This window comes from Echiichthys vipera (assembly GCF_963691815.1).
Source record: "Echiichthys vipera genome assembly, chromosome: 8".
NCBI classification, from domain to species: domain Eukaryota; kingdom Metazoa; phylum Chordata; class Actinopteri; order Perciformes; family Trachinidae; genus Echiichthys; species Echiichthys vipera.
This window is the reverse complement of record NC_139833.1, coordinates 3729820-3873998: the sequence shown is the minus strand read 5'-3', so window position 1 is coordinate 3873998 and position 144179 is coordinate 3729820. Positions and strand designations below refer to the sequence as shown.

The following is a 144179-nucleotide window of genomic DNA, read 5'->3' as shown; positions in this document are numbered from 1 at the left end:
CACGTGAAAATGAACCCGAAGGTTTGAACTGAAGAGACAACGTCAGTGTTTGACATTTAATCTACCTTAGGGTTGCCGGTTTGAGTCCCTGTGTGGACCATGAATGGAGTCTGGACTGGTGGCTGGAGAGGTGCCAGTTCATCTCCTGGGCACTGCAGAGGTGCTGTAGAGCAAGGCACTGAACCCCAAACTGCTAGGGGCGCCGGTCCACTGGCAGCCCCCTTGCTCTGACATCTCTCCATTGATTGCATGTATATAGGTCCTGTCTGTGTCTCTCTGTGTGTGTGTGTGTGTGTGTGTGTGTGTGTGTGTGTGTGTGTGTGTGTGTGTGTGTGTGTGTGTGTGTGTGTGTGTGTGTGTGTGTGTGTGTGTGTGTGTGTGTGTGTGTGTGTGTGTGTGTGTGTGTGTGTGTGTGTGTGTGTGTGTGTGTGTGTGTGTGTGTGTGTGTGTGTGTGATAATAGATTGAAAAAATCGAATTGGGATTAATAAAAGTAATTCTTCTTCTTAAAGAAGTTAAATTAAACCACAGCCGTGCATTTTATGGAAAACACGAGACTTTTAAACGATGATTGATTCTTTAAATTGTGTTGTGTTGTGTTGTGTGTGTGTGTGTGTGCTGTGTTGACAGTTAGCAAGGTGCCTTAACAGCTCAGAGCAGACGTAGATCTTATCTCTCCCCACAGTGTATCTGTGAATCTCCTGTGTTCTCCTCGCCCTTTCCTGGCTTCTCCTTGTTGTTGTCAGATGTTAATGGGAGATATTTACACGTTCGGGGTCGATGTGGCGCTGCAGCTGATCAGCCCCCCCCCCTGAATGTGAGCTTCTTATCGCGCACGGATTGGTTCCACCAGCAGCGAGACGCGAGATTATCAGTCTATTAGATTCAAACTGGCATATGGCACGGTCCCATTAATGCTGATCCTGCGTCACCCTACCTAAAACGTATCATCTCTTAAGGCTCCGCTGTGATCTTATCATCCGGGCTGTCAGATAACAGCCTATCTGCTCACGCAAAATATGTCATCCTCCTTTGTGATCAGACGCTATCTTTCCCCATCGTCTCAATTAAGCACTTTATCACTTTGTGTTTGTTGCCATTAACAAAGTGTCTTATTTTAAAATGTATAGATTGACACAAGAAGTACAATCACTTCTGAAAATCAGTGTTTTTACATTGTTGTTTTTTAGTCTGGCGTCTACATTTAATGCAGAAAAGACTTCAAACACCACCGCTGCTATATTAATCAGTGCAATATTGTCATCTCGGATGTCATGCTTTGTTTATATTGCTTTTCATTCTGACATTTTATGATTGCTGTTGTAATTAGAGCAGGTAGGTTATCGGAGCATGTTATGAGATTTGCTGCTTTATCACCTGATATAAATCCTGAATATTTATGCTGCTTCTGTGATGAACAACAGTAGTTTTTATCGACAAAGAAAATAAAATAAAAACCTCCGAGCTAAAGTACTTTGTGTTACCGAAACCCGACTTTCGCCACTGATGGTTAAACACTCAAAGGTGTCTATTCGTAATGTAAAAAATCAAACACTTTGAACTATAGACGAACTAAACGTCACACGACATTTCTTTCATCAACCGATTTCTCAGACTTTCAGGGCGCACTCACACTGTCCTTCCGCACCGGGCCAAAACAGGTTTTTCGGGTCAAGCCTAGTGCGTTTGACCAGTGTGTGTGCAACCGCTCCACGCATAACTGGGGCCAGCTGGCCGTCCACGGCCCGTCTGAGAGAGGTGGGCTTTTGTAGAGCGCGTTTGCACGTGTACGAGCAGGAGCACGAGGCCTACGGCGGTTCTGAGGTCATTTCCTGTGCGCCTGTTGGGACATAGAAAAAAGAAGGAGGGACCATGCGCGGACATTTAAAACAATGGCGGTGAAAGGTTCACGTTGGTGTGATGCGGAGGTGGAGTGTTTACTGCAGATTTGGTCGATGAAAAGATTCAAACACAGTCGACAAGACGCACAAAAACTCAGAGGTCTATGGAAAGGTCTGGAAACAAAGCCACGCATCGCCATGACGTCATCAATGCGTGTGACGTGTTACGGCGTGATGACGTATAGGCAGCAAGAAGCATTCGCCGAGGCCCAGGTAGTGTGAGTACAAACGGGCCTGGAGGGGGGGACAAGGACCCTAAAGCACGGGGTGCGGTGCGGAAGGACAGTGTGAGTGCGCCCTCAGCAACTGAAGCAAAAAGCCCCTTTTACGAGAGTTCACAAAGCATCCGGCAACCTTGAAACTTCTCCTGGACACCGTTCAAATGGCTGGCGAGACCATTTGCACGCGTCTTAACAGCCCGAACGTGCGTGCTTTGGTTTCCCCCTCTGCAGTAGATTTGTTTGGTCTTTTCAAACTCTGCAGAGAAAAAACACGATTAACGACTTTGATTCATTAGCTTGGAAAAATACATTAAGATACAACCTTGATTCTTTAAGTGCATCATTCACTCACATGTATTTATTTTGGTAAAAGCTTTAATGAGTATTTGTCTCGCACTAAATCCAGAATGTTATAGTTGCGGTGTTTATCAAGCGGAGGTTTTTGTTTCTTACAAACGTCGACTTTGACCTGGAATCCGTTTCATACTGATCATTCATTTACATTTAAAAGTTTAACACGCTTCTGTCTTTGATGAAGGAAGTCTAATTCATTAATTGGCTCTATTCCACTCTATTCATAAATGGGCTGTGTCTACTTCATGGTACAGTGCGTGGTACACTCGAGGATTCTCACCTCTTATACATTCATCTTCAACCGCTTGTCCCTGTCGGGGTCGTGGGGGGCTGGAGCCGATCCCAGCTGACATCGGGCGTGAGGCGGGGTCCACCCTGGACAGGACGCCAGTCTATCGCAGGGCATCTAAATGTTACCCTGAACATTACTATTATTATTATTAGGGATGCTCGATATTGTCTTTTCTGCCGATATCCGATATTCCGATATTGTCCAACCCGTATTTCCGATACCGATATCACCCGATACCGATATATGCAGCCTTTTTACACCAACATCACATATCACCTATTATGGAATTAATTGTATTGTGATGCCCCACTGGATGCATACATAGATGCAACACGGCTTTTCAAATGTAAACACAGTCTGTACAAAATAAGTTATTGAAAAAAGGGCCAAAAAAGTGCCTACGAGTAACCTACGAGTCTAGCGTGTTGTTGTTATACGTCATCAAGCACGCGCCTGTAAACGTCCCATGTTGCATTCAGGTACACTCGGAAATGCTGAAGCCTACAGAACAAACATCGGTTGTAAAAACCCGATACCGATGATTCCCGATATTACATTTTTAACCCAATACCGATATTATCGGACATCCCTAATTATTATTATTATTACTATTAGCTCAAACAAACTTGTGATGGTCAGTACATTTCTTTGAACTACAGCCAGAATGAAAAACCTGCAGTGCCTGAGAAAGGAGGATATAGAGTTCTACTACATAAGCAGGTTTAAAGTATAAGTTCACATTGTAATAGTGTCAAAATTTAGTACACTGTAAAAAATAATCCTTATGCAATACCTAAAAAAACATGCAGATTTTTGGAGGAAAGCTCACAGTTTAATGGACATATGATGGTGAATGTATTATACATGTGTAAAGGATGTGTATTTATTATTTATAAGTATGTACAATTATCATGCAGTAGGGCTCTACTCTACTCTCTACTCCGTACTCCATAGACTGAGCCACTGTGACGTCATTCTGAGAACAAATCACTTCTAGGTAGACAACCTCCAATTGATTTGTCTGGCAGTGATGCGTGGAAAACGTTTCAGCCGTAACCGTGGTTACAGTGGTCGGACCTATCTGACGAGTCTGCCGTACTTATTTTACGCACTGTGCTTTATTTTCTACTGTCTTTGATAAACCCAATCCAGTGCCAGTGCTGGGTGCTGTCATTTTCTTTAGTCTATGTCCCAGCAGCTAAATTAAGTCTCCAACCTCACGCTTGTGAAAGTGTTGTTATTAATGATATGTGGAAGAATCAAACATGCGGTTTAGATGACTGGGATGAGGGTAAATCCCGTTGTTTTCTGCCCTCGTTTGCTCTTTGCTGTATGCGACGTCTGGGTTTTATACTGTGATATTGTAAACACACATTGTCGGGTCTTTCCCTTTAACGTATCAACTCTAGCAAGTAAAATCGAGCCTTCTTGAGTCAAACAATACCTGCATTCGATCCATTTTCTACCAAGATCTAGACAAAAAAGACTATTTGTATGGTTTTACTTGCAGCCAATCACCTCAAGCAAAGTGCGTTTGGCCCCCTACCTCAGCAGCTACAACCCACCAAGTCTGTTGTGTGCATGTGAAGTCAAGAACAGTGTAGTTGACAGTGTTGCTGTGATGCTTGCATTCACATGATGGATTTTGATTGAAGTAGGAAAAGGTATCCAATGAGGTGCTGGTGTTGGTTTTGGTGTCACTTTAAAGGTACTGGTACTGCAACAGGTATAGTGATTGAATACGTACCCAGCCCTAGAAGTATGGGATCATGACTCAGCTACTGACTAAATGTGTTGTGAGCAGTTGGGTTTTGTCGTACGTATAATCCTCCTGCCATTTGCAGGCACTAACATTTAAAGGTGCCAAGTGCATCTTTAAAATAGCTAAATATACAGCGAGAAGAGAGGCCCACAAGGAGGTGACATTAGCAAGTAAAAGCAATGCAGCACAGGTTACCGATACGTGCTCTTCCCCTCACACACGTACCCCCGCTCACACTCACAACACTCGCACAAATTCCTACAGTCACGGCATCTTGCACAAACCCTTCCTGACATTTTGTCCCTCTGCCCTGGAGCAGCCCCGAGGAGGCTGCCTCAGATCAAGGTCACCATCACTCAGTCCCCGAAGCTGCAGCTAGAACAGTCGATGAATGTTGTACGGTCTGGAAAAAAACAGCCCCTTCACGTCAACAGATGACGGGGTTCGTTCCAAAAAACGAGTGTTGACATGAAGTGCACCTGCTGCTTCGAAGTGATCGATAGCACACGAGCTAAAACAAATTAGATGATCTCAGCGGACTAAATAAGTCTCTACAATTCTGTAGGCGTCTAAACGGGAAGGTGGCGATTTCTGATTCTGAAACGAACGCAGAATTTAAGAGATGAATTTCTCAAATCGTCTCTGGCAAGCTGGAGAGCACAGACGAGGCCCCTCACCGACTCGCACTGAAACGAGGATGCACAGAGGGTGTGTGGGGGGTTTTCGTCGCAAAAGCCACCATCTGGTGTGAGCGCGTGGTGTTGCTCACCATGACCAATTGTGTCATTAGATTATTGAATAATTAGAGGAGGGATCATGTCTACCCGGAGAACATGCCTTTCAAGTGTATTAGTGTGTGTGACTGAGGTCTTGATCACAAAGAGCTGCATCCTATCTGCAGGAACATGTTTGGGAAACATAACTCCGAGCAAAGTTGGAGACAAACAAACTCATGCAGCTTTAATGACAATGAGACATTTTGTCAGAGTAGGTGTCAGGCTGTCTAAACCCCGTTTTTTACACTATTTCATTTTGTAGTGAAACCCTTAATATGATAATCTAAATCCCCGTCTCCCCGCGTAGTCACCATATCTCCCCGTGAGTAGAGTCTCCCTGTTGAGTCGAAGGAGGACTTTAAATGAGTCTCCGTTGCTCTGGGCAGTGAGGAATCTTTTATTAATGAAGGTTGCACTTTGTCTCAGGTGAAATCGTCTGTAAAGCGTCGAGGGAACGCCTTTGAAGCCACCCACTGCTTCGACATCAAGCTAAGTGTGTTCTCCCCCCACTTTAGATCATACATTTACTCTTTAACTTCAGGAAACTAGGAACTTTCTTTGCGGCCAGGTGGGACCGCAGAATGGAAATAAGGATTATATATGATATGAAATCCCAGGAAGAAAATGAGATTAGTGTGAGGAGGCGGTTCTGTGATTTAAATCTGAATCAGTCAGAAAAGAGCGATATCCACCATCTGAAAAGAGTGAAACCTACAGCACTCAATGGATGTTAAAGCACATAATGGTCGACTATTGAAGTCGTCCTTACACAACTGTTTCCAACGTACCCCAAAGCTGAACTGGGATTATTCAGACTGCATCATCCACTACACACCACCTGTACGTCACCATTTTGTTGGGATATTATTTTGTCCACTGTTTATGTCAGTGACATCACTCACTCATCTTCAACCGCGTGTCCCTGTTGGGGTCTCGGGGGGCTGGAGCCGATCCCAGCTGACATCAGGCGTGAGGCAGGGTCCACCCTGGACAGGACACCAGTCTATCACAGGACACATAGAGACGAACAGAGACAGACAACCATTCACACCTACGGGTGATTTAGAGTCATCAATGAACCGAACACCTGCACGTCTTTGGACTGTGGGAGGAAACCGGAGAACCCGGAAAAAACCCACGCAGACACGGGGAGAACATGCAAACTCCACACAGAAGGGATTCAAACCAGGAACCCTCTGGCTGTGAGACGACAGTGCTCACAGTATGTATTTAATATTTTGTATTAATACGAACAGAAACGGCTTAAAATAATTATCCAAAGTGGTTGAAAACAGCTAAGTGTCTTCAGTTTGAAGAGTTGCACTTCTATAATCACGACTACAGGAGTAAATAGTCTGTATGTATATGGGTTTTTTTGCGTCTGACGTCCTCATTCATGTGACGGTCGTACCATGAACTGGACTCAAAAAGTAACACTTACCTTAGGCAAATAAAAGCAAACTTCATTTAGGGTTGTTCTATCTCTCTATAACATCCCTTTCCTTCATTTGTACGAAGGATAGGGGAGCTAGATTAAAAAAAGAAAAAAGACACACCTCAGTTAACTTAATTAGGAGAGTGTGAAAATCAATTTGTGTTTGAATCTCATCTCATCAGAGTTCATTTAACCCTGGCTTTTAAAAGCTGTCCTATTCACAACTCTAAATAAGGCTGTTTCTCACCGAAGTCACGATCAAAAACTGAACAAATTCATTCAGGATTCGTTATCGTCAGACGGGTAGTTGGAGCAGAACTGCGTTGCATTTGGCTCAGGACGCAGTAAAAAAAGGAAATCTTCATATAAATCTATAAATACATGTGTGCTAGAATGTGCAAATATAAAATGCAGTGCTCAAGTGTCCAGCAATGGGTTTAAATGTTGTAAAATAATGAGTCTGGCTGGTCTTAGCTGTTGTCCTGATTCATCTCATCTCATCTCATCTCATCTTCAGCCTTTTATCCGGGGTCGGGTCGCGGGGGCAGCAGCTTTAGCAGGGGACCCCAAACTTCCCTTTCCCGGGCCACATTAACCAGCTCTAACTGGGGGATCCTGAGGCGTTCCCAGGACCAGTGTGGAGATCTAATCTCTCCACCTGGTCCTGGGTCTTCCCCGAGGCCTCCTCCCAGCTGGTCCTGGTCCTGGGTCTTCCCCGAGGCCTCCTCCCAGCCCAGGACCCAGGACCAGGTGGAGAGATTAGATCTCCACACTGGCCTGGGAACGCCTCAGGATCCCCCAGTTAGAGCTGGTTAATGTGGCCCGGTAAAGGGAAGTTTGGGGTCCCCTGCTAAAGCTGCTGCCCCTGCGACCCGACCCCGGATAAGAGGATGAAGATGAGATGAGACATTTATTCAGATCAAATATAAATAAGCATTGATTGGCGCGTTGCGTTGAGACTCGTGTTGATTTTAATAACAGTGAACAGATGAACCACACCCCTGTGCTTATGTAGTACGCATGTGACGGCTCGTTACACCGGTTTGAAACTGTTCCAAAATAGGCGTTTGCGTTCTTCGCCTCATATTTGACAGTTGGTGGTTTTTACGTCACGATCATTGATGTTTTGCTGCACCTGCAAATCAGGAAATGATGAAGGCGATGCAGTGACCTTCTCGCTTATTTGTGATGTGGTTTGGTGCAAAGGCGGCGTACGTGACTCTGTTCATACTGTGAAGTTTCTCAGCAGCCCGCCGCTCATTGGACAGGAAGTCTCAGTCGGCCTCGTCCTCTTTGCGCTCCAGTGGTCCCGCTCTTTATCATTTGTGTTCAACAGAATTTACAGCAAACTTCTCCTCAAAGATAAAATAAAACAACATTAAGGTCCTGCTTTGTGTTGTCTGGGTATCATTCATGTCTTGTAGCCCTGTATAGTGACATTCTGGTCATGTGCTCACTCTGGGTTTTATTTTATTTTTATCCCTCCGGTTTATTTAAAATAGTGAATTAAAGTGGCAGGTCCAATGTCTGTTATCCTGTCATCCGCGGCGCCCTGAGATGCATTTGACAGGCTCTCTGACTCCCAGTCACACGGGTTTTATGGCGTTTCAAGCCTCTCGTTGAAATGATTTATGTGGTTTGCACAGATGTTGCTCAGATCCTGATTTTTCATTCAATTACTGAATCTATCTTGCTGTCTTAATTATGGCTATGAAAAGTCCCATATCCCTCCTCTTCAGCTGCACTCCTCAGCCCATATTAAGGCCCTGAGATAATGTGGCCATCTATGCTTCTGTCAGGTTCCTTTCTTCTTCCTTTGTTGTTGCTCGGGCAGGATTTAGTAGTTTGGAGGTTTTGCTGTAGCTCAACAAGACCACTAAGTTTCTGAGTTACACTTGCAATGACAGGGAGGTCCCATTCTGCTGCTTTGAATGCATGTGTGTGTTGTCCCGGTGTTTGGAAAATGTTCAGTGCCATCAGCTACGACTACAGATAACTAACATAAGTGAGGGAAAGAGGGATGTCCACTTACCGTTGTGATGCCTTTCCGAAAAGTAAAATTGTTACAATGACAGTTTATTTAATTCAATTCAATTCAATTTTATTTATAGTGCCAAATCATAACAAAAGTCATCTCAGGACACTTTACAGAGTAGGTAAAGACCACACTCTATGACTTATTTATGATTTACATAGACCCAACAATTCCCCCGTAGAGTACGGTGGCGTTGAAAACCTTCACTATAACAGACAGGAACGTCAGACAGACCCAGCTCTGTGGAGGACGGACATCTGTCTGCACCGATGTGTGGTTCATGGTCAGCTACTGTGCTAACTTACCACTTTGAAAGTGAGTGCCCTGTTATTAACAATAAGGTGTATCTCAATGGGGAGTAAATAGTCCCAATTGAAACATAAACCCCATTTTCTCAACGTAGATCGGCTAAATATCAGAAAGACCTCTCTGTAGTGTGACACAGTCCAGCAGCACTGCAAACTACAGCATCTGAAATAATAAGAAAGTGAATAAACACCTCTGAAGCATACAAACATAGAACCAGACCCATGTACGGTGTATGTGTCTTGGCCTTTCACAGATATATTGATATCTAACCGTATCTGTGCCTATGCAATACGGATATATTAATATATATATATATATATATATATATATATATATATATATATATTAATATATATTAATATATATATATATATAATATATAAACCCTCTTTACAGAACATATCATGCAGAAAACAATGCTTGAAGTAAGCCTGTGAATGTTCTCATGTGTCCAGGTCGTCGTCTCCTCAAAGCAATCTCACTCAAAAGCAACTGGACTTGGTTATTTGTGTAGGAAGACGTTTCACCTCTCATCCAAGAGGCTTCATCAGTTCATGTACGCATCTGACCAGGCTGGGACTGGACCAGGACCAGGCTGGGACTGGACCAGGACCAGGACCAGGACCAGGCTGGGACTGGTCCAACTAACTGGTGTGAGATCCAGGTATTTAACCTCTCACAAGGCTGATGATGTCACTGGAACCCTTTGTGCTCCAAGTGCCAACGACCGTCGTTAGAGTGGCAGTCGTTGGTGGGAAGTAGGTTTGGACTTGGTTAGTGCTCTATTGAGTCTGAACGACTGTCGTTGGAGTCACGGGAGACCATTTGTGAACAGTTGTTCTTTGAGGTTAGATTGTTGGATCTCTTGGGAAGGGATGAAAGGGCAGCATTGTAAACTGGAGATAACAAGCTAACCTCAAAGAAGATCCCACCAACGACTGTCACTCTAACGACGGTCGTTGGCACTTGGAGCACAAAGGGTCTTAGTGACATCATCGGCCTTGTGAGAGGTTAAATACCTGGATCTCCACACCAGTTAGTTGGTCCAGTCCCAGCCTGGTCCTGGTCCTGGTCCTGGTCCAGTCCCAGCCTGGTCCTGGTCCTGGTCCAGTCCCAGTCTGGTCAGATGCGTACATGAACTGATGAAGCCTCTTGGATGAGAGGTGAAACATCTTCCTAGACAAAGAACCAAGTCCAGTTGCTTTGGACTGAAATTACTTTAAGGAATACTTGAAGTTATTTTAAAATAGTGTCATGTAGCTATTTTCTTTATTTTTATGTATTTAAATGTTAAACAATTGACTGATACTGAAAATACAGCACTGGTTAGCTATTTAAATCATATTTCCTTTATCTGAAGGGTGGGCTGTTGACTGATACGTCTCATCTGATTAGAGATTGCGTGGTGTTGTTGTGTGTTGTAACTTTTGAACCTCTTGTTTCCGTTTGTCTGCGTGATCTTTACTGAACATGATGTTTATTTAGCTTTTTATTTTGTCTATTCTTTATTTTCTCTGTTTGTTGACAGTGTAATATATTGTGTACATAATGTATTTAGTATCATGACACCATTAAATATGTGAATAAACATAATAAAAGCATTCTGACACTCCACACATCTGAACCCATTTTGTGCTGAGGAAGTTTCAGCAAAAACTTCTCTTGAGTTTGTTTCCCTCTGAACTCGAGGAAAGTGCCGGATGTTTCCCTGTCACTCATTTTGTGTCAATTAAGGGTGTCACTTCTTCCAGACAGGGGCTAACATGTTTAGAGGCAAATTCATTCCTTTCTTTCCAGAGTTTGTAACACCGCGCCCCGTTCGTCACTCTCACTTCTTTGAGACGATATTCAAACCCCCACGGAGCATCACTCTCGACAGCCAAATGCCAGCTTGTGTGGCATAACAAGACGACTTCTCTTGAGTTGATAAGATGGATAACAAGATGCACATCCTCAGTTCTCGGAAGTGCACACCGGCAGCCGTAGTGGCGCTGCACTCATCTGAAGCTCTCCTGAGCAATCCTTGGAGTCTCAGCTCGGAGACACGCGACACACTCTACCTGCTTATGTTATTTCTTTCCTTCTCTGAGGTTTTGTTTTTCCTACTTAAGTGGCTGAGCTCTTCTCCACGCTTCCAGCAGACCTCATGCATTTTTATCGCCATCTGGAGAATACCAACAGGTCCTAACAAGGGGCCTCTCGTTGTAAAAACTGCTCACCGTGGAGACAGACTCCAAGTCAGCTCACTCATTTGACTGCCTGTGACCTAGTGTGTGTTTGCACGTCACTGTGTCGGTTCATGCGCACGAGCGTGCACGTGCGCGTGTATTTTTGTCTGAAGAAGAGAAACAGAAAGCGCAGAGAGAGAGAGAGGGAGAGAGAGAGAGAGAGCGTTCTCATATATGCATCAATACATTTTGTTTGTGTTTGAATAACAAGCGAGCACAAATAATTCTTGTTTCCTGCCTCCCCCCTCTTTCTCTCCCCCCCTGTCTTTTCCCAGGAGCACCAGAGTTTGATGGGCCGTCCCAGACGCCGGTTGACATTTTGTCCCCAGTCCGACCGGATGCCGCATAAAAAATTCACTCAGGCGAGAAGCCAGGAGGAATACCCAGTCCCCCCCCCCCCCCCACCACCCTCGATGTGTGCCTCTCAGCGGGGAGTGCAAGGTGAGCAGAACTTGAGCTTGTCATGGCTGCACGCCTCTGACAAACATAAGTAGATGCTAATGGCAAAATCGTGACAGAGCAGAGTCCCACCACCATATGGCTAATTGCCACAACAATATCCTCTGTGTTATTAATCACGTTTTCATAGCGTGCCATGATAATTGGAATAATTAGAAGGGGAACAGGCACCGGGATGCCTCTGCCACATCCGTTGCTTGGTAAAGAAAAAAATGGTCTCTTTCCCGTCCTTGTCCCCCCCATGTTTGGTCCTCCCTTCACCTTCGTCCCCTCTCTTTTGCCTCGTGCTTCCTCTTTCCTTCATCTCTCCTTACTCTCTCATTCCCTCAGCCTTCTTTACCTCGCTAATCGCTCTCCGGCTCCCCATTTCCCCATTTCCCCGTCTTGTTTACAGTTTTTGCGGTGAAAAATGGAGTTGATAATTAATGAATAGAAAGATGCGGGGACCTTGGCTGTGAGTACTTCTGGGGCGTGGTGGGGGCATTTCAGGTAGCTGAATGAGGCCACATGCCCCGCTGAGTCTGAACAATGAGTGTTTGGGGTTAACCCTTTGTGGGCCAGGCTTTTACTTTGTCAGCAGTTTTTGTTTTGGGCACTTTGCGAACAAGTTTGCTATATTGCGCTCAGAAAATAGAAGAATTGTTGATCGTTTCTGTGGAAAAAGGGAGTTCAGTGAGTTATATCTGAGTGCCCGCTGTGGCTAAAAGAGGTGTGAAATGTGTGACTTTATCACCTAAAAATATAATTTACCGTATTTTCTGGACTATAAGGCGCACCTAAGAACCTTCAAATGTCTCAGTGCGCCTTATAATCCGGTGCGCCTTATATATGGACCAATATTGAGCCACAACAGGTCTCCAACTACTGTGAGCAGCCGCCGACTCCATTTTCCCCCGTAGAAGAAGTAACGCGCGGTGCATGTTGAGATATACGACTGCGCGAAGCGTGCCGTTTCATTTCCATGAGTGTGTTTGTGTAAAGAGCCCAAAATGGCTCCTGTTAAGAGACACGCTTACGCAGAGTTTACACTCAAGGCCATTAGTCACGCAGTAGAACACGGGAATAGAGCAGCAGCCAGAGAGTTTAACATGAACCAATCAATGGTGCCGAAGTGGAGGAAGCAACAAGACGACCTGCGCCAAGTAAAGAAAACTAAACAGAGTTTAGAGGGAACAGAGCGAGACGGCTGCAGCTGCAGGACAAACTCCAACAGTGGGTTGTTGAACAGAGAGCAGCAAGTAGAAGAGTCCGTACGATCACTGTTCCACTGAAGGCAACAGCGCTAGCACGCCAACTTAACATCAATGAATTTAGAGGCGGTCCTTAACGTAACCCCAGCCTCGACTGTAGCGTCTGTTTAATGCGCCTTATAATGCGGAAAATACGGTATTTGAAATAAGACTGCTTTTGTACTTTGCAACATCAGACTTTTAAAAAGTAGCAAGTTCTCCTCGAGCGCTCCTCTATTATAAACCCTGTGATTTACCATTCAGCTCTCCGCTCCGCTGTTCGGCCCATAAATCTCCCTGTCTGTCCGGGAGCAACCGCAGCGTCTCGGCGACGGCCCGGGCATTTTGAAAAGCCAACTTTATTGATTCTGACAGCGGGTCAATCAATAGGACATCTGTAGCATAAGGGGGCTGTTTCGGTTCATCTCTGCCAGAACGGAGCGATCCGAGTTTTCTGGGAAAGTCCTAATGAAGATGTCTTTCCTCGACCTCCATTTGAAAATAATGAGCGGACAGCGGAGATGCAGAGAGATTGAGTTCATCAGTGGGAGGAGGGAGGAGTGATCATACAAAGGCGAAGGGGGTAAATAAGGTATAAGTATGTTGCATCAGTGATCTATGAGCGTGCTCTGCTACGGGCCGTGGTACTTGAGTGGGTTATGTTTTGTTTATTTTAATGACTAAAGTAGTACTGAAGTATTATTCTGACATTTTTATTAAGCAAAATGAATTAATCAAGATGGAAAATTATGAGAAAATTAGGCAAAAAATCCAGATCTCATCCTGAAGATATGAATAAAATGATGAATAATTATTAACGGAGCAGCCACAATGGCTATTTTGAGTTCTTGTTCACCCATAAATCAATTTTAATTTTGATTTTCCTCATTTTTTCCCCTTAACATCAGGATTTATTTTTTCTGTTGGCCGTGTCAAGACAATCCTTCTGATGTTCTGATATAACTTTTGTCCTTCCTGACACCAATTTGATATTTGCGTTAAAAATATCCACAGTATGGGATGATTTACTTCTCCGGGTTCTCCGGTTTCCTCCCACAGTCCAAAGACGTGCAGGTGTTGGGTTCATTGATGACTCTAAATCACCCGTAGGTGTGAATGGTTGTCTGTCTCTGTTTGTCTCTATGTGTCCTGTGATAGACTGGCGTCCTGTCCAGGGTGGACCCCGCCTCACGCCCGATGTCAGCTGGGATCGGCTCCAGTGCTCATACATGTGCAAACAAGCTTTACAAAAGCCCACCTCTCCCAAACGGGCCGTGGACTGCAAAGGTAGTGCTCCTAGGCGCGGTACGGTTTCACTCACACTGGTCAAACGAACTAGATTTTACCCGTGGAACCTGTTTGGGCACGGTACGGATGGACAGTGTGAGTGCGCCCTAAGAGCCATGCATGAGAAGTCCCGGTGTTTTACAGTGTAAACAAATCCTGCGCCTTAAAGCTGGATTTCAAAATAAAAGTCTTGCATGCACAGTGTGTGAGTGCATCAGTCAGAGCATATTCCCTTGAAAGCACAGCTGATCCTGGAGAGGTGTTCCTATTACCTGCTGCTGCATGTTACTGGGCTAAATACTTGTGACATTTCTTCTTTTGAACACTCTTGAGCAGAGTCTTGAAGTATTTTTGTGACTAGGACTTTTTTGCAGAATCACTGGTTCGGTACATGATGCCACAGTTTTCTCTAATCATTCTGAGGGTCTCCATAATGACTAGACTCTCCATTTAAGCAATTAGCCCCTCCAGGGCACCCTGTTAACACCATTCACACCTCCCTCAGTATCGCTTATCAACACTTCAGATGACACAACCAAAGACCAAGCTATTTTTTCACTCTCCACTTCCCACTCATTCAGTTTTCTTTTTCACAGCTCTCTCTATTCCTCCATCACTCTTTCACTCCGTCATAAATAGACAGACATGTGGCCTACGTGGAGTCAAACACACCCAAGCACAGATGCCCACACCAGTCTTTCTTTATACTTGATCTGAACATGATCTGAGGTACAAATTACCAACATTTCTCTGGCGGGGGAAATAATCGTATTGGTTGAGTTAAAGGTCAGTGAATGAAGCCAGAGAGGTCTTTTTTAAGAATGCAGTTGTTCGCCCACTTAGCTGGAGGCTAATGGGCCCAAACATCTTTTGTATTTCTGGTTTCTGTATCCATATTTTAAGCTAAATATTATCTACTGCTGCATTGGAAGATAAACATACAATATCTCCTCATTTTAAGAAACATTAACATCAATGCTCCCCTGAGGCTTTAACCGTATACACTTAGTAACACCCGTGTGATCGAATGCTAACAAATGATCAAAGGTTTTCAAATTCATCACAGCGTCAAAAAGTCTATTTCTTTGTGTCTTCAGCTTTTTAAAAGTTTAAAAGTGTGGAGCCCCCCAATGAATTACATTACATTAAATGAAACACATATAGCTTAAGGTAAGTCATGTTTAGTATCAGTCAGTTTCTAAATAAAGAATAAATAAAAATAGAGAGGCTATATGACACCATTTCCAAATCGCCCCAACCATCGTTTCCTGCATTTTTGCGTTTTAATGCTGCGGTGGTATTACTTCACTGAGTCTCCTCATTAGCAGTGTGTGTGTGTGTGCGTGTGCGTGTGCGTGTGCTTGTGTGTGTGCGTGTGCGTGTGCGTGTGTGTGTGTGTGTGTGTGCGTGCGTGTGCGTGTGTGTGTGTGTTATAACTTTAAGAGGTTTCAGCTTCCTGTGAGTTTCCTCAAGGTTCAGTTTGTTACTCTCACACGTTGTACCTGTGTTTTCTTCGGATGCAGTTTCCCCTTCGTTCTCACCTGTTGCCTCTTTCTCTGGACTCCGGTCGGCCGTTCCCAGGTCCCGCCCTCTCAGGTTATCTGAAACAACCTGATTATTTAGGCCTCTTCAGCATCTGCCGGCAAGAGAGATGTTTATGGCCCGACTGCAACTCCAATCTGTCACACAGACATCAAATACTCTGTGACGTTATCTGTTTATAGTTGTCTTACAGACGTGCGTGATATATGCTGAAGAGGCGGAAAAGAATTATGGTTCCCTGCATAGACTCAGGAGGAGGGGCCCGGGATGCTCTCCTACCCCCCACGTTGTCATTTCAGACAGTTATGGAGCAAGAAATGGCAAAAAGCAGCTGCTCCTCTGACCATAAAGCCCTGAGCCGAGCCCTTAATTGTTCCTGTGTAGAGAGGGAATTATCTCCACCCAGGCCCGCCCTGGGGACCGGGAGAGGAGGAAGGAAGAGGAGGCAGGAAGAGGAGGGGTATGAGGGGATGTGTGGATGGACAAATAGGCCGAGATGTGGGCAGATTTTTGGCACAGCCACCTGAGGGAGTGGGCGGCAGGTTGAGAAGTCTCCCTCATTCACAGCTTCTGGACGCCAAAGACTGTAGACCGAAACTGGGTCAGGACTGAAATCAGGGGGCTGGGTGTGGATTTTGAACGTTGTACGTAGGCTGATGCTTTGTAGGTTTATATTTTTACATTTTAAAATCGTGGTTTATTCAAGATAGGGCTATTCAGATTGAGATTAGCCTCATTAGACTAGAGTGGTTCCATGTATCTACAGTGTTAGGGTGCACTCACACTGTCCTTCTGGCCGAGGCCAAACCCGGTTTTTCAGCTAAAGCCTAGTACGTTTAAGCAGTGTGAGTGCACCCGCTCCGCGCACAACTGCGGCCAGCGGGCCGTCCACAGCCCGCTTGAAAGAGGTGGGCTTTAGCAGAGCCGTTTGCACATGTACGAGCACGAGCGTGCGCACGTGTACAAGCACGAGCACGAGCCCTACGGCAGTAGCGTTATGTGCGCCTGTTCGGACATGTAAATAGAAGGACGGACCATGCGCGGACATTTAACAACAACAACAATGGCGGCGAAAGGTTCACGTTGGTGTGGTGCGGAGGTGGAGTGTTTACTGCAGATTTGGTCGGATGAAAATATTCAAAAACAGTCGACAAGACGCACAAAAACTCAGATGTCTGTGGAAAGATTTGTAAAAAAAGCCACACACACGCGATCAATGCGTGACGTGTTACGGCGTGATGGCGTATGGACAGCAAGAAGCATTGGCCGAGGCCCAGGTAGTGTGAGTACAAACGGGGCTGGGGCGCGGGGGGGAGAGGGAGGGGGTACAAGTACCCTAAAGCCCGGGTCGCGGTCTTGAAGGACAGTGTGATAACGCTCTTAGATGGTCGTGAAACAGGACACGTTTAACATCACCGGTGAAACTGACAGATCCAGGGGTTAAAGGTTGGGTTTTGGATTCTTTCAGGTTCTTCTTCTTAATTCAAGAATGCCTATTTGAAAGATGTATTGGTCGCTGTTATCTCTCCTCCTCTACGTACCGGCTGTGAAGCGAGACTTTAATGGACACTATAAGAAATTGACGTTTCCAAATGTATCAAATGTTTTGAAAGCGACTGTAAAGACGATTAAAACAAGATCGCAGCTGCACAGCAGGTTTTTTTTTGCTGTAAATGAAAATGTAAAATAATAAATGACAATTACGGCAAACTGTGAGAACCCTAGTGTGTGTCAGACCCCTCTTCTTCCCTGAACCACGTAAACACCGCCCGTGTGTGCCGCTCTTTGAATTCGCTCATGGTTGGACGTCATCTGAGCTCCTCCGCTCGTCTGTTCCTGTTTCACTCCACATGTTGAAATGCAAAAGGTTTTCAAAGTTGAGCGTGCTACACGTGTTAGATTCAGTTCCCCCTCCGATTCATGTATTACCCTCTGCGTAATTATGTCACTGTTACTGAAACTGAAACTTCTACTAATACACAAACTAAAGGTGCTGGAATTTCTACTTGTGATGCTGCTGATGTTACCAACACCATCATTCAGCGCCGCTTGTGTTGCAGCTTCATGCACAAAGCTGCAACAACCGCTGTTCTCTTATCTTTTACAACTTGGTTCAAGCCCTTTCCGAGTCTGAGTGTGTGTGTGTGCGTGTGTGTATGTGTGAGTGTGAGTGTCTCCCTTTCTCTCTCACTCATCTCTAGAGGTGAGCTCTAGGTTGCTCCCCATATTAGTTTGCTTTCCACTTAATGAGGCGGCGGAGCATGAAGGTCCAAGCACTCCTAAACGCCGCGTTCATTAAACCAATGGTGCTTAATGATGACGGCAAAGGCACCCACGACCCACCGGCTCCTACTGAGGGCGACCATTAGCGTTAGAGCCCGCCAGCTGGAGGGAGGCAGTAGCACGGAGGGAGGGAGCCGTCAACTGTCAACAACACTGTCACAAGGACGTGTAGCCCCCAGCACACAGCTGTGAAATACGGCAAAACAGGAACGCCATTCGAGTTTTGAGATACAACACGGGAGCAGGGGGATTAAGTTTAACAACTCAAACTTTGTCTGCACTGCTTTTGTTCCGTTTAAAGTCCGGTTTGAACGATTGAGGTACTCAGGGACACAGTTGCTTTAAAACCATCTCCCACATGTTCTCATTATTAAAGTTTCATCATTTTGTTTCATTAAATAATATGTTTCCTCTATCTTGATGAACATTTCAAAAATAATGGCTCCATTGAAAATAGATTAATTGCAGAGCTGCAACTAACGACTGTTTTCATTATCGGTTAATCGGACAATTATTTTCTTGATTGACTCGTGAATGTTTTAAGATGTAAAGTGTCAGAAAATAGAGAGTTAATCCATCACTAGTTTCCAGAACTCAAGGTCTCATCTCATCTTCAGCCTCTTATCTGGGGTCGGGTCACGGGGGCAGCAGCTTTAGCAGGGGACCCCAAACTTCCCTTTCCCGGGCCACATTAACCAGCTCTAACTGGGGGATCCTGAGGCGTTCCCAGGCCGGTGTGGAGATCTAATCTCTCTACCTGGTCCTGGGTCTTCCCCGAGGCCTCCTCCCAGCTGGACGTGCCTGGAACACCTCCCTAGGGAGGCGCCCAGGGTTCATCCTTACCAGATGATCCTGAACCACCTCAACTGGCTCCTTTCAACGCAAAGGAGCAGCGGCTCTACTCCGAGTTCCTCACGGATGCTGAACTTCTCCCCCTCTCTCTAAGGGAGACTCCAGACCCCCTCCTGAGGAAACACATTTCGGCCGCTTGGACCCGCCATGTTCTTTCTGTCCTGACCCAGCTTTCATGACCACAGATGAGGGTAGGAACGAAGCTTGACCGGTAGATCCAGAGCTTTGCCTTCCTCAGCTCTCTTTTCATCACAACGGTGCAGTAGAGCGACTGCAGCTCCGCCCCCGCTGCTCCGATTCTCCGGCCAAACTCACGCTCCATCGTCCCCTCACTCGTGAACAAGATCCTGAGGTACTTGAACTCCTTCACTTGGGGTAAGAACTCAAGTTAACATCCTTAAAGGATGTCAAATGTCAAAACTAAAAATACTACGAGATGTAAAGCAGAGAAATGCAGCAAACCAGAAATTGAACAGTTCAAAAAGTTTCTTCAAGGCGCCAGGGATGGATGAGATTCGCTGTGAGACGCCGAAGGCTCTGGACATTTTTAGGCTGTCGTTCGCCGCTGCCTCTTCAGTGTCACCGCAGGGTCGAGGGACCGTACTTGAGGAGTGGCAGACAGGGGTGTGGGGGTTCCCATTTTTAAAAAGGGGAACCAGAGGGCGTGCTTCAATTATCGGGGTATCACATTGCTCAGCCTCACCGGGAAAGTTTATCCCAGGATGCTGGACATCCAGTCCTTCTATCACCGGAGTGAGAGCTGTGTCCGAACACTCGGCACAGAGTCGTTCTCTCCCAGTGGGTGTCAATTCAATTCAGTTCAATTCAATTTTATTTATAGCGCCAAATCATGACAGAGGTTCTCTCAGGACACTTTACAGAGTAGGTAAAGACCACACTCTATGACTTAGTTATGATTTACAGAGACCCAACAATTCCCCCGTAGAGTACGGTGGCGTTGAAAACCTTCACTATAACAGACAGGAACGTCAGACAGACCCAGCTCTGTGGAGGACGCACATCTGTCTGCACCAGAGAGAGGAAGAGAAGGAGAGAGAGAGAGAGAAAAGACGGACAGATGGACAGAGAGAGACACACTTCCAGTTACTATAATAATATCTATAGTAATGTGAATATGACTCATATGTTATGGCAGTTAAAACAGCAGAATAGTAGAAACAAGCACAGCTAAGGTGATAGATTATAACAGCAGCAGGAAGCGTCATGCAGGACCACGGCAGCAGGCACCACCACCATCAGCAGAGACCTGCACACAGGACCACGGCAGCAGGCACCACCACCATCAGCAGAGACCTGCACACAGGACCACGGCAGCAGGCACCACCACCATCAGCAGAGACCTGCACACAGGACCACAGCAGCAGGCACCACCACCATCAGCAGAGACCTGCGAGACGACAAAACACAAACAACTCCGGGGAAGAAGTTGAATTAGTAACATGCGTTGATGAGACATGAATGATACAGACAGAGAGGAGAGAAGCTCAGAGGATCAGGAAAAGTAAAAGCACCGACACTAAACTAAAAGCCTTCCAGGATAGTTTTCAAAAACATTTATATTTATTTTTACAGGCCACGTTTCCTCAGCTCCTGCTTCTTTACATTCAGGGTCTGTCTCCCTCACTGCTGCATTTGCCCCGTTTCTCTTTTCCAGACACAGATTTAAAGCTCAAGTGCTCCATCAGAGGTACTTCAGGAGGCGTTTAACAAAAGCCTCCTGGAAACGAGAAGTCCACTCTTCAGTCCAATGCTCTGTTTCTGTCTTTCGCTTAAAACTGTGTGCGGGCACTTCATCGCATAAACGAAGCGCGCGTGCACTCACACCAACACACCAACGAGTGCGCGCGCTCATGTGCACACACACACACACACACACGCACGCACAAACTGCCTGTGATTTCCATGCGGCCCTCAGAGGACACACTAATGTATCCAAATATATTTACAACAGATGTTGCATTTTATTTTTCATGATAAAAACCCATTTCAGAGAATTTACTTCATAATGGGCAGAGCAAGTTCTCCTTCTCTCTCTCTCTCTCTCTCTCTCTCTCTCTCTCTCTCTCTCCATCTCTCTCTCTCTCTCTCTCTCTCTCTTTCTTTCTTGTCTTCTTCTGAGGTCCCTCACATGTAAAGTGAGAGAAGTGCACCACCTAATGGTTGCAGACGGCGCCCCTGTCAAACTGGGACCATACAGTTTTACATTTACAGGAAATAATGAGAATTTTAATAATAATAATAATAACTTGTACTTATATAGCGCCTTTCATGGTGCCCAAGGTCGCTTAACATACAAAGTTTTGAGGTGCTTTTTGAACATTTTATAACTATAAGGCAAATTTATTTGTACAGCGCATTTCATACACAGGGCAACTCAATGTGCTTTACATGATCAAAAGGTGCAGCAGAACATTACAAAACATTAAAATTCAGGAATAAAAACATTCAATTTCAGAAATAGAGACATTTAGATTCAGAAATAAAAACATTTAAATTCAAAAATAAAAATAAAAACATAGAAACCTTTGAATTAAACTCCATCAACATGACCAAAAATCAACCTGTCAATCAAACGCAGTAGAGAAAAATAGTGCCTTTAACTTTGATTTAAAAATGTTTACATTAGATGCTGACTTCAGCTGTAATATAACGGACATTTGGACTTGGTGAAAAGAAATGTTTTGCGGTGCTTTTTGAACATTTTATAACTATAAGTGACATTTATGTCTCACTTATGGTTCACCTGCTAACAGGCCGGTCTGCTCACTCACAGCTGCAGACAGCTGAGTCAAGATCACATGGACTCAGGTCGTCGTAACCGTGCCGATAAGAGTAAAAATTACAGCTTCAACCAACAATTATTCATTAGAATTGAACCTGAAAAGAAGTCAAAAGTCGTCGTCGTGCATTTTTCTGAGCAACAGAACGAAACACGAAGATTTTCAGTTTAAAATAAAATATGAAACACGCAAAAATATCAAATTATTGCCCAAGAATAAGTTTTTTTCCTTGATAAAACAACAATGAATTGATTATCTGAATTAATAATTGTCTGTTGATTGAATGATTGATTCAATGACTAATTGTTTCAGCTCATTAAACATTAAAACATATAAAAATTAATAATATTGCCCGTGTCTCTATGCAAACAGTGGTTTTTCAGAATTCTGTCACCCTCGTCAAACAGCTCAACGTTTATTAATTATACATAATTTTTTAGAGGTAAAAAAAATATAAAACTCGAAAAGAAGAAGAAGAAGAATTACTTTATTTATCCCGCAACGGGGAAAATTGAATTTTTTCACTCTTATTATTATTCATGTTACACACACACACACACACACACACACACACACACACACACACACACACACACACACACACACACACACACACACACACACACACACACACACACACACACACACAAAGGACCTATATACATGCAATTAATGGAGGGATATCAGAGCGAGGGGGCTGCCAGTGACCGGCGCCCCGAGCAGTTGGGGGTTCGGTGCCTTGCTCAACAGCACTCCATACATGGTCCACACAGGGACTTGAACCAGCGACCCTACGGTTCCCAGCCAAGTCACCTATGGACTGAGCTGCTGCCGCTGAAAAAGTGAGTTTTGACTGATTAAACTGTAAAAACTGAAAAAGCAGATGTTCCTTTTTCTTTAAATTGAGTTTATTGATTAAATGACTGATAACATTAATAATTGTTTCATCTCATTAAACATTAAAACATATAAAAATTAATAATATTGCCCGTGTCTCTATGCAAACAGTGGTTTTTCCGAATTCTGTCACCCTCTTTAAACAGCTCAACGTTTACTAATTTATTATTACTATTATTATTATTATTAATAAATCAGTTAAAACAATAATAAAACGGGAAAAAAGTGAGTTTTGACTGATTAAACTGTAAAAACTGAAAAAGCAGATTTTCCTTTTTCTTTAAATTGAGTTAATATCAAACAAATCCAGGTGTGTGTCAGGGTTGAAATGTGGGAATTGCGTTCAGGTGAACAGTGTTTGCTTTGTCCCAGGGAACGGAGCGTCGTTGTGCCGCATGACGCTGAATGACGCGTTTCGTTACGCGGATTAAAAAAGGTGAAATATCTCTTTGAGCTACGTGTTTAAGGAGTGTTTATGAAGCCTGACTCTGCAACTGTACGGCAGATTTCACCCTTGTATTAGATAGGAGATGAGAGAGAGAGAGAGAGGGGGAGGGGTGGGGACACGCAGCAAGGGCCGCAGGTCGGCGTTGAACCTGCGGCCGCTGCCTTGAGGTCCTTCAGCCTCTGTACATGAAGCAATGAGTAAAGCAACATTATTTTGCGTTGTCTTTTCTCCGTTGCTCAGTCGAATCGCTCATTTTCTCTGCCCTGCCTTTTCTTTTACCGTCTCTGACAGAATAAAAGAAAGGCTTTACTTGTGCTTCGCTCTCGACATTGAACTCGCGCTGTGACTCGGCCCTGCCTCCGGTTCATCGCTGCTTGTTAGAGTTTCTTGCACATTAAGGAGCCAGACCGCACCGCTGTTTGAAAAAAGTGAGTTTGGACTGATTACACTGTAAAAACTGAAAAGGCAGATGTTCCTTTTTCTTTAAATTGAATTTATATCAAATAAATTCAAAGTTTTCTTTAATATGTCTTAAGTTTTTGCTCGTTTTTATACAAAATACTTTGCATGTCTGTCTAATCAAAGCGACGTTATCATGTGATATAGTTTTCTTGCATTTGAGCGAGCGGGTCGGTGCGTGGAGAAGAAATGGAGCAACGCTGGAGGACAAATGGGGGGAAACCTGAGAGGGCTTGAGCCGAAGCAGAAGAAGAAGAAGAGGAGGAGATGAGGAGGATTAGGTGAGGCGGGGGGACAAGAGGCGCTCTCCCTCTCAGCCCGCCGGATGGGGAGAAAAAGAGTGACGAGAGAGAAAGCGAGAGGAGGAGGAGGAGGAGGAGGAGGGGAGGGGGGCGTAGCAAAAGAGCTGGAGAGACTGTGAGTGTGTGTGAGGGCTAAGTGAGGCCTTTATAAATGAAAGCAGATGCCTGGCATTATGAACTTGTCGGGTCGCAGATGGGGATGGCGGTGATGGAGCACTTGACTCCCCGGATGGTTATCACTCACTCTCCTCCTCCTTGCCTCTCGACTGCCTTCCCCCGGTGCTCGGAGGGTTGGAGGGAGAAAGGGGTAGAAATAGAACGAGACATAAAGGAGAAGAGAGGATATCCATCGAGTGCACACACAAAAAAAAAAAGAGAATAAGGCGACGAGAAGGTGGACTTTTCAGTGAGCGATGAGGAGCCCTATCTAAATAAAGGCCATGAATACAGTAGAGGGAGAAAAGCTTCAAGTCTTTCTCTTCCTCCTTTGATTGATCTCGGCGTCGGTGTGCGGTGATTGATTGGATCGCCTGCGGAACATCATCCCGCTAACTAGTCGCTCCGAGTGGGGTGTTTGTCACTGCCATTGATCTTCTTGTAAATGAAATGTTCCATTTCCAGTGCATTTTATTGTTAAATGCAGTTCATTAGCCACTCTGAGATTTATGGCCGTGTCTCCTCTCCTGGGCAGGAAGAAGAGCAGAGGAAGGCTGGAGAGACACACGGGGGGGTGGGGAGGAGAGGGAGTGAGGAGGGGAGCAGGGCAGAGACGAATGTTGATGGTACAAAGCTGCTGCAGACTTGATGAATACGGCGTTTGTCGAGAGATGAGAGATAGTGATAGTGAAGAGGAACTGACACACTGAGCTCCCTGATATACTGTAGTTACACGTCTTATGATCACTGTGGGAACTTCTGCACTGGTCTTTATGAAGACTCTCAGTCCGGACACGTTCCATTTAGGGCGCACTCACACTGTCCTTCCGCACCGCGACAGTGCAGTAAACACTCCACCTCCGCATCACACCAACGTGAACCTTTCGCTGCCATTGTTGTTGTTGTTAAATGTCCGCGCATGGTCCCGCTTTCTTTTTTCTATGTCCCAACAGGCGCACATAAATGACGTCAGAACCGTCGTAGGCGTCATGCTCGTGCTCGTACACATGCGCACGCTCCTGCTCGTACATGTGCAAACATGCTCTACAAAAGCCCACCTCTCTCAGACGGGCGGTGGACGGCCAGCTGGCCGCAGTTATGCGTGGAGCGGTTGCACTCACACTGGTCAAACGCACTAGGCTTGACCCGAAAAACCTGTTTTGGCGCGGTGCGGAAGGACAGTGTGAGTGCCAATGTCTCTCTGAAATGCAGTTAAGTAGAAAGTAGCAAAAGAAAGTACTTAAGTACAGTACTTGAGTTCATGCCCTGGTGACGAGGAACGCTCGTGGTAGAAGTTCAGCTCATTTGAAAAAAAAAAACTGTAATTATGACTTGATTGTAGAAAATTGATCCTCCTGTTTGTCTTTACAAGGAAAATAAAGACACAAAATTGATAGATTAGTTTATATATGAGGAGCTTTTAGGCTAAAAACAGGTTTGGCGCTGGTCGCGGTTTGGAAAGGAACCGCATCTTGAGACCATTTTAAACAGGAACTCTCTCAACTTTTAACTTTTTAACTTTTTGAGTCGCTCTGTTTTCTTTAAGGTCGTTTTGAGTCATTTGTAGTCGCTATTGGTTTTGGTCGTTTGTAATGACTTTGGGTCAATTTGTGGTCATTTTACAACTATTTACGGTCATTCAACATGTCTTTGTGATAGTTTTGCATCCACTTTTGGTAATTTTGCACCTTTTGTGGCGTTTTTAACGTCAATTTTTAGTTGATTTGCATTTATTTGTGGTCATTTTCAGTCATTTTTAGTCGGTATTTGTTTGGTTTTGGTTGTTTAGTGTCATTTTGGAAAGGAACTGCATCTTGAGGAGCATTTTAAACAAGGAAATACAGCGATTTGGCATGAAACCCTCATGAAGCAGTGAAAAGGTTCTGTTTACAGCAAAGTGGCTCAAACTCATTTTCTTTAAATTTGGCTTTTATCTCATTTTGGAAAAGAGCTCTTCATATATATAGTATCATAGTCCTTTTTAGAATTTGAGCTTGAATCACTGCGACAGTCCGAACATGTTTCCTAGGGTCTCATTTAAATAAAAAAAAACCACTTAGTTTTCAAAATGTACTACGGTGCAGGCGCTGTGATGAACAATGAAGAGGTCGCAGAGGGTAGGAGGTGTTATTTCTAACTCTTATCAATGTTATGAGGCTCAAGACACAGTACGTTCCATCTCTCCAAGTTCAGCATTTGATATCAAGTCCGTGGAGAAGAAATGCCCCCTGAACACCACCAGGATCCTGTTCTGTCCTGTAGGCCGTTGTTAGAATCTCAGTACGCCCCCTTTTTACGTTTGAAGAGCCTTCAAATATGCGATCAGTAGCCCGCCGGTTCACATCCCATGACCAGCAGCGATGATCTGAGCGGGGAAAGTAAATGAGCAACCCTCCGCTCTCCCTCAGCAATTACGGCACACGTGTCGTCGATCAAGACACTTACACGAGGGCTCAAGGCTCCAATTACCTCCGCGGAGCCGCTGAGTGGCCAGCAGCGGAGGGCCGCGGCTGTAGCGAGCAGCTCCCAGGTGTGGAGCAGGGCATCTCTGGAAAAGAGCAATCATACTTTCTTATCGTCGCTGGTGACAAAAAGGTTGAACTCGCTTCAGGCGCGATTTGTACATAAATAATACGCCCGTCTCATCTGTGCAGGTCACGTAATTGGGCTTCAACAGAGAGCTCAACGCCAGTCTCACTTTGTTTTTTTTTATTCCAACTTCAGGAAATTGTCTCTTCCCACGTGAAGTATTAAATCAGAACTTAAGCACAAAACGTTCACTTTTCATCACCACCTACCACGAGAAGAATTTAGGGTTTAGCAGTTTGATTATAAATATGCTAAAACCAAAGTGTTACTACCGTGCTGCCGGCTGTAACCACCTTTAATTACTAAAGCTTCAACGTGTCAAACGTGCGTTTTTTTTGGCCTTGAAATTCCTCAACCATGTCAACAACACGTTAAAAGGATACTTTTCCCATTTGAATCCAGGTGTGTGTCAGGGTTGAAATGTGGGAATTGCGTTCAGGTGAACAGTGTTGGCTTTGTCCCAGGGAACGAAGCGTCGATGTGCCGAAATCGCGGAATGACGCGTTTTGCTACCTGGATTAAAAAAGGTGAAATATCTCTTTGAGCTACGTGTTTAAGGAGTGTTTATGAAGCGTGACTCTGCAACTGTACGGCAGATTTCATCCTTTTATTAGATAGGACTGATGGGAAATGGGATGAGAGAGAGAGAGGGGGGGGGGGAGACACGCAGCAAAGGGCGCAGGTCGGCGTTGAACCTGCGGCAGCTGCATCGAGGACCTTCAGCCTCTGTACATGGGGCAACATTTTTTTAATTTTGCATTGACTTTTCTCCGTTGCTCAGTCGAATCGCCCATTTTCTCTGCCCTGCCTTTTCTTTTACCGTCTCCGACAGAATAAAAGAAAGGGTTTACTTGTGCTTCGCTCTTGATATTGAACTTGCGCTGTGACTCGGCCCTGCCTCCGGTTCATCGCTGCTTGTTAAAGTTTCTGGCACATTGAAGAGCCAGACCGCACCGCTGTTTGCCTGTCAAACAGTCTGCAAGAGCAGGGCAATTACAAAGGCAAACTTTGCTCACACTCCTTGGTCGTGATGGAAAGGAGGTGAGTGTGTGTCCATGTGTGCAGTTAGGTCGTGTTTGGTCGTTCGCGTACTCTGGTGCACAAGCCGTGGACTACCCTCTTGTTCTCTTAATAATAAAATATAATCCTGTCTGGAATAGCTTGCTGTAGCTTGTTGATATCACATCATCATCCACGTTTCTGAACCTGCTAGAATAAGACATTTATAATGAACTCATCACTAACGTCTGACGTTCACCGACGCCCCGGTGGGAACTACTTTCTGTGAAACACTGTGCAGAAAATGTTGCTCTTCGTAGCGGCCACATTTAGGGCTCTTGGCAATAGTGTCTGTAAATAATCCGTCAAGATTTAAAACGTGCAGGTTCAGGAGAATTAAGTAGACAATAGACATGGTGTCATCTTGTTGATTTTTGGTATTTATTATTCTTAGGGTGCACTCACACTGTCCGTCCGTCCCGTGCCCCGTGCTTTAGGGTCCTTGTCCCCCCCTCCAGGCCCGTTTGCACTCACACTACCTGGGCCTCGGCGAATGCTTTTTGCTGCCTATACGTCATCACCCCGTCACACGTCACACGCATTGATGACGTCATCGCGATGCGTGGCTTTGTTTACAAATCTTCCCGTAGACCTCAGAGTTTTTGTGCGTCTTGTCGACTGTTTTTGAATCTTTTCATCGACCAAATCTGCAGTAAACACTCCACCTCCGCATCACACCAACGTTAACCTTTCGCCGCCATTGTTTGAAATGTCCGCGCATGGTCCCTCCTTCTTTTTTCTATGTCCCAACAGGCGCACAGGAAATGATGTCAGAACTGCCGTAGGCCTCGTTCTCGTACACGTGCGCACGCTCATGCTCGTACATGTGAAAACGTGCTTACAAAAGCCCACCTCTACCAAACGGTCTGTGGCTGGCAAGCGTGCCGCAGCTAGGCACGGTTTGGTTGCACTCACACTGGCCAAACGAACTAGGCTTTACCCGTAAAACCTGTTTGGGCACGGTACGGATGGACAGTGTGAGTGCGCCCTTAGCATCCTTTCCTATTTGTAGATATGACAGATGAGTAGCTGCAGTTTTTATCGGTTGTTACAGTAAAGCATTGGGAGCAGCAGGCAGTTGCATGTAAACACTTCGCTTTAACCAAATGTCAGTAAGGTTACTGCAGTTTCTCCTGTAACACACTAAATGAGTCTTGTTTGTAAAACGTAGTGCTCTATTATTGTAGTCTTTCATAGTCACAGGCATGTATTGACTCCGTAAGCCTCCAGTTAGACTGTGTAGTATTTTAACTTACAACAATAACCACGTTTGATAAAAAATGCCACTACTTTGAGCAGTGTCACCTTTTCTTTATACATTAATCCACGAGAAGCAAAGGGTTGTTTTTGTCTTTTTAAGAGGCGGTATTAGGCACAGTGGAGCCGTTTCTCACGGCGGGCTGACACCGCTAAGGTTAGCGTGGCATTTCCACATAAGTTATGATGCTTTCCGTGGGTGGTAGAGAAAACCAGGCGGAGCAATAGATCAACCAGAATGGTTGAAAACCACCTCATAATGGTAAGAAGAGACGGTGTCGGAGAATAGTAACTTCTGTAAATGAAAGGACAACATAAAGCCAAGTGAACCCAGTAAAAACAATTTACATACTGTATATGTGATACATTTATAGTGCAGATTAGAGATTATATATGACTTTCTCTTGGGGAGAATTTCAGCAGAACACGTCAGAAGTTAGTGAAGCTGCAGCAGGAAGTGATTTGGACACTACAATGAAACCCAGGGGATGGTGGAGAATATACATCTCCTCAAGCGTAACAACTTACAGACTCATGCAATAAAGCAAATGTCGGTGTGTACCAGGGGTGTAAGACGATATCAAGCACTGGAGTGGAACGTGAGGGTTCAATATGTGGTGGTTGGATCACTCCTTAGTGATCACTCCTTTCTTAAGCAACACTTTACTCTTTTTCCCCGTCCACAAGTCAACAACAACCCCACTTCCTGCTTCCTGGATCACATGTCGCTGAACTGACCAATCAGAGGCTTTACCTTAAGCAACTGTGAGGAAAACCACAGAGGCAGATTCAGGAGATTAACATAACTGTCTTTTAGGTTCTAAGGTAAATGTTTAAACCTGTAAATATAAAAATAATAACTGTCGCCTCACAGCGAGAAGGCCCCAGGTTTGAATCCCGGCCTGGGCCCTTCTGTGTGGAGTTTGCATGTTGTCCCCGTGTCTGCGTGGGTTTTCTCCGGGTTCTCCGGTTTCCTCCCACAGTCCAAAGACGTGCAGGTGTTCGGTTCATTGATGACTCTAAATCACCCGTAGGTGTGAATGGTTGTCTGTCTCTGTTCGTCTCTATGTGTCCTGTGATAGACTGGCGTCCTGTCCAGGGTGGACCCCGCCTCACGCCCAATGTCAGCTGGGATCGTCTCCAATAGGGTCTTTTAAAAAATCACAATAAATATCGTCTCGCTTACTTTATCGCGATGTATCACAATCATTACCCCTATATCATCGTAAATACCGTATCGCCAGATTCTTGCGTTTGCTACGATCCAAAAGCTACAAAAAGTTAAGACAAAAGGAAATATTCTTCTGCCATTTTTTGTTATTAAACAGAAGTACAAGCGTACACCTTCTGAAAAGCTGCCTGTGCGCTCATCCGTCTCTCCTCTCTGCTGCTGCTTAGGGTGCACTCACACTGTCCATCCGTACCGTGCCCAAACAGGTTTCACGGCTAAAGTCTAGTTCCTTTGACCAGTGTGAGTGCAACCATACCGCGCCTAGCTGCAGCCAGCTTGCCAGCCACGGACCGTTTGAGAGATGTGGGCTTTAGTAAAGCACGTTTGCACGTGTACGAGCACGAGGCCTACTGCGGCTCTGACGCCATTTCCTGTGCGCCTGTTGAGACATAGAAAAAAGGAGGAGGGACCATGCACGGACATTTAAAACAATGGCGGCGAAAGGTTCACGTTGGTGTGATGCGGAGGTGGAGTGTTTACTGTAGATTTGGTCGATGAAAAGATTCAAAAACAGTCGACAAGACGCACAAAAACTCTGAGGTCTATGGAAAGATTCGTAAACAAAGCCACGCATCGCCATGACGTCATCAAGGCGTGTGACGTGTTACGGCGTGATGACGTATAGGCAGCAAGAAGCATTCTCCGAGGCCCAGGTAGTGTGAGTACAAACGGGCCTGGAGGGGGGGACAAGGACCCTAAAGCACGGGGCACGGGACGGACGGACAGTGTGAGTGCGCCCTTAGACTCCAACTGAAACTGAAATCATATTGCCATAAAACCTGCTGCAGGAGCTGTATCCACCATTATGAATAAAAAAAATGAATACGCTGTAAAAATAAGTGCGTTCATAATTGCGTAATACCTCTGTGTGTAAAGGACAGCCGGCAAGGCGGTGCTAAACTGAGTAGTGATGCTCTATTTGACCCACAGGCTGGTCAAAAAGTGACTAAGCAGCGTTTTGAGTAGCCTGACTTATTAATAAGTTACAGAGACATTGCGTGCGATAGTCCACCTTCTCTACACCTCTCTCTCTCTCTCCTTCTGTCACACTCTGGTGGCTGATTAACAGCGCGGATTGACTCACACCAACCAGATGCTGATGTTGTTATGTGTGTGTATGTGCATTCTCTGGAGGGGAACACCCTGGTACACCGTGATACCACCCCAGCCTGCCGCAAACAGGCGTGTACGACAAACTAAGTACGAGCACAAGTGAGCAGCGTCAGCCTTTGTGTCCATTACGGGTGTCAGCCGGAGCCTAGAGGTCAGATTTGTGTCGTAGAGCTGGGTCTCATCGCTTAGCTGCTCGCTAATCTGAAAGGGAAATAAAACAACAAATGTTCCCGTCTTGCCCTTGAGCAAGGCAGTACACACTGAGTTACTGCAGTTATCATTATAAGGAAACATTAAGTATACATGGAGACAAAGCAATAAAGCCAAACCTGGTGAACGAATAAAGAAAAATCGTTATCTGGTCGCTCAATAGATGCTATCCTGTCGTTGAAGCACTTCTCCTGCTCGTATTGACGATCATGGGGTCGTGTTCAACGCTCAATGCCTCCAAAACATAAAGACAAGAGGTAATATTACAAATATATATAAATATACACTTGTATATATTGTGATTTACACCTTTTGTTATTCACTTAAAGTGGTAAATCACAAGCTTCATGTTTTGTTTTTGGTCTGTACGCCGAGGCGTTCGGTGCTAGGTGTTGATTGCTGTCGTGTTCCTGCGCCGCAGTTCCCCGGAGACCAGCTGTCAATCACACACTGTTTGATTGATGTGCGCTGGCACACTGTGAAAAAAACCACAAAGCTTTCAAGAAGTAGCTATGACGTGAAGCAGGAGGCATTAACATACACTATGTATGAAAATGCATTGTTACAATATAGCAGATTATTTATTTTCAGTACCCACTTCCTGGGTAAAGTAGTAGCACACATCATAACATATTTATTATTATTTAAAGAGACATACTCCAGATAAGGCCGGGTGTCTTCAGCTGCCGTTTCTCCCTTCAGACAGATGTGATACGTTAAGATTTTAATCACATAACATGACCTGGAGCCACATTCACTGGATCACAAGGCAAAACAATGTACATGCAACTTGTATTTCAGTGCTTTTAAGTGATTAAATCTTGCATCTTTCTCCTGAGAATCTCTGTCACAGGTTTGGATTCATTATGACCTGGAAAACAACGAGAAAACAACTCAAAGAAAGTCAAATATTGGACGGTAAAATGTTTGGACACGAATCTATAACTGAAAATAAAACAGAGATAGATTGAATGTCTTAATTCTCTACAGTCACAACAGTGAACACCAGTTTAATACAGGACTGCAACTAACAATCACCGTCTTTAAGAAGAAGAATTACTTTATAATTCATGTTACACACACACAGGACCGAAATACACACATGCACAGACAGGACCTAAATAGCGCCCGGAACAGTTGGGGGTTCGGTGCCTTGCTTAACAGCACCTCTCCAGCCACCAGTCCACGCTCCATTCATGGTCCACACAGGGACTCAAGCCGACGACCCTCCGGTTCCCAGCCGAGTCACCTATGGACTGAGCTACTGCAGAAAAAGTTAAAATGTAATATAACTTCCTGAAGCTGAATTCCCTGTTTTGTCTGACTAACAGGCCTTTTCATTTGTGACTTTTGGCCGTGCCGAGCCGAACCATGCCACGCTGATTTGGGTTTCGATTACCAGTTGTAGCACATCGAGCCGTGCGTGAGATGGACCTTCTTCGGAGTAGGGCCACACCTCGTACTATCCATGAATTCTAATATAAAATACAAAGACTACAAAAATACACAGAGCAAACCAAGTCTGTGTGTATGGACAACAGCACAACAGCATAACGTAACGACACATTGATCTGGATTGAATATCATCGGCCCAACCATCATCTGCAACCTGTCGGGTCGCAGTGGGCTGGAGCCGATCCCAGCTGACATCGAATGTGAGGCGGGGTCCACCCTGGACAGGACGCCAGTCTATCACAGGACACATAGAGACGCACAGAGACAGACAACCATTCACACCTACGGGTGATTTAGAGTCATCAATGAACCGAACACCTGCACGTCTTTGGACTGTGGGAGGAAACCGGAGAACCCGGAGAAAACCCACGCAGACACGGGGACAACATGCAAACTCCACACAGAAGGACCCCAGCCGGGATTCAAACCAGGAACCCTCTTGCTGCGATCATCACACCACACCACACCCGGGGTGGCTGTTCTTGGATGTATTGGTGTCAGTTTTAAACTCATGGGGAGTTTCGAGAATGCTTCTTTTTTGGTGATCCTCTTGTCTGGAGCGTCCTGTCCTGACCTTCCTGTACGGAGCGTCCTGTCCGGAGCGTCCTGTCCGGAGCGTCCTGTCCTGAGCATCCTGTCCGGAGCGTCCTGTCCTGAGCGTCCTGTCCTGAGCGTCCTGTCCGGAGAATCCTGTCCTGAGCGTCCTGTCCGGAGCGTCCTGTCCTGAGCTTCCTGTCCTGAGCTTCCTGTCCGGAGCGTTCTGTCCTGAGCGTCCTGTCCTTAGCGTCCTGTCCTGAGCGTCCTGTCCTGAGCGTCCTGTCCTGAGCGCCCTGTCCTGAGCGCCCTGTCCGGAGCGTCCTGTCCTGAGCGTCCTGTCCTGAGCTTCCTGTCCGGAGCGTCCTGTCCTGAGCTTCCTGTCCTGAGCGTCCTGTCCTGAGCGTCCTGTCCTGAGCGTCCTGTCCTGAGCCTCCTGTCCGGAGCGTCCTGTCCTGAGCTTCCTGTCCTGAGCGTCCTGTCCTGAGCGTCCTGTCCTAAGCGTCCTGTCCTGAGCCTCCTGTCCTAAGCGTCCTGTCCTGAGCGTCCTGTCCTGAGCGTCCTGTCCGGAGCGTCCTGTCCTGAGCTTCCTGTCCTGAGCGTCCTGTCCTGAGTGTCCTGTCCGGAGCGTCCTGTCCTGAGCTTCCTGTCCTGAGCGTCCTGTCCGGTGCTGTCCTGAGCGTCCTGTCCTGAGCGTCCTGTCCTGAGCGTCCTGTCCTGAGCGTCCTGTCCGGTCCTGTCCTAAGCATCCTGTCCTGAGCATCCTGTCCTGAGCGTCCTGTCCTGAGCGTCCTTTCCTAAGCGTCCTGTCCTGAGTGTCCTGTCCGGAGCGTCCTGTCCTGAGTGTCCTGTCCTGAGCGTCCTGTCCTGAGTGTCCTGTCCTGAGCGTCCTGTCCGGAGCGTCCTGTCCTGAGCGTCCTGTCCTGAGCGCTACAGTAGCAGAGAAACTAGGAGGTCAGAGCCGCTGACTCAGTTTTATCTTCATTAAGGGAAATCTTTTTCACTTTTGCAGAGCTGGCGTCTACGGCTCCACTTCCTCTCTCTGATAACAAATGAGCTTACACCGTCACAGTGTAAACCTGCTACCGGTGGCGACGCCAGGACCCTGAGTTGTTCCTCATCCATATTCAATCCCTCTGAATTGGGAATGGTGACATATGGTTGGTACTCACGCTGCATCTCCCCCTCCTCTGTACTGGAGATACAAATTCAGAATTGGATTTAACACTTCAATTCCCCACTGACCAACAAGGCTGACACAATTACTATGCTGGATATGCCACACACACACACACACACACACACACACACACACACACACACACACACACACACACATACATACACACACACGCACACACACTAACACACATACATACACACACACTAACACACATGCACATATTGGTGTAATCCAATTAGAACACAGCCAGTGTTTATGCTGGTGTGTGTGTGCGTGCGTGCGTGCGTGCGTGCGTGCGTGCGTGCGTGCGTGCGTGCGTGCGTGCGCGTGTGCGTGTGCGTGTGTGTGTGTGTTAGAGAGGCAGTTTATTCTAAATTTTGTCTGAATGCAAAACATTTCATGACGTCTGTGTTTAAAATGAAATGAAACTTGAACATCATGTAGTTGCTTTACTGATTTATAGGAAGTGGTGGATTTGAACCGTTTTGCTTTGACCTCTCCTGAAGTGTCAATGAGTGAGATACTGACTCTGTGACAGCTCCAGGACATGGATGTGTATTGGATGAACGTGCATTCATCCTGTGAAAGCTGCTCAGTTCAGTTCACAGTTCAGCTGCAGCGTATTAAGTTGTACCACGTAAGATTTTCATCTACGTCATTTTCTTTTAAGTTCCTATCCATCAAAGAGTGAGTTAAAACAACGGTGATTGATCATGTGACCCTCTAATGAAAGCACTTGTTGCCTTATCGCCTTATATTCCAATATCCGCGTCTGTGGTGGATGCAAAGAGGCCGCCATGTTAGTGACGCTGCTGACAGCGGTTGGTCTGCCGGCCGAACTCGGCACTAATGATTATGCTGCATTCACTTGTAATCGGAAATGGGGAACATCCAACTTGAGTCGGGCTTGTGCTGTAGTAAGGGCAGAAGTGTGATAGAAACATGTGTGCGGGGGTTTAAGAGGGCGACATGAATGTGTTTCAATAAAGTTAGAAAAGAGCAAAAGACGTGAACGTGACGAAGATGGAGGGCTTTGGAAAAACATTCTTGCCTGTAGTTACATCTTCCCGCCACAGAGGCCGCTAGAAACAAGGCACGTCAAATCCTATGGAGTACAACTTTAAGCACTTCTTCCACACTATTTACCTCAGAGCAGGCTACTTCCAGTTTAGCGCTCTGCTAACTCCAATGGGGATTAGAAGATTTCATCTTGCGTTTCTTCTGGACCTTCAAATTGTTGTTCAATCCAACTCTGATAGTGAAACAAGGTATTTTGCGGAGGTTGTGACACTGACTCACTTTCATGGATTCTTTTTCACTCAGTTCAACTGTTTCATTCATTCATTCATTCATTCATCTTCAGCCACTTGTCCCTGTCGGGGTCGTGGGGGGCTGGAGCCGATCCCAGCTGACATCGGGCGTGAGGCGGGGTACACCCTGGACAGGACGCCAGTCTATCACAGGACACATAGAGACGAACAGAGACAGACAACCATTCACACCTACGGGTGATTTAGAGTCATCAATGAACCGAACACCTGCACGTCTTTGGACTGTGGGAGGAAACCGGAGAACCCGGAGAAAACCCACGCAGACACGGGGACAACATGCAAACTCCACACAGAAGGGACCCAGGAACCAGGAACCCTCTCGCTGTGAGGCGACAGTGCAAACCAAAGGCCTGTCGCACTTCCTGAGGCGCTCCAGGGTGAGTCATCAGAAGCCAAACCTGACCTCTGACCTTTCTCTCATGCTATTGCACAATTAGAGACGGTGCAAATGTGTGAGGCGAAGTCTAAACAACAGGGACAGATTGATCACTTCATACGTTAATTAGCCAAGTGTGTCTTTTATTTAGTCCAGTCTCTCGCTGACGTACTGGAGCACTCGCCTTATTGTATTCCCAGTTTGCAGAAATCCATTAAAGTTTCAGCAGAGTTCTCCACTGCAGCATGAGTAATATCAATAAGACATTTCACTTCCATGAGAACAAGCTCAGGCCTCGAATGCTAACATGATATATGGACTACTTTTACACATGAGACATCACTGTGCATGTCTTAACTATTAATTATGAACAGATGCTGTGCAGTTTGTGCATCACGGTTCTCTTTATTTCCTCCAGGACGTTGATGGAAACCTGCACGCGGGCGTGAATCGTCCTCAAATGTCCCCTCAGAGGTAATCGCTTAGAAATACCAGAAGGTGTGAGGATCAATATCAGCTTACAATCGATGTTTAGAAGTTGGTGTCCACGCGGCGACGGCTAACAGGGATCCAGATACAGCTGATTTAGGGGATTTTTACTGCCTGTGCTGTTTATATTCACTTCAGTTCATCTTCTGCTAATCCCCATGGCAGCGATTGTTTTACGGGCGAATAGAGCACCAAATCTACCAGGAAAGTGCATTTTGACAAACTTCCTGTAGCACACACACGCTTTAATAGCCCGGGCTGTATGATGTATGGCCAGTATGAAGTGCGCCCAGTTCAGTTCCCCGCTGAGCGATAAAAATCACACTCCGGAGCATCAGCTTTGCTGCGGAGCATCGGCAAGGACGCTGTTTAGGAAATCTGCCACAGAGGCATCAGCTTAGGTTTCACAACATTACATCACCTGTCTAATTGATCCGCTTGTTTGGGCTCATTTCATACCTGCATGGAAGTGCTGATGAAGGGGGTCTGCCCCCCCCCCCCCCCCTTGTGTGTGTGTGTGTGTGTGTGTGTGTGTGTGTGTGAGTGCAGGGAGGCAGGTATTAGCCCTGACAGATCGCACTGTTAATTGCTAATTGTGTTTCTCATTAGGCACAGGGGTGACAGGTGTTGTTAGAGTGTTGTGAGTTCTTTCGGCGCTCTCCCATGAATTGTGCTCTCTCCCCACGCGCCACATTGCCGATCCGCTCGCTAATGGTTCCCCCGAGAACTCCCATCAGCCCCTGGGCTCGGTGCAGCGAGGGGTCGGTTTTAGATACTGTGTATCAGCAACAGCCGCATTGGGAGGTCTCCAAACAGGCAGCGTTGTCAACTAGCACGTCCTTTCATCACAGTCAGTGTAGCACTGCGTATGCACACTGTGTAAAAGTGTATTATATATGTATTAAGGTACTAAATGGAGTAAAAGCACTGAAGGTTACACAAAATAGGACCATTTTACAGATGCTACTGCTGACATTATCTCTGCTTCATGAGTGTGGCCTTAGATCTAGAAAGCCTGAATAAGTCCGGTGAAGACTGTTGTGTCAAGAAGAGAAAATATCTCTGCTCACAAATATCCTGTATAAACCGAGGTCGTTAGATGTTCACAAGACACCACCATATGGCAGTAATACATTCAATTAATTTATTACAGGGGAAAAGAGGCTTCCGGTCTCCGAATGTACTGAGGAATAAAACATTGACCTGAAGCAGAAAGCTTTTCGTATTGACACATTTTACCTCAGATTTTCTTTCTTAAATTTAAAGTACACCTGTTTTCACTCAATATGAACGTCACGGTGGGAAATCCATCATATCGTGTCGTGTTGCATGTCATTCAAAATCACACTTCCTTTATTCCTTCTCACAAAACTCACCGCAAGTTTGTTTTTTCGTGTCCAAATGTGAAGAAATGAGAAAACAAACAGACCCAGGGTCAGTCCCCCCGTCCTGTGTACTTTAGTTTGAAACACGTTCGACGTCCTTCAGACAACGTTTACTTCCACCTTACAAGACAGAGAGGATTCTAATGTAACGTACGTCAGACATGTGGCTTTCATATTTAAAGCTACACTCAGCCCGTTGAGCATAGCAGGTCAATAATTCCACAGCTGAGTCTTGAACACACCGGGGACGATGAAATATGAAAGTGTGCGCTGTTTTATTGGATGTGGTAATTGCATCTTAGGCCATCAGTGAGGACACAAATGGTATCTGGGTAAAGCCCTGATTGACATGTATTTTGAGCAAGGATAATGGACTTCTGCCTCGTTTTTGCTAGATTGCTGTTGAAACGTTTGCACTTCCTTTGCTCTCATTTCTGTGTTCATCAGTGGGGAAAGAAAAAACGGTATTTAGTACAAAATGAACAAACAACGAGCGGATTTGATGCCTCATTTCTTAGGAAACTTGTTTTTCTTTATCTTGTCTTTTTTTTGCTGGATTATTAAATAAGGTTATTATTTAACAACCGACACAATCACATTGTTGCCAAACTGCATCTCATCTCATCTTCAGCCTCTTATCCGGGGTCGGGTCTCAGGGGCAGCAGCTTTAGCAGAGGACCCCAAACTTCCCTTTCCTGGGCCACATTAACCAGCTCTAACTGGGGGATCCTGAGGCGTTCCCAGGCCAGTGTGGAGATCTAATCTCTCCACCTGGTCCTGGGTCTTCCCCGAGGCCTCCTCCCAGCTGGACGGGCCTGGAACACCTCCCTAGAGAGGCGCCCAGGGTTCATCCTTACTACTTCCTGAGAAAACCCATTTCGGCCGCTTGTACCCACGACCTGGTTCTTTGGGTCCTGACCCAGCTTTCATGACCACAGGTGAGAGTAGGAACAAAGATTGACCGGTAGATCCAGAGCTTTACCTTGGATTAACTCAAAATAAAGTGCAGTGGCCGTGTACATCGTAACGAAGGAACATGTCACCAAGGGCAACAGTTCATTGGCTCATTGATGTATGGACAGTGGATGTTCATGTTGCAGAGGAGTTAAAAATCATAGGATTGTTTGTTGATAACATAGAATATCGTCAGACTTAAAGCTGTTTCTCTACAGTGCGGTGTGGGAATGCGGAAAATTTACATGCGGTATATGACAATTATTCATCCATCCCGGGGTTGCGGGGGGGCCAGAGCCGATCCCAGCTGACATCGGGCGTGAGGCGGGGTCCACCCTGGACAGGACGCCAGTCTATCACAGGGCACATAGAGACGAACAGAGACAGACAACCATTCACACCTACGGGTGATTTAGAGTCATCAATGAACCGAACACCTGCACGTCTTTGGACTGCGGGAGGAAACCGGAGAACCCGGAGAAAACCCACGCAGACACGGGGAGAACATGCAAACTCCACACACCCTCTTGCTGTGAGGCATCAGTGCTAACCACCATACCACCGTGTCAACCTATATGACAATCAGACCCGTACAATTATTGTTTGTATCGTTGTCCTGTTCCATTTTTAACATGCAGAAATTAAATATAGTGGAAAACTTTTTTTGTTGTACCATCATACTTTGAAAGTTTTTTTGCATATTGGTTGTTTTGACCGTCTTCTGTATTGTTTACTAAAAAAAACAACAACTTACGTACTGTAATAGAATATTCAGCACTGGAGGTTGATTGTTTTGGTGACTGGTAATTATTATTGTTGCACACACCCTTGTGTACCTGCTTGGCATGATGCTTTTCCTCTGTAGAGCTTCCTTGTTGTCACCGGCTACTAATTAAAGCCTGAGGACGAGGCCCACTGGACAGCCAAGTTTGAGTGAGATGTGTCCCCGTGGTGGCACCTGCCTGTCCCTCACCGCCGCTATTAGCTCCACTTGGCAGCGATTATTAGCCTGGGTATTAACGTCGAGCTGACTCACTCTGATACCAAGACGAGCGTCTGTCACAGCACCCATGTGGATGTTCATTGTTCTGGAGACCTCATGGGGACGGGCTGCAGCTCAGAGTGCTAATAAGAATAATTTCCCCTCTGAAGACAGTTGGGCCCTTTGCTCATGCAACCATGTTTACAGTCAACGCCGCCCGGGTCCCTGAGCACTGATAAGGCTTTGCTCAGGGGACAGTGGAGCACGGTTGAAGGTGTTAGAGCGGAGTTAGATCAATGTCAATGTAGCGATGCTGTGGCCTGTTAATAAACCGGCTTAAAACTGTTTTCAGTAGCATGTTTAGTTCAGTTTTAGTTGTGACAAATGGAAAATTTGACACAAATATATTTAACTCTCAGACTAGCAGAAGCCAAAAGAACAAACTAAGCGAACGTAATTTAAGTCTAACTATTTTGTCGATGAATGGACGGTGGTGGATGGATGGTCAGCTGTATGAATACCCAGTAAGGGCGCTAACCAAGGCGCTAACTAGTTAAGCAGTACCTTAAAGCTCAGAATATTGAAACAATGAAATGTCCAGACCAGAGTCCAGATCTAAACCCCATAGAGAACCTCTGGAAAATCCTTGGCAACACAGTAATGTCTAAGAAACCCACTACAGTTACTGAACTGTGGAAGAGTCAGAACGGACCCAGATCAAACCAGAGCAGTGTGAGACACTAGTGATGTCCTGTGGGCGCAGACGTGCTGAAGTCATTCAAAGCTGTGGCCTCTTCACTTCCTGTTCATGTTTGAATCCTAGAGAAGAAAACACTGTTGAAATCTTCTCTTCTGACACAACGGTTACTGTTCTCTGATTTTGCTCAAAGGTTTTCGTTGAAGTGACAAACAAACATGCTAGTACAGCAGTGGTAGAGCCAAAGGGGATATTTTATCAAATTCAGAACTATAAAAAATAACGGTATTTCAGCATAAATCAAGTTTAAATGAATAATTTGTTGGAACTTACTATTGGTTCATAGACTTGAGCGCCCTTTAACCTCTCAGTCACCTTTCTAATGATCTTAAAATGGTCAAATACGAATATATTCAATATGGAAACTAAATAAGAGCTCCCAGTCACTTCAGGAAACACTGATAATGGTATTGTTATTGACTCTACTCTCCTCCTTGATTCTTAAACCTTCACTTTCCCCTTTGACCTTTACTAATGCGTCTGTATCATATGTCATCCTCTCCCCTTCATCGCTACATTACCACCTGCACCACTGAGAGCACGGCACCCGCACACACACACAACACACACAAACGGCCCCCGCCATCTCCCAACTGGAGGTGAGCTCAGGTCCCTGGAGATCTTTTTATTTTCCAGCACACACAGCAGATCCATCCAGCTCCAATTAGCTCATTATGTTCGCTAACAACTTCACCAACAACCCATGCACTAGCTGACTGAGTGAGTGAGTGAGTGACGTGCAGCCAAGCTTGTTTTTTTTACTGAATTCAAGCGACGGCTGCAAGAAACGTCACAGGGGAGCAGTCTGGCTCATTTAGTGCATGACTTTATGAGTATCCAGTCTGCGGTGCTCGTGTCAGCCGGTGGAGTTAGAAAATGAAAGGTAGTGTTTGTTGTTCATAAACCATACCAACGGATTTACCTATTAGACGTTTATTTACCGCTTACTAATGACATTTTCACTTCTATAGTTTGTTTGTTGCGAATTCAGGGGCTAAAATGATATAATTCAATTCAATGCAATTTTATTTATAGTGCCAAATGATGACAAAAGTTATCTCAGGACACTTTACAGAGTAGGTAAAGACCACACTCTTTAACTTATTTATGATTTACAGAGACCCAACGATGTATAACTGCTGCATTGGTCCCTTGGTTTGTTTGTGTTTACGCTGCAACATTTAACAGCGCTCCAAACTGTAAACAAATGCAACGCAGAAGCGAATCGTTTACTTATTGGTCAAAAATCTCCAGACTCTTCTTTAAATTGTTATTTCACGTCAGACACCTGCTATGTTAGACTGTGTCACACAGTTGTGAGTGAGTTGTTTCAGCTGCTGTATCAACGAACGAACCGCTCCAGAGGTCGACTGGAAGCAAACCAAGAGCACCTACTCTGTGCAATCTTGTTTTGTCCTGCATCCACGTGTAAGTGACGTGTTCATGTGCAAACAAACCGATCTTTAGGGGGAAACACTTCCATCTTTCCACCTCTACCATGTCATCATCAACCTGCTAATCTGTACTTTCCTGATTCATCCCCTAAACATCCAAAAGTGGACATGTCACTTTGTTTGTTGTGTCTTTAAATCCTTTAAAATAGTTTTTATCTTTCACTATGTTTTAGATTTTGAGCAGCTTCGTGCCCAAACTGCTCAGTGATTTAAAAACATGTTTGAAAACAAGCTAAATGCCAAAAAATAAACCCTGGCCTGTTCCACGTATCCAAAGATGTACACAGATTATTATTGATACAGCATCAGTGTCATGAACGGTTCAGAGATAACACACAAAAATGGTGGACCCAATGCAGACACGGACACGAGGTAAAAGTACAAATAAAACGTTTAATAATATTAACAGACAAACGCAAAACACTACAGAGAAAAACAGGTAATATAACTAACAAGACGATCACGGGAAAACCAGGAACGAGGAGACGACGGAAGATCAGGGAGACGGACGGGAAACAGGAACATGGGAAACTACGGAGAAACAGCGAACAAACACGATTAGTATACTTAACGACGGGGAGCGTGAAACCACAACGAGAAAGGGGACGCCAATCCGGGGGGAATAGTTTTACCAGTTAAGGGTCGACAACGGTCCGGCGCTGCATGCCTGTCAGCTCAAGGTATATGTAGTGGTACAGGTGATCAGCGTAACAGGCTGCAGCTTGGGGGGAACGCCGACCGGGCCTAGACAAACAGAAACACACATACACAAGCAGGGATAGACAGACAGAGGGAGACAAACTCAAACAAAAAGGAAGAGCGGAGGGTACTGACAGAACCGGGTCTTGACAATCAGTTTTGTTCTTTGCCTCTTTACGTCTTTTTACCCACGTAGGTTCACGTTCTGCCTTTGTGCAACAGAAACTTGATTCCCAGTTTTCTGAGTGTTCCCTTTTTGACCTTTCAATAAATCGGCAGAATTGCGACAGAATCAGAAAGGACTTTAATGCCACGGATTTTAAATAATGCAGGATTCTTCACTATGCAGAGCCTGATGTAGTGACACTGACACTGATCATTGCACGAACACTGCTGTCGGCCTGTAGAAGGTTCGCCGCCCCTTTAGTGAGGCGTCCTGCAGCAGCGGCTGGTGTGAATGCACCGCTGTGATGATGGGATGTGACAGCAGATCCCCGAGCAAAGGCTGAAGTGTCCACACACATCTTTGTCCCTGTCATACACACACGAGTGCAGTCACATCACACAGCCAGTCAGCTGGGCCTAGAATGCTGCTTCTGTGCAAGCTTGTGTGTGTGTGTGTGTGTGTGTGAGTGTGTGCATGTGTGTGTGTGTAACTTACTAAATGCCTAATGTTTTACGAATTAAATGAACTTGACATGCATATTATGCTCACTAATACCACAATAATGCTCAAACACTTAGCGGCCTGGTAATTCTCAACATTTCTAATAAGTGAATAATTGTTTAAGTCAAAAATGCCAAAGTTTTTCAGCTTTCAGCTTTGCTGCTTACGAGTTTTAGGGTTAGGGTACTGTAAACTACTGAAAATACTCTGGGGTTCAGGATTGGCGTCGGACAAAACAGACAAAAGATGTCCGTCAAATCGTACATTTTTCTCTTTTTCTTGCATTTCACAGGAAAAACAATTTTGATTAGTCAAAAACATAAACCGTCAATAATGTCAACCCCACCCTGTTGTACAGTTATGAAGGCAGGTGTCCTTTTTAGTATATTCAGTCCACATTTTACTCATTGGAAAACTCACCCAACACTAAATCCTGCATGTTCATCTACGCAGATGACACCAGCCTGGAAACCTGAGAACAGATTTTGACTTGCTTGAACATGTGCTCACTGAAGACCTCACAAGAAATGGACCAATACTGCAAAACCCAGCAAAAAACAGCCACCAGTGTACTTCAGCTCCAAAACACAAAGACCAACAAAGAGCTAAACATCGAACCGAGGACACTCAAGCTGAAGAACGCCTCTAACCCAACCTGACCCGTGACACGACCCTTTCCCAAAGACTAAAAGAAGGATGCAGCAGATCGGGAGGCTTCTGCTTGGCTTGAGATCATATCTATCTTCAAGCTACAGACAAATTAGGAATATTTTTATTTGATCTATAAAGGATAGACCATGTGAGTAAAAACATTTGATACAGGTCACATGACTCAGGTCAGGTCACTGCTGATTGATAAACTATAAAAACAACACCTCACCTGTGGTCATGAAAGCTGGGTCAGGACCCAAAGAACCAGGTCGCGAGTACAAGCGGCCGAAATGTGCTTCCTCAGGAGGGGGGCTGGAGTCTCCCTTAGAGAGAGGGGGAGAAGTTCAGCATCCGTGAGGAACTCGGAGTAGAGCCGCTGCTCCTTTGTGTTGAAAGGAGCCAGTTGAGGTGGTTCAGGATCATCTAGTAAGGATGAACCCTGGGCGCCTCCCTAGGGAGGTGTTCCAGGCACGTCCAGCTGGGAGGAGGCCTCGGGGAAGACCCAGGACCAGGTGGAGAGATTAGATCTCCACACTGGCCTGGGAACGCCTCAGGATCCCCCAGTTAGAGCTGGTTAATGTGGCCCGGGAAAGGGAAGTTTGGGGTCCCCTGCTAAAGCTGCTGCCCCCGCGACCCGACCCCGGATAAGAGGCTGAAGATGAGATGAGATGGGAGATAAAAACGACAGTAAATAGGACTGAGACTTTGAGAAAAAAGACCATTATTGATGTTTTTATTGTAAATCTTGCTGTATTTCATGTATAAGTTCAATCTTTTACTAAATTTGAATGGGGTTTAGTCGTACACATTTACCTACATAACAGTTGATGACATGACGGGCAGCAAACTGGGTGGTAAGACGTGTCGTCGCACATAATTTTAATTGTGTTTGAATTTGAAACATACTGTAGAAAACACGGATGGAGCATCTGTGATGTCCCAGATGACACGGGAGGTTTTTAAATCTGGATTCGCGATCATCACTTGCTGCCATCTTGGCAGTTACCGAAGCCAGAAAATCCAAAATTTTGGCAAAAAAAAAAAAGTAGAGAGCCGTGATGGAGCTGAGGGGAGATGAGCTGTTGGCAACCACCATAGCTGAGTATCGTGGGCTGAGAGACCTATCGATCACACAAACACACACTTAAACATACCTTTCTTTCAATCTTAATATCTCTTTGTGAGACATATTGATTAAACTGCCACTAAGATAAACATTAGTAGCTCATAAATTAACTATTGACCTTCTGTAAAAACAGTTGGAACAGTTTGAAGAATGTGAACACGGCTTTACGTTTCCCAGAGGACGAATCATCATAACTTTGGTCATTTTTCCTTTAGTGCCACCACGAGGTTCATATTTCATGGATCAGAGTGAAATATCTCAACAACTATTAAGTGGATTGCTGTGATATGTGGTTCAGGCGTTCATGTTCCCCTCAGGATGATCTGTGAGTCCTTAACTTTTCACTTTTCAGAGCCGTCATCGGGTCAAACATGTACATCTTTCCAATGCTGTGACCAAATACCTTCAAATTAATGCCGGGCCCATGAGCCTGAGCTCTACCTTGTGTTTACTTGTAAGGGCGCACTCACACTGTCCTTCCGCACCGGGCCAAAACAGGTTTTTCGGGTAAGGTCTAGTGCGTTTGAGAGAGGCGGGCTTTTGTAGAGCGCATTTGCACATGGACGAGCACGAGGCCTAGGACGGGTCTGACGTAATTTATGTGCGCCTGTTGGGACATAGAAAAAAGAAGGAGGGACCATGCGCGGACATTTAACAACAACAACAATGGCGGTGAAAGGTTCACGTTGGTGTGATGCGGAGGTGGAGTGTTTACTGCAGATTTGGTCGATGAAAAGATTCAAAAACAGTCGACAAGACGCACAAAAACTCAGAGCTCTATGGAAAGATTTGTAAACAAAGCCACGCATCGCCATGACGTCATCAATGCGTGTGACGTGTTACGGCGTGATGACGTATAGGCAGCATGAAGCATTCGCCGAGGCCCAGGTAGTGTGAGTACAAACGGGCCTGGAGGGGGGGACAAGGACCCTAAAGCACGGGGCACGGTGCGGAAGGACAGTGTGAGTGCGCCCTAATTTTTAAATGTACATATAGTCAACATTAACACGTAGCGCCTTTTTGATATTCAAGTAAAAGCCAACGGCTGCTGACGCTCAGAATCTCCTCTGCACTGTTTCAAACATCGCATGTGAATCCAAAGTATTTGCTTCCTTTCGTGGTGGTTGTTCCTCGTTGTTTGAAATGTTTAATATGTGTAACAGCACATTTGCTTAAACCTTATTGAGCCTCCCACTTAAACATGCATCCGTGTTTACTGTAGAGTTTCTGAATCACTGCCAGTGACACTGAAGCCTTGAAACAACTCCAAGAGTGTTTTCAAACATATTAACACTTAAAAAAATGATAGTTTGACGGCTCAGGCTTCATGCGGCTCCTTATATCTCTTCCTGCTTGTTTTTGCCGACCCTATATATATATATATATATATATTCAGTCTCTCGTTAGCTGAGGACTCCCTCCTCCTCTCACCGCCACCAAACAACAGTCCATCTCCGTTTCCACCCTCTCTCTTCCCAGCAAACAGTGTTTAAACAACCTGGTAAACATGTCTGTCTTCATTCATTACCCTGCTTCTCATCATGATCAAGCCTCCTGATTTAATGAGGCAAATAGATATTTCTGCGGTGATTGTCTCGCTCTCCCACAAAGTATTAAGACTATTAAATGGACACATCTGTTTTTAATTAGGAGCTAAAGTCACCTCGACGCTGCCTTCCATGTTAATGGACTCTGATTCCATCAAGGCTCCCTCAGCCTGACAAACAATGCAGCGCGGTGCGGTTTGCAGTAAACAAAGGGCCGCGGATGTGGAGAGATACTGATGCTGCTACTCTGCACAGTCCAGACAAAGGTAATTTACATCCCTGTTAAAGGCAAGGCAGCTTTATTTGTAACGCACTTTTCATACACAAGTCAGACTCAAAGTGCTTCACAGCACAACATGTCATGAGTTAAAGTGCATTAGAGAGACAAAGAGAATAAAAACACAGAGAATAATAAAAACAGTACGGACGTTAAAAGTGCAAAGATTTAGCAGAAAGCTGAGGTGAACGTAAAAGTTGTAAAAGTGGTCAGAGTGGGTGAAAGGAAGTTTATTCCAGCTGTTTGTTGCATAATGACTGAAAGATGCTTTCCCTCGATTTGCATTTACTCTGCGAACCACAGAGGATCTCAGTGATCTAGAAGGCTTATGCAGTGGGAGCATATCAGTGATATACCTCGGCCCTGGACCATGTAGTGACTTATATGTGAGCAGGAGGATTTTGAACGTACAGGAAGTCTGTGTAATGATTTAAGAGTTGGTGTAATGTGCTCACATGTTCTGGTCTTTGTCAGAACTCGAGCAGCAGCGTTCTGAACGAGCTGCAACGAGACCGTTACAGTAGTCCGGCCTACTGGTAATGAAGGCATGGACAAGTTTACTAAGTCTTGAGCTGACATGAGCCCTCTAAGAGGTGATAGTTGGCCGATGTTGTTACTGATTTGATGTGACTGTCGAAATTTAAATCAGAATCCAGAATAACCCCAAGATTTCTGGCTTTATTTGAGGTTTTCAGGGACAGTGATTGAAGGTGTTGGATGACTTTAAACCTTTCTTTCTTAGTATAAGTATTCATAATATCTACACTGCTTACTCCAGGTAGGGAATGAGTCCTTACCCCAAGTGAAGGAGTTCAAATACCTCGGGATCTTGTTCACGAGTGAGGGGACGATGGAGCGTGAGTTTGGCCGTAGAATCGGAGCAGCGGGGGCGGTGCTGCAGTCGCTCTACCGCACCGTTGTGACGAAAAGAGAGCTGAGGAAGACAAAGCTCTGGATCTACCGCTCAGTCCTGGTTCCTACCCTCACCTGTGGTCATGAAAGCTGGGTCAGGACCCAAAGAACGAGGTCGCGGGTGCAAGCCGCCGAAATGGGTTTGAAGATGGGATGAGATGAGATGAGATGATAATATCTGCATGTCATATTTATAAGAAGGATGGATGATGTGGATGATATTCACTTGTTCAAATACTCTGTTTGTTGCAGTGTCACTGAGGTTGTAGGAGGCTGGACCTTATTTATTCTACAGCAGAGTATCGGTTTAACTGTGGTTATGGCAAAATGGGTTAATCCCAACATCTCAGTCACAGGATACCATCAATATTCATTCATTCATCTTCAACCGCTTATCTCGGGGTCGGGGTCGCGGGGGGCTGGAGCTGATCCCAGCTGACATCGGGCGTGAGGCGGGGTCCACCCTGGACAGGACGCCAGTCTATCACAGGACACATAGAGACAAACAGAGACAGACAACCATTCACACCTACGGGTGATTTAGAGTCATCAATGAACCCAACACCTGCACGTCTTTGGACTGTGGGAGGAAACCGGAGAACCCGGAGAAAACCCACGCACACACGGGGAGAACATGCAAACTCCACACAGAAGGGCCCCAGGATCAGATAAAGCTGAAGAAATCTCGATTATGAGTCCAGTCACTTAGTCAAGACCTCTCTAAGGACCGCTAATATCTACATGTCATATTTATAAGAGGGTTTGATGATGTGGATGATTTTCACTCGTTTAAATACTCTGTTTGTCGCCGTGTCAATGAGGTTGTAGGAGGCTGGACCTTATTTAGTCTGTCAAAAGATGCATCAGATATAAGACAACAGCTGCAGATCATCCTGAGTCTGTGCACACCGCAGTGAAAGCGTCCAGTGTTGTTGCCCTTCTACCTGAGAAGACTTTAAATCATGAATAAATACACTTTCAGACGAATTATACTCAGAGTGTGAAAAATACAATCAACAAATCCCTCTCTGGTGGATAAGGATTCAAAGAAAGGCAAAGATCTCGTATTTTCCGTTTCAGTCAAATTAATTACGATCACGTGGAGTTTTAATGAATCGCAGATTGTAGCTATAGAGCGTCTCTCGGAGGAGCGATGCTTGAGGAGTTTCACTTTTGTTACAGCGGAAAAGTTTGAAGTCCCAGTTTGCGCACGTTTGCATATGAAAACCAGCTCAACCAGTCTCCTCGAAGGCAGAGTATACAGCGTCTAAAGGTGTCACCTGATGCCCCCGGAGACTTCCACGTCCCTCACGCCCCCCCAGCCCCCCCAGCCTCCCCAGCCTGTCAGCATTCACACACAGCATTTCATAGGGAAGGATAAATTCTGACTTATTTGGTTGTTGTTTTTAAAAATAAAGAGCCATATGCTCTCAGCGCCACTACACTGTTTCCTTACGGAGGGGAGCTGCAGTGCATTGTGGGAGCAGGTTACTGCACTCCCTTGGCATGGAAGGAAGTGGGCAGGTGTGATACTCAGGGAGGCGGCTCCCAGCAGACTGAGACATGATTAGATGGAAAACTCATGAGCAGGTTCAGGGAAAGGAGACGAGTCTCTGAGCTCGACCTGCCATCTAGTGGTAATCATCATTATGTACACGTTTGGATACAAATGACACATACTGTCTTATTTTTATCCATTCATCTTCAACCGCTTGTCCCTGTCGGGGTCGGGGTCGCCTGGAGCCGATCCCGGCTGACATCGGCCGTGAGGCGGGGTCCACCCTGGACAGGACGCCAGTCTATCACAGGACACATAGAGACGAACAGAGACAGACAACCATTCACACCTACGGGTGATTTAGAGTCATCAATGAACCGAACACCTGCACGTCTTTGGACTGTGGGAGGAAACCGGAGAACCCGGAGAAAACCCACGCAGACACGGGGACAACATGCAAACTCCACACAGAAGGGCCCCAGCCGGGATTCAAACAAGGAACCCTCTCGCTGTGAGGCGACAGTGCTAACCACCACACCACCATATTTTTTTAAACATGCTCCCAGTGGACCCAAGTGTCCATGAGGAATAATCTGTTTCAGGTTTTAAGAAGAAAGAAGGGAAGATGTTCAAATTTGAGAGAGAAAAAGAGTCCAAACCCATTTGGTTTTATAATGATCGGGCGACTGTAGCTTAGTGACAGAGTGGGTCATCCTCCATTGGAGAGATTGGCGGTCTGATCCCCACCTTCCCCGGTCCACATGTCGATGTGTCCTTGGGCAAGACACTGAACCCCGAATTGCTCCCTGTGCTGTGCATATGTGTGTAAATGTGGTGTGAATGGTTAGATGAGATGGTCTGTAGATGTCCACTGCCATCAGTGTGAATGTCTGTGTGAACGGGTGAATGTGACAAACACTGTGAAAGCACCTTGAGTTGTCAGAAGACTAGATAAGGACCATTCACCATTTACCATCCCCATGACGGTTTACCTACACTGCAGACAGCTGCCCTCGCTCGCCCGGCAGCAGCAAACATTAAACATTAAAACAGGTCACGGCTTTATTTAGAATAGGAAATGCTGTGTGGACAGGGTGCACTTGATGTGTGCAGCTGTGCATGAGTTCCCCGGCACTGCACCGACGCCACTACAACCACCAGGTGGCAGCAGATGACCACTGTTAAAGTACAGACATCCCAGAGTCGAAGCCTGCATCACTGGAGACTCTTCAGGCAATACCCTCTCATACTATTCAGTGCAGTCAAACAGTGTAAACCTCCCACTACTGTTCTTTATCTTTGACAATGTGAAAGCATTATGGTTTTGTTAGTAAAGAACCTCAGCAGTCGCTTTTTCACGTCTTTTACACCAACTCCCTGGACATTTTGTAGATATCAAAAACGCTCCGACGCTCATTTCAGGTGCCTTTGTGGCGTGTGTACAAGGCCGGAGTGTCAGTTTTTACAGCTTTTCTTCTCAAACCTTAAATTGAGTTGCACGACGAGTCTCATAGTGACTAAACCAGCGCACACGAGCGTTATGTGACTTGTGAAAGGGGAATTTCACTGAGCAACAATGCAGGAATCCAGACACCGTAGATATCACAGCTTAAACAATTCATACGGTTATAAAGCCGTGATGTTTCGTAACCGTGGTTATGGCAAAAATCGCTTAATCCCATCATCTCAGTCACAGGATACCGTCAATGTGAGTTAACACAATGCATCTTTGTTCCTTTAGAAACACAGGATCAGATAAAGCTGAAGAAGATTCAATTATGAGTCCAGTCACTTAGTCGAGACCTCTCTAAGGACAGATGTTAATGTTCGACTGCACGAGCTCGTAGGTACGACGTGCACTGACGCTGAAGGGAAGACGGTGAGATCCGTCACAGTGTCAAATAGGCGTCTGGTTGTTGAGATCATAGCCGACGGGCCTCAACACAGTTTGTCTTCTGTGCAAACACAATTTTGTGCACTTCCTCTTTTTCTCTCTCTTAACAAATGGTCATTGTATCACACTGCTTCCCTTCTCTTTGTGATCCCCCCCCCCTCCCCCTCTCTGTGTTTTTCCCTCAAACAATGGATCATAACCCCAGACAGGAACCAGCTGCTTCGGCAATTACATTAATATCTGTCCCGGACTTTATTGGTTGGCCGACCACTCTAATCAAGTCAAAGGAAACAAGGCTATCCCTCTTTGTAACGGATAGCTCCCCCTCAATCCGCTCCGATTGAGAATGGATGTCATTCCTGCGCCATTAGCGCCGTACTGTACAATGTTCCTTTTAACCATTACATCGAGGCGAGGCGAGCGTGAGTTATGGTGTCGGACACTCGAGCAGCTCCGAGCGGGAGGAATAAGCAGTTCAGGCCCTGCCAACGTGCCCCTGAGCAAGCCCGGCGAGGCGGAACGGCCCCGGTGGCAACGTTACATCAGCTGCTGTCACTTCGAATACTTTAGTGACTGCATTGTGCGAGAAGAAGGCGCCATTATGTGGGAGAGAGAAGCGGAGTATAGTCCGAGTTTGTTCGGGGGGAGCTGTCGAGGGAAAGCAAAATCCTGACAGCACAGTTATGGCAGCAGTCCAAGCAGAGCCACAATGTTAGACGGCCAGAACAAGTCGTTATTGTGTCACCCTCTGAGAAACACTGTGAGCTGCAGTGTGACATTGTGCGTGACAACAGGTCATTCGGCGCTACTTCCTTTAGTGGAACCTCTGCCAGCTCTTTCAGCAGCAGCTCTCACTCGTACCAAAGCAACGGTCACCAAGGAAGAGAACGTGTGGAGTTTATTCTGGACAAAAGGTCCCAAAGGTTTGTCTGTTTTGGGGAAATAGTTTTATTTATTCCCTCTCCGAGAGTGAGGTCAAGAGAATATCAGTCTTGGGTGTTTGCGCTGAGGTCAAACTGAGCATAACGACAGGAAGCGGGAGAAACGTCTCGCCTGGCTCTCTCCAAAGTTCAAAGATACGCTCACCGCACAATCAAAGCTCACTCATTCACATGTTCAGTCTGTTTAGTTCGGTCTGTGCACAAACAGAACTGTAACTGTGGATCAGTGGGAGAGTGGGTCGTCCTCTATTTGAGAGATCGGCCGGTCCACATGGTGATGTGTCCTTGGGCAAGACACTGAACCCCCTAATTGCTCCCTGTGCTGCACATGGGTGTGTAAATGTGTGTGAATGGTCAGATTAGATGCTATGTAGATGTCCACTGCCATCAGTAGTCAGAAAACTAGGTGCTGTATAAGAACAAAAGTCCGTTTACCATTAAAAACAAACGTCTGTGCTTAATATTAAATGCTCAGCTTCTTAAATGTGAACATTTGCTGCTCGTTGCATCATCGTTGTGTGTCGTGAAGCTTTGCAGCTTTTAAAAGCAGAAGCGTTGTTGGGCCCTGTGGCGTGGACAGAATCATACAGATGCCATGAAGTCAGTGATAAAATCTGACTGTATCTAAGTTTCCAACTGAGCGACCCCACTAAAAAAGTCTTAAAATGTTTGTTTTTGTTATTCCCTGATGCTTAGGCCTCGCAGGCTGACAATACACCGGGGAAACATGGATTAAAAGCTTTGAATCACGACTGTTGGTCAGCCAGAGTAAATAACCTCAACACTAACCCGGGGGTCTGGGATAGGATCTTCTGATTCAACCGTTTATTGAAAGATTCAACAACAGATTAACTGATAATGAAAACAAGGCGGCAGCAAACGATTCACTGCAGAACGGGGCGGTTAAATCTGACATAACACCCCCGCTGTATACTTTCAAAATGCTCCTTTGAACCAAACAAACAACAATGGCCGAACAATTACGATCGCTTCTTTTTTCAGTGAGACGCCTTTTCATCAACAAGACAGGTGGGGGCGGCAGTAGATCAGTCCATAGGTGACTCGTCTGGGAACCGGAGGGTTGCCAGTTGGAGTCCCTGTCTGGAGAGGTGCCGGTTCATCTCTGGCCGATTCTGACTCAAAGAGCTGGATCGGGTATCAGGACGATGGGGCCGATCGATTCCACTCTTTATTGCTATTATTTAAAGAAGAAATCATCTTTATGGGGGCGTAGGTGACTCGGATTGGAAGCGGAGGGTTCGAGTCCCTGTGTGGACCATGAATGGAGCGTGGACTGGTGGCTGGAGAGGTGCCGGTTCATCTCCTGGGCACTGTCGAGGTGCTGTTGAGCAAGGCACCGAACCCCCAACTGCTCGGGGCGCTGGTCACTGGCAGCCCCCTCGCTCTAACATCTCTCCATTAATGCATGTATATTATTCCTGTTTGTGTCTGTGTGTGTGTGTGTGTGTGTGTGTATGTGTGTGTGTGTATTTCGGGCCTGTGTGTGTGTGTGTGTGTGTGTGTGTGTGTGTGTGTGTGTGTGTGTATGTGTGTGTGTGTGTGTGTATTTCGGGCCTGTGTGTGTGTGTGTGTGTGTGTGTGTGTATGTGTGTGTGTGTATTTCGGGCCTGTGTGTGTGTGTGTGTGTAACATGAATAATAATAGAGTGAAAAAAATCGAATTTCCCGTTGCAGGATTAATAAAGTAATAATTCTTCTTCTAAAATTCATAAAATGATAATTACGCTCTTTGTTTGTTTGTTTTTTAAGCATTTTGAAAGCGCGTTACGTCACAACTCAAAAGCCGGATCCTAATGAATTTATAGTTTTGTGTTAAAAAAGCCCTAAAATCAGATGTCTTGATTTATCCAACCAACATTTATTCAATATTTCTTCATAGAAAACTAAGAAAACGACCACATTTTGCATAAAACATGACTTAAGAGAGGCATTGATGAGCGAATGAGTGTCCCGGTGGTTTTTCCTCTCGATGGAACGAGCTTTGAATGCTTCTTTTGTTGCATCTAAAACATTTAAACTGTGTCTAAACCTCCGTCTAAAGACAGCGTCTATCACCCAACAACACTAAACCCATAAAACCATAAAACACTGGAGGGTAAATATGAAACCATCTGCTTATTTGGCGTTTACGACCTGAAGCCCTGGTCGCTCCGACTGAAACTGTTCAATGTCCCTTTGACAAGTTGCCTTGTTAAACACTTCATGCTTTAACAGGCCAACTTGTAAAAGCAGAGTGCCCTGATGGCCGTGGGCGAAATGAATTTTCCTTCCATTAAGTATCTCTTGTGGTAAACGCGTGCCAAACAGTGTCTCGTCCTTCCAGCTGATTGGCTCACGCGTTACTCACGGCAGCCGCCCGATCTCTCGGACATTCCTCGCCGTCTCTGGAAGAAGAGGCCGGCCTTTCAACCTTAAGCCGAACGCTGCGTCTGCATTTAGTGAAGCTCCTCTGAACACGGCCTGTATCTGCCTCCCTCAGTCGCTCCTTTAACGGCGCAGTGGGGCTCACGGCTCGGTCATGATCGCGGCAGCGCTCAGTCTGCAGCAAAGACACTTAAGTGCTACTGAAGAGCAACCACTTGCTTCCCACAAAGGGGGAAGACGGCGCCCTGGGACAGGCAGTTTAGTGACGAGCAGAGCATGAAATATTCACAAAGAGATATAGGAAGGGTAGTGGAAGAGGTAACTCTGCCCCAGTGTGTGTGTGTGTTTGTGTGTGTGTGTGTGTGTGTGTGTGTGTGTGTGTGTTTGATGTACGCCAGGCCTGGGTGCCTGGAGGTGGAGAGATTCCTGAGCAGAAGGCAGAGGACAGGCGTAGACTCCTGCAGTGATTCTCTGGTAACGTGGTTGATGTGATGTCCTGTGAGAGGAAGGATTAATAGTGTTACTGTTGTTCCTGAGATTTATTAGTTCTTTTTGTCTGTATTTCATCTTTTGGAAAAAGGCTGGGTGATAATTTAACATCTCATCTCATCTTCAGCCTCTTATCCGGGGTCAGGTCGTGGGGGCAGCAGCTTTAGCAGGGGACCCCAAACTTCCCTTTCCCGGGCCACATTAACCAGCTCTAACTGGGGGATCCTGAGGCGTTCCCAGGCCAGCGTGGAGATCTAATCTCTCCACCTGGTCCTGGGTCTTCCCCGAGGCCTCCTTCCAGCTGGACGTGCCTGGAACACCTCCCTAGGGAGGCGCCCAGGGTTCATCCTTACCAGATGATCCTGAACCACCTCAACTGGCTCCTTTCAACACAAAGGAGCAGCGGCTCTACTCCGAGTTCCTCACGGATGCTGAACTTCTCCCCCTCTCTCTAAGGGAGACTCCAGCCCCCCTCCTGAGGAAACACATTTCGGCCGCTTGTACCTGGACCTGGTTCTTTGGGTCATGACCCAGCTTTCATGACCACAGGTGAGGGTAGGAACCAAGATTGACCGGTAGATCCAGAGCTTTGTCTTCCTCAGCTCTCTTTTGGTCACAACGGTGCGGTAGAGCGACTGCAGCTCCGCCCCCGCTGCACTGATTCTCCGGCCAAACTCACGCTCCATCGTCCCCTCACTCGTGAACAAGATCCCGAGGTTCTTTCTGTCATGATTAATTAATAATAATTAATATAATATGTCGTCTTCAAATGGGAATCATATATTAAGGTATTATGATAATAACAAGCACATACTAACTCAGATTTCTCAGAAAACCTGATGTGAAATATTTTGAGTTTACATTTTGCATTGCAGTGAATAAAATGAGAAAATAGAAGCATTTCATTCACACTGGAGTACAAATAAGCTTTGCCATCTGGATATTTCATAACTATTAATTTACTGGATTACCAGAGAACGTGCTACACTGTGACATGCTGTTTATATCGTTACTGAGAAATGAAATGAGCTTCAGTGTCATAGAAGACTTTGTCCGTATCGTCCAGCCCTTTGTATTAATGTGAAATGATCCACCTGCGAACAGTAACGTCACTTTGTGCCGACATGAGTAAATAAAAAGCAAGCTATTATTACTTTTATTATTATTAGTGCATTAATATGTGACAGCGCTGTTTGTGTGAGGGTATGTTAGAGATGTTAAATGTTAAATTGAATGATAACAAAATGATAGCTCAATGTAGGATTGGGATATTGGCGAGTATATATGTATATATATATATATACATATCATCATTTTTTAGAGACATTCTGAGATTTTTTGCAGCATTTTTACTCTTTGTCTCCTTCATTTCTGACACCATCTGACATTTTTAGACATAAATGGCAGCCAGCAATCACATCACATCTGTACCTGCACGTCAACGTTGTAGTATTGCCTTTATTAGGAATATTATAATAACTGTTCACTGTCATTTAAAAGACAGTCACAGGGGTGGCTGCTGTTCACCACTGAGGGCAGTCGCAGACCTGTGTAAAGATAATCTATTGATTTGTTTCTTGTTGTCAATAGCAGCTGATAAAGGTTATTGATTATTTAAATGTATCTTCAGAAGTCATCTCACTGAAAGACCACTCAGACGTGCACAAACCGCTTTTAACAAATCAGCTTTTACGGAAGGTTCATCTTTGATTTTAAGAAGGTCAAACTGAACAAAAGGTGTCTTTTGTTCTTGGGTCGTTTCAGCCTCATCACTCATACACTTGCTCCCTTCTCTTCAGTGTCTTAGACTTTAGTTTGTAAAGGTGTTGAGATACCTGAGAAACAGAAGGATTGTTATTGTGCCGTGTGTCGGTCGCAGCAAAAGTCAAACCTCTGTAGAGAAACAAGGCTTATCGTGTTCAGGAGCAGAGTCGAGACATCATCTACCCACAGTTTACAGTTTGCACTCTGTGTTGTTGGAGGGTTGATAAATTTCAGCTCCTCACATGTGATTTGCTGCTTTTTTATGTGGTACAGTACATGATAGTGAATAGTTGGTGGTTTATGGACGGATTGTTGATGTTTTGGACGTCATGTCCTGCTGCCCACTGCAGATAATGTCCAGAACTGCCTCATACCTTTACCACGGGGAGATGAATCCCATGCTATTGCTTTCAATGATCTTTTACTGTAATTACCCCACAGACCACTCTCCCATACCGGCACTTTGACACGGACTCGCTGCTGGGCTTAAATGTCATTTCTCTCTGGGCTGATGAGGCCAAACGCGGACCACGTATGTGAGATGAGAGGGGTATCCTTCAGCGTAGAGGATGGAGGGCGGATCAATACCCTGAGGGAATGAGGTATGATGAAGAAGAAGAAGAAAAAACAAGGCGTAAGAGAGGGAGGATTGGAGGTTGAGTGTGATGCATTTACTGACCTTTACTCCATTTAAGACCTCATCTGTAAAAGGTATCTGGAGGCTGTCACGGCGTGCAAACCCCGTTTTGGCCGCAGAACACCGTCCTGCCAGACTAACCACAGGATACAGCGACATGTGCTCCATCTAAACAGAGAGCATCTTCACCGAGAGAGCACGGCCTTTTGTTTTACACGTTTGTCCAAACACTTCACGCACAGCTCATCTGAGCGCCACTGCTCCACCGTAAACACCGAGGACGTGATTTAAGTTCAGACAAGAGGCTCAGGAGCAGACCCGTCCGTCCGTCCGTCCGTCCATTCGTCATTCAGTCTCCGCGCCGCTCTCGCTCACTGCTGGGAATGCGTGCGGCGGCGAAGAGGACCTGTCTGCAGACGGATTCCAGACGATGTTTACTGTCGAAAGCCTCCACAATGAATCTCATATTGTTTGCAAGCTCGACTCCTCTGCGATTTAAGGTCTCAGACCTGTAAACGGAGAAACGCTGTCTGCTTTGCTACCATCACGAATACCCACGTTTGACTATGTAACACAGCTGCTGTTGTTACATTTCCACTCTCCAGGTCATGTTGAACAGAGCACACTCACTTTGTTTGATTAAACCTGCGCTTTTGTCATTTCTGTGTAGAGCAATTTCAAACAAACACTTCTTTTACAAGAACTGATCCGTCAACTTGACGCGGTCAGACAGAAGCTTCTTATTTATGTAGAGAAAGACCTGCAGCATCGAACATTACGGAGCGATGTTTAATGCTTCCCTACGTCCGTCACTTCAAACTCTCCTGTAGCTGATAAAATCCATTTGACTCAATCAAACAGTGACGCTCGTCAAAGGAGCTCTTTAACGAGTGCATTAGAAGCACATTCTGGTCACTTTACACATGTTCCTCACGCGCATTTAGCTGATTGCAAAGCCGTGCGTTGAGGCAATAGAGCGGCAGGACCAGGCTCGTGCGTTTGTGTTTGCTCAGCTTATCAGTCGGTGACACCACAGGAAGGCTTTTACCTGTAATCAGAGACGAGATCATAAAGGTTAACTCGTTTCTTTCTTTGTGTTAAATCTAAACTGGCTGCTCAACCATCTCATCTCATCTTCAGCCTCTTATCCGGGGTCGGGTCTCAGGGGCAGCAGCTTTAGCAGGGGACCCCAAACTTCCCTTTCCCGGGCCACATTAACCAGCTCTAACTGGGGGATCCTGAGGCGTTCCCAGGCCAGTGTGGAGATCTAATCTCTCCACCTGGTCCTGGGTCTTCCCCGAGGCCTCCTCCCAGCTGGACGTGCCTGGAACACCTCCCTAGGGAGGCGCCCAGGGTTCATCCTTACCAGATGATCCTGAACCACCTCAACTGGCTCCTTTCAACACAAAGGAGCAGCGGCTCTACTCCGAGTTCCTCACGGATGCTGAACTCCTCCCCCTTAAACTGGCTGCCAGCTGATTCAAAAAAGAAAAAAAAAGCTTTGTTTTATGTACAAATGTATAATTTTAGACCCACAGACAAATCTCCCGACTGTCCCAGGTCTGGATTAAAGACGAGTGATGATCGAGCGTCTGCGGTCAGGGTCCCCCAACGTGATTTACTTTGTGCAAATCACTTTGTGTCTCGTTATACAAGTAAAGTTTACGCGTGCTGGCCAGTAACCACACAGCTGACGGGGGCTGTGTTTGCCTGTGAACTCTGCTTGTGTGTGTGTGTGTGTGTGTGCTGGAGGCAGATCCAGATCCCCGGCCTTTTGACTGACTTTTTCAACAAATGATGCCATGACTGCTTCAGACAGGCTCTCCTATGACTGTGACGCTTCTACTGATCCATGCACTCCTCCAGCTCTGCAACCAATCCAGGGAGATTCAGAAATATCACACAGGGCGTATCTGTCCTAAAATACATAATTACTTCCTCAAGTGGTTGTGCAGCGAACATGATAAATGCACATATGATATAATCATATATTAGTATTATATAGTATTATTATTATTATAATTATATATTAGTCATATAAACTGTCACTAGTCTTATAAACTATGTAGCCATAAAAGCACCATCAGTGGTGTGTCTCGCTGTATCGCAGCTGCTATTGCTGCTACTCACAATTATCATTGTCATCTTCTGTCACCTTAGCTGTGCTTGTTTCTACTATTCTGCTGTTTTAACTGCCATAACATATAAGTCATATTCACATTACTATAGATATTATTATAGTTACTGTTACGCTTTGGTTGCTTGCATCTCTGGAAGTGTCTCTGTCTTTGTGTCTCTCTGTCTGTCTGTCCATCTTCTCTCTCTCTCTCCTTCTCTTCCTCTCTCCGGTGCAGACAGATGTGCGTCCTCCACAGAGCTGGGTCTGTCTGACGTTCCTGTCTGTTATAGTGAAGGTTTTCAACGCCACCGTACTCTACGGGGGAATTGTTGGGTCTCTGTAAATCATAAATAAGTCATAGAGTGTGGTCTTTACCTACTCTGTAACGTGTCCTGAGATATATATATATATATATGTGTATTTTGTATTAACGCTGCTAATAACTTTGGGCGACATTAATAATCGGGGGACTCGACTGTGATGTCTGAACTGAGAGCGACCTGCACTAAAAACAGCTTTAATATCCGGATGAGGAGCCGGTATTCAGGCCCGTACGGGTCGAAGCCAAAGGGAAGAAAAGAAACGTAAATGAAAGACTCCTCTGACCTAAGAGTGACATTTTACCCAAGAGTGATTTTCTGCTTCTTTCAGTGAGAGCGAGCGGAGAGGACACAAAGCGATCCAGTGAATGACTTTCCATAGCTGCGTACAATGGGGAATCAGGGAGCAGCGGCGCTGAGAGGAGCGGGAAGGTCGGTCCAACGCGGTCCTGCCTGGAGGGAGGAGAGCCGAGGCCATCAGGGTGCAGCATCGACCCGGTCGCTGCGGGGAGGAGCGAGCAGGTCAGTGTGACGGGACCTCGCGGACCTCTTGCTTAGGAACGAGGGATACAGCAGAGAACAGTGTGTTCGGTAAAGTGATGATTACTTTTTCCCGCCGTTTTCAGAACAAACATGAATCACAAAACACGTCGGACGCACACAAATATATGCAACATTGTTTATTCAGAGTTTTGTTTTTGTTTTTTAAGACTCGACAGATGAAGACGTGAGACTGGAGCACAGATGAAATGCTTGTTTTGTTTGTTTTTATTCTCTTAACAACAATTAGAAATACGCCGACTGGAACAGCACTGAACTTAAGAGGCGCCATTTTGTTTTCGCCGTCTCGTCGAGGGTCATGTGATTAAAATCAAACATTGTGAGAACTGGGGGGTGGGGGGGGGGGTAAAAGAGCTGCAGATGAACATTTAAAAGACAAACACTTCATTTAACGGTCCAAATGCTCGTGTGTGACGAGAGTAACAACAACAACTGTGCGTCTAAAGAGTCCAAATTGGATTCAACTGATGGATTTGTCGACGGTGATCGATATTAGGACGAATCCATGGCTAGTTTTTCTACTGCTGTGTTTTCCTTTTGGACCTTAAAGCTTCTTTGTAGAGCTGTGACGTTTTAATGTTGCAAGATCTGCACATTATGTACATTATTAGGCTTCATCAGTTCATGTATGCATCTGACCAGGCTGGGACTGGACCAGGACCAGGACCAGGCCGGGACTGGTCCAACTAACTGGTGTGAGATCCAGGTATTTAACCTCTCACAAGGCCGATGATGTCACTGGGACCCTTTGTGCTCCAGGTGCCAACGACCGTCGTTAGAGTCACAGTCGTTGGTGGGAAGTTGGTTTGGACTTCGTTAGTGCTCTATTGAGTCTGAACGACAGTCGTTGGACCAGTCCCAGCCTGGTCCTGGTCTTGGTCCAGCCTGGTCCTGGTCCAGTCCCAGCCTGGTCAGATGCGTACTTGAACTGATGAAGCCTCTTGGATGAGAGGTGAAACGTCTTCCTAGACAAATAACCAAGTCCAGTTGCTTTTGACTGAAATTGCTTTGAGGATAACGACGACCTGGACACGTGAGAACATTCACACGGTTATTGCATTTAATGGATCATATGAGCAGATATAGATTATGAGCAGGGCTGTCCTCAGTGGTGTTATGGTAGATGAATGCTACTTAGATGGTTACTGAGGAGGAAGTGGGTATATACTCATATTCCAATGTCTGCTCTGCTGAAAGGCCGGTAAATGGACTTGTACATCACATCCACAGGTCCACCTTAATAAACCGTTTACATCAGGTCGGGCTACTGTGAAATAAATCAGTACACAGAGATCACGTGCAGGCCTCTCGTAATCGACAGAATGTAATGGAAATTCCCCAAATTTGATATTTTTCTCAAATTTAAAGCCCCACAAACACTAAAACACAGTCAGTGTGTTAGGTACATCTGACTAAACTAATGTCCTCTACAACAGCGTGGACGCACCGTCACAAAGGTTATAACGTTCGGTGTTTGTCAGAACTCTTCCAGTGAGCTGTTAAATCCACTCTGAGGTCATTCTGGACGCTGCGGTTTATTCTAACTATAACTGTTGAATTATATTGTGTTGTAGTGAAAGGAGTTTCTAATGTTTAGTCTACGCTCGCTCACATAAACACATTAGAAAGACGTCTCCGCACGACAACAACACTGAAGCAACGTGTCCTGGAAGCGTTTTTGTGAGAGACTGAACATTAGGACGCTCCTGAAGGTGTTTTTACAGAGCTGGGGTCCGTTTCACAAAGCAGGTTTAGTGAAAACTCTGAGTCTGTTTACCCTGAAATGAGGGAAACTCAGAGTAGATCAACTCAGAGTTCAGGGTTAGACTCAGAGTTTGTTGAACCTGCTTTGTGAAACGGACCTCTGGTGTGTGAGACAGGGTGCAGTTTAGTTAGGTCACATCATCACATCATATACAGACGGCTAACATGTCGTGCACTTTGTCCGATCAGTAGAAAGGAACGGTAAGAAGAACTTGAGTTTATAAATCAAACACATTCAAATGGACCGTTAAATGAAAAGCAAGAGCACGGCTGAAGCAACATGTGGGGAAAGGTGTTTTCAAAAAGGCAAAATCTCAGGAGAACTGTGGATCAGACGCTACTGTGTCACCAGTTTAGTTCTGAAGTTATTATTATTACTCTGAAGTTCATGTCCTTCTCAACAGACCTGAGTTTCAATTCTAGCTTCAACACACGACAAACACACGCTGTAGTTGGATTTGTCCGACAGACGGGAACCACTTCTCAACAAGGGCTTCAACTAACCATCAGTTTCATCTCTAAAGTGTCACAGAAATAGTGGAAAATGTCCATTTCTGCCATTTTTTTGCGTTAAATAAAAACTTTAACAAGTCAAAATCATTTATGAACATTGTTGGTGGTTGTTTTTTGAATGAACAGTCGTCGGATCGTTCCTGAATCAGTGTGAAATTTACTGCATGGTGGTTCCCCAGACGAGGTCTAAGGCTGTGAGAGGGTGATCGGCGTCAACTGCAACAAGACGCTCAGCAAAGCTCACGAGGGTCGGACAGGAAACACATGAGTGAGACGTTGGAGCGCTTAAACCAGTGTTTCTCAAATGGGGGAACTAGAGGGGAGAAGTGATTATTTATTTATTCCTAAAATAAAGGTACTATAATCATTCATTATCACCCAATCCCAGCTGACATCAGCCGTGAGGCAGGGTCCACCCTGGACAGGACGCCAACACACCTACAGTTGATTTAGAGTCATAAGTGTACCTAACACCTGCGCGTCTTTGAACTGTGGGAGGAAACCGGCAAACACCCACGCAGCCACGGGGAGAACATCCAAACTCCACACAGAAGGGCCACAGCCCGGGTTCGAACCCGCAACCTTCTCATTGTGAGTCAGCAGTGCTAACCACTACACCACCATGTTCTTAACCTGTGTGTGTAATCCATATCCAAACCATATCATTATGACGTGTATATATTTGAGAAGCACTGGCTTTAACTGTATTATTGTTTTATTGTTTTGGTTTCCATGGAGACGTGTCAGATCTTCTCAGTTAAACAGCCGAACCAAACGATTACACGTAAACAAGGGAATTAGTTTTTAAATTCTCATATGGGGCGTTTTAAAGAACAGTGGCATTCTACTTTTATAGTTTGCAGACTTTAGAGCTCTTGGGGCGGCAGTAGCTCAGTCCATAGGTGACTTGGCTGGGAACCGTAGGGTCGCTGGTTCAAGTCCCTGTGTGGACCATATATGGACCATGGACTGGTGGCTGGAGAGGTGCCAGTTCATCTCCTGGGCACTGCCGAGATGCAGGTAACTGGCAGCCCCCTCACTATAACATCTCTCCTTAATTGCATGTATAGGTCCTGTCTGTGCATGTGTGTGTATTTCAGGCCTGTGTGTGTAACATGATTAATAATAAGAGTGAAAAAAATCAATATCCAGGATAAATAAAGTAATTCTTCTGAAATATGAAAGTGCGTCACCGTCCAAACTGTTTTTGAGTGCGTGTGTCGTTAACACCCGGTTGTGGTTCCTTCTCGTGCAGTCGCTGGTTGCAGAGACGTGGCGTTCGTTTGCACCACAAACGCATGAATACATTCTGTTCTCAGTCTTTGTCTCGACGCGTCGCAGAAGCTTTTCCTCCGGGGTCACGTTGCTTCTCTTCGAGCGACGACCCCTCGTTCCCTCGTTCCCTCCGGACAAATAACAAAACACCTTGGTTCTCCACAGACGGGTTCGTATATCATTTATAAAATAAATCTTATATTTCCAAGTATACAATAATAAAACGATGCGCTCTGCGGAAAACAAAGGTAACAGGAAACTCCATATGTACACACACACAGCATCTCTCACTGGTTTGGCAGAGAAGAACGTGGACAAGTTCAGTATCGTAAACAGCTCTTTACTCTCATTCATCACTTCGTTTCGTCCGCTTTGTTGCGCCGCTTCTGTCGTTCCGTCGGTCCTGTTACATTCATCACTCCAAAAAAATTGTGCTTTTAGAAATCTCCTACAACAATCCGCAGCCCCTTTTCCTGTTTGCGTCTCCGCGGGGCGACACCGCGGTCCGCTGAGTACAAGTGCGCTGTCTCTGGAGAGAGGGTGGATGTCTTGAGCGTGGCTGGTAGTTCCCTCGGCTCCCCCGGGAAATGAAAGGCGGGGTCAGAGGAATGAAGGGGGGGTACGAACTAACGCATCAGGACCGTAGATCAAGAGGTTTGAGTTATGATGCGTGTCAGACGCTTTGATATCAGGCGTTTCTACATATAGTCCCTTTCAACAGCTTCCCCAAGCATTACGTTTGTGCCGGATGGTAAGATTTGGTATTTATATGACGTGAGCACGTGTTTAAGGTGTTTCACACTTTTCCAGCCTTCAGTGCAGCTCATAAACATTTTTAAGACTTAGAAATCACTACAGCAGTTTTCCCCAAACGTGTATTAACTCTCTGTGGTCTGAAGTTGGGAAGGATCGGTGTGTTAGAGTAGTGGTGGCGTTGTATCGATGACTACCAGGCAGAGGAGTCAGAGGTTACTGTGCTTTGGATACAGGAATGTACACGATGGAATGTGGAGACACACCGGTGTGTGGAGCGGTGATGGGCAGAGCAGGCATTTTGGGGTTTTGCGCTCAGGGAGGCAGAAACAAAGAGGTCCGGGTACCAGAGCAGGACTGCGGGTCTTTAGTTGTCCTCGTCGGTGAGCTCCTCCTCTGCGACGGCCTTCTCGGGAATGGCCTCAAGACTGCGTCTGCTCTTGGACTCTGAGCCGGAGGAGCTGCCCGCGGGTCGGTCTTTACTCAGGTTACAGGTGAGCGCGGCGTAGTGGATCTGCTTGAGGTTCTCCTGGACCTCACTCCTGGCGTGCTTCAGAAGGTCCGCCTGACCCTGAGGGGGTGATGGAAGATCTCAGAGTTAGGACAAAGCTTCTCAAAGTGTGGCTTTGTAATCATGACCTACTTTACTATGACATCTTTTATCACGCCATACGTCGTCCCCTAACTGAACAGATACTAGACTTCCATTATAAAGACACAAGCGTGTGTGTGTGTGTGTGTGTGTGTGTGTGTGTGTGTGTGTGTGTGTGTGTGTGTGTGTGTGTGTGTGTGTGTGTGTGTGTGTGTGTGTGTGTGTGTGTGTGTGTAGGGAGGATACGCAGCGTGGTCCAGGACGCCTTTCAGCGCGGACACAGACTGATGGCCCTCCTCTCCCCTGGAAGGACTCACTGACTGCTGCATCACACTTGCTGCTGTCGGGTCCGTGTGTGTGTGTTTATATTATCTCCTGCTATGAGCATCACTGTACACTCTACTCACACCACCTGCCGTCTTATACAGTTAACCGTTCATTTCAAACACTATTTATTACATATTTCCTCCGGTTTATACTCTCAAGATTCAAGAGAACTTCATTTATCCCCACGGGGTAAATGAAGCATCCTCGTTCCATGTACAATGAAAATAAAGTTGAATCTCATTGCAAAGATGTCGTAACATTTCTTAATAATATATTTACATAGATACCTATGAATAAGTCATATGAAATGATATACTTTATAATAGTATATAATATATAATAGTATGGTTTTTAAGACAATGTGACAAAAATGTCAAAATATAATGTGTCCAAAAAATGTGTGTAAAGTAGTAATTTTTCTAATCCAGGGTTCCTGCACATTTCTAATTTCAGACTTTTTCTGACTCAGATTTCCGGACTTCTCTGAGGATTTTTCAGTCAATATTTAAAATCTGAACACCAACCGTTCGATGCTTATTATGTAAATAAATGCTTTTAAAATCCAACTTTCTGACTGTGCCGTTATGTTGCTGAGTAATTACAGGACATGTTTACAAACGTATTGTAGCTCATGTAAACGAATGAACTCCAAACTGAGACACGTTCGACGCACAGAAGTTTATTGAAGCTAAATGTTTAAATATTGAAATAATTAATAACTGTGAAGCTGTAACTCCGCAGACAGTAACAGTGGAGACGGAGAATTAACCAGGAAACTACAAAAGAAAACACAAGTCTGTGCTTCAGCGGCTTTAGATCGATAAACACACTTGTAAATGAATAAAATAATGATATATAAAAATAAATCAGAAATAAAATGTAGACGACACGTGTGGAAAAAATCAATAAATGAAAATCTCAGTCTCACGGCGAACGGTAACCATGGTAACCCGACACCATTCTACAGCAGTGTACAGTCTACAGGTCGGCTTTGTTGCTTCAGTAAACTTCATTTGATTTGTAAATATTAATATATATTAGTTTTGAAAGTGAGATTATAATCCGGAAACATCACAAACATTTTCCCTTTTTCCAAACTGATCCAGAAATGACTCAGATTAAATTCCAGACGTTTCCAGACTGCGTAGGAATCCTGTACAACTTTAAGACCATCTGTCGATAACGTGATGAACTTTTAATGATCATCGAAGTCTCTGTCTGTTTAGGTAGCACTCCTGCCGTCAACAGATCCACATAAGCAAAGCCCCAGATTAGACATGTGCAGACAATGCAACGCACGCACGCACACACACACACACACACACACACACACACACACACACACACACACACACACACACACACACACACACACACACACACACACACACACACACACACACACACACACACACACACACACACACACACACACACACACACACACACACACACACACACACACACACACACACACACACACACACACACACACACACACACACACACACACACACACACACACACACACACACACACACACACACACACACACAGACAGACAGACAGACAGACACTGGCTTGACTCGACTCAGTTGCCTGGGGGACAAAGTATAAATTATAGGTGAGCGACTCTTTGGTAATCTTAATGAACGGGTGCAAAGACCACTAAATATGCAGAGGGTCATTCATCAGCAGTTACCTCACTGTTTGGCAGTGGAGGCTGAAATAAGAGGTGTGGTGGTTCAGATGACTGTAGCCCAGTGATTCACGAGCACTGGTGCCGGTTCAGACCAATGATATCACCTCCTGATGTGATTCATAACGTTACACGTGTAGCTTCATGTTTCCTGTCTTCATCCTTCATTGTTGCATAACTTTGTCGCATGTTTTTGTTTCATTGTGTTGCTCCTTTGTTTTGACCTGTCAGGTGACTACAGGTGCAAATTAGCTTAAAACTGACATTTTATTACCTTTTTTTAGCTGATGTGTTTCCATGTGTTTATATGTGAAATATTAGAAATACAGTCCTGATCAAACTCTTAAGACCAGTTAAAAAATGGCTTAAAACAGGTTTTTCAGCTAAAGCCTAGTACGTTTGAGCAGTGTGAGTGCACCCTAAGTGGAGCTTCAAGATGCCAAAAGAAGAAATGGGAACAAGAGACCAAAAGTTTTGAGTAGGTAATTTATTGAAAACAACAATTTAACTGAAGTAGGCTGTTCATCAGCTGATCAAAAGTTTAAGACCACAGCCTTTAAATAAATTAGCCTAAAACAGCCTTTTCAAGAAATGACCTGCTCAAAACTTTTGGTCTGATTTTGATCAGGACTGTATATTACACATAATAATAGTGTAAAGTGTTAGCTGGGTTTCCTCCACAGAGCTGGGTCTGTCTGACGTTCCTGTCTGTTATAGTGAAGGTTTTCAACGCCACCGTACTCTACGGGGGAATTGTTGGGTCTATGTAAATCATGAATAAGTCATAGAGTGTGGTCTATACCTACTCTGTAAAGTGTCCTGAGATAACTTATGTTATGATTTGGCACTATAAATAAAATTTAATTGAATTACAAACAGTAAAGGGTGCATGTGAAGGAGGGATCGGTTTATTTGAATGATCTAGTACCGATTTACAAAAAGAAAAATGAATCTTTTCATATGAAGCTAAAAGACACAAGGACACGCTTCATTGTGTCAAGGGGAAAAACTGGCCTGGCTATTTTCACAGGGCTCCCTTGACCTCTGACCTCCGATGTACAGTAATGTAACTACTTTGGGGTCAGTTCTCAATTTAAACATCTGTATTTTTAATAAAGCACCAGGTTCGAGGGGTTCCTTGCACAATTTAAAGCATTAGTTCTCTGAGATTCTCTTTCATATTCAAGCAAAAGTGGTTTTGTAACTGAAATATCCCTCAGTGACTCGATATTGAATCAACCATATTGCCATACACACATCCCATCGTGACTTCTATATCATGATATGCACAAGGTTGTACTCAATACCCACCTTTAACATTCAGAAGGGGAACGGGTACCTTATACAAAAGTGCTTTCAGAGGTCTGTTTGTGTACGACACTAAACGCCACCACTGATGGACACATTCCAGAGAGAAATAGCAGTAAACCCAGAATACACAAGGTTATCTTGCAGATACTGACTGATCGTCCATGCTTCTATCCAAGAGCATCAATGGATCGCAGGAATTAAGATTAACCCTGCAGCCGCAGCACGTAAGGCATTCCTGCGGTCTACAATGGAAACGCACACATTAGTTGCCTGCCGACCAGCTTCCACACCTCTGAATCACTGGTCCCATCTCTAATAAGTCTCGTACGGTTGGTGGCTGTTTAGAACGTCAACATCATCTTCCTGCATCATTTGTTTGCTACCTCGCAAGCTGTTGTACTGAGTCGTATTACAACTAAGAGAAATAACAACTTTTAACTCCACATTTTTTAAATTAATGTTATCAATGCTGTCACTTCTGTGTCGACTGAGAATATCCTTGGGACCCATATATCCCTCACTTCTTATTGGTTAAGGCATGGGTGTCAAAGTGATCCAGTAAAGGGCCGTGTGGCTGCAGGTTTTCATTCCAACCAAGCAAAAACACACCTGACTCGACTTACTCACTCACCTGAACTGTCTTCACACAGTTGATTTGTTGGACCAGGTGTGTTTTTGATTGGTTGGAATGAAAACCTGCAGCCACAGCGACTCTTTACTGGATCACTTTGACACCCATGGGTTAAGGCAAAACCTCAAAATGAAGAGGAATCAAAAGGCAGCACAGTCAGATGACCAGGGTGGATGCTTGCTGCTGCATCGTACAGCTGATTCCTACAGCCCTCAGTCCTTCTGGTTAGTTTTCGGGCCACTGTGTGCACGTTTCTAATGACAACCCTGCTTAGAAAGTCTATTGCTCAGTCCTCACATGAGCTGTCATGTAAATGTAACAACACTGGTCAGATTTCTACTTAAAATCTCAGTGAAAAAAACTGACCAAGGCCCCTGACCCGGACCTCCGACCTACTCTGATTACAGTGTGTATGTGGTGCCGACATATGAGCAGTAACTTATGTTAAATGACAGAAAACGTGTTAAATCCCCCGAACTCAACATGGAAACAGTACATGACATGTTCTAGCACATTGGTCAGAATCTCACCTTCAGTATGGTAATGTTCCAGGTAAAGTTCTCCACCGCCTTGTGCAGCTTCCTGCCCTTCAAGCCCTCCTTCACGGCCAAGTCGTGGAGGTTCTCGTGAAACTCCATCGCTGCGAGAGGAAAAAACAGATGAAAACGGGTGTCGAGTCAGTCTTTATGATTGGAAGCCATGGTGGTTTGTGAAATAGAAGAGCAGCTGTGAGGTGACTGAAGTCTGGGAGATATAACTGGGTGCCGGGCCTGTTGTCACAGTGAGGAAACACATTAGAGCAGAGGCCCTGGCATGTACTGTCAGCCTTTCACAGTCTCCTCCTGCTGCAGAGGGGTTGAGTGTGTGAATGTAGAGAGATTCCCTGGCTGTGGTGGAGGATACCTCTCTCGTTAATGTACGTCTGCACTGTGATAATGGATCTCAGAAGAGCACCGTGTGTCACGTCTGCAAAGGAGTAGGTGCAAATATCTGAACAAATTAAGGAGATAACCTGAGGATAAGATGTGAAAAGATAAAGGCGTGTAAGCACCTGCCTTCAGAACGCTATCATCACTCACCGTTATTTGTAAAGAAGAGTAAAAAGGTAGAAGACGTGTGATCACATTAATTCAGCAATTGACAGTTACTTTACAGCTTACATCCAGTTTCTTTGGAGCTTCCTTTTTGTGTTACATTCATTATTACTGTGTTATCTGAGCGTGTGTGCTCTCCTTAACCCTCTCCTTGCCTCACCATCGTAAATCTGAGAGCTGTATCCTGTGGTGAAATGTTAGTAAGTGGAGGGTAAAGCACAGTGGAACACCCCGATGAGGTGCAACAGGAGTAGGCAAAGACAAAATAAAAAGGTGAATTAGAAAAAGGATAACAAGCTAACTCATAAAGGCAAAGAAGAAAACAAAAAGCAGAGTTGAAGGGAGCAGCGAGGCAGGATGAGAGGAAAAAGAAAGAGCCCCGGAAACGGAGAGAGAGAAAGGCAGAGGAGAGATGCAGCGTAGGCAGACAGACATGACGTTCTTTCACTGTGGATTAGCATCAAGGCATCGAACAGAGGAGGGATTTGTCTCCTGAGGAGCTTTCCCACCTCCTCTCTTCCTCTCTTCCTCTCCCTTTGCATGACCGAGTCTGAGTAAGGACATGTTTAATGTGGAGTTGGCTTTACAGTGCAGGGCTGACACCGCAGCAACAGGCAACGGCCGCCTGTGAGGTGTGTAAGACCAAAAGATGGAGATGGAGATGGAGCAGAGGTCCCACTGCACACTAAAGCCCACAAACGTGCAACACACTTCTGCATTGGAAATTCCTAGCAAGAGCGCACACGTTTCCGCTTGCAGCAGTGATATCAGCGAGAGCCGGTCCTTGCCCCTGTTGGTGCTGTTGCCATGGAAACATGGAGTTCACAATTGAGAGACCCCCCTTTGTGTGAAATCACCATAATAGGTGTGGGTTGGGCTATTTAAGAGCCCTCAGCTGAGTCCTCCACCCGAGCTCAGGCGTGAGTATAACCTCCAACCACTGACACATTAATGGTCTTTGTACTCGACATCACACCACTAAATTACACATGCCCTTCTTTTCATTTCCTGTGTCCTAACCGACATGTTAAATAATAGTACCGAGCTGCTGCTGCTGCTGCTGCTGCTGCTGCACATGCAAACCATGACTGTGCTGAAGAGGGTGCACAGCTTCCTCCATCTCACACACACACACAAACACACACACACTTAACTCACACTGGACGTTGCCTAGCAACATTTTATGGAGTCTGGCGGGCAAGAAGGGGGGAAGCTCATTCTCAGCAAGACATTCAGACTCTGATATCTGTGAGGTAATGCTGCAAGACGGCAACTGTACAAGAAAGGCTGAGGCTCACGTGTCTCGCAGCATGAGACAGCTACAGCAACAGCTTCAGTCAGGAATGGTAGATCAGAGGAGGAGGAGGAGGATCTGAATTATCAATGATTGTATTTAATTATACCGCAGAAAGCCACTTCATCAAACACAGGATGCTGAGGAAAAGCTGTGAACCAGGATTTGTTAATTAATAATTATTTTCAGGACCAATTAATCTGTTGGTGGTTTTCTTGATTAACTAATCATTTGGTTTATGAAATGTCAATGGCATTGTGTATATTTTGCATTCACACCTTACTGTTAACTTCTTGCATTGTGTACATTTATTGTTTAGATGTGTTTTTTATTTGTACTCTTTACACATCTGCACTCTTTCCTACTTTGTACTGCTCCACACAAACGTCCCTCAACTTAAAAAAAAACATTCTAACTCATCTTCTTAAGTTACAAGTTACAAAAAATTCATTATCAAATCTGATGAGAAGCGATCTCTGCTCTAACATTAACTACAATGAGCAGCACCGTCCACGTGGAGATTAAGCAAAACTAGGGTTGAAACCAGACAAATCTGACAAACTCATGTTTCATTTGCTCTGGCAGATACGTCTGAGCCAAGTCAGACCGATTTCCTGCAGCTTGGGATCTGACGGACCAATCACAACCATTTAAGACGATGAATGACAGATACACAGTAAGTTCTGTCCAGTCACTCACCAGGCTCACGAAATTCAGACCAAACAGTCAAACTAGGCAGCGCTCGTCAAGGCACTTTGCTCTTTGCCGCTTGGAAATCGAATAGGAATTGAGAGAATTCAAGACTGATGACTCTAAATCACCCGTAGGTGTGAATGGTTGTCTGTCTCTGTTCGTCTCTATGTGTCCTGTGATAGACTGGCGTCCTGTCCAGGGTGGACACCGCCTCACACCAAATGTCACCTGGGATCGGCTCCAGCCCCCCTGCGACCCCGACAGGGACAAGCGGTTGAAGATGAATGAATGACTAATACACATTTACAAATTAATCTGATGATGCCGGGCTATCACAGAATAGAGTTAAACAAAAAACTTCAATCCACAATAAAGGTTATTTTAACACATCTAACACAAACATTGAGCCTCTGCTTTGTTTTCTCCAAAATGTCACTGCAGCTCCGCACCATCATTTTGCACGTGGCATTTAAAAACATCTTCTGTACTGATTGTGCAGGTTCGGCCATCCATCTGCCCTGAATGCTGATTGGAAGCTAAATGTTCCATGTTGCGAACACCTGACTGTTGGCTGACGCCGCCTTTGTGTGGGTGTTTTTTTCTGAGGGGAAAGTGGGGCCTGTCTGAGCTGATGTGATGGATTATTCACAACTTTAATAGCTGTTGCTGCCGGAACGTTCCGCTTGCTACAAAGGGGAATTGGGTTTGCACTGACCCAGTTTCTACACAAGACACATGCGAAAGCCACACCGCATCCACACTCTGAAATACAAACATGTACATGAGCGCGTGTGCACACATCACCGGGATGAAACAATGTCAAACTCAGGATGGAAAATAAATCAGTGCTCAAGTTCATCAGTTTGCCATCTGTTGTGTCCTAGTTTGCATCACAATTGTTGGCTGTGGAGTTTCTCTCCAGCTGACTTTAGATAATCACATAAAACAGTGCTTTGAGACCAAAAGTCCCACAAGGCTGGTGATTAATGAACGAATGATTAACTCTCGCTATTGTTGCCGTTTGCTCATTGGTCAGTGGTTGGGTCTCTGTAAATAATAGGGGGTGGTCTAGACCTACTCTATATAGAAAATGTGCCGAGACACTTTTATTATGAATCGACAGTTTATTCATCTTCATTCATTCATCTTCAACCGCTTGTCCCTGTCGGGGTCACGGGGGGGCTGGAGCCGATCCCAGCTGATATCGGGCGTAAGGCGGGGTACACCCTGGACAGGACGCCAGTCTATCACAGGACACTTAGAGACAGACAACCATTCACACCTACGGGTGATTTAGAGTCATCATTGAACCGAACACCTGCAAGTCTTTGGACTTTGGGAGGAAACCGGAGAACCCGGAGAAAACCCACGCAGACACGGGGAGAACATGCAAACTCCACACAGAAGGGCTCCAGCTGGGGCGCGAATCGGGAACCTTCTCGCCGTGAATCGACAGTGTAAATCAAATTTAACTTTGCAGCTCAAAGGGATAGTCACATTAGATCCTGGTGTGTCTTCCAATGCACAACTCAAAAAAACGGAGTGCCCTCTGTCCTCAAACAGGACTTAACTGATAATGAAATATCATCTTTGTTAAGACGGGTAAGTTATTACATAGAAAATTATCTTATGTCTGGCAGAAATGAAGCCTATACAGATTAACAGTTTTTATGACTAAATAATGCCGGCACAACTCACTACAACCAGATCTGCACCAAACAGCGTGAGGTCAAAATAAAACTCTCTCTGATGCCAGTAACTTGACATCACAGCATCCTTTTCCCGAAGCCACTGGCTGGTAATTGTTAAGGGCTGGAAAGTGGTCGAAACAGAAAACAGCACAAAGCCTTCGATCATTGTATTGGTTAGAATACATCGTCCACCTTCACTCCGATGTGCCAAGACAATAGAAATTGAATATTTTATAAGTCCATCCATCTGGAAACCAATAAAGAGGAGCCGTGGTAATGATGGTCTGCTCTCCCCTCTCCGTGCACTCTCACTTAGCTCTTCCTGCAGACTTACTAAATGATAAATTAGCCTCCCATGCTACTTAGATGGAATTCAAGGCCAGATAGTGCTGCATTATAAAGCACATAAATGTGAAAATCGTCTTCTCATTAACAGGTTTTACCCACTGCGTAGATTGCAAAACTTGTTCCATTTTAGAGGAATTGTTGCAGAACAAAGAGTGACCTCTGAAAACAACAGGAGCACCGATAAAACACACCAGAGGAAGAGAGCTGACCATCGTTTGACAGCATCCTCTGTGTCCCTCTGGAGACTGTGTCTGTGTACGTTCTTAAATCCAGCAGAGGCATCACTGATGATGAGCTGCAAATTAAACTGTGCTTCCCTGAAAAGCTGACTGGAGCTACTTTACCCGTGGCCACATTAAGTCGTTCTGTTACAATAGGCTGGAAAGCCAAGGCTGCATAAACACATTAAATACACATATGAGAGTCATACTAGTATTGAGCGTCTGGTGGAACTATAAATGGATTACCATCTGTTCCCTTTGATGTTGTCCAGTTCACTCGTCTCTCTGAACCCCCAACCCAACCGTGTAATTAAAAAACACTGAGTCTGCTACTGGTGTGAATTAAACACCTCTGTCTGGACCGCAGCTTTTCAAAAGGGGAGCAGTGACTGGATCGCAAACTTGCACATGATTCAAATGGTAATTCCACTTCTGCAAACAAGTATAATCAGTTGTATTGAATTTCATATTAATTGATCTGTGTTGTGTGGCGTCAGAGAGTTGGTGGGGCTATTGGGCAAGCATCCAGGAGCTGTGTGATGGTGTCAGGAAACTGCCTTTTACAGTCATCGGACCATCTCTTACCTGCTTTTTGGGTTTGTAGAATGATCTCATACACCCCCTCAGAGCTCTCTAGCAGAGTCTTGCTGGTCTGGATCACCTGAAAAAGGGACATGAAACATATTATTTATATTTGCCCTATTTTTTTTCCACATCACAAAAACTGGCATCCCACAATAAAGCAGGGAGCAGTCTCCGTCTGGTGGCCGGGTGTTCCTATCCAGGGAGGGCTCAGAAAAACAAGCTGTTATTACAGGCACGTCGGTGGGCGTGGTCGCTGAATATGCATTTTTGAAAGCCAAAATTAGAGGGAAGGAGACACAGGCAATTAGGGTGTTTGATAAAAGTTCAGTTTTTTTCCCTCAAACAGGAACAGCATCTCATTTTGTGTAGATACTTCAAATGTGCACATGTGGCTTCTTAAAGCAGACTACTACCATGTTGTCTGTGAAACTGTTTAGCTCCTGTGGGGCTCGGGGGATGCAGCAAATTGCCTCAGGGTTTCTGCATCAGGCATCGAAGGTCAGGCTTTGGGAGTGTCACTTTAAACGGCCCGTTTGTGTGACATCCTGTTGTGTTCTTTAACCTCCTAATGTTCAACTAGACTTTATATTTCACAATTTTCCGTCAGATTGTTGTTATGATCTTGACATTTCCTACGGCACTTGAAAGCAGCCTAATTTAGAGGAGACTGAGCCACTGTGCTGGAGAATGTTGCAGGAAACAATCAGCTGTTACGCAAACTCCCATGCAAACCTCCTTGTGGCAGTGATAGAGGCAGGATGTTTACGGCTGACTGTACAGGACTCTTACACTGCCTCAGACAGACTGTGACAGGTCTGATCGTATTGGCCACCCCAGAGTCCCATCAGAAGGCATTTGTCCAAAAGTTGAGTCTGTCTCAACTTTCACTTTTTTCTAAAAAGGATTCAAAGATGAGGGAAACTATTGGGAATGACGTCAAACCCGAGTTATCAGCGTTTCAGTTCCAAAGGCGGAAAAAACACGGCTGAAACTACCAGACTACGGTTAGCCGTCGTTAGCACGGCCTTATTTGCAGTTTGCATATACACATGAAAAATGTAAATAACTCTATGACTGCATTTCCATATATACACACATCTAACAATATGAATATGTCTGACTTGTTGTGACAACAAATTATAAAAAGATTATTACAGAAGCTTCTTTACTGTTTACAACCGGGGCAGCCATCTTTAGATGTCAACTCTGGGGTTGTGTGGATCGTCCAACTTCCCGAGTCGGATATCTGACCTGGGGGGGGTCGCACCATATCAACATAATGGATGCCAATACTGCACCAGCCCCACACCACTCTAAAAATATTGGCTTCCATACACAAGGATAACAGCACTATGGTGTTTTACAAGGTTAACAATGAATACATAGCCTGTCATAGAAAGAGGTAAATGAGTGAACTAGGGGTGTGACCGACTAAAACTTTTCTCAGTGTGTTGTCAAATCAGTTTTTGTTTTTTTTTGCTCATGAAAAACCCTCTGATGCGGAGTGGCGAGCCATGAAGCAGACAGCCGCAGGTGCACGTGAGTCCAGCACTGCACAGTCACGCGTGTCTGGCAGAGGGTTACTGAGAGATGTGATTTCTGATACGGTCATCTTATTAAAAGTTCTTTCTTTGACAATAGCTGACAGTGAATTTAGAACTGTAGTTTCACTTTCACACCGCTGTGTCAGACTGTGTCGGACTGTGTCGGACTGTGTCGGACTGTGTCAGACTGTGTCAGACTGTGTCAGACTGTGTCAGACTGTGTCCGACTGAACGTCTATAATGAAAAACACCAAATGGGCAAATAATCAAATGAAATGACGGTGATGATTAAACAGTAGCAGACTGTTGTATTTCTGACGCCCAGATAGATTTAAAGCCCAGCCAAGATGCGCTCTGACGTGCCAGACCCTGGATAGTACAGCTTAGTCTACGAGGGGGAGGGGGTTATTCCCGCACACTAAGGAGATGGATTATAAGCACATGAGTTATTTTCACATTGTTAGCAACAGTATTTAGACTTATATTTATACCCAAATGGGCCATTTATCATGTTTTAGTGGGAGAAACCAAGCATCTATATGTAAAATCAGACATTTAGCACCCCCAGAGCCAAAATGGAATAATCCATTGTTTCATAACCACATTTTGCGACGGTTTGACTGAGATTGGCAGTCGAATACGGCTCGACTATTCGGGGTCAGCCCTAGAGTGAACATTTTTGATTATGTTAGAAATAGCTTAAATGATATATGTACCCAAATGTTGCTCTGCTTTTTATTTCATTCTCTGCCTGTTGTGATTGACTCGTACATTTACGAGTACACTCCCTAAATGACTTAAGTGCACCACAAGGTCATGTCCCAAAGTCAGGCTGCCCTGCTCTGCTGCCAAAATGGAAAGGAAGTACAAAAAAACACCATTTTATTCAAGCTCAGTGTAACAAAGCCACTCTGGAAAAGAGCAGTGACCAACATCCTGCCCCTGAGATCCATGTCTGCAGTATGCAAACTCCGTGGCTCACCAGCTAGAGAAGGAGGAAGTGCAGGGGGCGTCAGGAACAGCATGGAGGGAAAGTGTGAAATACTGAACCTTCTTTCAAAAATGTTACAATCACTGACAGTATGTTGATATATTCTACAGTTTTCTTATTGTCAAATCCCACGAAAAGGCCCAAACCAAATTGATCCTACGGACAAGTATCGTCTGTGCATCGAAAGTCAGATATACTGTATCTTATTCCTCTGTTGAAGCTTAAAAAACAAGCAGAACAATTACTCACATTGTTGCTTCATGACTATGAGCATACTTTGAGTCAGTCCCACATTTACTGTCCTGTTGCTGGAAATACTCACAGAAGCACCAAACGTGTATTTACCCCCAACACATGCACTGGTTATTCCTGTACCAGTAAAGTACAGTGCACAGCTGTTTTTGAAGTGATATGTTGTATATATTTGTGACATGTGTGTGTGTATGTATAAGGGCCCGATCAGACAGATAACGTCTTAGCAGCCGGGCTATTTGTAATTGTTTTCAGTGACAATGAAGCTCTGTGTTTGCTGCTTTTGTATTTTTCCACCCTACACGCCCCACACTTTTACAGGAGCTTCATTTAGAGCAGAAATGCAGCCGCCATTTAACTTTGCAGTGAAATAATGGTTGAGGACGGGGGATTTAGTGGTTGCCTGTTCAGAGCTTCTTCAACAAAAAAGGAAGTGCAGTGCGCCTGGCATTTTTCAACCTGAAAAATCCCCAAAGCGATTTCTGTCAAGAGCAACTGGACTGTCCAGAACGTCCAACCTGCAAAACGTGCTCTGACTGACTGGAACTACTTTTTGAGAGTATGCGCTAAGGCATAGCAATGTGAGGACTTTTCTAAAGGAAAACATACACACGTAGCCTTATTTTGCATGATTACATAGAGTCCATCCCCTGATAACGTGTACTATACGGGGGACAGATACATTTTCAAAAACCCATGCAGTGAATCACCATGTTATGCTGAAAGCAGTCATGACTAAGTGATTGTGGCTGTTTTGTGTCACTTCCCAGCTGCAATTGCGGCACTTGGAGCTGTCGCACACATGCTGTGATTACTTCCCTGATGGGAGAAGAAATTACCGTCTTGGTGGCAGAGACAGCATCTCAAATGTATTTAAAGGCACATTCTAAGTTAAGTGGGCGGACTGTGCCCTATTTGCACCTTTGACCACCTCTTGTTAATGCTATGTTTAGTTCTATAAATATTATTACCCGCATTTAACAAAGACTTAAAATGCTTATTTATTTTTATAGTGATGTTAGCTTAGCAATGCCGTTATGCACATAATAACTAAAGGGGAACAAAACAGACCCTCATTACAAAGTTAGCGTAGATTATACATAGAACTAATATTTATCAACACTTCAAATATATTCAAGATCCATGGAAAACTCATCAATATTTACAGGCTGTGCCCTTAGTTCATCTGCTGTGGACAAAAACAGAACCACCAGCTGGCATCATGCCGAGTTTCTCCATCTTCTTTTCAGCACACCAACGGACAGGGATTGAGACCCAGTTTTTATGTTTGCCAATTAGGAAGCGAAAGCCGGGTTACTCCCAGTGGTTGGTTATGACACAGTGCCTGAATTCTCTTGAAGTTTGGTTCGCCTCCTTTTCATTTATGCCTCTGTATTTGTCAGCTCCCCTTCAGCTGTGCACCTTCCTGCTCTCCATCTCCTCTGAGACTCTGCTGGCGATTGAGGCCTGCAGCTTCACACTACTTAAGCCCTCGCTCTTAATTTATTCAATTCTGGTCCCCAAACACACGCCATTTTCTCCTTTCTTCCCCCCTTGCCCTCTTTCCATCAGGCCCACTTAACTAGCCCTCTACTCCCGAGTCTGAATCCAGCAGAGGGGCCACCTTAATCCATCAAGTCTTTGCAACATCGTCCCCCTTTTCAGATGTTCATCTCTGAGTCTGAAGGGATGTCCCAATGATGCGTGCAATAAAGCTAAGACCGTTGAGTAAAGACAACACTTAATGGGTCTCCAAGCAGTGTTTCCATAGCACAAATGACGTGTGAAGTATATTAAAAATGTATCAAATATTAAATAGGATGCTCCCAACACCATTTGTGCCCTCGCCAACATGTTTTCATCTTACTGTGTGCTCCCGTTCTACGCACACTGGAAATGTGTGAAACAGAAGCAGCTGCTCTCAGACACTGATGCTAAACACCCAATCCCATTTTACAGGATTTAGAAAAACGCAAGGCAAGTTTATTTATAAAGCACATTTCAGCAACAAGGCAGAGCACTTTAATAGATATTCTGTGGGAATAACGCCACAGCCAAGAGGATAAAGATAGATCTTATAAAATATACTTCAATTACTGCATGCAAAATATTGAAAGTAGTTCACTTGTTGCTCTACTTCCTGCTCATAATGTGCTGAGAATCAATGCAACAGAGAACAGGATGTGTTCAGGGTAATGCGGTTGTATGGGAATAGCCTCAATAGCATGTTGCATAACTTGTGAACATTGATTTTATTACTTAACAGAACTACAGCCGCGTTACCTAACCGTCTCTGTATGCCCCCATTAAGTCCAGTAAAGCCAAGATATCGATTGGATTGGAGTCAACGCTTGTTTGCTTGGTAAAGACTTTTTTTTTGTTGGATGGATGGATTGAGATGTTTACTTAGACTGCCCTCTTAAATTACAGTTCATATGTTGAGAAAGAACTTGTTTTTGCTTCCCACATGAGAACCACAGTGATGGACAAGATAGAAAAATCACACCTACCCCAAATCATCATCAACTAAAATCACATCTGCTTGTTACTCTGATTCTTTGAGGTTGGTACAACTGAATGTAAAATGAATGTTTATATTTTGCCAGAACACAGATCAGTAATTTGTGTCTTGCAAATAAAGTGAACATCTCTTTCAGACTGCTACTCACCATGTCATAGGTGGTGACGACTTTCTTGAGGACCTCTGGTAGCAGGCCTTGGGGCTCCAAGTTAGGGTACTGGTCAGCGAGGTTGAACACCAGAAGGGGACTGTTGTCAGGTCCAGTCAGCCGAGGAGAGAGGGCCAAGATGCACTGCTTCAGGTTAGCCACTGCTGAAAGGCCACACAGCTCTTTAAATGGCACAATGGCATTCTGTTGAGAGAGACGGGAGAAATTATAGCTTTGTTTGCATGCTGTTAGACTGGATTATACTGCTATTCCAAGCAAAACATTTGTCTAATGACAGAAACGCGAGTAAATAAACAAATGAATATTCTATGTTGCTAAAATATGGCAACACACACGCACATGCACAAATCCTAACCTTCCTGTGAAAGCCCAAATTTAAACCCTACATAAACAACCGGAGGGACAAACTGTGACGGGACAGCCAAGATGTGTTATAGTCTCAAGGCCAGTGGCTTGTTATCACACAATGACTGCAATATAAACAGGGCTACCAAAATAAACCCTAATACAATGCCTGGAGAAACACAACATGGGACCAACCACGTCTTGTGACACTCCTATACCACATTTCTCATTACATTTCTTTACAGAGACTACAAATGAGGAATAGAGACCACAATTAGGACATGAATGAGAAAATCTCACTGTAATCTCACTGTTTTCATGCCCTCCGTGGTAACAAAGTGTGCAATATCAGACAAGCAAAAAGAAAATTCGGAATGACACTGAATTCATTAGGGAGCCGTTAAAATGACGTTAACATGTTAACAGCCTGCTGAAGGCAACGTTCATCATCTGTTATAGTTGCAGTATTTTACAACCATGCAGAAATCTGCCATTCGATCATCTTTAGGATCTCAACGAGATGTTTCTCATCTTTGTCCCCACATCTGTTTCGACTATTGTGCAACACATAAGGATTAGATCAAATCCAGTAGTTTTGTGTTACTCTTTCTAGAGTGGGGTGCTTTTTTTCCCCAGATGCTGATCTGGTTATAATCTATACTTGACTTGGGGTAACATTTTCTTCAGTCTACTCTTCCCAGAAAAACATTCCCATGCTGGAAGATGAAGTCATGATGTTATTGTTGGGCCGGTAGCGCACACATCAGAGGATACTAGTGGACTTACCTGCATGTTTTCTCTGAGATCTGTTGCCTCCCTCAGTGGCAGCATTGCTGTTTTAAAGACATCATCCACAGCCTTGATCAATAGCACTCTCATGCTGGCATACTCTCTACCCCTCTTGCCCTTTCGTACAGAGAGCCCCCTTTTGTGTGGTTTCCCGCCTCCTCTTCGATTGGTTATGGCCACATGAACAAACAACAAGGTATGTGGTAGAACCTCCCCTGTCAGAGATTGTAGTGGTACATGGCGAAAACCTGGCTGGAGACACTCAAAGGGGATGGTATATTGGCCAATAAATTCATCACCAATATAGTCGTCGTCTAGCACCACAAAGCGCACCATTGCGAGCTCAGGGAGATTTATCTGAAACTCAAAGCTCTCATCAAACAGAGGGTTGTCCCCATTCTGGTTGACTGTTTTAGTCCTTTGTTCAGCGCAGTCAGCAGGAATGCCGTGTATTTCCACAAACACATAGGGGTCTACTACGTCTCCTTTGGCGCCTGAGCCTTTGGGTTTAGGGAAGTTTTGTCCACTGATGATCTTGATGTGTAAGAGCTGTGGAGAAACTCCAGGCACTGAATCTTTAGTGTTGGCACTAAAATATGAAACCTGCTCCCTCATGATCGCTGGACGCAGCACGTAGCCGCAGTTCCCATTTTGACGGAACCAGCCGATGTTTAAATCCATCATCAGGCCAGGGGTCTGGTAGTTCATTGCCACAATCTGACAACCGCACTTCCAGAAATCTTGTGGATTCATGTTGCTGGAGTCAATCCGCATGGGGCTGGGGTAAACTCGTGCAAGGTACTTCTTGTTGTAGTTAACAAAGTCACCTGGGAAGTCACTGGCGCAGCGACTGGCAAAGACTTCATTGAAAGAGCAAAGCTCCCATTGCTTCTGGTTCTGGAAAGATGTGGGAAAGTCTTTGAACTCCACGGATTTACACAAGGTCACCAGATCAGAGAGGTCCTTAGACAACTGGAATTTTTTGGGTGCAATAGTCTGTTGTTCTGCAGACTCAATGCTCATTCTCTGAGACATTTCCGCCCCCTCATCCTCGTCCGTCACCTCACCTTCTGAAGCAGTGCAATGTGTGCTCAGTTTCTTACCCTTCAGCAGGATTTTCCCCTTCAGTTCTAAGGGAGAGGGGAGGTAACAGTCCTCGGGTTTTGGAGGATCTATGTGGATCTTGTCTCCAAGGATCTTTTTTAAGTGCTGAAACATGACTCTCTGCTGCTTTAAGGAGCAATGGTTTTCTAAACACAGTAGCAGTGGAAACTCAGATGCGACAAAGGCATACTTGTTGACGACGTCAATGACACTGCGAAACACGATCTGCGATGTCATCGTGTGACCAGTATAAATAACAGGTTCATTATCAGGCCCATCCCACACATCCAGCTCTACACTGCGGCAGCCCATCTTGAGGGCGCGGATATACCCTGTCACATCAGAGGGACCTCTGAACTGATCCTCTATCAGATATGTGTTGTGGGATGCATTGATGTAATAGTGGGACAAGGGCTGGTTCATGTCTTGGCATACTGTTTTTTGTTCAGGGTCAAATATATGGCACTCTGGAGACATAACATAGTTGGTGAACCCATCGAGAGAAAGCCAACAATTGAGTTGCCCCTCTTTAGATGGTTCATATTTTTGAATGACCTCTAAACTTGTGTCTTCACTGACTTGTGCCATGCCCTGCTCTGCTTCCAGGAATATCATTAAGTCCTTGGTATCCAGAAATTCTTTGTTACTGGAGAACTGAACAAAGAGAAAATAAATTTCTGGTCTGGTGCAAAGATCATGAAAGACCTCAATGAACTCATCTTTTGTCACATCGGAACCTGCTTTGTCTTTAGCTTTGTGAAGCTCCTTGAACTTCAGTTCTATTTTCACATTTTTAAGTCCTGGGTTCAACTTTTTGACCAGCTGCACAGAAGCACATATCGTTATTTGTTTGCTGTTACTGCCTGCCTCGTCAAAAAGTTCACCGAGCCAAGATGAGCGCATGTTGTTCTGACTGCTCTCTATCATGTTTAAGGTATGTTTCCCATAGGAGATCAGGTACCTCAGCCCTGTAACCCAAATGTTGGCTACATCTGCAGTGTTTGCCACCAAGTCCAGGGACTCATAGCTCTCCCCAAAAATGATTGAGAAGGCACAGTCTTCAGATATCTGATCATAGGTTCCATTAGTTCTAAAAGTGTCTGTATTTTTCCCTGTCCGCACCTCCTTGATAGATTTTACATCAATTTTGGCCTTTTCTGATTCCTTTTTCGAGGGCTCCCATCTTAAAGACTGCATGTCGGCATCAAGGAGAAAGTAGCGATGGTAGATGCGGGAATTGGATCGTACTTTCTTCAGCTCGGAGCCATCCACCATTGCACTGATGCAGTCACTTGCACTGCTGATTTTCTTCTCCGTGGGCATGCTGCTGAATGATACAGTCTTCTTTCTTTCTTTGCGCTGTCTTGAGCCATCCTGCAGGGAAACAGAAGACAGTACATGAATAAAAACTCAATCATCTGATTTATTAGACTATTAAACGCTATGAACAATGAGAACACGTCCAACTCTGCGAAATATCTATCTGACAGACATGCAGACCTGTTTAAAGAGCTCAAAGAGCTTCAGGTTAGAATGGACTTTAGTACGAGAGGACCTGGTACCGGGGCCAGTAGGTAAATTCTTGCAAAACCTATTTATGTGTAGGGAAACTAACCATGCTATTGCAGAGGTTTGGTGTTATTTTGAGCATTAGTGATTTAAGATGCAGTTTTAACAGCTTCACCGTACTTCCCCAAGCTAATCAGTTTTAGCCACATCCGGCTGATAGCGACTGTCCCAGATTTCTCCATTAATAGTTTATACACAATAAAACTGCCTCGATGGCTTATAATTTTACGCCAGAACTACACTTTTATGAATCAGTAATAACAGTCCTTTCATATATTTGGTGAATAAAACTCAACAAGGGACAAGTACCCTAAAGCCCGGGTCGCGGTGCGGAAGGACAGTGTGAGTGTGCGCCCTGTGTTTGGTATACCGATCCGACTTTTTCAGGCCCAATAGCAGTAACTTGGCTTTGGATATCGGCCGATACAGAGCACTGATTGGATACCAGTGTTTAATTAATTAGCTGTATACATTCAACATAAAGACAAAGTAAATCTTTAGCTTAGATAACAATACAACACAACTGTCTGCTCTGATATGTTTGCATGTAATGTCCTTCCTTCCTAGTCCGTTTGTTCCTACTGAATGTTTGTTTAGCAGCAACTTTGTAGGGTGACTTAGCGTACCTGTCACTGTACGTTATGGAGCTACAACAAGAAATTCCCCTCAGGAGAGTATTGCCCACACAAATCCAGTCATCTCCAGTGTCCACATTTCTGACATTTTCAATGAACCCTAGGTTCAATGAACCCCGGAGCAGCTTCCTTTATTCCTCATTTTTATATTTTTGATTTTTCAAACTCATTTCACAAATTTCGCACCGGCAAAACCCAAATCATGTTAATTATTTTTTCTTTATACAAAAGCAGGGGATCATTTTGTCAACTATATGATGTTGCCAAGTTTAGAACTCCTGATGCTGAAACTCCAGAGACCCTTGATCTTAATTTCCCTTTGGGGTTAAATGAAATGCGATAAGCCTTGACAGCATCTTATGTAATCAAAATGAAATGTGCATACCTGACATACTAAAAGAACCAGTACTCAGAAATATCACTGTCAAGAGAAGATCTAGTCACAAAATGTGATTTAGTAATAGGAATGATGGCTTACATGTATGATTGATGTGTCTTTATCTGCATGTCTATAAACGCACGTAGGAGCTTTAACAAGCTCTGACATTTAAACCTTCCTCCGTTTACTTCACCCATTCAAGCTGACATTATTGGGCTTGGATGGATGAAAGCATAGCTGTTGTTTTTCATAGGATCAGCTTTTTTTGTTGTTATTTTTGAAGAAGTTTTATCATAATCACTCATTGTTGTCTCTCATCTGTCTGCTTACCGTTTTCGCTATTCTCACAATACCACTATGGCTGAGCAGTTGCTGTTAGACGTATACAGGGATTATCAGTGCTACATTTGTTTTTTAACTGGACAAGATGCAGTAAAAGTAATTAGCATTGATCCACATTGCAGAACGCTGCGGACACAGTCATGCTAGGATTGTTTATTTGTTTGTACAATGAAGACATCATAGCACATGACAGAAAAGTTTATTTTTAAAACTATTGAGTTGCTCCCCAACATAAAAAAACATTTTAAATGCAACCAAGTGAAATCATAAACATCTTATCAAGATCCATGGAAGCTTCTGTGGGCAAATCTAAAATGACACAGGGCCAAATGATTTTTCAACAAGAATGAATCATTATAAATCCCATCTGTGTGTTGGAGTACACACAGACAGGCGCATTTACTCTGATTAGCTTAACCCTCTCCATGTATGGACCACATTGGGTAAAATGCAAACATAAACATCACATTATTTTACAGTCTGCTGCTTTAGGAGAGTTCATTATATAAAAGGGGAGCTTAAAACCTAAATGCATGACTGCAGATAATCCTTATGATCTGGGCAAGAATGTGAACTTCAGGTCACAGCTTACTGATACTATGTGTCTGCTTCCTGCTATATTTATTACCACGGCGGCCTCGCCAGGCATTATCCTCAGGATTTCCCTCTGCTTCCTTTACCAAAACTAGAAAACAATACTGCCCACACCCAACGTGTCTTAGCATTTGTTATTATTTCCTGAGGACACTTGCTTCTTACGCAACAGTCCCTTTTCTGTTTCTGGTGGAAGTCACACGGCCCAGGGTGGTTTCTCTAGCAAGAAGTATAGTTTCATTAGTCCTTCAATGTACTAAAAAAGAAAGGATTGCCATCATCAGATTATCTATTAATGGTTCAATCAGGTATTTACTTTAAAGGGTACACATACTTTTAGACAAATATCAGATACATAAATATCACTTAACATCTACGTGAATCTGGTGTTGCACAGTAAACAAATACTAGACAGGTGCCGCAGTAACCTGCCGTTAAAAATAATAGTATTTCACATTTTATTAGTATCGGTACTTTATGAGCTTTGTGCTTTGGGGGTTCAGCTTTGGGCCTGGTTTCACAGTGACAGACAGTCACAGAGCAAGACAGAAGTGGCTGAAAGTGGTGTGAGTGCTCATGCCGACCGTCCCAGGCTTGTTTATAAGCAGAGTGAAAATGTAGCCGACACTGTCAAGCCCACAGACACCAAAAAGCTCATCTGTAAACGAGGCTTTAAATTGATACAGACCAAGAGAGCCGACGCGACCAAATTCTTCTTCAGGGAACTATGATCAAGATGTTTTTTTTGTGAGCCTGGCCAACAAAGCACAGCCTCGTTTAAGACCTTTATCTTTCCTACAAGGTCGGTGCTTTTAAGGGTCCATGGACCTTTACTGGTAATCATCAAACCACCTGATTGTTTGATTGGGAGTGTCGTCTCAAAGGGTCGGTAAATTTCCAAGAGAAGTTACGCTTGAGAATTTTACATACTTAATGAAAACTGCACCTTTTAATAGTGAACTTTGTTTGGGGGGAAAGTGGTTTCGTGCATGTTATATGTAACAGTATGCCTATTTAATTTAATTGTTACCATGCACGACATTCACCAGTGTACTCTTCAATCACATGTACGGATGATTTGCCAGCACCCTATTAAATAGGAATACCGTAAAATAACAACCCATTGCATGACACAATTTACATTGTAAGTATTTGACAATGGATTTATTTGGCAAATTAATGGATTATTCAGCTTATGCTATGGTAAAAGCTTTGTTTCTATCTGCATACAGCGTTTACCTCAGCATATTACGAGAGTGGCTTTTTTAATGTAGTTTTAACATGATTTTTAAATTAAAATGTGTTAAATAAAGTAGCAAAGTCCTTTAAGGAATAACTAATTTTGCCAGCAGTAGAACATAAAAATGTTTTTCAAGGTGTGTCATAATAAAGAAGATAACGACGTTAATCCCATCAGGCTTACCCTGACATGGTATATTACTTTTATGTCTTTATTTACTGTTTCAATAAATGCGTGGCGTGTGAGCGAGTGAAGAAGAGAGAGGGTGAGTCAGAGAGAGGCGAACACAGGAAGAGACAGGTGAGGAAGTAAGACGGACGATATCCAACTGTTCACAGATCCCATGTGATTCTGAATCCCCCGGTGGACTGGATCCCACATTTTTTCCTGGCTCAGTGAGCAGTTATGAACTGTCTGTACAACTAAGGACATGACAGGGGACCCATTACTCTCTGCTCCTCTGTTCTACTTACATCCCCAACAACAAGGGATGTGAATCACGGTGCAACATAAATAAACCCTCAGTTCCAGACTAGCGCTGGCATCTGTCCACAATAACCAAATCTATGCAAGAAGAATTTCATCAGAATACAAATGTAACAAAGCAACCAGACCGGTACAAACGTGGTCCTGTTGTTAGCCTGAAAGACATCTCTATTGTTTCAATTGTGCAGACACTAATGGTGTTGGTGAATGCTCCTATTCAATGGTCGGTTATTTAAGCCTTGCTTGTAACATACATCGACTGATGCAACCTGGACACATCATCAGTGATGGGGTCACAGAGTGTTTCAGGTCTTTCAAGCATCCTACACTCTCACCCAGGCGACCCAGCTGGGGTTGATCAGGCCCTAGCTTGCGTCCAGGTAGCGCTACCGCACCCATGGTTCTCCTCTCCTTACATCACTGATGATGTGTTCAGGTTGCATCAGTCGATGTATGTTACAAGCAAGGCTTAAATAATCGATCGTTGAATAGCATTCATCAACACCATTAGTGCCTGCACAATTCAAACAATAGAGATGTTTTTCAGGCTAACAACAGGACCACGTTTGTACCGGTCTGATCGTTTATTTAAGCCCATTTATGATATAGGGTCGCCATAGGGGCAGAAAAACTTCCAGAAACTTTCCATAGGAAATGTTACGTAGTCTACGGGATTAAATGTGTTGCTTCGATTGTCTTGTGCTCTGGTCTCAAAAATGTGGACGTAATAGTACAGGGGTTCTAGAAATCATCCGTGCATGTGGAGGAATACACAGTGCGTGTAGGGGCGTGGCCTCCATACCCCTGCAGTTAGCAGTGTGCTTTGTGATTGAAGAATAGCAAAGATATTCTCAAGTGTACTTTCATGAAATCTGGTTGAATTAACATTAAAAATATATTTCCCCAACTATATTTAAAATCCCAGATAAGGGCCTACCTTCAATTTGGTAAATTCCATTTTATTCCCATAAATTCCCGTTAATTCCCATTGAAAGTTTCCAACTTTGAAAATTCCCAGAATTGTGCAACCCTAATTATGATAAGTTAAGTTTTGACACCCTGTGCACATATTTAAATTAGTGATGCCACAGCAAGGAAATGTTCCCACTGGATATTTAACTTGGGCGTGGGCAGCGCAGCTCATTTTGGCCACTGGGTTGAGACAAGAAGCTAAAGCAATGCTAAGTACGGATCATGTCAATTTGACGCACATGTTAACCATAGACTGTACATAAATATGATGTTAACAAATTGGGCTGTACGGTTTCCGCGGCCCGGCTCACAATCTAGTCTCTGGTCTATTTTCTTTGCGACCAGCAAGTGAATCTGGCAAGAAAACACACTGATATACACTATAAACATATTACAAATAATATAATATAGTGGTGGAGAAGAAATCGGTGTATGGCCAAACACCATGTAACACCGGAAACATCAGATCTCCTGTGGCCCAAGTTCCCATATCCAGAGTCAGATGCTGAATCATTTTCTAAATCTGGATAAGAACCAAGGCTCCTCCACTGCCTACCAAGCAAGCTGAGGCAACAGCATGGTTACCTAAGAAGCTCATGCATATCCCACAGCCCTAACAGTGGGATATGTACCTTTTAGGACTAATGGTCAAACCTATGAGTCACTAAAGGACTCACAAAGCTTGGCACTAGAAATGAGTTAGCCTAATGAAGTTCAGTACATACAGTAATGGAGAGAGTTTCTTGAGCGTGAAATAAACAGCAGCATATTTAATTGTGGTCAAAAGGTACTTTTTTTTGTGATTTCCCAATTTCCACATCTAAGTTTCTTACTTTATTTTGTTACAATGCTGATTGTTGGGTAAATCTATGGCTTTAAGTGAACTTAGCGAACAGACACTTCACGGAGTCTTGTCCTAAAATGTAAGTCTGGACTTTACTTGTTGCATAATTCGGTCTAGTCCTTTCTACGACTGGTTGATAATTCAATTTTGTCATGTTATTATTTCTCCATTTATTCATAATATGACAACATTATCATACGGATAAAGTACGTGAAAAATATTTACATACTACAATGTGACAGATCTGGGAGGAGGCCTCGGGGAAGACCCAGGACCAGGTGGAGAGATTAGATCTCCACACTGGCCTGGGAACGCCTCAGGATCCCCCAGTTAGAGCTGGTTAATGTGGCCCGGAAAGGGAAGTTTGGGGTCCCTTGCTAAAGCTGCTGCCCCCGCGACCCGACCCCAGATAAGAGGCTGAAGATGAGATTAGATGAGATGAATGTGATAGAGGATGAAAATATATATCCATAAAAATATGGACAACATATTTGGAGTCATGCTTCAGTACGTTATTAGTACAGTATAATTAATTAATTGAAATACATACAAAAACATGAATGCTCAACGTGGCTCCTAAATAATTCAATCAGGGTCTTTACATGAGCTAGAAGTCAACAAAAGGCAATATGTAGTCTAAGGTATTGTTCCACTGTCATTGTAAAACTGTCCAACATGTTACAATGTGGCTCAAGCACTTAGAGCATAATATTATTAAATCCAATGTTCTCTATGGGTTAAAGTGTTTGGGATGAATTATAAATGTGACTCGTACCTCTATGCCATGTCATTTGTTCAGAACTATTCTGCAATTCTGGAGATACCGTAGGTCTGGCAATGAAAGACTAAATGAAAACATTCACTACTACGTTCTTCCCTAGCACTGCTGTGTTAACGCCACCTGGTATGTTAAACAGGCAGAGGAGAATGATAACTCTAATGTGTGCGAAAGAGAGCAGGGAGTTTACCGCGGCGACAGGAAGAAGCTTTGGAGGAACAACAAAAACTAGAACAAGATGAGTCACAAGGAAACCCAACTGGTGACATTAGAGAAGAGGAAACGTTTCAGGTCACACTCTGCTGTCGTGTGTTAGACAACAACATTTACAACCTACAGAAGTGCTACCACTAAGTGGCCCATTGCCATTTATTTATCATCAGTGTAAGCATTGGTTAAATAGAGAAGATATAATTAATAAAAACATATTTAACGTCAGCTCTGCCATCAGTGTGTCAACCCAAGGCTGCACAGATGAAACAACAGGAAAGAGAACCAACTGTGTGACTGTCATCAGTGAGAAAAATTACCCTTTATTGTGTGTAAAGAACCTTTTCTCCCCTTTCTGCTTATTTTGTTATCATTTTTTTATATACTCGTACTGCATCAAAGTATAAAATCATTTTTATTTTCTCCGGGTTCTCCGGTTTCCTCCCACAGTCCAAAGACGTGCAGGTGTTGGGTTCATTGATGACTCTAAATCACCCGTAGGTGTGAATGGTTGTCTGTCTCTGTTCGTCTCTATGTGTCCTGTGATAGACTGGCGTCCTGTCCAGGGTGGACCCCACCTCCCGCCCGATGTCAGCTGGGATCGGCTCCAGCCCCCAGCGACCCCGACAGGGACAAGAGGTTGAAGATGAATGAATGATAGCCTAAGTACCTCTGAACCCCCATTTGTTGGGATGGATTACTTCATAAATGCAGTGACCTTTTCTTAAAATCTTAAAATCATTATTATTTTTATCAAGACTGAAGAAAAATAAGTCCACATGAAAAGAAGATGGCAAACTGTCCATAATATATACTGTATCCATTCAACATCCAATAAAGCCCAACCGATAGTCCAGTTTAATTAGCATGTGGGGACGTTTTGTTCTCCAGCTGCACTGCAGTCCAGTCCCACGGGACTTTAAACCTGGTGAAAGGCCCAGCTGCTTTGGTTCTGCACCATGTGATATCAGCCGGACAAATCAGGTGTAGAGAAGGAGACTATCCTGGGACTCAACCTGTAAAGCTCATAAATCATTTCCTGAACAGATATCGACGGAAGTAAGTAAGTATGTCTATCTTTGGAAGACTGCGGTTGTGACTGGAAGCCGTTGGTCACTACAACAAAAAAGGGACCTTTAATTTAGGTTGCAGTTTTGACTTTATATTGTTTTGCAAGGTGGTTTTAGAATAGAATAGATTTACTTTAATGATCCCAGACGGGGACATTATTTTGTTACAGCAGCAGTGGCTCAGCAAATAAAACACTTTGTACATAACATAAAAGGAATCCAATATATACATAGTGTATATATACAGTGCACCGTGTGCTATAAACAATAAACAATAATAAAATATACAACAAAACAGTAGAGAGAGCAGAGTTCTCTGTCAGGCAGAGGTGAGAGAGTTATTATATACAGTGATGGATTGTGGCAGGAAAGATTTCCTGTATCTATTGCTTGTATCTTTTCTTTTTTATTATTATTATTTGTTAATTTGATAATTATTAATTTTCTGTATTTGTCAAAAATCGTGTCTTGTCAGTATTTAAACCATGTGTTTGTGTAAATATTATCCTGTGTGGGTCTGGTGTCCTCCTGAGTGTGTCATGTATTGTGTATCGGTGTGTCTTGTCTCTTCTATTTGTATTTTATTTATTTATTTAGTAGTATTTGTATTTTTTTCTAGTCTTTTTAGCAGGGACTACGGATGCAAATTAGCATCTTTGCTATAATCCGGCACTTTTACAGGGATATGTTGTATCGTTGTTCATAAATGTGCACTTTGCCTAACAAATAAAGGATTGATTGATTGATTGATGTCAGTATTGCAGCTCTGAAAAAGGAAAATAAAGCATAAACCAGAGGGGAGAAAAGCCTTAGGTGTTCTGAGATCATCGTTCACCCTCATTTACCTCTTCTGTGTGGAGCCGTTCCAGGATTTACATCAGCAGCTCTGTGTTTTTTGGCTCTGGGCTTTGGGAGAGAGACGCTCATGTTCTCAAATATTGATTGAGTCATTAACCACAGTTACAATATATTCATTTGTGAATTCAGTCAAATTAAAAAGTACCTCTCAACAGTGTTGATGCTTTATTAAGTTGCAGACTATGCCCTGTGCCCAAAGGAACATAAAGACAAACGTTTCATGATATTATGGGGACAGGCTGGTCAATCCATGCTATTACATAACAAACAGCCATCAGGCACGGCAGCAGGATTGATTGGCCTCAGGGGATGGATAGTTGCTTATCATGTCTGTGGTTCACAGTTCTTAGGTTTAACAAAATAAAGTAATTTCCGGACTATAAAGCGCACCTGACTATAAGCCTCACCAGCTAAATTCAGGGGAAAATACAGATTGCTCCATATATAAGCTGCACCCGACTATAAACCGCAGGCGTTTTGATGTGTAATTACCGTAGTATATAGGGGTTCCTGCTACCACGGAGGGGATTGTCGGGACAGAGATGACTGTTTGGGAACGCAAAGCGTCCCATTTATTAACAATAAATCTTTCAATCATTCAATCAAACTTTCACATCTTTGACATGGCGAACAGCATTCGTGCAGAGTACAAATAATACAACTGTGCAAAGTAATACAAAGTGCTCGCCTGTAACACGGCAGTATAAGTGCAGTCCCGCGGCCGTTTACGTTATCAAAATAACCAGCCATTCATTGATGTCAAGGGTACGTGCAGCAGCTCTATTTCCTTCTTTGACAGCCAGATCGATTGCCTTTAACTTAAAAGCAGCATCATATGCACTTCTCCGTTTGTTTTCCATGTTGAGGGTGTTTGCATGAACACTTCCTTCGCGCAAACTGTCGCTGAAGCTCTCCTACTCTTTGTTTTGCTCTCGTTACCTGGCGCCAGATGTCTGCCTCGGTCTCGCGCATCTTCTGTAGTGCACGCCCCTGGTTACCGTAAGCCGTAGAAAAGCCGCACCGTTGTATAAGCCTCAGGGACCAGAACGAGGGAAAAAAGTAGCGGCTTATAGTCCGGAAATTACGGTAAGTGTTTTTTTCTGTGAAATCTAAAAGTACTTCATACAAATAACTAGGGATGCACCGAGTCGATATTAAGATGCCCAGATATTGACATAAGCTGGGTCAGGTATCGGATTATTGACCCGATCCATGGACCGAGCTATTAAACAGTAAAGATACAAATGTACAATTATGTGTTCACAGCACTGTAACAAAAGCCTGTGCTGCGATTTGCTTTTAATAAAAGTTACAAAAGATGACAATTAGCATGAATGCTCACTTAACATTGAAAATGCCATAAACAGGCTAGAGCGATTCATGTTTTTCCACGTGAACCAACAACAGTTTTAATTAAGTTTCACCACTCGAAATGTTACATATTCAAAACAAATACACCGTAGCTGGTCACTTATAGACATGCGTTCCTTAAGGTACAGCTGAGAAAACAACTCTCACATTGTTATTTAAGTTACTTTGTTATCAGGTTCAGCTGCTATTTTTTTTAAATTCCTGTTTGCACTAAATATTTACAAACATGTTTCATTACTGTTTGTTATTTAAGTTACTTTATTCTCAGGTTCTGCTGCTACATTTGACTTTAAGACGTTTAAGCAGGTGCACAATTGTTTATTTTAATAACAAATTAAGTAATAAATAACATTAGTATATTTGTGTCTATGTGTCAATTTGTTACATTTTGTTTTACAACGTTAGGAAAGTAATGTTTAAGTCAAGCCTGATGCCTTTAGGGCGCACTCACACTGTCCGTCCGTACCGTGCCCCGTGCTTTAGGGTCCTTGTCCCCCCCTCCAGGCCCGTTTGTACTCACACTACCTGGGCCTCGGATAATGCTTCTTGCTGCCTATACGTCATCACGCCGTAACACGTCACACGCATTGATGACGTCATGGCGATGCGTGGCTTTGTTTCCAAATCTTTCCATAGACCTCAGAGTTTTTGTGCGTCTTGTCGACTGTTTTTGAATCTTTTCATCGACCAAATCTGCAGTAAACACTCCACCTCCGCATCACACCAACGTGAACCTTTCGCCGCCATTGTTTTAAATGTCCGCGCATGGTCCCTCCTTCTTTTTTCTATGTCCCAACAGGCGCACATACAAATGACCTCAGAACCGCCGTAGGCCTCGTGCTTTACAAAAGCCCACCTCTCCCAAGCGTACCGCGCCTAGGCCTAGGTACTGTTGCACTCACACTGGTCAAGCGAACTAGACTTTAGCCGTGAAACGTGCCTGGGCACGGTACGGATGAACAGTGTAAGTGCTCACTTAGTCTCTTCCACATGGTGAACAGTTTATTAATTCAACAATGGTATCGTATCGACAGATATGCATAGCCCAGGTATCGGTATAAAGTCTGAAAAGTTGGATCGGTGCATGCCAAATAACACCTTTATGAGGTAGTTGACTGTGGAAATTGAAAAGTCTGAATGCTAAATTCTTCTGCCGTCATACTGATAGGAAAAAAGACCTCATAGAAAGTCAGAAAGCATGTGGATGCAATTCAAACCAAAGAGCATGGCCTCGTTTATAACAGTTGTAGCACACAGTAAGGATCCATGCGGACAGCTTTCAAAGCCCTTTTAGCAGTGTAAGCACTCTAAAACAATCAGAAACACACTCTCAATTAAACTGAGCTTTGACAAATATAAAGAGGATGACTGATGAGTTGTGCCACGTAAGAGCAGGGAAGGACAGAGCACACAACTTAAATGTTCAATTAGGCCGGACTTTAAAACATTTACACTTTATTCAAGTCAGGTCAACACGGCCACTGCTGAAAATGATCCTATTCACATTCTGATCAGACCTCCACCAGGGAATGATCAAGCAAAATTGAAATGTCACAGTTCAGACTCATGGAGGAGAGAGTGAACTGCACCAGCACAGCTCAGCATCTGATGAGGCAGTTACAGCTCACTAGCAGGCTTCAAACACTCGGCCGGCGTAAAATGTACATATAGCTGCCAAATGCATAAGATTGATACAGTTAACATGGTTACAGTTACAAAACAGATAAGCTGATTCATCCTGGGAGCCTCTTAGAGTTGAGCAGCAATGCAAGACGATGCTGAGGCACTGGGAATAACAACTGCATGACAAGCAAATCAAACAGTGAGGCAAATGAATAACAATGCTAATATAGTGCTACATTATGGTTAATATGAGGTTACTGTTACAGCGGTTACACGCAGTTCCCACAAAAGAGCTGTTATACACATCACCTTACTTGCTAACAGAACAGGACTTGAGTCGAATATTTGGTGTCTGCAGGAAATGAAAATATCCAAATTTAAACTTGCTGCTATAGGCCTAGTCTGCCGGGGGATAATCCTGTTCCTGATCCTCTGAGCTTCTCTCCTCTCTGTCTGTATCATTCATGTCTCATCACTGCATGTTACTAACTCAACTTCTTCCCCGGAGTTGTTTGTGTTTTGTTGTCTCTCAGGTCTCTGCTGATGGTGGTGGTGCCTGCTGCCGTGGTCCTGCATGACGCTTCCTGCTGCTGTTATAATCTATCACCTTAGCTGTGCTTGTTTCTACTATTCTGCTGTATTAATAAGTCATATTCACATTACTATAGATACTATTATAGTTACTGGAAGTGTGTCTGTGTCTTTGTGTCTTTCTTTGTCTCTCTCTGTCCATCTGTCCGTCTTCTCTCTCTCTCTGTCCTTCTCTTCCTCTCTCCGGTGCAGACAGATGTGCGTCCTCCACAGAGCTGGGTCTGTCTGACGTTCCTGTCTGTTATAGTGAAGGATTTCAACGCCACCGTACTCTACGGGGGAAATGTTGGGTCTGTGTTCATCATAGAGTGTGGTCTTTACCTAGTTTGTAAAGGGTCCTGAGATACCTTTTGTTATGATTTGGCACTATAAATAAAATTTAATTGAATTAAACTCTAGTAAGAGCTAATAGCTGGTCGACAGTAGGCCTGCAACTAACGATTCATTGTGAAAAATGCATTCGTTTCCTAAAAACCAGGCAAATGTGTCTTATTTTGTCCATCCAACAACTTTTGTGTGGGTCTTTGAGAATCATGAAAAGTCCTTAATAAATAAAATGTATTATCAGTATTATAATTATTATTCCCAAACCCCAAAGATATTCTCTTATAATAATATTGAGACAAGGAACAGCAGTGATTTATCACATTTGAGATGCTAGAACCATCAAATGTTCGGACTTTGGGACTGGAAAATGACTCTTATAACGATTATCAAAAACATTTCTCAAACTATTTTCTTCTGATTGAATAAACTAATCATTGAGGCTTTAGTCCACAGCAATTACTATCAAAGACCATATGCACACACTTACAGTGATGTGCATAAGAACATTATAAAGGTTCAAGTTCAACGCTGAGCTTCACAAGCAAATACTGCGTTTCATGATCCATTTCCAGAAAGTAGTTTGTCTGTGAGAGCTGAATTTTTATTAAACATAAATAAATAAATAAATAAATAAATAGGAGTGACAGTCAGCCTTGCATTTTCCTCTCATCGTGCCATCTCAGAGGGGCCTATTAAACATCTTTTATCGACATTACAGCGTCAAAGCCTTGGTTGTGTATTCCAATATGATAATTGAATTATCAATAATTAAGTTTATACAACACTATAAATACCATATATAAAGAGCAGCTTCTTATCATATTGGGCAGGTGTTAATGTCGAGCCCTGCAACTCATCATAAAGGCGTAGAACTACCTCTCCCATTAATGCAAAATAACTAAACACTGCCAAATCATTGGAGCTACCCTGGAAATACCTGGGCGTGGCAAGCAGCACTTGTGTAAATCAGTGACACCCGAGCGGATAAATGAATAAGCAATGATTCAGGTAAGTGACTGATCACTGCGGCTGCCCCTTGAACACATGCAGCCACAATGAGTGAACGTGAGACAGCAGCAGGGCCCTGAATCAAGGAAGGCTGTCAAAAGATCTCTTATAGATTACCCCATCAGCTGAAAGTGGCACTAGGTTGGGCAACTGGATACACGCAAGCATGCAATCTACATTGCTCAACGATAGCTTGGGTTAAACAACAATATGCAGTTGGAAGATTTAGGCTAAATGATGGTAGGTAATAACGTTTTAGTGGCAGTTTCTTGAGCGACATTATAAATAATTAGTGGCGGCAGTAGCTCAGTCCATAGGTGACTTGGCTGGGAACCGTAGGGTCGCTGGTTCAAGTCCCTGTGTGGACCATGTATGGAGCGTGAACTGGTGGCTGGAGAGGTGCCAGTTCATCCCCTGGGCACTGCTGAGGTGCTGTTGAGCAAGGCACCGAACCCCCAACTGCTCAGGGCGCCGGTCACTGGCAGCCCCCTCGCTCTAACATCTCTCCTTAATTGCATGTATAGGTCCTGTCTGTGTGTGTGCATGTGTGTATTTCGGGCCTGTGTGTATAACATGATGATTAATAATAAGAGTGAAAAACTTTCCCCGTTGCGGGATAAATAAAGTAATTCTTCTTCTTAATTAATTTGGCAATGCTAGGCAATATCAACAACGTTTAAATCACCACATTCGTAATGGGAACTTAATGCTACCTACTTCAGTAATTCACAATGTGGGGCAGAATTTTTTGCTGAACGTGGACACGTGATCCTACAAAATGCCAAGCTGACTACATTCATACTGCTTCATTCCTGTGTAGGTACTCGCATGGAAAAAACGTACTGTAGCATACACATCAGCAATTATTGACTATAATTAATCAGACCGCAGAATGAGAATGGGTTTGAAGCTATTGAGAAACACAGTGAACTGCATTCGTATTAACAGGGTGCGCACAAAGTACTTCAGACAGAGATTGAAAGCATCATCCTTAAGTTACAGAATATAACATATTATGACTTCAAGACTCCAGACCAAATACTCAAAGTAAATCTACCACATAACACTGACTTCCAACTGCACCAAGTGTCCCATCTAAAAAGATCTGAAATCATTACTGTAAAATGTAAATGCAGGCATCCACGTGCAAAGATGTACTCTGTGTACTTTCTGAAATCTGACAGAAATGACAGATGTTTTATAATCCCTGATGAATCAAGATCACCAAAATAAGTCTGCAATGATGTAAAAAAAAAAGAAAAATGTAATCACACCCCGGCTGTGATGCACTGGTCTAAGTAACGCAGGCTGAGTCGGACTGAATGACATGATACACTATGATGACTCCACTGGAGAAACTTGTCATGGGACTTGCAGCACTGCTCCTCCACCATAATTAATGCCGTATGGCTTTCCCTTTTCACAGGTTGATATCACCATCCAAGTTTGTTTCCTCTCCTACCAGAGCTGTGAAATCAGTGTTATTTACAAGCAAAGGGAAGGTCCTGTTTGCCCAAGAGGATCTGAGGTGAGGTGGGAGGGAAAGTGTAGCCGTGGGCTCATTATTTCTCCTGCCACTGGCCACCCACATACAGTATGGTTAAAGTTTACTGGTGAAGACAGTTTAAAATGGACCAGTGAACACCTCAGCCTACAACTCAAACTATGCACAAGTGCCTTAATACCACAGTCGCCATGTAACCTGATGATATTTGCTCCATCTTTCCTGCAGCAGTCGAACTGCCTCATTTGATATTTTAAGTGCATGTAAAGTATAAAGCACTCAGTGTGTGCATACCTATAGCTAGGCTCAGTCTTTAAATGTGTTATTATGATATCAATGGTGATGTACAGTTATGGAGTAAATCATTTTTCCATTTAAGTTTTTTAAATATTCTGCTGACAAACAAACAAACAAACAAACTTAAATCACAGGCCTGGAAACGCTGCGTCCTTAATGAAGGTACTGCGATGCTGTTTTATGTCTGATGATCAGACGGTGATTTTAAAGTGGTGTTCCACACAAAAATCTATCTTTTGAGTATCAAACATTCACTCTGTGGAGGTTTGAGACATGTCGGATAAAAGTTTATAGTTTCATCTTTCAATAGAGAGGATGTGGTCAACATGTCAGCTAAAATGGTTTTCAAAGAATAAGAAAAACATCCGCAAATAATTATCTAGCCACTACTGCAGCATATTACTATTTTCCAATGTTATCAATATGCCAAGCATGTTCCAAAAAGTTGTTATTTTGCAAAAGCTGAAGAGTTTCTGTGTTTTACTGGGGACTGACAGACACAGACACCATGTATTTGGTGATATATTTATAAAAACTGTTTGAAATATAGTCGGTAAATGGACAGACAGAGGGTTTAGAGAAGCTTCTACGGATGTGTTTGGTACGTGAAAACGTGCCACCATTATTAGGATGAGTGTTGTGAGACAGGGTGAGCGTAGATGTGGGTTAAGCATTCAGCAACCATCACATTAAAGGATCTGCAAAGGTGCTACTTTGTGGACCGAGGACTGCAAGCTTCACTTTTTTCACACGTACAATTTAGGAAGAAAGGTCTCAACGTGCCATTAGCTTGTACTTCCTCATCACATGACACACGCACAACATGTTCAACAGAACAAGCTTCATAGAAGCCAGGTTAGTGTTAAGCGCCAAGTACTACAGCTGTTACTATGAGCATGTGGATGGTGTTGGTGTTGTCCCGACCACATCCTCCCATCACTTCAGAGAAGCAGATTTACAAGAACTGGGGGACCCGACTGACAGTGTGAAAAAGGCTGCTTGTTAACACTGGTCCCACCCTTCACAACCACCATCTCAGTGCAATGTTTGATGCCTCATGGCTGTCAAAAACAACTGGCTTCAGACAAAGATTGGCGTGCAGACAACGGGCACAGCTCGCTGCATACTTGATTTCCTCGATAGCCTTCAGGCAGGAAATCATGAGTTTTGCCTTCAAGTACAAAATGAGGGATTATGATATAATATTAGTTTCTTATTATGTTACTTATATCTTTCACATGATTGTTCACCGTCTCCACATTATTATTAAAGTGTTTATGTAACGTGGCAGTGCAACATCAGTGAAGTCCAAATCACTTTCAGGCAGGTCAATTCAGAATACACTCTTACTTTTGGGTTTGTTGTTGAATGAGCCGCATTACATAACAACTTTATTACGGATGATATTTGTTCTATCTTGATTAAGGACGCCACTTCCTGCATCAACCCTAACCTTGGTGACCGTCCATGTTCTCTTAATGCTAACGTAACATGACATTGAGTTGGGCTTCATCCAATCGGAGGTCGTCTCTGCTGTGACTCACTGCATGTTTATCCATCTGTGTGCTGTGTTGCTAAGCAAATGCCACAAAATCATGTTGCACATTTCACTTATTTCTTGTGCCTTTTATTGTGTAGTATGATATGGCACTTATCAAATGCAGGTCATTGAGCATTTCAGAAGGATTTCTTGCCTGTATGGATAACCTGGCACTGGACAACCATGTGGAAACCTCTGGGCCAGTTCACTACATTGAACAGGGACATTAATCTTAGGTTAAGTAGCCTTTGTCAGTTTTTTTCTTTTAAAATAGAGTTTGAGTTGGATTCAAACTGGAGTCAAAATCACTGACATTTCACACATTCAAATTTCCACATGTTTCGACAAAGCCTATAGCTCAAGTGGACACATCACTGGAGCGAATCGCGCTCAATTGGCCTTGGAACTGAGACGGGTCCTTGTGTAGTGAGAGATTACGTGGAACTTTACAAGGCAGAAGTGTCAATATTACCCCCATCAATCTCCAAGCAGAGGGCATGTCAAAGTTCAGCACCCGCAATGTGCCAAGAATGTGTTGCCTGTAAAACCCGCCGGCGAAACGGTGAGCGGCTGAACGCCGTCCAATGCTAGAGACTGTAGCGAGAGCAGAGAAGTCTTACTGAGCATCAAATTATGAGTATTCACTCGAACTCATTTGAAAAGTGCATCTCAACAAATGCACAGCTCATGCATTTTAAGTCCAGCTGACCCTAAAGGGAATTAAAACGCTGAGTCTGACTGCTAATTCACTGACCTCTGAGAGGCAAATGGAAACAACATGAGAATGAGAGGCATACACGTTGATCACGTCTCATTCTGAATTTGCTATGGTGATGTTCTGTAGGGGTAGAGAGGAGTACAGTTCATGTGACGAATAATGTAATAATGAATTCTTTATCTGTTCGGTACGGCCGAGTAACTCCCCTTCAGCATTTTCAGACGTGTTACTTTACAGTTTCTTGGCTTACATTAGGACAGCAGCAGAGACAAGGCTTACATTACATTGGCTGCAGAAAATGACTCAGAGGATTTCAACATACAGTAGATTGATGCAACTTGAGGAAGTGTCATCATCTTTGTCACCCGTTAACCAATACGCCCAACGTCCGTACCTGTTAGAAAGGTACGGACCTGCGAAGCTTTGGAATAAAAACCTGAATCGCAAATAGTTTAGAATTATTGATCTGATGAAAGATATGTTTGTAACTTTACATATTCATCTGAAATGTGAACACGTAACCTTTGCATTTCATCAGTCATGATAGCATCCAGGATCAGCACCGCAGCAGGTTAAGACATGTGTGTCTCGCTCAGGGATTTTCTCTGATTACGTGTCATATTGTTTTCCAGCAATATGAAATATTACTCACTGCTATTCATATTAGGCTAAAAAGTGTGCAACACTTTAGCAATATTAAGGCAGATCCTATCATTACTCTGTGTATATGAGGTCAATGCATGCTATTTTATTACCAGCAGTCACCATCACTATCATTCTACATTATTTACTGATGTGTTGAACAGTCTCAACTGTACATTTATGGACATGTCATTCTCTTAAATGCAATATTGTATTGTGTGTTATGTGCTGTCTTAGCTGGTCCCTCTGAAAACATCATCCCATTAACCTCAGTCCACTTTCACCCATGTGCAACCTTTATTACATCATTTTCAAATATATATTATTAGTATATGAACATATTAGCTTTAAAAAGATTCTTATTGCATGCAGGAGTTGTGTATATGCTATTCTCTCACATATGTTACTGCTTTATTTCTGTACTTCTCTGCGTTGCAAATCCCCCTCTGAGAACCATAAAGATAACACAGATCCCCCTATCTTATCCTGTCTCTACAGGCATGTACACACACAACATCTAGACTGCTGAGATTCAACATCAAATAAGGAGGAGCTGTGCTATAAAAATGTGGAGCAAAATATTCAGACAGAGTACAGGATGTGCTTCTGGTGATCCCATTACCGGCCCGCATTGTGTGAACCATCTATTTCCCTGAACGTTACGTGGAACCGTGTTATAGTGGGTCAATGAAAAGCAGGCGAATTCTGCAGATACGAGACTAATTCAATTAAAGCAGCAGGCTTTATGCATTGTAACTTCCAACACCATATACGTACAGGGTAGATGTACAGGGTAGATGTGCAGGCTAGCTCAGCAGAATGCACGGAGACCCTTAACTTCCAGTGTTTACCTTGATAATGCTGCTCCTGCGCGGTATTTCAGATTTGGCATCCGATCCAGAGACGGAGGTGTTGGCGGCTTCCACCCCGGCTTGGCTGCCAGGTGCGACGATGGATCCAGAACCGACCATGTTTTCCGATATCCCACAGTCTCCATTCAACACCGACACTTCGCAATGCGTCTTGCCAGCAGCTGCTTCGTCGCTGGGCACGGCCGTATTCCCGAGATTCAATGGAGGCAGGCTGCCGTCCTCCCCAAACTCCGCCATAGGCACTTCGAGCACACACACACACACTCTCTCTCTCTCTCTCTCTCTCACACACACACACAAGCTGCTAGGTAGCAAAGCCTTATGTTTCAGCTTTACTCCAATTTCCTGCCTGGCCTATTGCCTCGTAACATTTGCACGCATATCATGTCATCGGTGCACATATCTGTCAGGGTCCTACGGACACGGGGGCTTGCTCCGTGCACCGTGCTCTGTAAAGAAAGGGAAAGCACAGCGATTATTAGCACACTTAGGCAAGATGACATTAGTAACAAGCAGGTACGTTGATAGTAGCAGCTACACGCGAAAAAACAAGCCGGACCTTTTCACATTTCGCGTTCACTGAAAGCGGATGTCAGAACTTGCAGAGATCACACTGGCATCGTAAATGCACCGTGATACAACCGACACACTTGTGTATATATACACACACATATGTCACGTTAACGTACCGTTTGTTTGCATATGTTCAATACCGTTTTTTAGCACATTTCTACCGTTTTCACGCCACAGACACAACCTCGCTGTGCTGCTTTTAAACGTCACTGACATCAAACCCGCCGTGCTCAGTAGCGTTAAGTTAAATAACATTAGCGGCATGTTTGTGAAGTCACCGGGTTGGTCAACTCACGGTTAGCCGTGACCGTAGCGTGAAGGGGGGGGTTTCTGTACTTGCCTTCTGGAGTGCCGTGTCTCTCCATGGGGAAGTTGTTGCAGCAACTGAGCAAACACACAAAAACGTTTTGCTGTCTGAACTGCGGTGCTGAACTGAACCTAACTGAGCTAGCAAGCTAACGGAGCTAACGCTAGCTCGGGGAAGTTACTAGTTTCCCCAGCCCGCTGAATACAACTCTCTGCGGTTCGTCTCCAGCGGGAACAAAGGAGGGACACCCCGCCGACAAGTCAACCCCGACACCAGCCCGTGGAGACTGTGTTTAAGTTTGGAAAAGATATAAAAAAAACTTGCGCGGACTCTTGATGAACCGTCACTGGAGATACGTCGTTACTAAGGAACAGTCGGAGAAAGTCGTTACTAAGCGACACTCGCGTCTCGTGAGCGTCCGACAGGCAGAACAGGCTGTGCTGTCAATCAAAGCTAATTACTTTCCTCACCTACAGCCAAGACACGCCCCCTCCCCTCTCCCCCTTAAGCACAGATGTATACACGTGTATAGCCTGGGTATCTTTTCACTTCATTGCATTTTCATTCATGCATTTATTTATTTGTGCAAAATAAACAATATAACAATAACACACAAATAAACACATACAAACATAAAGATGCCCACCTGACCTAAACTACTGTGTATATATATATATATATATATGAGTATACACTACTTTTGACAGTTTCTATAGTAGGCTTTACCTATCCAGTTTGCAATACTGGCCCCATAGGTTGATCTTTGAAATACACAATATCTAAACAAACACAATGAGACAAAGAGTCATGATTTAAATGCAAAAACAACCCAGAAGTCAACATGAAATGCTAACAACACAAAATCCAAGCTCAAAAATGTTCTTTTATTGCATGTACATACATAAAGATGCCCACCTGACCTAAACTATATATATGAGTATACACGACTTTTGACAGTTTCTATCGTAGGCTTTACCTATCAAGCTTACAATACTGGCCCCATAGGTGGACCTTTGAAATGCGCAATATCTAAACAAACACAAAGAGACAAAGAGTCATGATTTAAATACACAAAATAACCCAGATGTTATTATGAAATGCTAAAAACACAGAATCTAAGCTCAAAATGTTCTTTTATTGCATCGCTTTCCCTGATTTCTCCTGACTTTCTTTTGTTTTACGTTTTCTCTTCTTTGTGTGAAGCACCTTGTTTGGATAAGATCTATATGAATAAAGCTATTATAATTATGAAGTCAATACGATTTCATATAAAAACAGCGCATAAGTCAACAAGACAATACATAGAAAACAGCGTAAAATGTTTTATTTCTTATGTTTCTGGTGATTCTGAAATAGCCCTGAACGTGCTCCACAGGTAGATGAAAGATGCTCAGTCCCTTCCACATGTAGGCTGGTCTTGACTATAAAGAAGGTGATATATACAGAATATGTATAATTAAAAGCCTCTATTGGGTTAAAATATCAACCTGGTCTGAATCAGGGGGGTGCTAGCAGCTTCAAACCAACATCCAGACTGAATAAAGGCTTTGAATGTAACATTTCTCCTGCTCCTGCCTAAAGTGGCTCTTCTTTCCTGTATTATTAGTGCCGTTACTGTTGATGTCAGCTTTATTCAGAAGCTACATTTCTCAAGGACGGCAGTTATCTACCCACATGACTCTTTTTTTTGTCTGTTTGGAGTCACATTGTGTGTCGGGTCTTCCTCTTTATGTGCAGACAACTGACACATCTCCATGGTGAAGTAATCACCTTCACCCCAACAACAGCCTTTTGTGCTCTTATTGTGAAACCTGCACAGTAACCTTCTCAAACAGAATCATCACAAATCATCAAATCATGGAGATGACCAAAGAAAGGGTTTTGGGATATTAGTCATACATGGTATATCACATGCCACGCATATAGGGATATAATACTCTAGCCTCTTGTATAAGAGGCAGGGAGAGAGAGTGATGAAGCATGACATTGTTCTACATGATTTAATGCATTTTATTCATAGGCCACTGATTCAGATGAAGGCAGATAAACTAAACACAGTGGGATGCAAAAGCAGGAGGTGGGTGAGTTGTACAACAGCGCCATCTGCTGATGCACGAGGGTTTTAAGCCTGTGGACGTTCTCATGTGTCCAGGTCGTCGTTCTCCTCAAAGCAACTTCAGTCAAAAGCAACTGGACTTGGTTATTCGTGTAAGAAGACGTTTCACCTCTCATCCAAGAGGCTTCATCAGTTCATGTACGCATCTGACCAGGCTGGGACTGGACCAGGACCAGGACCAGGCTGGGACTGGACCAAGACCAGGACCAGGACCAGGCTGGGACTGGACCAGGACCAGGAACAGGCTGGGACTGGACCAAGACCAGGACCAGGACCAGGACCAGGCTGGGACTGGACCAGGACCAGAACCAGGACCAGGACCAGGCTGGGACTGGACCAGGACCAAGACCAGGACCAGGCTGGGACTGGTCCGGTTTTGTTTTTGTGTGTGTTTGGGGGCGGTGCGGCTTTTCTTGCTCTTCTGTACATCCCCTTCTGACACTTCTAGTCAAATGTTTTATTCATTCATTCATTCATTCATCTTCAACCGCTTGTCCCTGTCCGGGTCGCGGGGGCGCTGGAGCCGATCCCAGCTGACATCGGGCGTGAGGCGGGGTCCACCCTGGACAGGACGGCAGTCTATCACAGGACACATGGAGACGAACAGAGACAGACAACCATTCACACCTACGGGTGATTTAGAGTCATCAATGAACCGAACACCTGCACGTCTTTGGACTGTGGGAGGAAACCGGAGAACCCGGAGAAAACCCACGCAGACACGGGGAGAACATGCAAACTTAGCCAAATGTTAATATCTAGGTCTTTTTATCATCTGCGCACCCTTAAAAGAAGCTGTGTCCGCATGTGACCCCCCCCTCATCACCTGTTGAATATGTCTCCTGGTTGTGAAAGCGTCAACTAAAGAGTTTTTCTATTCATTTTAGAGGCATGAAGAGGTGAAATGATCCAATTATTCTCCAAAAAGAAAGACAAAAGTCTGCGTCTATCTTGCAACCCCGCAGGTTTATCATGCAACCACAGTCTACATATGGTGACACAATGACACAGCATGCAGCTGCTCATTTATCGAGAGGGGATTACTTTAGAAATACAAATGACACTGCCGTCTGGCTAGCTGAAGAAGATACTGTACCAGCGTTCAGTTCATGTACACATCTGACCAGGCTGGGACTAGACCAGGACCAGGACCAGGACCAGGACCAGGACCAGGACCAGGCTGGGACTGGTCCAACTAGCTGGTGTGAGATCCAGGTATTTAACCTCTCACAAGGCCGATGATGTCACTGGGACCCTTTGTGCTCCAAGTGCCAACAGTACTTAACGTTAGCCGGTCTTCAACTGGAAGTCTTTCTTTGAGTGGTGTGTAAAACCTGGAAACAGACCCGGCCCAGTAGCCCACAGGAGACCAGAGCCTGTTTGAACCCACCCCCCTCTGGCAAATCACACCATAAAAACAAGTATTGCAGAGGAGTTCGACTGACAATACTATTAGCCGTTACCGTTAGCCGTTACAGATAAGTAAACACGAGTAAACATGGAAGTTAGCATACTGATCAAGGACAAACGTAGCCATGTGGGCGTGCGTTTTACTGCCGTTGAACTCCTTTCTCTCAGTCCATGGAGTGAATGTTTGGCCTATACTGACTCTGGTTTTTGCCCGTCTCGGTCACTCAGCTGCTGGGACAAATACCGCCCCCTTCGCTTCAACCAGTGCCAGCCTACAGTAGCTGCACCGAACAACAGAAAACCCTGGCAACCCCCATTGCCGACTGCTATTGGCTTGTACAATGTAAACAGAACGCCCCGTGGGTGTATTATTATTTTTTTATTATGTCAGCTTATATAGGCTTGTGTTGTCACCCTGAATAGATCTGCGTGTTTTGTTGTTGTTGGTTTTCATATCCCTATTTTGAACCCAGATGGTGACAATTCATCATCAGGACACAGGGATCTTGATGGTTTACTCCCCACCATCCAAGAAATTATTTTTTTTTTTGGGGGGTGGGAGGGGGCGGTTGTAAACATGCTTCTTACATGGCTGTAAGATGTGTATCCTGCACTCTGCATCCCAGCTCTGGTCACAATGGAGGGAAGCTATGACACCTGACCCATTGTTGTGTAGCCCGCCACCAGGTGCTTAGTGCCAGCATCACCAGGCCATTGCCTCTGTCTGTTAGTCTGTGTGCGTGGTTGTGTGTGTGTGTGTGGGTTTGTTGGTGTGGTAGAGTCTTTAATGTGTCCTCTCCTACTCTGTCAGTGTTTCTGTATAGTATCAAAAAGAGAGGGAAGAAGAAAAGGAGAGAGAATTGTTTTGCTTTTTTACTTTGACAACAATTATCATTATTTTTTCCCCGGATCAGCGTCACAAAATTCAAACTACATCCACTAACATTCATCCAATATTGCAGAGACCCCTCTAAATGTCACAAATCAGGTCTTATTAAAAGAGCCTTCCTGTAGTTTACACTCAGAAAACATCCCTCTAATTTAAGCTAAGAAGAATTTAAGCTAAGAAGAAACAAGTATGAGTGTATCGTTATAAGCCTTCAGAAAATGGATTACAGAGACAGTAGCTTGTTACCAACAACGATGCACATAGTGAAACAGCTGAAGTCTAATTTGCAGACTCAGGAGCTTGTCTTTAGGCTATTGGGATGATTTCATTGAGGCATTTGCATGAAGCCGGACACCAAACCTCCACCAGCTTATTCCTGCATCCAGTGGTGACCTTCAAGGTTGGACAGTTGAGGAATTTGTTAATGTAAGGACAGGGGTTGGCTGAAATGACACAATGGAGAGGTCAGATCAAGACAATATTCCATGTTGTATAAACAGTATTTACCACTGAAGAGCCCACATCGTGTCTTTGTCATCATGTCTGTCACTTACTGCAGAGTTTGTCGTTGCAGTTATCAGGACAGGAAGCACACGGGGGTCCAGCCTTATAAGGGGGCCATCGCCTGAAGTTTCCTCTGTTAAACAAATAAGAGCGTTTTTGACCCAACTTCAATTGATTCTGAACCAATTCGATTAAATATATAGAGAGAAATCACATGTGAGAGAAATCCCATGTGAAACAAGCCAGGGCTTTATAGGTCTGGAGCAGGGATGTCAAAGTCAAACACATCAGAGGGCCAAAAAAACTAATTTGCTCCAAGCCGAGGGCCGGACTGGTTCAATGTTTATTAAAACATATTAAAATGATTGCATATAACCTGTCGAACCAAGACCTAACACAGTGTACCGTATTTTATTTCATAATTAAATGAATAATCCAATATTTTTGTACGGCTCTGTCAGGACATAGACATCTGCCCTGAATGGTGATGAATAATGAAGCCGAGCATTGTGGGTAATGTAGTTTTGGTGCGTGAAAAACACCAGCAGGCGGCTGTGGCGTGCGGGCCGATTCTAATACTAATTAAATATCACCCTAGGGGCTAAGATAATTAATTTGCGGGCCGTATCTGGCCCTCGGGCCTTGACTTTGACACCCATGGTCTGGCGGGTCTGTGAGGGTCACTTACGCTCGATAATAATGGCAGCCGTAGAAATAGATGTTGTTGCACAATTTCACTCCACAGCCAACTCTGTAGGAACTGTTCCACACCACCTGACAAGGAACACAACAGAAAGTTAGCCTTCAGTGCCACTAAAATGAGGAAGTTCATAAAAAGTCATCCTTCTCTTGTTTGGTTCTTGTTTTTTTTCATATCTTAATTATTTTTCAGAAAGGGTCGGTTCATGACCCAAAGAACCAGGTCGCGGGTACAAGCGGCCAAAATGTGTTTCCTCAGGAGGGGGTCTGGAGTCTCCCTTAGAGAGAGGGGGAGAAGTTCAGCATCCGTGAGGAACTCGGAGTAGAGCCGCTGCTCCTTTGCGTTGAAAGGAGCCAGTTGAGGTGGTTCAGGATCATCTGGTAAGGATGAACCCTGGGCGCCTCCCTTCTGCAATCACCATACTGAACAACACACAATGACGACCACAGCTGAGACCTCAACACCCCATGTCCTGTCCTTATATGTCTGTGTGAATGTTTCTTGTGATTGGAGCCTTGTCTAAGAAAGTTTTCTGTAACCCTTTTGTTACAGACAATAAAGTATTATCTTATCTTATCTTATCTTATTTTATCTCATAGGGCAACAAAATGAAACGATAGCTGTGTAACTGGCTTTATTCAATGTTACAAAGCCAATGTTATGGAAATAGTTGCAAATACCTCATTTACACATACAAAAATATACCATTTTTAGAAAACTTGTAATACAAAAAACTTAATTGTCTTAATGTAAGTCATTTACTCAGGGAATATTATTGTGATTTTTGTTTTTTTAACCCTTTTCACCTGTAAAAAACAAACAAACTTGCAGGTCTTGCAGCACACTTTGTTTTCCACAATTATCTTTGTCAACACATTGCTGTTACCCCGGCAACAGCTAAGCGTTACCTGTGTGTAGTGCCCGATAGATTGGCCGTTAGTGGAGCCATTGGGATACAGGTAGTGTGACACCTCAGCGTGCCAGGCGTTGATGACATCCGTCCACGCGTACGGTGAAGACGAGTAGAAGAGATTCTCACCTAACTGATATCCTGCTCGTGGGTGAGAAACACACAGCGGCACCGATTAGACACGCCGTTTTATTTCCATGTCCCCGCAGATTAAGTTGAGATAAAACAGGGTTCATTAAAAGACCTATTGATGATAACCGTTTAATTTGTTATTCAAAGAAGGGTATTAAGACTGGAGATAAGGTAATGTTCACTGCGACTCTGACAATCAATCATAAGGTCAGTCAGTTCATAGGGAACCTTTACACTCAAAGCACCTCTGAGGTATTATCTGAGTATATGCGGAGCAAGGTAAAACGGGAACAACAAAGAGAGAGGAAGAAGAAAGGAAGACCAAAGATACCGTTGAGGCTGCGGCTGCTGGGTGGTCCGTGAGCCAGGATACATTTGTCAACCCAGGCCTGAGCATTGGCTGCTGCCTCATCACTGTAGTTCTGCAAAAGAGACAAAACTAACATCAGGGCGTGTATTTCTTTTCTGACAACAGCATCTTTTTTCATTTCCCAGTGAGGAGAGAACGAATGAGGCACTGGACCCAGAGTCTTTTTTACTGAGTGCTCTGCCTTATGTTGCGCAGCTGCTCCGAGCACTTCTGGTATAAAATCTTTGTACTTCACGGGCGCTCCTGTTCAGGAAACAATAACAACAAAAACAGAAAAGGAGCCGATGGAACGGACACCGATTGTTGTGCTTTTATCACCACAGACGCCATGATCTTGCTGTTAGCTCTGTAGCCACCTAGCTAACTCAATGCCCTAACAAACTAAGAGTTTCATTTCAAAAATAACCTCAATGCAGAAAAAGATTCAATCTCTCGAAGATGTATCATTTTTAAAACTAGCTCATTTGTGATTTGAAACACTGATCCATCGGTCCATTCATCTTCAACCGCTTGTCCCTGTCGGGGTTGCGAGGGTGGCTGGAGTTGATCCCAGCTGACATCGCGCGTGAGGCGGGGTCCACCCTGGACAGGACACAAGTCTATCGCAGGACACATAGAGACGAACAGAGACAGACAACCATTCACACCTACGGGTGATTTAGAGTCATCAATGAACTGAACACCTGCACGTCTTTGGACTGTGGGAGGAAACCGGAGAACCCGGAGAAAACCCACGCAGACACAGGGACAACATGCAAACTCTACACAGAAGGGCCCCAGCCGGGATTCAAACCGGGCAACACTGCAGTGAGGTGACAATACTAACCACCACCACACCGTGCAGACCCGAGACACTGATACAATTTCATAATATGTTCCACTCTAAGCGTTAAAATATGAAAATGTTGTGAGTGAAGCTGGCTTCCCCTTCGAGACAAGCTGGCGTGTTGTTCATACAGCCCAAAGCCAAAACTGAGTTCCAACACAAACACCACATTCCTCCTTTTTCTCCTCCTTTTGTGCAGAAACTGACACCTCCAGACATCCAGCCCTTTTGGAAAGGAAACAAATCATCTTAATTCTCCTGTTGACCGACAGATTTCCAACTGTGTACAATGTGTTTAGCGGTTGGGCTCGGCTCCCTGCGTTGAGTAGATTAGAAGATGTTGACATAACTCAACTGTAAAAATGACAAATGTTCAGCTAATCTACGACAGACCACAGTCAAAATGTCTTTTCATAGTGACCTGCTTTTACTATCAGAGGAAGTTCACTGCATCGGGACAATTAAGAGTCGACTCTTAATCATCAAACTATACAACCGCGATTTTTCTTTATGATTTTCAGGCGTCTCCCGAGAAGACCTCGCCCGCTTGTTCTCTTTCCCCGAGCGAGGGAAAAACAAATGCTAAGAACTGTTTAGCAAATATTATCTGAGGGATTTTTATTGTGCGGTCATAAAGCAGGACCGACCATTATCAGCATATCAGAGGCAGTAGGCTGAACCGCTCTCCTGAAGGCATTGTGTAGGTCGACTATCTCAGCCCGAACCGCTGTGTTGTCTGGGCAAATGCCTGCAAGCACAAACAGACACACACACACACTTAAAACCAATGGGTAAACAAGAGATTAAAGAGACAATACATAATAATATGGTTATGTATGACTCACAGAAATATCCTGGTTTAATTACTCTGAAATGGCTTGACTTAACAAAAGGACATACGGAGAGGATTGTACCAAAGCCCATAATCTTACTGGCAGACTTGCACGGTCTCAGAGCTGGGGCTGGAAAATAAGATAGCTGTGTAAAGTTAAACACACGTTGTGCTTACCTGGCTGTGGACACACCATGGCACGTAGAAAAGTACATTTGAAAAGGAGAAGACATATAGGTTAAGTTCTTATCAGGACATCCGCGGAGTGAAAAATGGTCAAATCCTCTATTCTCTCTCTCTGTCTCTGTTTCTGTCTCTTTCTTTTTTAAAGTATCACAATATAAATTCACTTCATTAAGAGCAATTTTAGATGAAGAAGAGGAGGATTTTATTTTTTACTTAAGTTGAAAGCATTATCACTAAAAAACAGTAAAAGCACAATTCCCACAGTCTAAAAATACTGTAAAGGTCCTGAATTCAAAATGTTACTTAAAGGTTCTGTGTAACTCAAAGTTCAGAAAACCCTTGTTATTAGTGACACATGTGGCCATTAAGTGAACTGCAGTTAGCATCCTGTTGCTAGCGCTCGCATGCTCACACTCATTGGGCACGGGCTACAGCAGTGTCCGCCAAAATGAGACGGTGAGAATGAACGGGTTTGACTGGCACTGTGTTGGTGTAAGACTCTAAAATGAATTACATCATATTTGCAATAACACCAGCTCGCTGTTTGCGAATCACTCCATCAGCCAGCACCGCGAAACAACCGACAGTGGATTCATGGCGCGCAGCCGAGCCACATGCCGTATCCCAAATCGCACACTGCAGTGAGTGTACTGACATTTGTGCACCGTGTGCCCTTTGTACTGACGCCATCAGTGCATTATTCCCCAGTAAGTGCTGTCTGAAATCACGCACTGCCGCCTAGCACTTACTGGAAATGACGATCGTATTTCTTCTTCTGTTTATTTTTCCAAAATCTCCTGACTCAGCACACCGCCCAAAATCCTTCTGATCCTCTTTCTACATTTATAAAGTGAATGTAGTTGTTGCCGCTTTGTTGCGCTGTTGTTTTACTATTTTCCAGTTTGAATTTAGTCCCGCCTCTTACGCTACTTTGACAAAATGGCGGCGTTTGAGGGTGTTGAGCGTCCATCGATCCACACTCAACGGTTTGGCCGTTTTTGAGTGTTTAAGCATTTTCCCGACTTCCGACATGAACACACTTCCACCCACAAAAAGAGCCAGTTTGAGGGTGGAAGTGTGCGATTTGGGACACAGCGACAGCCAGCTGTTCGACCCTAGCTTAAGTTACAGTGAGCTAAAGTCAGTTGGCAAGCTAATGTTAGCCAGTTAGCTGTAACTTAGCTACGCTGTGTGGATCTGGCATTAACGTAACAATCTCGATGTTAGCTGACTTAATGTCCAAGCTAACGTTAGTTGATGTTGCACACTGTCGGCTGTAGGCGAGCTGAGGAAGTCAAGGGAGCGTGCGTGAAGTTACATCATTTGGATTATTGTCGAAAATTCATCCTGAAAGAAGTCAGGCTGTTATAGGCAACTGAGAAAATCAGGCAATGTCTAATTTTTTAACCTACGTTAGAACCTGTTCGCCCATTGGCAATGATGATTAATACATGTACAAATGTTAGTCACATAACCTTTAAGTAAAAGTACATATGTATGATTAGCTAAATGTACTTAAAGTAGCAAAAGTACTCATTATGCAGAATGGCTCCTCTCAAAATGTTATGTATATTGTTTTCATCACTAATGAATACAGCCTGTTATAATATGTTAATGTTGTAGTTCATCAATAAAGAGCCAATCTGAGATACTTTGTATACAAATGGGTGGGTTACTATTGTACTGCATCATATCATAGGAGCATCATCATAAGTCTCATATGTTTTTAAATGTATAAAGTAACAAGTAACTAAAGCTGTCAGATACATTTCCCTCTGAGATGTAGAGCAGCATAAATATAAAGTAGCACAAAATGAACAAGTACAGGTGTGTGAAAAGTGTACTCAAGTGCAGTACCTGAGTAAATATACTTAACTTCATTCCACCAGTGGATTAAGGTGTTTAGATTAAAACTACAAACACATTAGTGAGTTCATTTGCTCCCTGAGAATAAACGAAATTCAGCTGAAAGGGTCATTTCAGTTCCACGTCTGCTTATATCAATAATGCATGTTTCCATACCACAACAAATACAATGAGAAGAAGTCCAAACTGCCCCGACCTGCAGTAGATTAGACTCTAACGATGCATCAGGTTTTATGGGCTCACCATTTAGTTTGCATTTAAAACCTTAATCTGCAAAGGACTCAACTAAGCAATAATATTTCTGCTACAAAATCAAAATACTCCAGTTTGGTAAACTTCCAAACTGTGCTCAAGTTCCGCGCTTGAGTAAAACTTTGCAGCCCTTGGAAAACACTTGCCTAATGCATAATTCAACCTATATATCCAACAACTTGTTTACGTTCCTACTCACCACATTGCAGGCAGAGTGCACCTGCTGCAGTGTCACGATGCAAATCAGAAATGCAAACATTTTCCTGGACAAAAAGGAATAATAAATACAGATTACTGAGGTAAAAAATGCTGAAAATATGTTTAAGACAACCTCAGAAGCGAGATGCATACCTGCTCCTGGGTCTTCAGGAGGTGGAGGTGAGTTGGCACTTCCCTCTGCCTCCTTTTATAGACCCGGCTCAGTTGCTCTTATAGCACATCCCCCCTCCGGCTGCTAATGATGCAGCACTACCCAGGGCTTTACACAATGGATACTGGACAAAAACAAGTCTATCACACGGCGCCGAAGAGGCCTTTTCTTTAAAAGAGCGCAACAGACGGAGAGTAAGCAAGAATTTGTTCGGCCCAAGGGTGCAGTGACTTTTTGATGCATTGGCCACAGTTGACTCAGCGTAGAACGTAAAGGCATCTGAGGTAAAGGTAAATAAACGAAAAAGGAGCAGTGGTAGAATACAAGAGAGATCCGTGTGGTCCTGTATGTGAATGGATTAAAGTCATACAGCTCATTTGGGTTGAAGACGCACCCATTGTTTGCTTTGGCACAAAAGGCAGCGTATGAGAAAGGTGATTCTGACCAACGCGATGGAGTAGAAACAACTGCTGATACAACAAAAACAAATCATCTTTGTATCATCGGGGACAACCGGTGTAGGATGTCTGTGAGTGCGGCTGTTGTCTGTTAAAGTATAAAGCAAACAAGGGAAGATGCAGAAGAAAAACTGAAACAGCAGCACAAACGCAGAGGCAGAATATGACATAAGATATCTTAAATGTTATATAATCCCCTATCGGGGGGTCGCAGGGACTTGAGCCGACCCCAGCTGACATCGGGCGTGAGGCGGGGTCCACCCTGGACAGGACGCCAGTCTATCACAGGACACATAGAGACAAACAGAGACAGACAACCATTCACACCTACGGGTGATTTTGGAGTCATCAATGAACCGAACACCTGCATGTCTTTGGACTGTGGGAGGAAACCGGAGAACCCGGAGAAAACCCACGCAGACACGGGGAGAACATGCAAACTCCACACAGAAGGGCCCCAGCCGGGATTCGAACCAGAAACCCCTCTCGCTGTGAGGCGACAGTGCTAACCACCACAAAAAATCTTGTCTAAATAGACAAAGTTAGCGACTAGCTGATGAACGAAGTGGAGCAATTGAGTTGCTAACAGGCAGACGTTTTCATCAACAGTTGGTGGAGACCAAACAGAGCTAAACGGAGAGTGAATGTGGGGCTTACAACCTTCAGGAGACTAGAAAACATCAACCCCAAATGCATGCTATTGATGCTCTGTTGGTGAAAACTCAACCCCTAATGCATGCTATTGATGCTCTGTTGGTGAAAACTCAACCCCTAATGCATGCTATTGATGCTCTGTTGGTGAAAACTCAACCCCAAATGCACGCTAATGTTGCTCTGTGTCGACTGGATGAGTAAATATTAGCTAATAATAATATGTAATACAACCTTTATACAACCATAACATGTTTTCAGCTTCTTCTGCTGCACCGAATCAATTCATGCTGCTTTTACTTTTTCAGCATCAGATTTAAAAGACATCTTTGGAAAACAAAGAGAAATTAAACTATACGTTTTCATTACGGCTGATGAAACCATCCAAAGGAATAAAGACCTCCCTGCGGCCATCACGCGGAGAGCCCAGTGCACTGATGATATTAAAGAAGAGACCTCACACATGATCGCTCTAAATAAAGAGATCACAGTCCATCGGAGGACTCGGATACAGGGACTAAATTAGAGTCATCTAAATATATTATATATGTATATTATACCCATTCCCCCCATTAGCCGTCCCTTAATGTTTAAATTGTTTTTTGTAAATTCAAAACACAGAAATAAATGGTGACGCTGTAAGAAACCCACTGTGTGAACAAGGCAGAATTTAATCTGTGGGGCGACCTTGTACGTTTACTTTCCTCTCTGTTGACTCTTGATTATGTGTCTTAATGCACAATTAGCATTACGCTGCTATCGCCTCTGTGCTTAATGCATGATTGTGTCATTTGTTATAGTGTGGGTAGCTGGAGTCAGACGGGTTCAGGGACAATAACAGGCTCTACTCACTGCTTTTCATGAGCAGGCTTGCTGTTGGTATCATGAGTCTTATTTTGTCATGTTTTTAGGATTGCTTTGAAAAACACTTTAATCTCATTTCCACCATTGTGTTAAAAGTATTCTGTATAATAGATCTACCTGATTTAATGCTCCTTACGTTAAAAGACAGTGTCTTACTGCTCCGGCTGTACATCAGGCAACAAATGAATTGGTGAATTTTCTATCTGTACGTGTTTGAGTTATTTTGTTCAAACCAAAAGTTCAAAAAAGTCCCAAAAATAATCAGATTTACCAATAAACAACAACAAGACAGGGACTCTACAAAGACTATAGTTATATATATAAGTATAGTTTATCTAATATTTTGCTGCACTAAACACAAAGTATAGCTGAGGCTGAAGTAAATGTCATTAGTTTTGCAGGTATTTGAGTTAGAGCTGGTTAATGTGGCCCGGGAAAGGGAAGTTTGGGGTCCCCTGCTAAAGCTGCTGCCCCCGCGACCCGACCCCGGATAAGAGGCTGAAGATGAGATGGGATGAGATGGGATGAGATGAGATGAGATGAGATGAGATGAGATGAGATGAGATGAGATGAGATGAGATGAGATGAGATGAGATGAGATGAGATGAGATGAGATGAGATGAGATGAGATGAGATGAGATGAGATGAGATGAGATGAGATGAGATGAGATGAGATGAGATGGAAGTGAGGGTGGTTTGCTTTTTTAGCCTTCCAACTCTCGATGACAGCACGCTCTTGTTCCTTTTGAGTTTGACTGCAGTTATTGTAACTTTGGACTAAAGCATCTGTCAAATGAAAATAATGTAATAAATCAGTAATATAGTAATGTAATGAACATCTGTACCACACTCCATGGCAATCCATTGACTAGCTGCCAGAATGTTTCACTCAAAACCACAAGTGTGAACCTCGTGCTACAGAAAGAGTCAGGCGGTCGTCAAAAGAATGGGATTCATCTTTCTGGGAACCATGAGGATCCATTCCTACAATTCTTCAACCTCTTGTCCCTGTCGGGGTCACGGGGGGCTGGAGCCGATCCCAGCTGACATGGGGCGTGAGGCAGGGTACACCCTGGACAGGACGCCAGTCTATCACAGGACACATAGAGACGAACAGAGACAGACAACCATTCACACCTACGGGTGATTTAGAGTCATCAATGAACCCAACACCTGCACGTCTTTGGACTGTGGGAGGAAACCGGAGAACCCGGAGAAAACCCACGCAGACACGGGGACAACATGCAAACTCCACACAGAAGGGCCCCAGCTGGGATTCGAATATAATGGATAACTGGAATCACGGACATGGCGGTGGGGATGGGGATCATGGACTTCTGTGCATGATTGCCACCTCTGGAGACACACCGCAGAAGTGGCGAACACATTTTGGTGTCTGATAAAGTTACGTGTGTGAGGCCAGCTCCACGTAAGCTGCACAAAAATGTCAACCCCAGTCAGTGTGTTCTCTACACTGTCAACAGTGTGAGACAATGATGGATATCATGGGTGTAGTGCTTCATGTCTCAATGGCGTTGTATACATTGCATATGGCTTTCTCGGAACACAAACTCGTCCCGTGAGGTAAGACTGAAGGGGCAGCATTTAAAGTAATAGCAGCCATTAGAGAACAGAAAACAAGACAGCCCTGAGTGCAGCTCCAGGCGGGCGCCCTGTGCAGAACACTAACAGCATAATGCACCGTGGCTCTGTGGAAATGATGTGAGAAAGTCTTTTGTTGGAAATCTGTTCTTGTTCACTCCCGGTGCTCAACTCAGGTAATCACCAGAATAAAGAACAATACAGCTGAAGGCATGCACACTGCACAAGAGGCTGGACTGTATAACGGGTATATTAACTACTTCAATATGTAAGCCATAATCACGTTACTGTATTGTTGCTTGCATCTCTGGGACTGTCTGCCAGTCTTTTTGTCTGTCTACCTGTCTGTCTTTCTCTCTCCTTATGTCACGTGGGGTGACGGAGAACACACGGGGGATGGGACCCAAATGCAGACACGGGACTCAGGAGACGGTATTAACAAATTTAATAACACTTATTCACAAAAAGGTGCACTGAACATAAAGGAATAACACGAAGAGAACTGATACAAACTGACACGAGGAATGGACACAAGAGGACAGGTACGCAGGGAGACATCTGGGTATGTTGAGGGTATGATCCGGCACCGAGTGAGGCTCAGTGCCGGGTTAATATACAGAATGGCAGGTGATCAATGCTAGCAAGGATCACCTGCCAGGAAAACGAGCTCAAAACCAGAGAAACAGAAAGAAAGCACATTCAGCAAACACCGACAGAGGGAGACAAAAACAACGACTAAAAAGGGAGAAGGAGACCGTCCTGATCCAATCACGACAGCTATACTTCCTCCCCAACCCAAACTGGGTCTGTTTGACGTTCCTGACTGTTAAAGGGAAGGTTTTCGTCGCCACTATGTGCACAAAACTGCTGGATTAATACTGAATATAATTCATTTATTCATTCATCTGCTTGTCCCTGTCGGGGTCGCGGGGGGCTGGAGCAGATCCCAGCTGACATCGGGCGTGAGGCGGGGTCCACCCTGGACAGGACGCCAGTCTATCACAGGGCACATAGAGACGAACAGAGACAGACAACCATTCACACACACGGGTGATTTAGAGTCATCAATGAACCGAACACCTGCACGTCTTTGGACTGTGGGAGGAAACCGGAGAACCCGGAGAAAACCCACGCAGACACCGGGGAGAACATGCAAACTTAGCCAAATGTTAATATCTAGGCCTTTTTATCGTCTGTGCACCCTTAAAAGAAGCTGTGTCCGCATGTGACCCCCCCTCATCACCTGTTGAATATGTCTCCTGGTTGTGAAAGCGTCAACTAAAGAGTTTTTCTATTCATTTAAGAGGCATGAAGAGGTTCAATTAATCCAATTATTCTCCAGGAAAAAAGACAAAAGTCTGAGTCTATCTTGCAACCCTGCAGGTTTATCATGCAACCACAGTCTACATATGGTGACACAATGACACGGCACACAGCTGCTCATTTATCGAGAGGACAGGACTCCACACAGAAGGGCCCCAGCCGGGATGCGAACCTGGAACCCTCTCGCTGTGAGGCGACAGTGCTGACACACCACCGTGTCGCCACTGAATATAATAACTATTACAATCATTACAATTTTTTATTGAAGATAGTGCGACTTGTTGCTGCTCATAGGGGAATTGTTGGGTCTCTGTAAATCATGAGTAAGTCACAGAGTGTGGTCTTTACCTGCTCTATATGTAAAGTGTCTTGAGGTCACTATTGTCAGGATTTGGCACTGTCAATAAAATTTAATTGATTTGAATAATATGAGAAGTGCAACGATACATTTGGAGCACTAAGATAATAAATCGACAGTGAGTGGCAGATTCAGATGCTTATGAATAAGTGTCATTTTGCGCCATTAGTGTCAGTGTCACATAGCGTTAAGTGTTGATATCGATCAAAGCATCGCAAACATCACATAGCAGTGTACAGGACATGTACAGTACATGCATGTATGCTAAGACCACTTCATTTTTCACTTCTGCGTGGCTACAGTAGTACACATACTCACACAGTGCATTTGTTTTACACTGAAGACAAATTACAGAATGTACAATTAATCAATTACTGGGAAATGCATTACAAACATTAATACACATTGTTGTAATGTGATTTTTTTTTTATCTGGCTGCCCAGGACAGATTTCATACACAGTAGTCAACCTATAAAAACTTTATTAAATCAAAACCCTGGTTGTTTAATATTGAGTTTAAGCAAAAAGCAGATATTAAGAGAATATGTACCATAAAGGAGGACATCATAATACCCAAGAAGGTATTAAACATAGAGGCAAATGAGACACAATTGCTCTGGTACAATAAAAGCAAGGCAAGCCGGTAAAAGATGCACTTTCCACCTTAAACACTGGAGGGCACTGTCACATCTCTGGTCACAGAGGAGCCAGAACAGAGGACAGGGCCCTTTGTATGAAAGCATGACTACAAGAGACGCTGTGATCGAACAGTGTTATTGTCGTCCAGCAGAGTGAGGAGCCTCATTTAGCGTTTTTGTTTTGCTCCACTCACGCTCCGGTCCAATCAGCTGTCTGTCCTCGGCCACTCATGCGAGACTGACGGTTGCACAAACACCATGCTTGGCTGCTCGTCTCCTGTTCACCGTCCCACTTCAGTCGTCTCACCGTTCTCCAGTTTCACAACGGTCTCCACCAAGTTACAGAAGATTACATTCCACTTTATTTTGACCTAAACACTAAAACCCACTGAAGAGCGACATTTGAAGATGATGTCATGCTACCACGTGTGTAGGTTTTTCAACCTTTAAGCCACCAAAGCTACAGCGTGTCGCCAATTACACTGTGGGTGATCATCAGTGTCATTCAAGCCTTAGCTCCAGGACGGCTTCTGCATTTTGGCATCTGTTTAATTTTGCTCTGTTTAAAGGGCCGGCTCTCCTGTTCCCTAATCCTTACCTCCGGTCTGCTCCACGGGTGTTTCAAAGAGTTGCCAGAATGCCGCTTTTCCCTTCCAGCACTGAATCATGTGAAGGTGGTCTAACGTGGAAAGATGCCCTTCCAAAATCGAACGCACATCGCCCAGATCTGGATACATGTTGCCAGTTTCCCCTCGTACTTTCAGGGAGGGTGATTAAAGTGTAATGGGGACTCCTGGTGTGACAGCAACCAGAAGCAGGGCATCTCCATCTTTAAAGGAGTCGTGTCATTAATTCGGGGCCTGGAGATTTGTCCTAGCAGCATCTGAGCGACACGAAGAGGACTCTCCTTGAAAAGGCAGCTACGACCCTGGGAAAGGAACGAGTGAATCCCCTGTTAGGCTAAAAATGACATTGAGGAGAGCCCAATGTCAGGAGCACATTGTGTTAGACTAGGAAGTGTGATCACAGTACGTGGAGCTCTTCACCAGTAATTAGAAAATCATCAAAAAGCAAGTCATTCTTTATCCTCAAAAGCAATTTCAGTCGAAAGCAACTGGACATCATCGGCCTGTGAGAGGTTAAATAACTGGATCTCACACCAGTTAGTTGGTCCAGTCCCAGCCTGGTCCTGGTCCTGGTCCTGGTCCTGGTCCAGTCCCAGCCTGGTCAGTTGCGTACAGGAACTGATGAAGCCTCTTGGATGAGAGGTGAAACGTCTTCCTAGACAAATAACCAAGTCCAGTTGCTTTTGACTGACATTACTTCGAGGAGAACGACGACCTGGACACATGAGAACATTCACAGGCTTCAGTCATTCTTCGTCTCTCTTGTTATTCAGGTGTTAGTTCTTCTCAGCCTGTCAATGATGATATTTTATATTCTTATTCACATTTCATCATTTGATTGAGATCACACAGATTGCAGGATATCTAAAAAGGAGTACCTGATTGTCATAAATGGATAAAGTAGGTAAATATATCACATCGTCGTCCTGTTATGATGGAGATGGTTCTGTTTAACCAGTGTCTGTATCCATGCCAGTGGCAGGTTGCACTTCGCCTAAGCCAGGGGTCTGCAACCCGCGGCTCTTGGGCCTCGCGCGGCTCTTGGGCCTCGCGCGGCTCTTGGGCCTCGCGCGGCTCTTGGGCCTCGCGCGGCTCTTGGGCCTCGCGCGGCTCTTGGGCCTCGCGCGGCTCTTGGGCCTCGCGCGGCTCTTGGGCCTCGCGCGGCTCTTGGGCCTCGCGCGGCTCTTGGGCCTCGCGCGGCTCTTGGGCCCCTTTTACGTGGCTCCCTGTAGCTTTGGCAAAAAATGACACAAACAACGTATGAAAAAATATTACGTGAAACTAAAATATGCGTCACATCCCTGGTCTACGGCCCAGCGCCTTTCCCTGCAGGGGGCTTACGTTCAGTTGGTTACCCGCACTGATGGTGGATAACGCCCACCAAAAATTAGCCAAGGAAAATAGCGTTTCGTGGACGTATTCACATGATGATGGGTTACCTGTGTGCTTGATATGTGGTGAGAAATTAGCGAACAACCACGGTTTTAAGACAGGTAACAATGCCAGGTAACAGTAACTTTATATAAACCTTTATAAGCTGTGACATCAAATATGTTTTGCAGCTCCAGACACATTTTATCTGGTGGAAGAGGAGGAAAAATGGCTCTTTTGATAGTAAAGGTTGCAGACCCCTGGCCTAAGCAGTGCTGTGAGCTACACGGACGCTGTATTCGATGATCATGTGGAGAGATCTGTCACTGCCAGCATTTCTACAATTCATCTTTAATCAAATATAAAGACACTCACATAAAGCTATTCATCTACATTCAGGGCTTTCGTTCAGCAGGTAGACTTGCAAACACAACGCAGCTGAGGCAGATATGAAGGTCAATATGTTTTGGAAGTACTGAACTTTGTTCCAGATGAATCTCCGGAAAAAATGATTAGGGCTCATTTGCCGGGGATCACGAGCGGCTGTGCAAACTTTCACGGCTGTTCCTCCGACAGTTGTTGAGATGTGTCCGAACGGACCGAAGCTGAGGTGTGACAGACAGACAGACGGACAGACACTGGCTGGAGCAAACTCTTCATATTTTCTGTGTAGCAGCCGTGCACTGTTGTGTAAACAGGACTGTTTCTCCATAGCTACCAAGGACTGAAAAAATAGTCACTGTTATATAAAATAAAATGCCAACTCAGCACCTTTTGTGAGTCAGTGACAACACACGCTGCAAAAGGAGCCAAACAAAAAACACGTGTTTTTCTCGTCCTTGTCAATAATTAAGGCTGAAAAGAGACGGCAGCACGACTGGAGTCGACCTTGACGTGTTGCAGTCAGTGGAAGTTGAGCGATAACTTAATTTCATTCTGTTAATCACTGCGAGGTAAACAAGCAGAAAGATCTGCACTATTTTCACAAGTCAGTTATTTCTCTTTGTTTGTTTGAAATGTGGCGGTGGGAAGAAGAAGAAGAAGAAGAAGAAGAAGAAGTAGAAGAAGAAGAAGAAGAAGAAGAAGAAGAAGAAGAAGAAGAAGAAGAAGAAGAAGAAGAAGAAGAAGAAGAAGAAGAAGAATTGCTTTATTTGTCCCGCAATGGGGAAATTCAATTTTCACTCCATTTTTTCATTTTACACACACACACAGGCCCGAAATACACACACACACACACACACACACACACACACACACACACACACACACACACACACACACACACACACACACACACACACACACACACACACACACACACACACACACACACACACACACACACACACACACACACACACACACACACACACACACACACACAGGCCCGAAATACACACACATGCACAGACAGGACCTATATACATGTAATTAATGGAGAGATGTCAGAGCGAGGGGGCTGCCAGTGACCGGCGCCTCGAGCAGTTGGGGGTTCGGTGCGTTGCTCAACAGCACCTCAGCAGTGCCCAGGAGATGAACTGGCACCTCTCCAGACACCAGTCCACGCTCCATTTATGGTCCACACAGGGGACTCTAACCAGCGACCCTTTGGTTCCTAGCCAAGTCACCTATGGACCGAGCTACTGCCGCCCAAGGTAGTGGTCGTGCACAGTGGATTCATGGACTCCTGTCGCCTCAAACGATGCTAAGAGATCAGTGAGAAACCCAACGAGATGCTAAAACGACCTCTTCCACATGCATGTAGTCGTGTGATCTATCGCTCATATTAATATACTTACTGTAGCTGCTTTAAATGAACAAATATTCAAAACAGTCATCAAACTCTGTACAACGCAGTCAGCCCTAAACATCGATCCAGGGTCGAACCGTACAGTCATTTACTGCATCCGTCAATAGAGTTTAAGCGTCGCAGAGAGTTAATGGTACAGACGGACTGGGATGGAAACAGCTGGGATGCAGATTTGTGGTTTTGCCTCGAGCAACGATGGGATTTGTTCCAACACGGACCTCTACTGTTGTTGTTGTTGTTGTTGTTGTTGTTGTTGTTGAAGTAGTAGAAATCACAGTTTATGTTACAAAGTCTGGTGTTTGACTAGAGTGGTGCCCCCTCGTATAAACTGGCTTAAATAATACATGTAGAGCTGTAGGAGGTCCTGACCCGGATATATTAAATATGCATAACCACAGAGGACAACACACACACACACGCACACACATGTGCACGCACACACGCACACACACACACGCACACACACAGTTAACAAAACAACTATTGCACATGACAAGAACCCTTTACTCTTTTTTAATCAAACTTATCAACGGCTCCAAAAATCACTTGAGCCAATTCGAGAGCGTGCACGTGTGACTGTGTGTATGTGTGTGTGTGTGTGTGTGTGTGTGTGCGTGTGTATATTGACCGTGTGGCACAGTATTCTACTGCTTCCTCTCTATTTCTCTCTCAAACACAAACTATTGATTTCTATTTCTGGGAGCCCATCTTTCTTTGGTCCTTCACTCCCTAAACAACACCCACTCCTCCTCCCCCCCCCCCCCCCCTCTCTCTCTCTCAAACTCTGGTATTTCCCAGCGAAGCCCCCCTCTCCCTCTTCCCTCTTCCCTTTCCCTGCCCTCCCCTCCTCCTGCTCCTCTCCTCAGATGGATTCTTCAGTCAGCCGAGTGGAACTGGTGCGGCTGCTGGAGAGATAGGCAGAGAGGCAGAGAGGCAGAGAGGCTGTGCTGAGCAGACGCTGGGTCAGAGCGCTCAGTTGCTTCAGACAATCACGGGGGAGCGAGAGAAAGACACAGGAAAAAGACACCGCACAGAAAGACAGACTGAGAACAGAGAAAAGGAGGGGGAGAGACAGGAGAGGGGAGGTAAATATGTGACAGGATGTGGTTTCCCTGAGCTTGCAGAACAACGGTACACAGGCATACTTTGAGCATGACCTAAACACGCCGAGATTACAAGTGTGTTTGAGCTCCGTTAGGTGGCGAGGGGGGAAGACGAAGCAAACCGCTGGAGCTGCTGCTGCTGCTGCTGCTGCTGTTGCTGAGTCTGGTTTCTCTGTTGCCTGCCGGAGGATTGTGTTTCCTTTAAGCCCAGCCAGCTCCACGGCAACCTCAGTCAGCTTGTCGGACAGGATCTGAACCCGACCTCCATCCTCCTCCCAAGTAGAATGCGTTTCTCCGCCGGGAGCTCTGGTCCAGTCGCTGCCTTCGTGTCCGAGCAGTGAACTTTTTCGACGAGATCTTTGTGAAACAGGTACGTTTGCTTCCTGCTCCATGCCTCTGAACATGTGAATGGATTCTGAACTTGTGGACAGATGTGTGACTGGCTGTACTCGCGCCCGACTCTCTGGACAGCAGCCACTGTAAACTTGGACTGCACGGTGGCAATTGTTTACCGCGGAGAGTTGATTCATGTTAGACGAAGCCGCAAGCCACAAGTTTGGCTTCTGAGCAGCGTGTTCAACAACAAGAATCTGAATCCACTGCTATACACACACACACACACACACAGACACAGACACACACATATATACACGCACACACACACAAGCACACAGACACACACATATATACACGCACACACACACAAGCACATGTTTGCACATTCACATGCTCCTAAGCACGCACATACTCTGGCCACTCATCATGCACATCAATAGGTCTGGTTGTTTTGAAGTCACATGAGTGATGTGGGGCTGAGAATGCCAAAAATGTCTACCTGGATCTAATCAGAGACCCTGACCGTGTTTCAAGATGTGTCCGGCTCAGAGTACAGTATCACACCACTCCCTCTAGTGAGGAGAGAGACAGGGCGGCGTGTGATTTGTGAGCTACCGTACTGTACGCATGAAGGGTAAAAGTATGTGTTTCCCTGCCTGATTTGTACGTGTGTGGCCTGCATGATCACATATCCGTGTCGGTCTGTACGAGTGGATGTTTACATGCTGAAACTATGTGCTCCGGTACATGAGTTCATCCAAGCATGCGTGCGTGTGCAGGAGAAGGAGGTTTAAAGGGAAAAACAAGTTGAGCGATGGCAGGAGGTGAAGGAAGGGCGGGGGGATGTCAGGGAGGAGGAAGACGAGGGCATGAGAGAGAGGAAAAGCCAGGGGAAGAGGGGAAATCTGTGTGTGTGTGTGTGTGTGTGTGTAAGTGTGTGTGTAAGAGAGAGAAAGTGAGTGAGTGAGAGAGCTCAGTCTGACTGAACTGCTGTTAATTAGTTCCAGCTGGTGAGCTGTGGAGCGTCAGGCTGCGTTAGCTCTACAGTGTTGGTGGGTCAGGAGTTGTCTGTCTGTTTCTTTCTCTCACACACACACACACACACACACACACACACACACACACACACACACACACACACACACACGCATGCACACACCAACAGCTGTGAAACACATGACATACCAAATTCACAAATACAAATAAAGGCACAAACACACTTTTATGATTCATTTATGATGAATAGACAAAAGCACACTGTAAACACATACTGTACACACACACACACACACACACACACACACACACACACACACACACACACACACACACACACACACACACACACACACACACACACACACACACACACACACACACACGCACAGGGGAAAAACAGCATTGTGCTGTATGTCAAGTGTGCATATCAAAGGGTAAATGTGGTGAATGCGTGTAACATGCAAAGCACACATGCTGTACAACACGTGAGCATGCATACATGCTGCACATACAGACACACACAGACACACACAGACACACACACACACACACACACACACACACACACACACACACACACACACACAGAGAGTAAAGCCTCCATAGAAAGGCCATATGGCTGCATCATACACTCAGCTCTTCTGTTGGAAATGTGGAAGTAATTGTGGTTTGGGCTTCGCTACGCTACAGCGTCATGTCGAAAAGGGGATCATTACACGGGGCAAGAGGTGAAGAAGAAGAAGAAGAAGAAGAAGAAGAAGAATTACTTTATTAATCCCACACGGGGAAATTGGATTTTTTTTTTAAGAAGCCATTAACTTAAAGGGCTAATTCACCCAAATTATAAAAACCCATTCGCCTCTATTTATATGTGCAATCCCGTAACTTTTGGTTTATTTGCTCAGATCTAAAATATCGTAGCTTTTATGCTTTTATCATGTTGTGTCTGTTAATTATAAAGTAGGTCTATGAGCCATAAAAATACTGTTAAAGTACCAAAACCCTCAATCCGCAGAGGAATGCACACAGCCTGTGTCCAGAAACTGTGCCTTTAGACGAGCTGTCAGGACTTCTGTAGGGTTGTGATGTCACAGCTATATTATATTAAGGTAGAAAGTGCCGCCACAGTGCTGTTACAGTGATTCCCCGGCTGCAATGAGAGTGCAGACCAGGGAACACTGACCAATCAGAGCAGACGGGGCGGGGGTTAAGTCTGATGGTGAATACAAGTATATTCAGACAGACATTGTGGGTAAAATCACGTGTTTTTAGATCATTAAAGCATGTAAAAAATGTTCCAGTAGAAACCCCAAAACCAAGTTTGAACCTGGAAATTAGGGCTGCAGGGCAACATGTGATCCATCTATCAACACGTTATTAACCTTTACAGCTGTAGACTTAATGTATTGTGGTAAAAGCCTCTTACCGATGATTTATTAAAACCACTACAAATGACTCTGTAATGTTCGGTGATGGCTTATTAGAAAACAAAGACTCATCACTTTAATTTATTAATGGTGTACTAGCATTTACAGGGATACTCGGGTGATTTACGACTGTGCTTCGATTAAGTTGATGGACCTGCGAGAGGCCTGAAGCAGCGTCGACCTTTAGTTTCTATTATTGTTCAAGCTCCAAACTCCCTGGACCCTACACTACCCATGATGCAACTCAGGGGAATAGTAGATCTTTGCTGACTAGTAAAGAAGTTGTGTAAAACATGGATGCACGTCACCCATAGGGTTCTGAAGAGCTGTTGCTGAAGCTCCACGTGGGCGGCTCGTTGTAGGCTGAGACCGCTTAACTCCCGGTTACCGTATTTTACGCACTATAAGGCGCACCACATTATAAGGCGCATAGAACAGACGCTACAGTCGAGGCTGGGGTTACGTTCTGCATCCATTAGATGAAGCTGCGCTAAAGGGAACGTCAACACAACAGTCAGGGGAGGTCGTCTTGTTGCTTCCTCCACTTCCGCACCATTGATTGGTTCATGTTAAACTCTCTGGCTGCTGCTCTATTCCCGTGTTCTACTGTGTGACTAATGGCCTCGAGTGTAAACTCTGCGTCATAAGCGTGTCTCTTAACAGGAGCCATTTTGGGCTCCTTACACAAACACACACATGGAAATGAAACGGCACGCTTCGCACAGTCGTATATCTTAACATGCACCGTGCGTTACTTCTTCTACGGGGGAAAATAGAGTCGGCGGCTGCTCACCGTAGTTGGAGACCTGTTGTGGCTCAATATTGGTCCATATATAAGGAGCACCGGATTATAAGGAGCACTGTCGGCTTTTGAGACATTTGAAGGTTTTTAGGTGCAACTTATAGTGCGGAAAATACGGTAACTTAAAAAGTGGACAAAGAGATGGAGCGTAGATGGAGGGCTGAATGACGCCTACAGTCTATGCTCGATACCTGTGACGACAGCCACCTGTCACTCAAAGCAGACATCCATTATTAAGGCAAAACTCCAAACTGAACCCTCCATACAGTTGTCATGAATGGGGGAATTGGCTATAGAGACTAAGACTACGCTGGGTTTTGTTTGTACCAGGCTGTAAACGTGTTTATATCTGCTGTAAAGTTGGACATTTTAACGTGGAGGTCTCTGGGGATGGACTCGGTTTCGGAGCCAGCCTCTAGTGGCATTCAAAGGAACTGCAGTTTTTGGCCAAATCGGCTTCAATTTTCAGCCCTGGAGCTTGCCACTCGATAAATACCCATTACTTTCAAGCCCCACACCACCGGTTTGTGCACAGTTAACAGTTATATAACAGTTTTCACAGGCTGAGCAGTCGTCCTTGTGATGATTTAACTGAACTTCATGAGTAAAGCCTGTGGACTGCACCTTTAACAGAGGGTTCTTAAAACTTGGGCACATGAAGCCAAAAACTAAATAGGTCTAAAGTAAACGAGAGACTATTCTTCTTGTAGTTCTGGTGGAACGACCCTTTAAAATCACTCCAAGGTTGTTTTCTTAAACACTGGAAAAAATGAATGTGCAGCCGTCATTGTGATTCAGAGGTTCACACATCTGAGTCCTTTCCATCAGACACCAGTGAGTGTATATATTTTCAGAGCCAGTGTTGGTTTTCTTTCGCTCTAGTCTTTTAGCAAACATGTATTTTAATCAACTTATGTTTGCTATCTGATCCGGGCACACTGAATCCCCCTGTGTGGTGTGAAATTTGATTAAGGTAATTGGCAAGCGCTGGCTGGTGTAAACCATAATGTGTGCTCCTCTCCCCTCAGCATGTATAGACAAACACCCACAGACCGGCAAAATCACAAAACACCAGAACATTTTATAACATTCGGGGTACATCTAATTGAAAGGTAGTTATTTTTAAAGCATCCTAATTCCACTCTCATTTCACGCAGCGCGCCTGTTTGATGCCAGAGAGAAACGCACACAAGAGTCTCATTGGGACACGATGTGAAGGATTTAATCAAAACAAGTTGCAGGAAGGTGACTTTTACTCCCAAAATCAAAGTGAAAGTAGATAATGGCAACAGATGAGACTTGGGTTGGCAGAGTTATCTGTCTCTGAGTGGTATATAGCGCTTAATTACAGGTATTTTTTATGGTTTGGTGCATTTTGGATAGAAACTCTAGTGCGATTTGTTCCGATTTGGCAGTAATATAAACTTGGAGGCGTAAACATGGCTGCGTGACATACTGCGAGATAAGGTGTGAGTTTTTCAGCTCTTATGACAGGGTGTCATCTTGATTGCAGCCTCCGCTTCGAGTCGCACATCATTTCCCTCTGAAATTCTCAGTAACAAGATCTCGGGCAAAGATTATTTCCTTTACTCCCTCGCTAGGAGACAGTGATCATGCGTTTGAAGGTACTGAGTTATTCAGGCCTCTGGCATCGCCCTGGACCTGTGACGGCACATTAGGATGACTCCTCCGGGCGAGATGGAAAACAAAAGAGCCCATATTCAGCCGGTTGTGGAGCTTCGCTTCAAAGCAAAGAAAAAAACAAGCCCCTTGATATTTCTATGAGGCAAATTGACTCCTGTTGTAACGCGCGGTCAAGAGAATGGCAGCAGTATTGATCGGGTAATGTCCAACACGGACATGTCGATACGGTGTCTGAAAACCTAAGAACTTGGTCTCGGTTGGCTTTAATAAAAAATGACCTGCCTGGGGCAAGTTCGCAGAAAACAATGAGTCACTCATGGAGAGTCTCTTCAGACCCTTCAGTGTTTTAGGGAACCAAAGAATGTTCTATTTTTAACCGAGTGTTTCTCTCCCCTGCTTTTCTCAAAATGACAAACAAAGATCCGTCTTGCACCGCGTGTCTTCGTCTTCGGCTGCAGCTTCAAAAACATCCAACCTTGTGTTCGTGCAGGTTGGGTTGTGATAATGTTTTTCTTTTCACTCGTGAGAACTGTACAAATCCCAGCGTGGCTACATTGTGCATAACAAATCAAACTCATGACTGTTAAAGACGAGCCGAGAGAGACGAGGGGAACAGGAGGACACGAGGACATGAGGTGTGTGTTTTTGCTCCTGCACATGAGATGAAGGAGGAGGGGAGTGGGTCCTGGCGATGAGGATGGCGGGAGCTTATAGCGACCAGAAAGAAAGAACAAAAAAGAGAGAAACTGACAATGAACGAGAGAGAGGTTGAGAAAGATTGGTGCCTATTATTCTCCCGAGGGGATAGTCATAGAGGGGTTGGTTCCCATGGCAATAGCTCTCTCGATGCATGTGTATTTATATGTGTGTGTGAGTGTGTGTGTGTGTGTGTGTGTAGACTATAACAGGGCCTTGAGACAGAGACGAGGTTGGCCGAGGCCATAGTGAACGGCGGAGCCACCCGGAGCCTTGAAACAGCGGCGAATCTCAGACAGACTCCATTGTTTACTCTCCGGTTCTCTCCGCCTCACTCATCACCCCTCATCTTCCCTTATTTTTCCCGCCCTGCATGCTTTGCGCTTATATACCGTCCTTGGGCATTCAAAGCAAATACAACAAATTCAGCGAGTTGAAAAAGCAATTCCACCTTTGGCGCCCGTGGCCTCCCCGTTGGGAGGGTGTAATGGTGTAGATGTGGAGATGTCTCCAAAAAAACACATTTTAAGCTTTTCTTTAGCAATGTAGAAAATGCTCAGGGACTTTGTGTAATGCCATTTTTACAGGATATCTAACATTTTGACCAGTGTGATATTCAGATAATGTGACAAAACTTTCCTCTGAACTTATATTCTTCTGCTTATCTTTAGTGCCATTTATCCAACTAGGTTGTGCGAGGTGCCCAGTGTCTGGGGTCTCTTAGGGCGCACTCACACTGTCCTTCAGCACCGCGCCCCGTGCTTTAGGATACTTGTCCCCCCTCCCTCTCCCCCCGCGCCCCAGCCCCGTTTGTACTCACACTACCTGGGCCTCGGCGAATGCTTCTTGCTGCCTATACGTCATCACGCCGTAACACGTCACACGCATTGATGATGTCATGGCGATGCGTGGCTTTGTTTCCAAATCTTTCCGTAGACTGTAGTTTTTGTGCGTCTTGTCGACTGTTTTTGAATCTTTTCATCGACCAAATCTGCAGTAAACACTCCACCTCCGCATCACACCAACGTGAACCTTTCGCCGCCATTGTTGTTGTTGTTAAATGTCCGTGCATGGTCCGTCCTTCTTATTTCTATGTCGGGACAGGCGCACATAAATGAAGTCAGAACCGCCGTAAGCATCGTGCTCGTGCTCGTACACGTGCACGCGCTCGTACATGTGCAAACACGCTCTACAAAAGCCCACCTCTCTCTGACGGGCCGTGGACGACCAGCTGGCCGCAGTTATGCGCGGAGCTGTTGCACTCACACTGGTCAAACGCACTAGGCTTTAGCTGAAAAACCTGTTTTGGCCCGGTGCAGAAGGACAGTGTGAGTGCGCCCTGAATTTTAGAGGTATTCTGTATATTACACTAGCACTAAATTGCACTGATGCATTTTGCTTCATAAGTAACAACGGTGCCGTTCTGCATGTGTTTCCCAATCCACCATAATCCTCAAGCACCAGCCAGTACATATTTTCAGACTCGTCCTGCCTACACTGCTGCTATCGTTATCATACAGTGACTTAAAGGACTGCTCTGCTGAAATCCTGTGATTTAAGCATCACATTTTAGGCCCTTGCGTGTGAAATGGTGGCTCTGGCAGATTGGTCGTTTTCTCTCTGCTGAGAGAGACGAACCGGTTTAGTCAGCAGAGATTCACAACAGTTGATCCCAACAGCGACCCAGTTTAGTGGAAATAAGTGTAAAAGTGTCTACAGGAGCTCTCATGCAGCATAATCCACTGTCTCTCCGTCCACTTGTATTTGCCTGACGCTCACAAACGTGTCAGCAGGTGTAGAGTAGGTAAACAGCTAACCCTCTCTTAACAGGACTATGCAATCACTAAAGGTCACAGCGTTAACATCCTGCCTCAGCGTCCATTGTTTTTCTTTTTCTCTTGGGTCCCTCTTTTTTCCACCTTCTCTGCCCCACTTAGGTGAGGATTCACGGTGGCAAGGATGGAAGGAAGGAAGGAAGGAAGGGAGGAAAGGAAGAGTGGGGGATTTTCAAATGGTGTTAACATTTTTAGCTGACGCTGTCACTCCCAACACCAAAGAAAGAGAGAGAGAGAGAGAGAGAGAGAGGCTGAAGCTCAGAGAGTTAGAGGAGGATATTTGGACCGGACGTCAGGCCATGTCGGACACTGGCTGCGTGTCCTGTGAGCTTTCCTCAGAATAGGTTGTGAGTGCTGGTTCCAGAAAAACAACTCATTGGCAGCTCAATGATAATGGCGCTTTCACCAGAACCTACTTGGTTCACTTCAATCGAACTCGTTTGCCAGTTTAATCTAGTTGCTTTAAGCCGGTGTGAAAGCTGCTAATCGAACTCTGACACGGTGACGTGAAGCAAAGCAGAATTTAAAAGCTAATTCTAGCGTGAAATCCATCTGCTGATGGTGAACCGTTAATGAAACCATCTTCTAATCTGTAGGCTACACGCGATGTAAAGCTCATATTTATGCGAGGTAATTTGGTAACCATGGTGATGCATACGCGTATCAGCACACAAGTGAAGGGGTTTTACAAGAAGTGCGTTGTGTGCGTGTCCTACCCCCCCCCCCCCCGATAAAAAGGGAGTGAAACGTGACGACAATCCATCTGTTCATCACTGTTTATACCCGATGTGATCTATGAGGTCCAGTTACAGCCTTGATTAAAAATGCTCATGATCAATTACTTCTGTGTGAGCACGTCAGAGAACATACAGTTCAGTGGAGTGCAGCATGATGATGAAGCCAGTGATAGGCCGATACATCTGCCGGACAATATTATCAGCCGATACTTGCGTTACCCGCATGTATTGGCATTGGGGGGTGCGGGCTGCTGCGTTCGGCGATAGTTTTTTCCCGCCATTCTTTACAGACAGGCGTCCACAGGCAGCTCTGTGTTGCTGGAGACAATTAATGTTCCTTCTTTTAAAAGAAGAAGAAGAAGAAGAAGAAGAAGAATTACTTTATTAACCCCGCAACAGGAAATTCATTTATTTCACTCTGTTATTATTCATGTTACACACACAGGCCCGAAATACACACACACATGTACAAACAGGATCTATATACATGCAATTAATGGAGAAATGTCAGAGCGAGGGGGCTGCCAGTGGGCCGGCGCCCCGAGCAGTTGGGGGTTCGTTGCCTTGCTCAACAGCAGGAGATGAACTGGCACCTCTCCAGCCACCAGTCCACGCTCCTTTCATGGTCCACACAGGGACCCTAACCGGTGACGTTATCATCATTGTGTCATTTTTATGATGTAAATTGAGGGAGCAAAAGTCGTATCAGCTCCAAATAACAGCTCAAGAAAATCAGCAGCCTGTATCAGTCATTGGCTAAGGCTAGATGAAAAAAACCCAGTATCGGCATCAGCCCTTAAAAATCCATATCGTTCGATCCCTAGATGAAGCAGGATGGCCGTCACATAAACTGTCCGTCTGTCTATTTAAATGACTTAGATACAGTTTATCCTGCTCTGGAGCAAATGAAGCCAAGAACAGGTGTGAAAGCACCTCAAACATCACGGTTAGAAGTACGCAGAAGTGTGTCACGCTGCTTCAGCCTGTTACGGACCTGTTGAATGCCTTTTCAACATACTGTCAACAATTTCAACCAACAACCAAAGCTGTTGGTTTTTCCCCAAGTTCAGTCTTGTCCTGTTATTATGTGACGGTCTCCTGGGCGCCTCCCTGGGGAGGTGTTCCAGGCACGTCCAGCTGGGAGGAGGCCTGGGGGAAGACCCAGGACCAGGTGGAGAGATTAGATCTCCACACTGGCCTGGGAACGCCTCAGGATCCCCCAGTTAGAGCTGGTTAATGTGGCCCGGGAAAGGGAAGTTTGGGGTCCCCTGCTAAAGCTGCTGCCCCCGCGACCCGACCCCGGATAAGAGGCTGAAGATGAGATGAGATGAGATGGTCTCTATAACCACTCTGCCTTGGAGAGCCCTTGACTCCAGTCCTCACATCAAACTATGGATTATACAGAACCAGCAGTATCCTCCCCCAAACGCAGCCTCGCTATAGCGCTCCACTTTACTTGTCAGATTAAAAAGATCAGAAAGCCAAAAAAAAAAAAAAAAAGGGCAAAGAGGGCGAGGGAGATAGAGCGTGTGAGAGAGAGAGAGAGCGGGCTTAAAAGGGAGACTACATGGAGAAGAACACAAGAACACAGTGTCCTAATTAATGTCCTCCTCCATTAATCCACTCTGAAGCTTCCCATGCTGCTGGGGTTTGATCTGAGCAATGTTGTTATCAAAGCCCTGGAACATGGTCTTGTAATGTGTGTGTGGGGGGGGGGAGATCTCAGTCAGACAGCATTAAAATCATTCAGTGCGCGTTGCTCGTTGTCGCTGATGCTGTAAGTGCAGACACCAGGTGGGGTTTCACACGATCATCTTCTACGTTCACGTGAAAGGCATGACTAATATGTTCCACTCCTTCATTGGAATAATTTAAGGCTCTGATGCTCAGTGGACAGTGGATCACAGGACGACAGTCTGCACAGCTCTCTCAGGATTTTACCCTTTTGAAGCATGTTGTGGATGCTCAGGCTCTTCTCATTCACAGTTTGTACTTCGACCTATGAGAAGTAATGCACTATAATTCCTATATAACTCATGTTCGGAGTGGTTTGCAGCCGAGTGTGAAACAGCTGGGATGAGGATCAGCAGCTCTTGCAGTCGCTCTACCGCACCGTTGTGACGAAAAGAGAGCTGAGGAAGGCAAAGCTCTGGATCTACCGGTCAATCTTGGTTCCTACCCTCACCTGTGGTCATGAAAGCTGGGTCAGGACCCAAAGAACCAGGTCACGGGTACAAGCGGCCGAAATGTGTCTCCTCAGGAGGGGGGCTGGAGTCTCCCTTAGAGAGAGGGGGAGAAGTTCAGCATCCGTGAGGAACTCGGAGTAGAGCCGCTGCTCCTTTGCGTTGAAAGGAGCCAGTTGAGGTGGTTCAGGATCATCTAGTAAGGATGAACCCTGGGCGCCTCCCTAGGGAGGTGTTCCAGGCACGTCCAGCTGGGAGGAGGCCTCGGGGAAGACCCAGGACCAGGTGGAGAGATTAGATCTCCACACTGGCCTGGGAACGCCTCAGGATCCCCCAGTTAGAGCTGGTTAATGTGGCCCGGGAAAGGGAAGTTTGGGGTCCCTGCTAAAGCTGCTGCCCCCGCGACCCGACCCCGGATAAGAGACTGAAGATGAGATGAGATGATCTCATGTTATCTTGATCCCAGACAGGCTGAAGGAGGAGGAAGTCAGGTGACCTTGTATAAAGAGCAATAAAGCATAAGGAGGAGGTCGAGGTTGATGGATGGGTACATAAGATATCTTAGAGACCGTGATATGAGTAAACGTTTAATAGCATTAGCAGTCAGACACAAGTATCTTCTCAAAACAGTCTCCCAGCCTGAACCCAGAACACACTGAGTTAGCAGCCAGTCAGTGAAATCGTCTAAAGAGCCTGATCTTTCCCTCAGGAGTTGGGGGAGACCAAAACTGAGCTAAAAGGAGAATGACTATTAGGGCGTGATCACACTGTCCTCCCGGACCACGACTCGGACTTTAGGGTACTTGTCCCCCCTCTCTCTCCCCCCGCGCCCCAGCCCCGTTTGTACTCACACTACCTGGGCCTCGGCCAATGCTTCTTGCTGCCTATACGTCATCACGCCGTAACACGTCACACGCATTGATCGCGTGTGTGTGGCTTTGTTTACAAATCTTTCCATAGACCTCGGAGTTTTTGTGCGTCTTGTCGACTGTTTTTGAATATTTTCATCGACCAAATCTGCAGTAAACACTCCACCTCCGCATCACACCAACGTGAACCTTTCACCGCCATTGTTGTTGTTGTTAAATGTCCGCGCATAGTCCGTCCTTCTATTTACATGTCCGAACAGGCGGACATAACGCTACTGCCGTAGGGCTCGTGCTCGTGCTCGTGCGCGTACACGTGCGCACGCTCGTGCTCGTACATGTGCAAACGGCTCCGCTAAAGCCCACCTCTTTCAAGCGGGCCGTGGAGGGCCAGCTGGCCCCAGTTGAGCGTGGAGCAGGTGCGCTCACACTACTTAAAGGTACTAGACTTTAGCTGAAAAACCGGTTTTGGCCGCGGCCAAAAGCACAGTGTGATCACGCTCTTACACTAAAATGTGTAAGGCGGCCTGAAACACTGCTTTATATGACCGTTAATGTTGTTCCATGTCTTCTGGATGAGCGATTCTTCGAGATAAGAAGTTCGGAATAACAACTTAATAAAGTGATAAAATATCCGGGCTTTGTGATTTTCAGCTCTCGGTAAAGTTCTTCTGCCCTAAAGTGGTAAAAAAAATAGTCAGCTTTAATAATGCGCCAAACCCCAGGAGAAGCAACAGTGACTTAAGCCGGCAAACTGTTATTGACTGACAGATTCAAACACAACATGTCAGTAAAAGACCTTTTCCACATTCAGCACAATGCAAAGTGCTGTGGGACGGCTTGGGCCAAAGCTAAATGCATCCCCGACTCCAACGAAATATCTGGACGTCAGGGGAATCCTGCCGAATCAAACCTCTTATCAAATAAAACTTCAGAACGCCATTAGCAGGAGACAACAGATGGAACCAAACGGCGAGAGGATCGTTGCTAATTCAGCAAAAGGGGAAATCGATGGCTGTCTTGCTGGGGTTTTTTTTTTTTCTGGAGCTACACAGAGACTGTCTGCCCCGTCAAGCTTCCCTGACTCCCCGCCTGTCAATCTTCCACACACACACAAAAAAAAAAAAATGGTGTAGAGGAGCTGGGGCGCCGTGGGGGCTTCGAGGGAAAAAACAGTGACTCAAAAAATCATAAACATCTCACATTTCCTCTGTCAGTTCAGCTCTAAAAATATTCCCGTTCGCCTCGCACCTCCTCCTCCTCCTCCTCCTCCCCGGTCTCAACGAGCTATGCAAATACGAGCCCCTGCGTTTCTCTCTCTCATCCACTATGTTTCCCTCCCTCAAAGCCCTCCATCCTATTGTTCTGACTACCTCTTCTCCAGCTCTTGTAGACTACATGACAGAGCCTCGCCTTCCCCTCTTGTTGTTCCTACTCTCTCCAGGGTGAGGGGGAGAAATAATAAAAGCTATTTACAAGCAACTGTAGGCAACAGTGGAAATCCAAGACTTTGAAAAATTCAAGCTACCCCTTTTCCTTTGATGGCAGAGCCATTTGGGATGCTGCGCGGTGAACCGCAGCACAGTGCAGCGCGGTCCTGAGTGACAATTTAAGGGGGGGACTGAAGAGCTTTTAGGGACTTTGACAACGCCGGCGTCTGCAGACGGTGTTTGGCTTTTTGTGTTCTTCAAAACGCAAGTGAGACGTCAGTCCTGCTCGGCACGTGCGGAGAAGCAAAGACGCGGCTCCCCGGTGCATCACGTACAAACCGTTTAGAAGGCTTTTTGAAGTCAAAACTGTGACGCTTGCAGCACGCGGGACTCACGGGTGTGTTGCTGGTATTAATCACAAGACCATCAGGCCGCACGGTCCATTTCAGCGAGCTGTTCTGAGGCTTGTAGAGATACGATTGTGATGCACGTTGAGATTCATAAAGCCCAACAAAGACATTCATGTAAGTGCCACTGGAAACACTGGCTTTCATGACAACTGTAATGAATCTCCTGCCTCATATTTCACTCTCTCTCCTCCCCTGCCGTGTGTTGATCACCAGTTTTCTATTCAACTGACTCTAATTGCACACTTTTTTCCCTCTCCAGTCTCTACTTGCCATGCTGCTCAACTCCAAACCACCCCCCCCCCACCCACCCCCCCATCCATCCATTTTTCCGACGCACAATCTCCAACCCGGCCACCCCCATTTCCGCTCTCTACCTTGATTGATTCTCACCTTTCCCATTCTCGCCGCTCACCTCATTAACAGAGCCCCCGTCTGCTCGTTTCCTATTTCGTCTCCCACTCCTTCCTGCCTCCCAACCCCCCCTCCCTCCGCCCCTCCTCGCTTCCTGTCCTGTCTCTGAAGTAAAGGCCGGCTCGAATCCGTAGTTTCAAGCTGAGGCACTGTGATGTTCAGTAATTAGTGCAGAGAATAATAGAGAGGGTTCCTCATCAGCTGAGGTGGAAGGGGAGGGGAGGGCACCGCCGCCGCCATCTATTTATCCAGTCATCCATCCATCCTTGATTTTAATCAGTGGCGCACAATAGGATGTCACCTGCTCCCGGTCGCAGCCGCTGGAGAGAAGCAGTGATGCTGTCACAAACCATTTGGGGTGAAGCGGCGTCCACGGTGCCGTCTCTTTAAGGCCTCCCTTTCCTCCACGCTTGTCTCTGCTGATTTGGTCTCCCTGGGAACGAGGGAGAGGGACCCCGTGAAAATTGAAGCTCATTCAGTCGTGTTTATTTATTTATTTACAGGCGCTTATCCAACATGTTCTTCTTTATTAGTTTTCCTTCTGAAATCCCAGAGGAATCATGGGTATCAGAGTGCACGCATGTTTGCTTTAATGTGTATGTGTGTGTGTATGTGTGTGTGTGTGTGTGTGTGTGCATAAATGTCTGTGTGTGTGTGTACAGTATGTCTCAGAGAGGTTAATCTGACCCTCAATCAGTCATAGCCAGCGGGGGGAGAGTGAAGTACATTTACTGCGTTTTCATATCATTCTGTAGCCTCCCAGGAGTGTCCCTTTATGTAGCTCGTACGCTTTAGCATCATAATGCCGTCTTCTAAAAACATTTTCATTTGAACGGATTTCTGCATGATGACACTGCTGCACGCAGTTTATCTTTATCCATAGTCATTATTCAGTACAGTAACTTAAACGGCTGTGGACACGCTCCCAGTTTGGAGAAGCAGACAGGAGCATCGTCACGGGAAGCTAAGCAATTTACTGCTGCAGAGTTCACAAACACACACACACACACACACACATAACACAAACTTTGGTTCAGCAAAGTCACACAGTAACAAACAAACTAACCGATCAAGATCATTTTACCTTCTGCTTAGTGTGACGTTCACAGCAGTGACGTAAACACCGCTTGGCCTTAAGTGCCCTTGTTTCCATTCTAGGCACAGCTAACGTTGACTCAGCTCGTGCTAGCATTGACATTATTCGTAACCTCATCGATTAGCTTACTGTGGTGCCCTGCGTCACTGCTCAGGCTTTTGCTCAGATGGACTCAGCTTTTAAGTACAGTTTTGAGGAACGTATACTTCCATTTGTATTACTTTATACTTGGATCATACTCACTGTACTTAAGGACATCTATGCGACACCTATAGTTGCTTCTTACTTTGACGATCAGGATAAATATAAGATGTGTGATCGGTTGATAAAATGTGATGCAGTGCAGCAGCAAATGATGAATTCATCAACATACATAATGATGCACATACTCAGGACATTCTACTTGATGAGTAATTTAGCTTTTATACTCTTTATCATTAATTAAGCAGGACTATTATCCCCTTAAACTTCATTGGCGTGCCATTACAATGCAATTCAGATTTGTGTGATTTGTACCGTGTGAAGAATTACACGTCTCAGTTCAGTTTCAAGAGTCTGCTGTTGGATTTTCATATCATATAGATGTAAATGGAGACATCTGGGAGCCTGAGATGGTAGAAAAAGAATCTTAAAGTGTAGAAAATGTGTAAGAAAAAACGGATGTGTAAAGCACTCATATCTTTACAAACACACTCACATGGTCATTTAGGTATTTGTATGTTATTAATAAGAGATACGATTTTATGTGAATGAATTGTTGTTGTGGTATTGCCACTTTCACTCAATTGAAAGGAGTACCTCAGATTTTTACACACACTAACCCACGTGCACATTGTCATTTACCTGCCGGCTACACACACGGACACGCAGGTGACAATGAAACACTGTCTCAGTCTGTTTTGTCTGGTTGGCAGCGTCCGTGCACAGCAGAGACAGACACACCGTGGAGCCATGGGCTGCGGGCTGCGTAAGATGAAGCCGACGTCGGAGGAGAAACGTCCGGGGAAGATTTACTCCACCCTGAAGAGACCTCAGGTGGAGACAAAGGTGGGCGTGGCCTACACCTACCGCTACCTGGACTTCCTCATTGGCAAAGATGGTAAGACATGAATCTTTGAATCATAGACTGTATAACGAAGATGGACGTAGCTTCTGGGTCTGTGCCTTAAACCTGCATTATTTCTAATGTCCAGCAGGGGGCGACTCCACTGGTTGCAATAGAAGTCAGTTTGTATAGAAGTCAATGAGAAAATGAGACGACTTTTCACTTGATTCATTACCTCAGAAAACATTTTCCGAATGAGTTTATGGTCTTATTGGCTAGTTTCAAGTCTTCTTCATTACAGCGTGATGTTCATGAAGAATAGACGATAAAGTCGGGGATGCTTTAGGGCGTGGCTACCATGTGACACTGCACTGTGTACATTTAAATAGCTGTGAGCTTGTTTTTGTTGTTGTCCATGTTTAAAGTCTCAGGACTTTGACCCTTGCACATTGTGTTTTCACTTCAAGATATTTTCAGGCGACCACAATGTTACCATCAACTCTGATGATCAGCATTTGGTGGCACCTTGCTAACAAAGCTAACGTTAGCTAGCCAGGGTTTGTCAACCGGCTCTGTGTCACTGTAGTGAATGGCGCCAGCGACCAGAGCTCCCAGCTCACCCGCCAATAACCCGCCAGATGACTTGCTTCAACCGGTTGAAAAAAAACAATAATTTCCCGCCATTTAAACAACAGACATAAAGAGCCTGACTGGGCTTAGCGCTTCTCCCAGTCCTGGCTTTCTTGTCCAAATATGGTCGCGTCTGGTTTCAAAAACCCAAGATGGTGACAGGGAAAATGCAATTCCACAAACCAATGGATGACGTCATATTAGCTACCTCTATCTTTATTATACAGTTGCAACTTTATATGTTTATGGCACGACCCCCAATCCTTTTTATTTTAGTAGTACTTTTTTATTCCAAGTAGAGTACAACCCAGTTAGTTGAGAGCTAACTTCTCAGAATAGCAACAGCCCTCTTTTGCAGATATGTTATTGTCATGTTGCTAGGCAGAGTTGCAAAAATCTAAATTACTGCCCCTTCCACATGCTCGTTTGAAATGATACCACTAGCTCGAAGGCCTTTGACATTGTGCTGCATCATACCTCAGCATAATAACAAGGCAATATGCCTCACAAGGTTTGCATCAGGCTGATCTGCACTGCAATACAACTCTTCATGTGCAGTATTTGACTGACTAATGCTACCTCCAATGTGGTTAATGTGTGTACTCCCCCTCTGAAAGTGCCATTATATCTGCGTATCCCCAGTATAAAAACATTAAGGACTCAGATGCTATCACTCGTGTATATGGAATAAGAGCATAGGCTGTAATTTTCATCAGGACTTTCTTGTAATGATGGAG

The 144179-nt window shown here is 44.6% G+C and overlaps 3 protein-coding genes across 4 annotated transcripts in view; 1 reads left to right on the top strand and 2 right to left on the bottom strand.

Moving 5' to 3' along the window:
* Positions 1 to 61830: 61830 nt before the first annotated feature.
* On the bottom strand, positions 61831 to 104199 carry plcl2 (phospholipase C like 2). Its single transcript, XM_083918626.1, has 6 exons — positions 103828 to 104199; positions 82272 to 84752; positions 81120 to 81323; positions 75664 to 75739; positions 70268 to 70377; positions 61831 to 65748 (listed from the first exon to the last, which is right to left on the bottom strand). Exons 1-6 carry the CDS (start codon positions 104083 to 104085, stop codon positions 65545 to 65547), a joined length of 3333 nt encoding a protein of 1110 aa, XP_083774752.1. The 5' UTR covers positions 104086 to 104199; the 3' UTR covers positions 61831 to 65544.
* Positions 104200 to 109449: 5250 nt separating this feature from the next.
* On the bottom strand, positions 109450 to 115980 carry LOC310950092 (cysteine-rich venom protein; the record flags this gene model as incomplete). The annotated part of the gene is made up of 8 exons (XM_083917755.1): positions 109450 to 109586; positions 109698 to 109780; positions 110336 to 110421; positions 111256 to 111398; positions 111721 to 111811; positions 113233 to 113333; positions 113595 to 113598; positions 115921 to 115980. 8 exons carry the CDS (start codon positions 115978 to 115980, stop codon positions 109450 to 109452), a joined length of 705 nt encoding a protein of 234 aa, XP_083773881.1.
* A 10835-nt stretch (positions 115981 to 126815) lies between these two features.
* Positions 126816 to 144179, top strand: part of rftn1b (raftlin, lipid raft linker 1b) — a 129806-nt gene continuing 112442 nt past the window's right edge. For both annotated transcript variants that reach the window (XM_083918605.1, XM_083918604.1), the window contains exons 1-2: positions 126816 to 127265; positions 142682 to 142866. In XM_083918605.1, coding sequence (XP_083774731.1) covers positions 142719 to 142866 — 148 coding nt within the window. In that variant the 5' untranslated portion in view covers positions 126816 to 127265; positions 142682 to 142718. The remainder of the gene's footprint in view (positions 127266 to 142681; positions 142867 to 144179) is intronic.

Bases quoted from the DNA above. Each gene is read 5' to 3' on its own strand.
- plcl2 (XM_083918626.1), bottom strand. From the start codon at position 104,085: ATGGCGGAGTTTGGGGAGGACGGCAGCCTGCCTCCATTGAATCTCGGG. The intron at 75,740-81,119 runs GTGAGTAGCAGT...TCCCTTTTTCAG, and splicing joins TCGTCACCACCTATGACATG to GTGATCCAGACCAGCAAGAC. The intron at 65,749-70,267 runs GTGAGATTCTGA...TCACCCCCTCAG, and splicing joins GGAACATTACCATACTGAAG to GGTCAGGCGGACCTTCTGAA.